This window comes from Tasmannia lanceolata, unplaced genomic scaffold (genome assembly GCF_043159265.1).
Source record: "Tasmannia lanceolata isolate RefF3 unplaced genomic scaffold, GAP_Taslan_0.1 ptg000005l, whole genome shotgun sequence".
Classification (NCBI taxonomy): domain Eukaryota; kingdom Viridiplantae; phylum Streptophyta; class Magnoliopsida; order Canellales; family Winteraceae; genus Tasmannia; species Tasmannia lanceolata.
The window spans coordinates 128,871-273,049 of NW_027518682.1; the positions used below are offsets into that span (position 1 = coordinate 128,871).

Genomic DNA, 144,179 nt, shown 5'->3' on the forward strand with positions numbered 1-144,179 from the left:
GATTTAAAAGGAAATTGACATGATTATGGTTAAATTAGAATGATGTTATCATAAATTGAAGGTCCCTCCAAATAAAAAATAACTAGGGTTGATTCTTGATAAATCTTGATTGGATTGCAAGAAAAACATTTTTGATGAAAAAAATTTCTTGGGGGAATTTCTTTCCCCCATGATTTAGAGGGAAATGAAGTGATTATGAGAGTTTTTATATGGTGTAAGTCCTTATAGTGATTGTTTTTCAAAAAGTACTGTATGGCTTACATCGCAGGATGATCCAGACCTTCCATTTGATAGGCCACAATGTCAATAGGTTGTGTGCCAAAATCCATTTCCATAGGATGATTCCAACCATCCGATCAATAGATGCTTCCTAAATATGCCGTTCCTTTGTAGACTGCAGGGCTAGGATCATCATATGGAAATGTGTTTTTTGGGAACAATATATTTACACTATGGCCCATCAAATGGACGGTTTGGATCATCTTATGGTGTAAGTCATACACTACTTTTTTTTAATATGGCTGGTTTAAATTATATTTTGTCATGTATAAAAAAGTAGGGAGTGTAAGAAATATTTTTTGGCTTGTAAGCTCTGTCATAAAATTCTTGTTAGAATATATGTGGTGTAAGCCCATGTAATGAAGTAGTACTTTCAATAAGATGGTAGGGGTCCCCACCAAAGCCCAGCTTACCTATAAAAAAAATGTAGCGAAGTATTTTGCGGCCTACACCATAGGATGATCCAAACCGCCCATTTGATCATTCCCATATGATGATCCTATCCCTACAATCTATAGAGGAATGACATATTTTGGAAACTTCTATAGATCATTGGGTTGTGATCATCCTATGGAAATGATTTTTGGCACACAACCTATGATGTAAGTCTGTATAGTCAAGTATTTTTTTAAAGTACCTTATGGCGATTGGCTGGAAGAAAAGGCCACGCGTATGTTTTTTAGAGGGGTAAAGTTCAATCCGATTGGCAAGAATACCCTTAATAAAAATAAAATTGTCGAAATAAAGAACAACCGGAGATGAAAGGAGGTTAATGGGATATGGATGGAATTTTGGTAAAAGGGTGGAAGAATTTGTTAACGATTCACGGTTTTACTTTTTCGCTTTGGATAGAGGAAGAGACAGGGGACAAGACTTTCGTGGAAAGAAGTAATTGGTGCAATGAAAAGTAAATGCGATGGGATAAGTGGAGAAAAAGGCCAGGTTTGGACGCATCTTGAAGGGGCAAAATTGGGCATTGAATGGCAACAATACGAGGTTTGGACGCATCTTGAAGGGGCAAAATTGGGCATTGAATGGCAACAATACGCCAAGCACATTTGAAGGAGCGTGAGAAGGTCGAAGTAATCGACTATACGGAATTGAAATCTGACAGATTAAACTGAAGGACATAAATGGAATTTTAGTTGAAGGGTGGAAAAAAAACTTATCGATTCTCGCTTTATATATACACACACTAATAAAAAAAACCCCGTGCGATGCACGGGCCGACAAAAAACTGTAAGGACCACATCATAGGTTGATCCAAACCATCCATGTGATGGAACACAACATCAATAGGTTGTGCCCGTAAAATCATTTCCATAGGCTGATCCTAGCCCTCCATTCTATAGAGGTTTCCATAATTGTTGTTCCTCTTAAGATGCACGGGTTCGTCAATATTTTGAAAGGCGTCCTGAATCCATAGTATTATATAATATGTTCCAAAAAATCCGTAGTATTATGTAACATATGTACTCAATCCACAATTTTGCAAAGAAAAGACGTCACTATTAGGGCTGCAACTCGGGTCGGGTGGGTCGGGTTTTGGAGAACCCAACCCTACCCGAGAAATATCTCGGGTCGGGTCGAGTTTTTTCACTTTGACGCAATTTTTTAAGGAAAATTCTTGTTTGGCAAGGCAACTCAACTCATAGAAGCATAAATTACACTCATATTACACTTGAATCAAACAATGATGTAATTACACTCACATTACACTTGAATCAAACAATGCTGTAATCAAACAATGTTGTAATTACAATCAATGTTGAATCAAACACTTGAATCAACTCAACTCATAGAAGCATAAATTACACTCACACACAATAACAGTGGGTGCGTGGGTTTTCACTTTTAACTTTTAACTAACAATAGAAAAAAATGTACATACTATAACTTATGTAACTCGGGTCGGGTCGGGTCAGGCCCCTTCAAACCCGGCTCGACCCGAGATTCATGAAACCTGAACCCAACCCAGGCTATTTTCGGGTCGGGTCGATGCGGGTCGGGTAAAACCCGGCTCGAGTTGCAGCCCTAGTCACTATGTTGACTTTGTCCACTTTTTTTTACTAACAAAGCATAAAGGAGGGGGTAGGATTGAAATATGTGGCTTTAATGGGTGCCTTTGTTAAAAAGCAAAAAGGAGGGGGTATGATTGAAAATATGTGGGTTGAATGGGTGCCTTTGTTAAAAAAAGTCAAACAAAATGATGTGTAATTATATTAGAATTTTGGGAGAAATTCAAATAATTCTCTCCTTTTCTCTTCTGTTGGGTGAAGATCCTCCGTGTAAAACTCACAGAATTTACGAAAAAATAGAAAAAAGCTCTGAATTTCATCCCCGCTTATATATATATATATACTAGTAAAAAACCCTGTGCGTTGCACGGGCCGACAAAGAACTATATGGACCACATCATAGGTTGATCCAAACCGTCCATGTGATGGAACACAATATCAATAGGTTGTGCCCGTAAAATCATTTCCATAGGCTGATCCTAGCCCTCCAATCTATAGAGGTTTCCATAATTAAAAAGGCATAAAGTAGGGGATTATGATTGAAATTATGTGGCTTTAATCGGTGCCTTTGTTAAAAAGCATAGAGGAGGGGGTAGGATTGAAAATATGTGGGTTGAATGGGTGCCTTTGTTAAAAAAAGTCAAAAAAGTGATGTGTAATTCTCTTAGAATTTTGGGAGAAATTCAAATAATTCTCTTCTTTTCTCTTCTACTATATAGATATAGAAGATAAATAATATATATATATATATATATATATATATATATATATATATATATATATATATATATATATATGCCACGTCAAAAGTGGGCTGCTATTGGTGCTACGGCCTTGGATGATCCAAACCGTCCATTTGATGGGCCATGATCTTAAAAGGGCTTACACAGTTAAACCTTATAAAATCACCTGTTTTATATTATTAAATATACTGGAGGGTCACGATCAACCTATAGAGAAGATTTTTTTTGGTGGAAACCACCAAATGAATGTTTTAGATCCTCCAAATAGGTAGATCCACATTCTTTTATGTACAATGTGTATTCCCATACAAAGGGCTCTTATACTATCTCCTCGCGTGCATGCAAGTGCAGCAAAGAAAACTTCGTGGGGCACACATTATTGGATGACCCAATTCCTTCTTTTTTTTGGACCCCAACTAAAATAGGCTGTCTCCCGTGCAAAATCACCTACATAAGATGATCGTTTTCCAAGAGATACGGTATTATAGATTTTTTCCTATTTTAGGAATTTCAGTGACACCGAGTTCTTCTTTAGAAGTGTGCAACCACACTGTCGTAGAATGAGGTACAGTTGGTCCCACCTTTGATTCAGACCGTCCATTTAATGGTGTTGCTTCAGAATTAATACGATCTTACTAAAATATTTTGCATCTCCTTTTGATATTTTTACTTTGTAAAACTTATTAATTATTAGGGATTTGCTAGGCAATTTTGCAGAAAGCTATTTCGCAGCTGGCTTTTGAATGATTGAACAGTTCCCTCAGATGAATTAAATGAATAAGATAGAATCTGCCAAAAAGACAACATGTGTGGTTGTTCTCACATGCAAAAGTTAGCTGTAAAATGGCTTTCTATGGGGCAGTAAATTATGGTTAAAAGAACCTAAGTTCATCAAACCAAATGAGGTAGGATTCCCTAGATATAAGACTGGTGAGATTCTTATCCTAATCTCAAAGGCTTCTCGTTTCTTTGTGCTTTACTTGGATGACGCATTTCTTAACTCCTAATCTAGCGTAACCAAGATGTTTGGTTCATAACTTTGTAAGTGTTCCTAAGACATTGGATGCAAGAGGAACAACATATTATGGAAACCTCTATAGATTGGACGGCTAGGATCAACGTATGGAAACGATTTATGGAGCACAACATGTTGATGTTGTGTTCCATCACATGGACGGTTTGGATCAACCTATGATGTGGTCCGTACAGTTCTTGGGCCAGATATGGGTCTAAGATTCGTGACCCGTAAATTTTCCCCGGTATTTTTGACCTGTTCCATCACATGGACGGTTTGGATCAATCTATGATGTGGTTTGTACATTTCTTGGGCCGGGTACGGGTCTAAGATTCGTGACCCATAAATTTTCCCGGGTCATTTTGACCTGGCCTGTGTCACCCCGAACCCTTACGGGTCGGGTCAAACCCTCCAATATTTTTCAAAATCTTTTTGATGGGCCCAAAAATTAATTTCTTCAAAACTTTGAACAAGGTAGGCCCCACCTGTATTTTTCAAAATGAATTGTACGCACCACCCCATGATCCAAACCCTCCATTTGATAATCATAGCCCTCCGATCTAAAGAAAAACAACATATTACGGAAACCTCTATAGATTGGAGAGTTGTGATCATCCAATGGAAATGATTTTTGGGGCACAACCTATTTACATTGTGGCCCATCAAATGAATGGTTTCGATCATCCTATGGTGTGGGTCATGTATTAACATTAAGGCCAAATTGTAGGCCCCACCCAGATTTTTCAAATTAAGTTTGCGGTCAACACCATAGGATGATCCAAGCCGTCCATTTGATGGGCCGCGACACAAATAGGTTGTGTCCCGAAAATCATTTCGATGGAATGATCGCAACCCTCCGATCTATAAGGATTCTGTAATATGCAGTTTCTCTATTGTCTATCATGAGAAGTTAAATATAATGTTTTCTCACTCCCCGTGCATTGCACGGGATGTCCCACTAGTGTGTGTGTGTGTGTGTGTGTGTGTGTGTGTATATATATATAGGTAGAGAGAGAGAGAGAGAGAGAGAGAGAGAGGAAAGTGAAGCTACACCGCCTGCTTAAAATACAATGGGCCATATATATATATATATATATATATATATATATATATATATATATATATATATATATATCATAGCAGAAAAGAAAAAGGAGAATTATTGTCCATTTAACACGTCAGTGGATGATTTTTACCATTGTTTGCCCTCCCCACATATCTGTACATACTCTCTATGTGAGGGTAAAATCGTAATCTACATACGAAAAGTACCGACACAGGGTACCTATTTATGACAATTACGGAAAAAAACTACCAAGAGGAGTTAAAAACATATGACAATGACGAAAGAACTACTTTATATTACTCATGCAGGACACTTGCAAAATATTGACGGATTCCGGGCACCTAAAGATGAACAACAATTATGGAAACCTCTATCGATTGGAGGGCTAGGATCAGCCTATATCGATTGGAGGGCTAGGATCAACCTATGGAAATGATTTTACGGGCACAACCGATTGATGTTATGTTCCATCACATGGACGGTTTGGATCAACCTATAAAGCCACATAATTTCAATCTTACCCCCTCCTTTATGCTTTTTTAATAAAAAATCTATAGGGTGATCTTAACCATTCGATTTAAGAGGAACACCATATTATTGAAACCTCTATAGATTGGCGGGATAGGATCAGCCTATGGAAATAATTTTTGGGGCACAACCTATTTATGTCGTGTTCCATCACATGGACGGTTTGGATGAACCTATGATGTGGTCCGTACAGTTCTTTGTCGGCCCGTGCATCGCACGGGGTTTTTTTACTAGTATATATATATAAAGGAATTTCTTTTCTTTTTCTGTGAGGTTTACACATCAGCATTACTCTTTTACCATTAACCCCTTTGCTGATATCAAACATCTATCTCTATGAAAAATTATTTGAGGGTAAATTCGTAATCTACATACGAAAAGTACCGACCAAGGGTACCTGTCTATGACAATTATGAAAAAAACTACCAAGAAGAGGTTAAAACATATGACAATGATAAAGAACTACTTTATATTACACATGTAGGACACTGTAGACACCCCATTTTGACCGTGCCCTAATCCCTTCAGTTTGAGCAAAAACCCAACCAAATCAATCAGCTAGGGTCTCAAATTTCACCTTAGGCTAGCTTAGAGTCCCACCAAGGTCCCTGCAAAGTTTCGTCAAAATCTGAGCGCGTTTGCCTAGCGAACGAGTCAAGCAATGTCGTGGTGCAAGTTCGCAGAAGGGGGGTGGATTATCTTGGAGGAGGCAAATCCAAATCCGGATAAGACACAATTGTGTCGTGCGCCTATCAAAAATTTGCGCGACCGCGCGCCCATCAAATTGATCGTGCCAATATCCCACACCTCAGATTTTCTATAAATATGAATTTAAATCATTTTTCGAAAAAAAGAGGAGAAGAAAGGGGATCTGCAATTCATCTCCTCCGATTATCATTTTCTCCGATCATCCTCCGCAGAGCTCCGACCAAGTTCCGTGCACATAGGTGGGATTCCAAACCCCAAAATTCAGATCTGAGATCTGGAAGAGAGAGAGAGAGAGAGAGAGAGAGAGAGAGAGAGAGAGATCTGCAATTTGTCTTCTCCGGCAAAGTTTACCGGATCCCGGTCTTCTTCTCCGATCATTACATCGGAACTTCGGCCAAGCTCCAACCGGTGAATCCTTTCTTTTTCCCATGTTTCTATTTTTATTTTCAAATCTCTTCCAAAAACTCATGATTTAACACCATTAGCAAGATTCGAACCTAAATCTGAGAGAGATTGAGAGAGATCTGTGAAGAAAAGGAGAGATTTCCGTGAGAAGAGAGAAGCAGAGAGCGAGAAAGAGAAAAATCCTAAAATCCAAACCCTATTTTGTTTTCCCCAAACCCTAACCCTCGATCTCTCTGCTCTGATCGATCATTTCTGATTTGCTTTGGAAGCCTTAATATTCTAGATTTCTAAACTAGAAACCCTATTTCTTCTCAAGCTTTATCCCTCTGGTCAAGCTCTGATTGAGCTCCGGCGAGCTCAGGCCAGATCTACCATTAGTAGATTCTCTTGGATTCCGGCAATTCTCGGAGGATTCGGTCAATTCCTTCAACTGTATTCATCATCCCGTTGAAGACTGATTCTATCGAAGAGGTAAGTATCATTTGACTCCTCTCTTGTAAATCAACTACAATTCCAACCCCTGTTTGAGTCAACCCTTTATTCCAGCCCCTATTTTCTACAGCCTTTGTTTCACCCCTGCTAGGAACCTGGGAATTTTGCCTCATTTGGTTTATTCTGTGAATGGTTAAGTTCATCCTTCCCATTGATTATCCTTTAAATGGCCAGATAGGGTTGCTATCAATAAGGTTGTGGGTATTGGATTAGTCATTTGTTTTTAGAGGAGTTGATAGAACTTTAAGGTTAATGATCTGTAATGGTTCTATTTGGTGATCGGGTGATAAAATACAATTCTCAACTGATCATGTGCTCTGAGTCCTCATTTTACTCCACCATTTTCCATCCTTTGCAGGTTTTGATATGATTTGGCAAGTGATTTCTTCTATTAAGCTTTGTCATATCATGACAGTTGCCTTGCTATATCATGATTTTTCCACTCAGTCTGTGTGAATTGCTATATGTCCCTAGTTGTTGAATGATTCTGTGTTCATATTTTTTTCAAGATATTATTTACTCATGCCTGTTTTTATTATCATTTGCTATGTATACTCTTATACTGTAGGTAGAGTATCTTGATATGAGAATATATTCCTATGGAGAAGAATAAAGAGCAGGGTGGATTAGTGTTTATGTTATATGGTAAAAATCATTTTCTTTAGATTAGAAGTAGGCTGGTGGTCACACTATTCTAATTGATTCTCTCATTTTTGTTAAGTCAGTTTGTACAACTATATAGATTTTAAGTTCATCATTTTTACTCAATATAATGTCCTACTATATAGGGTAAGGTCAGTGTTAATTCATTTTAATTCGGTGGATAGTGTTGTGTCAAGATAACCATATTCTCAGACCAGGCTGTATAATTCCTTTAATTATTTTTCCATATGAGATGTAATACCAATTGTTCAGAGAAGGAGCTCCCGCAAGAAGTTTCAGAAGAAATCAAATTACTTCGTCTCAAATCACAGCCAGATGAACCTGAGGAGCCCACAGACCCTCTGCACGAAAAAAGAATGAGGAGAATCTACAAGGCACTGGACTCGGACGATGTTGAACTCGTAAAACTGCTACTAACTGAATCCAATATCTTCTTGGATGATGCCAAGGCTCTTCACTATGCTGCTGCCTGTTGTGATTGTAAGATTGTGACTGAGGTGCTGGAACTAGGGTTGGCTAATGTCAATCTCAAGAATGCCAGAGGTTACTCAATGCTTCATGTGGCTGCCATACGTAGGGAGCTGGCGGTGATTGTGTCGCTACGCACAAAGGGTGTTTGTGCATTAGAGTTGGCAGAGGATGGTCAAAGTGCTGTTAGCATCTGTCGGAAGCTAACAAGGACAAAGGATTATTATGCCAAAAAAAAGAAGAAAAAGAGCAAGGACAGAAGTCAAACAAAGACAGGATATGCATAGACATTCTGGAGAGAGAGATGCGGAGGAAGCCAATGGCTATGGATGAGTCAACATCATCAATGGTGATGGCTGATGATTTGCACATGAAGTTGTTGTACTTGGAAAATTGAGCTGAAGAAAACAGAAATGGTGATTTTATTAGCATATAAGGTGCAACACTAGAAGAAATCAGAACAGCCACAGAGCTTGCTAATGTTGCTAAGTTCATAGATAAGCTACCAAAGGCCTTGACACGATGGTTGGCGAGCATGGGACAACTGTCTGGTGGAGAGGAACAAAGGATTGCAATTGCAAGGGCGATGAAGGCGCTAGCCCAAGCCCATCATTGGGGGACTTGCTCAGTCCAAGTAGCACTCCCCTCTTCTTTTCAAAAGACTTGACCAGTCTTTTATATGTGTATACCCTAGACATTAGAAACCCATTCATTGCAAGGGCAGTGAAAGAGTTCTCTAGAGCCCTCTTAGGAGACAAGCTATGTCTCGTGCAGAAATGTCTTACCCTAGTAGGAGACAAGCTATGTTTCGTGCAGAAATGTCTTACTTCTTTAAGAGACAGGCTTTGTCTCATTAGTGAGTCGCACGTAGGAGGCTTGCTTAGCCTCATCATTAGAAACTCCCTTCTTAGTTGAGGACCGACTTGGTCTGTTAAAAACCATACCCTTCTTATCTTCTCTTCCCTAGGAGACATGTTATGTCTCATTAGCACCTCTCTTAGAGTCATTTGTTTGATAGCCAGCCCTTTAGCATAGGAATCAGTCCTTAGTTAGAGAGTCAATCTTTCAGGAGTCTGTCCTATCATCATAGGGGTTAGGATTCTGTCCAACCTCTCATCAAATCATGTGATTTTTATCCACTCTCGCAAGGTATAGGATGCTGTCCAACCCTTGCAGAGTCGTGATTCTGTCTTTTTCCCCCGCAAAGCATAGGATGCTGTCCAACCTTTGCGGGATATCAGGAGTCTGTCATACTCTTATGATGATAGGAATATCTCCTCTTGTGTTAAAAACATCAAAAACATCTGAAAAACCAAAAATCCCAAAAATCTTGAGTCATTAGGAGTAGTTAGGAAATTCTTTCCGAACTACGTTGGCTTGATCCTCTTTCACGAGGTACGTAGTGCAGCTTGGGATTCACATCCCAAGTCCAGTCAAACCTTTAAAAATAAACATTTTAAACCTTCCAAAAAAATACAAAACTTCTTCAAAACCTTTTCAAAAAAAAGATCTTCCCCTAGAGTTAGGAGTCTGTCCTAGATATTTGGGGTGTTTTAGAGTTAGGAGTCTGTCCTGATTTGTATTGATATGGTGTGTCCTGTCGGGTGAGTGTCCCTAGAGTTAGGAGGCCTCAAGTCGATCGGTTAGACATTTAGTCGAACCGATGGCTAGACTTGGAAGCATATAGTCAGCCCATTGTTTTCATTAGGTTGCACAGCCTAGTTACACATAGGATGTAGGGCCCCACCTGCATTAGCTTAAGGCTAACCAACTTGCATTAGTTAGGGCATATAGAGAGTCCTAAAAATTACAATTCACTTGAATTTAAGTAATCGTAAAAAAAAAGCTTTAAAAATCAGTCGAGTCTAGTGGAATCGAGTCTAGGATAGCAGTTCTAGATGGTTAGGCATAGTAGTTTAGAATAGGGCATCGAACTACGTTGACTCCGATTCTTCCCGAGGCCGGGATACGTAGAGCAGCTGGGATGGACGGCCATCTTGGTCCGAGTCAGGTCGCATTAGAGTTAGGACTCATTTTGTCCAGTCATGTATAGAATTGAATTGTGTTGTGTGTTTTGCTGTGTTTTCTTACTTTCATGTACAGATCCTATACCTTTAGCTGTAGCATGCATGTGTTTGCACACCAGAACTCAGACACCAATTAGGTATGACACTCATAACCTAGTTATATTTAGGCGACACTTCTTTTATTTCTTTTATGTGTGCTTATTATTCATCTCCGAGACATGCATGATTAGATAGACGTCTTCTCAGAGATATTCATTCTCATTTCATATGACTTTCGCCCAAAACTCTTCAAAATTATTAAGTAAATGGCATAAGAGACCAGGTGTTTGCACTTGGGCGGATGAGGTGCTCTTTAGACCTTTCGAATTCGTAACCAGGCACGAACCTTCTTTATATCTCTGGTTATCCGTTGCAACAGAGCATAGTATGGGATCCTTGGCCCACTTCCTTGGATGGCGACTCTTCTTTGTTTAAGGTACGCCTCGAATCTGGGCTAGTCCCCGAATCGAGAGGTATCTCACCTTTGTATCGCCACTCATGCTGTGAGGGGCATTTCTTTCGAGAGTTCCTTGGTAGAGCTCTCCATTCACGTGGATGATCCTGATACTAGCGCGTGGGGGCCCGTCTCCCTCTGCCCCTCTCTCAGATCGGGGTCCACAGACACTTGCAAAATATTGACGGATTTCAAGCTCCTGAATAGGAACAACAATTATGGACATCTCTATCGATTGGAGGGCTAGGATCAGCCTATATTGATTGGAGAGCTAGGATCAACCTATGGAAATGATTTTACGGGCACAACCGATTGATGTTGTGTTCCATCACATGGACGGTTTGGATCAACCTATGACCCAGTATAGATCGGAGGGTTCGGATCAATCTATGAAAATTATTTTTAGGGCACAACCTATGTAGGCAGTGGCCCATCTAATGGACAGTTTGGATCATCCTATGGTACGGGCCATTCCGTACATTTTAATAAAGTGATGAGTGCGTTCATCAAAATACGGTTAGTAGTGCCATTATAAAATATGGTAGTGAGGACATCAACACTACATATAATTTGAAACCATTGTTGTCACTTGGATGTTCCCACCCAGGTCGGGTTCAACCCGAATTTGGGTTTGGTCGGGTTAAGGTTTTTTGCAAATCGGGTTGGGTTGGGTTGGAAAAAATCAACCCGAATTGGAAATCGGGTCGGGTCGGGTTGGGCTGTCGGGCAACCCGACCCGACCCGAAACCTGAATTTGGGTTCCATCTGAAGAAGTTATGTATATTTCTTTTTCTTTTTCAACATTAAAATAGTCTCCACAGTCCACAATGTACGGTTTGGATAATCCTATGGTGCGGGCCATACCGTACTTTAATAAAGTGAGGAGTGTGATCATCAAAATATAGTAGTGCGGATAACATTTCTATTTGTTAATTGTTAGTCCCTGTTTGGTTTGGATTTTGAGAACCGATTGAGTTAAAAACTGATTGTTGGTGACTCATTATTGCTTCTCCAAATCCAAAACAACCCGGTTTGAGTTGAGGTGGTCAACAATTGGAACCATATCAAATCGGGTCAACCCGACCCAACCCAACCCGAATTGGAAATCGGGTTGGGTTGGAAAATATGGGTTCCTCGAGTTGGGTCGGGTTGAGACCCAAGTTGCACCCCTAACGATGACGAAAAAACTACTTTTCCTTATTCACTATGTGCGGGTCAAATTACGGAAAGTTTGATATTATGAATGCAGGACATCTGTAAAAATATTGACGAATTCTGAGCACCTTAAGAGGAACACCAATTATGGAAACCTCTATAGATTGGAGGGCTATGATCAGCCTATGGAAATTATTTTACGGGCACAACCTATTTATGTTGTGTTCCATCACATGGACAATTTGTATCAACCTATGATGTGGTCCGTACAGTTCTTTGTCGGCCCGTGCATCGCCCGTGTAGAAAAACCCCATGCGATGCACGGGCCGACAAAGAACTGTACGGACCACATCACAGGTTGATACAAATTGTCCATGTGATGGAACACAACATAAATAGGCTGTACCCAAATCATTTCCACAGGCTGATCCTAGCCCTCTAATCTATAGAGGTTTCCATAATATGTTGTTCCTCTTAAATCGGATGGTTAAGATCACCCTATAAATTTTTTATTAAAAAAGCATAAAGGATGGGGGTAGGATTGAAATTATTTGGCTTTAATGGGTGCCTTTGTTAAAAAGCATAAAGGAGGGGGTAGGATTGAAAATATGTGTGTTGATCACCAAAAAGATATAGTTGAAGGAATAACGACCAAAGTCCATATTGGACAGGTGAGGAAGAGATCTCTCTTGTCCACTTTGGAAAGATCCATCGCACACCAAATCATCATACAATGCTCCGCAAATTGATCAATCCAGTTGAAAAATGGATAAAATATGGGTAACCAACTCCCCTGTGCAGAAAACAGACATTTTGGTTAATATGGTTGCCCAATAACTCAAGAATCATTCGTTTACTTTGCATTTCCTCGGCACACTATTGGATCTATAAGCCTTCTCAAAGTTAGGAATGAACTACGTTGAAGTAAAGACTGCTACCAACTAACAAACTCTACAAAGGCATCGTGACCTAATGGAATAGAGGATCTAGAAGCAGTAGCTACAGCATAGCTAGCACAATCATGGGGCAGGATAGCTAGCACAATCATAAGAATAACACGATAATCCGATTAAAAGGTAACATTATTAATATAGACCATAGAAGAAAATGGTGTTACAATGGGAAAAAAGTAATAACATTTGATTAAAACACATGCAACAATATTCTTTTAGAATGTGATAAAGAAGTAAAGAATAGAGTCATAACACAACTGAATCTGCATATCAGTGAAACAGCCATCAAACAGTCCTACCTTGAAAAAAACAAAGCAAAAAAAAAAAAAGGCTAAAAACATTCAATCTATTCACCATGTTTCTTTCCAGTCTCTGTATTTGCACAGTCAACGAGGAGGTCTTGACATTCCAAGGCAAAAAATCAATTAAAAATTTTAAAAAGTAATAACTCTAGCTTCTTGAAATTTTTATCAAGCAATGAGAAGTGGATCATCCATATTCTTGAACATAGAAATAGAAGTATTGATTATCAGGGTGGTGACTGCCTCAATAAGTATATGATTCCCTAACCATTCACCTGCAAAAGCAAAAGAGCAAATAGTGAAGATCCAACATGGATAGAACTTAAAAAGCGAAAAAAAGATAACATGGACCACGGCGCAGTTTAAAGTCTCTTAACTTACCATAGGACTGGGCTTGTCTTGAGATCTCTGAGGCACTGACTCACCCCTCCTTCGCCTTTCAGGTGATCTTTGAACTCTCTCCCTTGACAAATAGTTCAGCTACAACAGTCAAAAGCATTGCAAGTTAATGTGTCTCAAATAATAGATAGTTGATGACATATGATTTTCACAATGGTTTGTGTAATCCGCACTCTTAAAATCAGGAACAATTACTTTATCTTGAAGCTGCATTAAAAAATGTCAGTTCAATCAAAGAGCTAGTGGCAGAAAATGATAATTGTTAAATACTTATATCTCATGAGTAAAATACCAAGACAATTGGATATGTAACAGACATTGAGCACGGCAAGATCTAGCAAGGCAGAAGTTACCAAAGTAACATTGATAAACTCAGTAGCCTGGTAGCATCATGTCATAGGCAAACATACAAAAGTTAATGGAGAAAGAGATATTCTTTCGCATTAAAAGAAACTAAAGCAGAAATTCTAATGTCAGAATGCGTGTATGGGATCTGTCTGAGAAGTTTGGGCATGGACCAACATATATACTAATGGCATGATCGGAAATTACGACATCAATTACAGAAAATATGAAATGAGGCAGACCTGATAAGTGATCCTGTGGTACCCGGATCCCGCGAGAGGGGCGGGGCGCGAGCCGCCGCGCGCTCTCTCTTTTGGTCTCTCGTATCCACGCGATTGGCGTGTGCATTTTAATGTTGATTTGAATTAATCTTTCCTGTGAACTTGGGATCACTAAGGCAATCCGAATTCCACACGAAAGAGACTGACAGAGTCGCCACCTAGATGTGGGATCTAGGACCCGTAATTAACCAGAAATCTAGACTCGCTACCTGGTTACGAGAATGGAAGGTATGGGGAGTTATCCGCCACATGCACCATTCCTGCCCGATAATCGGTCTTCGATTCCAAAAGCTAACTCTTTTAAATTTATTTTAAATGGCTCATTCAACTCTATGTTAATGTGCGAACTAAGTGACATGCATCCTAGAATCTAATTTCAATGTGAATCCTAGATGTGTATCTTGATTTATTAATTTGTCTGGATTCAATCTAAGTGACAGTTCTCCTAGAATTCTAATTTCATGGAAAATCCTAAGTGATTTAATTAAGCATTTACAAGAAAATTAATATATAAAACACCACAATTTGTTGTGGTGCCGACTCGCGGGTGGTATGCCGTCAGACATCCAAGCTGCCTACGTACCCAAGCCTCACTGGGATCAGAGTCGACGTAGTTCGGTGCACCTAAGCTAAGCTACTTATGCCTAACTCAACTAGGACACCGACCTAGACGGGATTGACTGTTTCAACAGTTTTAGGAGAAGTTATTTAATTCAAGTTGAGGATTTTATTATCTTAGGATTTCATCTAAGATGCTATATGATTCTCATCTAAATGCAAATGGTCCCTTAGACTAATGCAGGTTTGCCTACATCCTAGTTTACTAGGCTTGTCCTAGGGAAAGATTGGGTGACTAGTGTAACTAAACCTATGGCACGGTTGCTATACATAGCAAACGTCCGTGATGAGGCTGGACTCCTGACTCTAGGACTCCCTAAAACCTAAGACTCCCTAAAACTTAGGACACGACACGACACGACACCAGTGTTCCTAAATTGGGCTCTAAGGGTTCCTAAAGGAATTTTGAATCCACCGGCTCTTGGGAATCTCGAATTCTTTTGGGTTTGTGGAAACTTTTAGAGTTTTCTTGAAGCTTTTATTATCTGAAGGTATTTAGTGTGTTTGGTAGCTTTTAAAGTTGTTTATTTAGAAGGTTTTAGTTTCATTTGAAATTTTTAGTGGTCTTTTGGTTAATGGCTTTTAACGGATTTTTATCAGTGGATTTTAAATGGGTGAATTTTAGTTTTGTTAATTTTAGGTTGGATGTACTTTAGATTAATGTCTTTCGATTTTGGTTTGGAAAATGACGTTAACACAACCAAGTTTTGACAATTGCACAAATTCGACAAACCATTGACCATTAAAAGATCTGACAAATGCAGCCCACTAAAACTGTCGTAACTCTTTAACCGCTTGGCCAAATTCAACGTACAAACATGCGTTGGAAAGATCTTTTATAGGGCTACAACTTTGTAGTTCTCCATTGTTTGTAAATCTGTGATTTAGAGGTTCGAATTTGTGTTGCAAACAAAAGGACAGCAACATTAAACTGGAAATGCCTAAAGGTGTGCCGCAACCATTTTGGACTTAACTTTTTAACCGCTCGCTGTCTGATCTAGCACGAATACTCGTTGGAAACGGCACGAAAATATCTACGACTTTGTAGTTAACCATTTCCCACGATTCTATTGTTTAGAGGTCGAAAAATCTGTTTAAAGTCTAACAGCTAGCACTATGACGGGAATGATATTGGCACCCCCATGTTTTCTTTTGATAGTTCTTATTTTTTTAGTGATTAAAAGACAGTGAATATGAAAAATGGCTTGAATGGGCCTGAGATTAGATTCAAATGGGATGTTTGAAAAAGGGGTTGTTTTTATCTACTTGGCAAGGTGGGGTATGGATATTGGGTTCTTGAGATTGAGTGGGGGCTGTTGTTATCAAATTGGAGTGGGGGCTGTTGTTATCAATTGAAAGATGGAGGTTTTGTAAGCCAAATTAAATGGGTTTTGATAATTCATGTAAAATTCAAGTTTTCTTTCTTGTAAATGTTCAAAATTTTTAATGAATTGTTTTCCCAAAAGAAATCTAAATTCCCTAACAAGCCAATGATTTCAACATCCCATCGCAAATAGGTTCTAATGACCCTAACACATTAATTATATTTAGCATAAGTGAGAACATGACCAAGGCCAAACTAGTACAAAATTAAACATGACATCAACCAAAATATACGCAAAACAACACTCAATCCTACAAATATAGAAAAGAAAAGAAAATTCCAAAAGACATACCTTTTTGTAGACGATATTCCATGCAAACTTATGGAGAAGAGGGATTTGGTCTAGAGAGAGGGCTTGAATTTTCTAAGAGAGGGGTTCTCTCCTCTTTTCTTTTTTTTCCTTCTTTTCTTTGGTGAGATGAGAGGGTATTTATAGGAGAATGGGATAGGAGGTTAGGTGAGGTTAGGTGAGGTTAGGTAAGGTTAGGTGAGGTTAGGTGATGTTAGGTGAGGTTAGGTGAGGTTAGGTGAGGTTTGGATGGTTATGATGGGAGGAGAGGTTAGGTGAGGTTAGGTGAGGTTTGAATGGTTAGGATGAGAGGAGAGGTTAGGTGGTTTTGGATGGTTAGACCTAGGTCATGATCTGCCATTGATCTAATGATTTACGGAAATCGGGTCTCGGAATGGAATCAGGGTCCGGGCTATGAAGTGACCCTAGCTTATTTTGTCCCGATTGATGATCCGTAAAGTCAGATCAAGATATTAATGACCTAAAACATATAAATCAATGATAGAGGGGGTTCTCACATGGATTTAACACACTAATTTATTTGTTGATTAAAACAAAACAAAATGGGGTGTCTACAGATGCCCCTCTTTGGTAGAGATGACGTAGTCATTGAATACCAAAGTTAAAAATGACAGAACCATTTTGCGTAGTTTTAATCGACAAAGGACTCTCTAGACACAACGCACCTTAACATAATGCAAAACCTTAGATGAAACCCTAGAACTTGAATAATAATAAAAACTCGATGCGGCGCCGTTCACAAACGGGCAATTAGAGAATGAGATATCATTTTCGAATGGATTCTGAAGGGAAAGGACAAAGATCGCTCTCAAACAGTTTTTAGAAGGAGATGAGACGCCGCTCACAAGCGGGTTCAACGAGGATAAGAAGCATTCCCAAATGGACTTGGATAATGAGGCACCGTTCACAAACGGCCTCAAGGAGGATAGAAAACCATTCACAAATGGACTCGAGAAAAGAGGCACCGTTCACAAACGGGCTCAAGGAGAAGACAAGACCATTCACAAATGGACTCGAGAAATGAGGCACCGTTCACAAACGGGCTCAAGGAGGACGATACCATTCACAAATGGATTCGAGAAAAGAGGCACTGTTCACAAACGGGCTCAAGGAGAAGACAAGACCATTCACAAATGGACTCGAGAAATGAGGCACCGTTCACAAACGGGCTCAAGGAGGACGATACCATTCACAAATGGATTCGAGAAAAGAGGCACCATTCACAAACGGGCTCAAGGATAAGACAAGACCATTCACAAATGGACTCGAGAAATGAGGCACCATTCACAAACAGGCTCAAGGAGAAGACGAGACCATTCACAAATGGACTCGAGAAATGAGGCACCGTTCACAAACGGGCTCAAGGAGAAGACGAGACCATTCACAAATGGACTCGAGAAATGAGGCACCGTTCACAAACGGGCTCAAGGAGAAGACGAGACCATTCACAAATGGACTCGAGAAATGAGGCACCGTTCACAAACGGGCTCAAGGAGGACGATACCATTCACAAATGGATTCGAGAAAAGAGGCACCATTCACAAACGGGCTCAAGGATAAGACAAGACCATTCACAAATGGACTCGAGAAATGAGGCACCATTCACAAACAGGCTCAAGGAGAAGACGAGACCATTCACAAATGGACTCGAGAAATGAGGCACCGTTCACAAACGGGCTCAAGGAGAAGACGAGACCATTCACAAATGGATTCGAGAAATGAGGCACCGTTCACAAACGGGCTCAAGGAGAAGACAAGACCATTCACAAATGGATTCGAGAAATGAGGCACCGTTCACAAACGGGCTCAAGGAGAAGACAAGACCATTCACAAATGGACTCGAGAAATGAGGCACCATTCACAAACAGGCTCAAGGAGAAGACGAGACCATTCACAAATGGACTCGAGAAATGAGGCACCGTTCACAAACGGGCTCAAGGAGAAGACGAGACCATTCACAAATGGATTCGAGAAATGAGGCACCGTTCACAAACGGGCTCAAGGAGAAGACAAGACCATTCACAAATAGATTCGAGAAATGAGGCACCGTTCACAAACGGGCTCAAGGAGAAGACAAGACCATTCACAAATGGACTCGAGAAATGAGGCACCGTTCACAAACGGGCTCAAAGAGGACACGAGACCATTCACAAATGGACTCAGAAAATGAGGCACCGTTCACAAACGGGCTCAAGGAGAAGATGAGACCATTCACAAATGGACTCAGAGAATGAGACACCTGTTCACAAACGGGTTCGAAGAGAAGACGAGACCATTCACAAATGGACTCGAGAAATGAGGCACCGTTCACAAACGGGCTCGAAGAATTTAGGGATTTTTTTATGAACTTGAATTTGACGTAGGAATGGATTTTTATTTTTATTTTTTAATTAAGGATTTGGATTTGATAAATTTTTTTATTTTTGGAAAATGAGGTACCGTCCGCAAACGGGCTCAAGGAGAAGATGAGACCATTCACAAATGGCCTCGAGAAAAGAGGCACCGTTCACAAACGGGCTCAAAGAGGACATGAGACCATTCACAAATGGACTCAGAGAATGAGAAACCTGTTCACAAACGGGTTCAAGGAGAAGACGAGACCATCCCCAAATGGCCTCGAGAAAAGAGGCACCGTTCACAAACGGGCTCAAAGAGGGCATGAGATTTTTCATGAACTTGAATTTGACGTAAGATTGGATTTGTTTGAATCGGGGATTGGTTTTGATGAATTTTTTATTTTTGGGAAATGAGGTACCGTCCGCAAACGGGCTCAAGGAGAAGACGAGACCATTCACAAACGGCCTCGAGAAATGAGGCACCTTTCACAGAAGGGCTCAAAGAGGACATGAGATTTTTCATGAACTTGAATTTGACGTAAGATTGGATTTGTTTGAATCGGGGATTGGATTTGATGAATTTTTATTTTTGGGAAATGAGGTACCGTCCGCAAACGGGCTCAAGGAGAAGACGAGACCATTCACAAATGGGCTCGAGAAATGAGGCACCGTTCACAAACGGGCTCGACGACACAAGATAGCTTTGATTGATGAATTCAACAATGAAAAATTTAGAGATTTTTATGAATTTGAATTTGACGTAGGATTGGATTTTTTGAATTGGGGATTGGATTTGATGAATTTTTGATTTTTTGAGAAATGAGGCACCGTCCACAAACGGGCTCAAGGAGGACATGAGACCATTCATAAATGAACTCAGAAAATGAGGCACCGTTCACAAATGGGCTCAAGGAGAAGACGAAACCATTCACAAATGGACTCGAGAGATGAGGCACCGTTCACAAACGGGCTCAAGGAGAAGACGAGGCCATTTGCAAATGGGCTCGAGAAAAGAGGTACCGTTCACAAACGGGCTCGAAGAATTTAGAGATTTTCCATGAACTTGAATTTGACGTAAGATTGGATTTGATGAATTTTTTATTTTTTTGAACTCAATGAAATCGGGGATATTATGGATCGTGCCCGACAAAGATGTTGGAAACTAGGACTTTGACGAATGATGAAACGGCAAACCTTTGGAACGAAGAACCATTACTAGCAAGAATGGATTAGGAACATTTTTATGAAACTTCAACAAGATTTTTCTCAAAGAGACTGCTGGTCTTGTCTTCTGGGGATTTTGATAACTGAAACCTTGAACAAGACATTTGAGATTGGTAATTTAGAACAACGACTCTCTTGGATATTAACATGGAAAAGCGGGATCTGCTTCTTGACAGGTGTTTAGATAAACATTTCTTGACCAGGATAACTAACCGGAAGGGAATTATGAATTTGAATGGTTCATCTTTCTGAGAAATTGGCTCAACCACCATTGCATCTGAGGTTCTTCCAAGCTTAAGGTGCCTTCCTGGGGTATGATCTTTTTACGGAAGCTGGGCTTTCTGATGTTTCTACTTCTGAATTTTTCTGAGCTGATCTTCTTTGAAATGAAGTTGTTTGACTAAATTCTCGAGCTCTTTCAGGTATAATTGCAGGGAGCTGCCTAGGCCTGGCCTCCTTCACCAAGACAGTTACATCATTTGGACATAGGAACGACAATTGACTCTTTCTAAAGAGAAAACTTAGATGAAAGGCACTACTCAAAGGATTGAGCAGCCCTGAAGGAGTGAACTTAGAATAATAAAGATTGACTGACTATACTGACAAACATAGTGATGCTTCTGACTTAGTTAATGTTTTGTTTGGTAAGTCTATCCTTTCAAGGAATAGTTTTTCAATTGGTAAACACCGGACTTCTTCCTCGAAACAGTAATGCCTCAAGAATTTAATTACGACCCCTAAGATTGCTTAGCTTCAATGCCCCCAGTTTTGAGGATATCACTTGAATTTGCTTGAACTTCAGTTGATCTTCAGTCTTGATACCGGCTGTTGCCTTCTTATACTGATTCTCTTACCGTGACCAAGTCACCTCTTCAGGGTTTTTAACTTGGCGGACCGCGCTAGCCTTAACTTTTGCCTGAACCACCTTTCTAGGTTTTCGATCCAGCAGGCTATCCCCTTAGCTTTTGCCTAAGCCGCCCTTTCGGGTTTTCAACTTAGCAGGGGAATGATCTTAAATTTTGCCTAGACCGCCCTTTCAGGTTTTCAGTCTAGCAGATCTTCAAACTCCGTTATTTTTCTTATTCATCATCATTTCATTTTTTTATTGTATCTCAGGACCTAGCTCATTAGTTCTGAACACCAGAAGGACTTTTATAGGTAGGATAGGGCTTTTCAAAGAATGGCTTAATGCTCAACAAAGATTTCGACCGAACCTGTGAACAGGTCGCCTACATATCCCAAGGTAGGAATCAGGTCGTGTGTAGTTCAGGGCGAATGCCCCTAGTTTGAAGATAAATTGTTTGATTTTTTTTTCCTTTTTTCTTTTCTTTCTGGAACAATTAACTTCTCTTCTTTTGGAACTTGTCCCTCTCTTTTTTTTTTTTTTTTTTGAAAGGATTGAATTTCCTTTCCTTTTTGAATCGACCGAACTCGGTTCAACCGAGTTGCCTACGTACCCCAGTATAGGGATCAGGTCTCGCGTAGTTCGGGGAATGCCCCAAGTTTGATGGGTTTTCAAGAAAATTTGATTTAGGCTCGAAGGGTTTGCAAATCGGTATTCTTTTGACATTGGGTTTTGATTTTGGGATTTAATCGGCCAAAGGAGGCCTTTCGATGTTCAGATTGGGAATCGATCTAGGTTACTAAAGTCTGTCTGGTACTGATTATTTATTTCTTTTTTTTCTCTTTTTTTTTTTTTTTCACGGAGTTTGACGGCATTTCCAGGTAAGATAATGGATTTTCTTCTTTCAAGATTCTAATGCGTGCTTTCGGCTTTCATAGAGCGAAACTTGTTCTTCGACATCCTCCATCTATGGATTTGTAACTCTTGATATCTGATGATCACTTTTCAATGCTTGCTCTTGAACTTCTTATCTCGAATTTGATGGCTTCATGTTATGAATTTGAGAACCAAGGTCATCGATTGGAAATATGAAAGTTGTTTCTACTCCATGCCCCTTGCATAGCATATGATATTCACTTCATTCATTTTCTTTGAGCTTTCCATCTATGTCTTGCCCCTGGTATCGGTTGTAGCTTTTCTAGACAATCTTCTCATTCTTGAAATAATTTTATCAATTCTTCACACTCTTTAGAGGGTAATGTATTTTCAATCGGCATTCACTGAATCAAAGTTTCAGTGCCAGTGTTTATCATTTCAATTTCATCTTTGAAAGGTTGCGATTGGCGCTCCTCCTCTCGTTCAAGTAATTGCTGTAACTCAAGTGGAGTTTCGTCAATTTTGTCCTCATTTGAAGAGGGAGTCTTATTTTAAGATCAGAAGCACACTTAAGAACAGACACAAGTGAACTTTTTGGAACTGACCGAAATTTTATTTAAAGAAAAGCTATTACATCAGACGACCTATCCTGAACATGCTCAGGATTCACAACTCTAAATAAGAAAAGGAAACAGAAGATAACTTGCCTGGACTAGGCATTGACCTTTAACTGTAAGACCGGACTCAACAATTATACTGACCATGATGACTGACTCAACATAAAATAGTAAGTGACTAAAACTTTAACTGCTGCAACTGTTTGGCGTTGAAGGCTCGGCGAAGGCTGGTTCGTTCTGAACATCATCATGGCTGATACTTTCAATTTTGGACAATGATGACTGATTCGCATAGGGAAATGCCCCTAGCTCAAGGATTCTGAGAGTGAACTCTGAAGGACTTAGCAAAATAATCTTGAAAAAGGTAGCCCCTAGAGGAGGAACAGACCAGGGGTACAAGCAAGATTGGATTATCTGGACCAGGCATGATCAGATCATGAGAACGCATAATCGAAAGATTGTGAGATTCTGCATCTGCCAGTTAGGGGATGGCATGAAGATACGATTGAATTGTATGATAGAAGAATCAAAGACGCACGATCAAGAGATTAGATGAGATAGCATAAGATTGCTTTCAACGGATAGATCATGAATGACTAATCCTATGAGATCTTTGGAAATGATGGGATTTATATCCTAACCCCAAAGGGAAAGTTTTTAATCTTCACACATTTTAACAGTGTTACCTGAAGGCATCAACCCTAATCCTAATCTATCGGAGTGGAGAGAGGATCTCGACTCATGACTTTGTTTGTGTACCTAGGACCGATCGTAGCCATTGGAAGATGGTCTACGGCCTAATCTAGACACAAATAGGTAGGATATCCTAAACTAGGCTCACACACGTGATGCACATGTGTTCGTATACTACATGCATGTGTGGGTTAATCTAGGTGTAAGGCCAAGAGTTCCCTTAGCGCGAATCCCTGTTCGATATACTGTACCAGTGTCCGGCGTATCAGTACGTGAACAAGAGATCCGTTTACGTACCATAAAGGTACTAGGCTAAGGGTGGAATGTTTCTCTAGCACAGAGGCACCAGGTGATGAAATCCCAGTCAACCATGCTAGATAACACTCCGGGTTCCTAAAATAGGACGTGTGTGCACGTGAGATGCAAGGGTTTAGATGCAAGTGATGTAAGTGTGTGCAATATGTTTGCGCAATCTATGATGCCTTCAGGTTTTGTTAGATTAAGTTCAAGTAAAATGTGATGAGAAAATAAAACAAGACAAACTAATCTGACAAGTATACAAGAGATAGAGTTTTCATGAGCCAGTTAAAATAGATTCAAATAAGTTATCCTTTGGAATTGTGATGAAGTTAGGTGATCCCCAGCAGAGTCGCCAGACTGTGGTACCCGGATCCCGCGAGAGGGGCGGGGCGCGAGCCGCCGCGCGCTCTCTCTTTTGGTCTCTCGTATCCACGCGATTGGCGTGTGCATTTTAATGTTGATTTGAATTAATCTTTCCTGTGAACTTGGGATCACTAAGGCAATCCGAATTCCACACGAAAGAGACTGACAGAGTCGCCACCTAGATGTGGGATCTAGGACCCGTAATTAACCAGAAATCTAGACTCGCTACCTGGTTACGAGAATGGAAGGTATGGGGAGTTATCCGCCACATGCACCATTCCTGCCCGATAATCGGTCTTCGATTCCAAAAGCTAACTCTTTTAAATTTATTTTAAATGGCTCATTCAACTCTATGTTAATGTGCGAACTAAGTGACATGCATCCTAGAATCTAATTTCAATGTGAATCCTAGATGTGTATCTTGATTTATTAATTTGTCTGGATTCAATCTAAGTGACAGTTCTCCTAGAATTCTAATTTCATGGAAAATCCTAAGTGATTTAATTAAGCATTTACAAGAAAATTAATATATAAAACACCACAATTTGTTGTGGTGCCGACTCGCGGGTGGTATGCCGTCAGACATCCAAGCTGCCTACGTACCCAAGCCTCACTGGGATCAGAGTCGACGTAGTTCGGTGCACCTAAGCTAAGCTACTTATGCCTAACTCAACTAGGACACCGACCTAGACGGGATTGACTGTTTCAACAGTTTTAGGAGAAGTTATTTAATTCAAGTTGAGGATTTTATTATCTTAGGATTTCATCTAAGATGCTATATGATTCTCATCTAAATGCAAATGGTCCCTTAGACTAATGCAGGTTTGCCTACATCCTAGTTTACTAGGCTTGTCCTAGGGAAAGATTGGGTGACTAGTGTAACTAAACCTATGGCACGGTTGCTATACATAGCAAACGTCCGTGATGAGGCTGGACTCCTGACTCTAGGACTCCCTAAAACCTAAGACTCCCTAAAACTTAGGACACGACACGACACGACACCAGTGTTCCTAAATTGGGCTCTAAGGGTTCCTAAAGGAATTTTGAATCCACCGGCTCTTGGGAATCTCGAATTCTTTTGGGTTTGTGGAAACTTTTAGAGTTTTCTTGAAGCTTTTATTATCTGAAGGTATTTAGTGTGTTTGGTAGCTTTTAAAGTTGTTTATTTAGAAGGTTTTAGTTTCATTTGAAATTTTTAGTGGTCTTTTGGTTAATGGCTTTTAACGGATTTTTATCAGTGGATTTTAAATGGGTGAATTTTAGTTTTGTTAATTTTAGGTTGGATGTACTTTAGATTAATGTCTTTCGATTTTGGTTTGGAAAATGACGTTAACACAACCAAGTTTTGACAATTGCACAAATTCGACAAACCATTGACCATTAAAAGATCTGACAAATGCAGCCCACTAAAACTGTCGTAACTCTTTAACCGCTTGGCCAAATTCAACGTACAAACATGCGTTGGAAAGATCTTTTATAGGGCTACAACTTTGTAGTTCTCCATTGTTTGTAAATCTGTGATTTAGAGGTTCGAATTTGTGTTGCAAACAAAAGGACAGCAACATTAAACTGGAAATGCCTAAAGGTGTGCCGCAACCATTTTGGACTTAACTTTTTAACCGCTCGCTGTCTGATCTAGCACGAATACTCGTTGGAAACGGCACGAAAATATCTACGACTTTGTAGTTAACCATTTCCCACGATTCTATTGTTTAGAGGTCGAAAAATCTGTTTAAAGTCTAACAGCTAGCACTATGACGGGAATGATATTGGCACCCCCATGTTTTCTTTTGATAGTTCTTATTTTTTTAGTGATTAAAAGACAGTGAATATGAAAAATGGCTTGAATGGGCCTGAGATTAGATTCAAATGGGATGTTTGAAAAAGGGGTTGTTTTTATCTACTTGGCAAGGTGGGGTATGGATATTGGGTTCTTGAGATTGAGTGGGGGCTGTTGTTATCAAATTGGAGTGGGGGCTGTTGTTATCAATTGAAAGATGGAGGTTTTGTAAGCCAAATTAAATGGGTTTTGATAATTCATGTAAAATTCAAGTTTTCTTTCTTGTAAATGTTCAAAATTTTTAATGAATTGTTTTCCCAAAAGAAATCTAAATTCCCTAACAAGCCAATGATTTCAACATCCCATCGCAAATAGGTTCTAATGACCCTAACACATTAATTATATTTAGCATAAGTGAGAACATGACCAAGGCCAAACTAGTACAAAATTAAACATGACATCAACCAAAATATACGCAAAACAACACTCAATCCTACAAATATAGAAAAGAAAAGAAAATTCCAAAAGACATACCTTTTTGTAGACGATATTCCATGCAAACTTATGGAGAAGAGGGATTTGGTCTAGAGAGAGGGCTTGAATTTTCTAAGAGAGGGGTTCTCTCCTCTTTTCTTTTTTTTCCTTCTTTTCTTTGGTGAGATGAGAGGGTATTTATAGGAGAATGGGATAGGAGGTTAGGTGAGGTTAGGTGAGGTTAGGTAAGGTTAGGTGAGGTTAGGTGATGTTAGGTGAGGTTAGGTGAGGTTAGGTGAGGTTTGGATGGTTATGATGGGAGGAGAGGTTAGGTGAGGTTAGGTGAGGTTTGAATGGTTAGGATGAGAGGAGAGGTTAGGTGGTTTTGGATGGTTAGACCTAGGTCATGATCTGCCATTGATCTAATGATTTACGGAAATCGGGTCTCGGAATGGAATCAGGGTCCGGGCTATGAAGTGACCCTAGCTTATTTTGTCCCGATTGATGATCCGTAAAGTCAGATCAAGATATTAATGACCTAAAACATATAAATCAATGATAGAGGGGGTTCTCACATGGATTTAACACACTAATTTATTTGTTGATTAAAACAAAACAAAATGGGGTGTCTACAGATCCTTACTCACCACCACAATTAGTTGCAGTGCTCCTAAAACATAGGCTGGCCAATATGCAGAATCACAAGCATAAAATGACCTATTGTCAAATGTTTCAATTGGTCCCCAAATTTAACAGAGATAGCAGCAGCTGCTGTATTAAAAATTTAAGCATGCAACTGAATATAGGTTGATGGGTCTAAAGCTCATGTAATACCAACATATAGTTTCCAATAAATAAAGCAAAAGCCAGAGCAAATGAATCAAGAACTTTTTTTCTAACTTGTCTTTATCCAATTGAAAATAAACGTCAATTCATAAGAATATGAGGCCTATAGATATGGGCCCGGACAGACATTTATGCAAACATGTGCTCAGGTTCCAAAAGTTAGCACAGAGGATGACCAAGATGGACCAGCGATCTGAAAAATGCAATTTTGTTTTAGTAATATATAACACATGAATCTCAACGTCCCTGAAATGAAAAAGATTGTATATTCATTTAGGCTCCGTTCTTTTCAACGTAAAAATGGAAGTAAAATTTGTTTTACGTTCATTTTTACAACATAAAACAAAATTTTCCTCCATTTTTATGTTCAAAGAAACAGAGACTTAGTGATAAAATTTGGTTTAGCATACAGAAAATATGAATTTTTAATTCTCATCAAACACAATATGGTTACCTGAAATTTTGGAGGGAAATATGATTTGAGGCTGCCATACTTCTCAAGAACACTAAGATAAGCATATACTGGATTGCTGACATTCTTCAAAATCTCTTCTACCTATGCCTTTTCTTCTCCTCCCAAAGCAGATCCCAAGTAGTTGGGCGGGTCAATCCAAATGTTTCTACATATCGTTGTGAGAAACAAAATTGAATTAGTAACAGCAAGAAAGAAAAGCCATAAAATAAACTAAATAAATCCAAGTAGAAGAAGATAGCATTTAAAAGGCCAAAATATTCAAATTCCATTTATCGATTTTTCTCTCCTACCACTACCTTTCAACTTTTTTTCTTAATCCATCTTAGGAATACAATTAATATACAGATTTAATGCTGATAATAGTACCAATTAATTTGAACAACTAAACCCCACTAACACAGCCAAAAAGAAAAAAAAACGAAAGGAAAAACGGAAAGGAAGAGAAATGGAATTCTAAGATGGATGGGAATTATATTACGATAATATATCGTGAAAATCATTCTAACTATGCCCTAATAACCAAAACCAAAGTATTTAACTGGCCCATAAACAGCGTATGAATTTGATCACCGAGATGTGCTCTTTCTAGATAATTCAGTCTAGGCAATTCCTGTCTTGGTAGCAATAAGAAAAGAGAAAACAATATTAAGAAAATTATTAACGTCAAATGTACTTTGTTCTTGCTATGTACTACTATAATTAAGCAAAGGAAATAATTACAGCAAAAACAAAAAAACAATGTAAAAGAAAGTAACTAACCAAAAGAGAAAAGGGAAACAGGGAGGCCCCATGTGCATTTCTACCAAGAGGAGGCACCAAAACGATTCCTGCATGTATAGGAGCATTAGAAGAAAAAAATAAAGAAAACAAAGAGAAATAGTACAAAGCTTATGCGATTGTAGGATCAAAAGGAATTGCTCGCTTTTCAAGAAGGGAATTGACAACCAACTACCTGCATGATAAATGAAGATGTTCAATATAAATGTTACCTACAGTAAATAATATAATAATAAAACATATGCCACTTAATCATTAAAAAAACATATGCCACTTAATTTTGACAGATATATGGAATGATGGAAACATAGAAGGAAGAAAAGAGTAATTACAGCAATTTAACATACAGATGATGGTTAAAAAAAACTCTAGGTGTAGAAATGTGAAACACAAAAACAGCATATATCAAAAATACCGGAAAGTATAAATGGCAGTACATATTGGACTCAAATTTCCACATATCAGAGTGGAACAAAGGAAGAAAAAAGAGATGCATTTATCATCAACTGCTATAAACTAATACGTTTTGGACTGATAATCGGTTGTAATAATCTAAAAAGAACAAGGCCTAATAGACTAAATTAAAATGGGATTAAACCAAACCTAAAGCTTTTTATAGCCACGAAATAAGGTTTAGAGGAGCTGTGAAACTCACCATTCCAGGCAAGAAGTTGAGGCGGTTGAAGAACACCGTCATGCTGATTTCCGGGGGAGAATGGTTGGCCGATATTTCCAAGGAAAGCTTCAGCCCCTAAGCTAAGCCCCGTCTCAGATTGTTCGAGGACAGAGGGAAACGAAACAGAACTGAAAACCCTTGATTTCTTGAAACTTGCTGCAATTGATAACCCTAAGCTAAGCCCTGTCTCAGATTGTTGACGTGAATGGGTTTAATACGTTTAGGGTTTTGATTTGAGGTGAGAGGATGCTATGGTGTTTATGGTTATCATCTGAGGTTAGAGAAAGAGAGTTGTATAAAAATATCTCTGACGACCGAGAGAGGAATGGAGGACATCTGAATAAAAATATCTCCGAAATAAGGAGCAGAGAAATATCTGTAGTAGGTGAAAAAAGGAGAAGATATTTGGGGGGAAATAAGAAAATGTCGTTTTCACCCTCCCATAGCTAGTATATACAGATATGTGGGAGGGCAAAAAAGCGTAAATACCTTGCACACTGACGTGTTAAATTGACAGATTTTTCAAATAATTCAAAAAATTCTCTAATTTGTCTTCTGCTAGTATACTAGTAAAAAACCCATGCGATGCACGGGCCGACAAAGAACTGTACGGGACCACGTCATAGGTTGATCCAAACCGTCCATGTGATGGAACACAACATAAATAGGTTGTGCCCCAAAAATAATTTCCATAGGCTGATCCTAGCCCTCCAATCTATAGATGTTTCCATAATTCCTCTTAAATTGGATGGTTAAGATCACCCTATAGATTTTTTATTAAAAAACCATAAAGGAGGGGGGTAAGATTGAAAATATATGGCTTTAATGGGTGCCTTTGTTAAAAGCATAAAGGAGGGGGTAGGATTGAAATTATATGATTTAATGGGTGCCTTTGTTAAAAGCATAAAGGAGGGGGTAGGATTGAAATTATATGAGTTGAATGGGTGCATTTGTTCAAAAAAGTCAAAAAATGTGACGCGTAATTCTCACGTGATTTTCAATAAAATGGAAAAAACTCTCCTCTTTTCATCCCAGCTTATTGTAGTAGATAGATATATGGATTATAACACCTCCCCCAATATCTCTGTGGTTAAAGTAATAACATAAGATTTATCTATAGCTATGTTGTCAATCATTGCTAGAAGTAGAACTTTCTTAATTATCATTAAACTACAACTGCTTTTAATCCTTTAAAACCCTAGGCTCCTTTCAATTTGATATGAATCATCATCATCGAATTTGGGAGAATATAATAAATAGGTGAGAGTGAAAACAAGGAAAACCATATCATCAACCTGTCCTAGAGTTGAAAACTTTTATGCTCTTTAGGTTTTTAGAAAACCTAGGTATAAAGGATACATTCTCTATGACCAAAGAGTGGCGGCCGGAACGAGAAAGGGAGTGAGGAAGTGAAAGAGGGAAATAAAGAGAGAGAGAAACAGAGAAGGAGGAGGAGAATAAACTGCTCATTGCAATGAAAGTTGGTGGTGGAATCTTTATGTGCGGCGGAAGCTAGCCTTCTCTAGCTCTCCTTTCCTTGTAGAAATCCAACCAATAGGATTCCTCAATTCTAGTGGCCAATAGGATTTCAATTAATTCCCAACTAATAGGATTCAAGCTTTTAACTAAGCACATGCACAATAAATCACTGAAGTCCCAACCAATATGATTTGAGTATTTAAAGTGCACATGTTAGTTAAACATAACACCACCACGTTATGGTGTATCTCTTCTTCTTAAGAGTGCATGTGCACCCTATGTATGGTGTGTCTCCTCCTTGTATCAAATATAATAGATCCAATCCATTCATGCGCGCAATGAAGTCCTAAACTCGGATTATCCAACAATTCTTTAAGAGTCCAGCGAGTTGCGAGTGGGACCGTCGCAAGGATTCAATGGTCTTCCTGTAGGGCCCACCATAGGCCTCACTACAATCTCACGCCATGTAGTATAGCTACGACCGCATTAGGCAAGTGGCCCCCACCAGGACATTACCATGAAGAAGAACATTGGATCTAAATACCCTAAGCACCTCCAAGTGCGTATCTTTCCTCCAATCTGCCATTTGCCGAGTTGGGTCTTACAGGGGTGGACATAAGTTACCTGTGGGCCCACTCAATGTTTATACCTTTCAATCTATCAGATTAAAGTCTGCAAAAACGTAGTTGCAAAGTATTCTCAAAAGAAACATAGTCTTCCAAAACATTTGATAAACACTCTTATCAAATCAGCTGGCCAGCCTTTTGCCAAATGACTTAGCTGGGATCGAAACTGTAACTGAAACCTCTCTTGTAGAGAGATGGAGGATTCCTTGTTGGGCATCACTTTTGATCCCATGAGGTTGTCCGATGACCATGTTATTACCCTCCGACAATCCTATTTGGATTACGGTTAGTTAGTCCAAAGCTATAAGACTTGCCCAAAGACCAGAACGACCCTCATGTCTAAGGACATAAAAAGGATCTTTTCAGATGAAATAACCTTGTCAAATCTTTGTCCACGGGTTATTTCGTTAAGTGATCCACCCAGTGCGTGATCCAATCAACGCACGCATTCCACCTGATTTGAGTCCACTGCCCAGTGACCGAGATAGGCCACCCCAATGCGTGTACATAGGCAAAATTGATCCTGGTTGTGTACAAGTACGAGACGTCTAACCTCAACCCCAACTGTGAACATTCTAGGTCTGCAAAGAACCGGAAGCATGTACCCTTGCCACATAATCTCCATGTGGCCTATCCTTCGATGCTACATAAGGACAAATGTGTGCTAAGAAGCATACCACATACTCTGAAATATACCAATCATATGTCATGAAACAATCAATTTATCCATTAATCAGAAATTCAATATAAGTTGCACTGGCTTTTAGGCCATATACTCTAACATGTAATAGTTTGTTGAGGAGCAAGAGAAAGGGTTGCGAGTTTGTGGGTTTTGGGTTAAATCCATTGTAATCCATGTATATTGTTTTCTCATCTTGGCCGAACATGTAAAATCTCAGCTTTCGTCTTGTGGTTTATGTGTACTTTTATCTTTCCGTTAATTTGTGTATGATGGGATCGGATTTGTCGTACGTTAGAAAAACTCTATAAAAATTTAAAAAAAAACTATGAGAAGAAAAATCCATTGGGATAGTTCTTTTTTTATTCATCAAATCTTCTCAGTATCTCTCCTCTTCTTTTCAAAGTGTTAAAGAATTGAGCTGGACAAGGATATGGAGTTCGTGAGATTTGGGTTTTGGAGATGGTTGATGGGGAATTTGGATTTTATCTTCTTATAATTTTTCTATTTTGATTTGAATTTGAGGCCATATTAGATTTTGCTCTCTCTATTTTTTTCTTTGGCTCCGTCTTCGTTAGTAGCTATGTTTATGTATTCGTTTACTTGTTAGAGAAGGAGAAGTGCCACAACTAAACCCTTCCCCGTTTTGGATTTTGGGAACCAATTGTGAGGTCAAAACTGATTATTGGACTCAAAATTACATGTAAATTTTAGTCAGGCATTCAGTTTTAGACTCACAATCGATGCTCAAAGTCTGAAAAACAAACCGGGCCTAAGGTATTCCTTTGATCGATTGGAATTTGCCCAAATTAGGTGGGGCTAAGAAAAAGTAATGCTTGGTGCGAAGACTAAGAATAGTTGGGATGGGATGGGATGGGGTGGTCCATCCAATGTAAACTAATGATAGTATGGAGAAAGATGGCTAATGGACTTAGGCTCCGTTCGTTTCAGATTATGACAACTAGTTGTAAGTCCATAACCTATTATTGGACTCAAAATTACATTTAAATTTGAGTCCAATAATAGGTTTAGGACAAGCAATCGGTTTTGATGATTTGAAACAAACGGGGCCTTAATTAGTATTGAGAGGGGTTGGGCTTGTAGCTCAATGGTTGAGGCTTTGTTTCTCAATCTTGAGGTCATGGTCCTAGCTGACCTATGCCAAAAAAATTAATTAATATTGAGGGTAAATTAGTAATTCCAGAAATAATAATAAATGACAAGTGATAGAATACAATCTTGTTAGGAATATTTTGGAGTTTATTCTGTAGGATGCTATTCTTTGGATAAATATATAATATTTTAGTGACCAATTAGACACCAAAGTTACTGGAAAAGTCCAGAGATAAAAGAAAAAAGGAAAAATTGCCAATGGTTGACATCAAAATATGTGAATTGCCAACGGGGGGACACACTTTTGAAAAATTGTTAAAGAGGGTTGATAATCCCTTTTGAGAGTTTGATAACCCCATTTAGAGGGTTGATAACCCCCTTTTAGAGACTTGATAACCCTATTTCGTCCCTCTCTAACAATTTTCCAAAAGTGTGCCCCCTGTTGGCAATTCTGGTATTTTGATGTCCCCCATTGGCAATTTTTCCAAGAAAAAAAAGGAGAGAGCTTGTTTCACCTCCACCAGGAGGAAGTCGTGAAGGAGGTGAAACTGCCTCTAGAAAGGAGCGTGTAATAGCTAGCTACCTTTGGATATCCTTAAACCAGAGTGAAGCATGTAATGGGATAGGTGGGGCAGACAGGGAAGTAGACCTCACAATATTATTACGAGAAAAGTATAGAATGCTGGCACATGTTTCAAGGAATTACGGATTTTGGGTACCTTTTAAAACAAGAATGAAACACGGGCAATTCTTCAAAATCAGGTGGGAAAAAGCCCCAATACCCATTCTGACATCATCAAGACCAAGATGAAGGTCCTCGTATGTTGGTCCTCATCATTCACCTTTTCAGTATTTTACTATTTTCTTTTGGAGAGAGAATCTCCTATATTTAATGCATCTCACCACATTTGAGTTTGGCACATTGCACGGGGCTTCTTTTGGTTCGTCTCAAAGAGTATTTGAACCAACAGAAGCTTGGGTTCGTTTGGATCCTAGCCGTCGGAAATAACTGCAGACGGAAGGATGCTTGACACGTTGTAAAAAACTTTTCCAAACTGTGACGCCTTTATTGACAGCTGATTTGGGTCGGATTTGAGAGAGAGAAAGAAGAGTAACTTTTCTGAACAGTAACGTTATTGAATACGTCTCTTTTGGCTTAGAATCTTTTCACTTCTCTTTTGGTCATCACTTTTCTTTTGGCTTATAATACCACCTCTTTGTATGAGATTCCGCTAGGGTACCCTTGAATTCTGCCGGCGTACCCCTGCATTCTGCCGGAGTACACCCTATTTCTGCTTACACCCTATTTCCGCCGGCGTACCCCATTATTTATGCCGGCATACCCCTGAATTCCGCCGGCGTACCCCATTATTTACTCCGGCATACCCCTGAATTCCGCCGGCGTACACCCTATTTCCCCCGGCGTGCCCCTTAATATTCCGACGGCGTACTCTAGAATCCGGCGGCGTACTCTAGAATCTGGCGGCGTTCTCAGCCAAAAGAGATGTGAGAAATAATTAAATATTAAATAACGTCGTTGTTCTAAGCCAAAAGAGACCCGTTCAATAACGTTACCGTTATAAGTCAAAAGAGAAGTGAGGACTAAAAGAGAAGTGAAAAGCTTCTAAGCCAAAAGAGACGTATTCAATAACATTACCGTTATAAGCCAAAAGAGATGTGAGGACCGAAAGAGAAGTGAAAAGATTCTAAGCCAAAATAGACATATTCAATAACGTTATCGTTCTAAGCCAAAAGAGAAGTGAGAAAAGATAGGATTGACTTTGGGTTATCAGCGTTCCAAAAAGTTTTTCCAACACGTGTCAAGCATCCATCTGTCTCTAGTTATTTCTAACGGTCAAGATAAAAACGAACCCAATGTTCTGTCGGTTCAAATACACATTTAAACGAACCAAAAGAAGCCTCGTGAAGCGCACCAATTTAATAGGCAGTAATAAAAAATGAGAACTATGTTGATGTCAGAAGGGTATCAAGGTCTTTTTACCACCCGATTTTGAAGAATTGCCGTCGTTTCATTCTTGTTTTAAAAGGTACAAGAAATCCGTAATTCCTGTGCCCACATCCCGTATTTTTCTGTACTTTTCTCTGTTATTAAGTTGGGAGAGAAGATGAAAGAATATTATTAAGTTGGGTGGGTCATTGAGCCTTATCCACGTCTCTATTAATTTATTTAGTATTATTATTGGGATAGACAAAAGCCCGAAAGATTCGTCGTCATCCGTCCCCTCGCTATCCGCACTGCACTGCACTGCATTGCACACAGGTCTTGTGTGATTTTGACTTTTGAGCTGGAGACAAAATTCAATCCTTGCCGACTTCCACACTGGTCGATGCGTGTGGTGTGGTCCATTCATCTAGTGAGGCAACCACGGTCCGTGCACTTCAATCTAAGATTGAGGCCCTACAGATAAATCAACGCTTCAGAAGAAGCCTAAACGATGCCCAGTGAGTAGATCAAGGGTCTAAGATCGTCCGATCGAGATTGGGCCTTTGAGCAATTTTCATTATGATATTATTACAGATAAGAGAGAGATAAGCTTAAGAATGATGATATAAATATAATAACCCTCCACGGCACTCCTCATTCGTTCTCCACCACGGTGCTGTTTGTATAATGTTCCTCAAACCCACATCATCATCATCATCATCATCTCTTGTCTCTCTCTTCTGTTAGGTCGGAACTCGAAAGAGAGGCAAAGGACTTTATTCCTCCTGGTGATGCCTATAGGCCGCGGCTTCGAAACGGGGGCGGAGAGGCTGTCTGTATTGTCTGTGAGTGTGAGGGCGGCCATGGATGATAGCGTTAGCATTGACGTCGTCGTCCCTCTACTATCAACAACAGAAACCCTCATATATCCTTCTCCTCCTGCGCCCAACTCCATGGCTCACATGATGAAAGCCTTTGTCGACGAAGAGGATGCATGATCATCCCTTTCTCCTCAGATTATCGTCTGGATCCTTTTATATCCCGATGAGCAGCATTCGCATGGGCGATTGCCCTCTCACTCTCAAACTCAGGTAACCACCAATTCTCTCTCTCTCTTTCTCTCCGATTGATGTTGTGCATTGTTGTCCTACCCATGACCCACTCTTTCTTCTTAATTACCATCAGGTTTGGTCATCGTCAGACGCACAGGAGGAGCCTTCCCCCGCTGCCTGTCTCTACTCTAAGCAGTCAGACGAGCAAGTGCCGTTCCGATTTTGATCTGGAGGTCTATCTTTATCTATTTTTAATCTTTCTTACATTTCTCCTCTTGTATCTCTGATTCTGATGACGCTCTTTATTAATTTGGTTTCCCACAAACAATTGCTGCAGGTCCTGAAATTTGCCAGACACAAGTTTACCCAGGAAATATCCTTCCGGTCCAAGGACAGAGACATTTCTCTTGCCAAGGTACTTTACACTTTCCAGGTTTATACCAAATCCCATTTCTCCACTCCTGCTGCTGCTGCTGCTGCTGCTGCTGTTTTTGCTTTGCTTATTCTTCCCCTCTTTTCTTTTATAAAGCTGCAAATATAAACTATCTTCTATGTATGTCTGCGTGTCTGCACATATTTACACACACATGTAATTTGAATAGATTTACAAGGCCAGATAATGCTTGGTTGTGTGTGAATTTCAATTAGAAACATCAGATGTCATGTACACGTGGGGAGCTCTATTTTTTACCCTTCCTTTTCTTTTGGTTGGTAAGCTGAGATCAAACCTGCGACCTCAACGTCAAGAAACAAAGCCCCAACCATTGAGCTACAGGCACAACCCCTTTTACTCCTTGTTTGGTTCACAATTTACCTTTCTTCTAAGCTACGGACTATTGGTGGATCTCCCTCAACAGACACAAGGTGTTGTGCTCAACTGCTCTGTCTAATGTCTATGTACCACATAGCCCTCCTCAGTATGCGGAGAAAATTGTTTGTGATTTCTAATCCTTGCAAAGGAGAGAAATTTTGGAACTCGTAAAACACCATATAACTGTGTGTTTTTTCTTGGAGGACAGATGCAAACACGCTAATAAGTCGACATCTTCAAAATCAAAAGATGTCTCATTTTTCATCTCTGAGAATTTTTTTCGTTAGAATTTTCATCTCTTAGAATTCTCTTATAATCATGACCCACTTGTTGCAAACTTAGGTTGCAGCCTGTGGTGCCTTTTTTTTTTTTTTTCTGGAAGTGATAAAACAATTTATTAAAAGTGACAAATGAAACACAATCTGTGACTCAATCTTTGACTCAACCATCAGAAGGCTTGTTGATTTCCTTTACCACATGATGAATCTATTTTAGAACATAAGCCTGATTTCCTCAATAGGGTCAGCGGGGCTCCAAGGGCAGTCAACTTTTGGAGATTCATCTAATGACACCCCATAAATCCCCTCTGCAACCAACGGACCAACCATAATTGGGTGACACAATATCAAACCATGAAGACTATCCAAAAACTCAATTTCCATAGAGTCCATTACTCTAATAGAACCAACAAGTCCAATCTAGTACCCTCCTCATGATCCCTAAGGATGCCCGCAACACCCGTAGGACTTGGATTATCAAAGAAAGAGCCGTTGAAGTTCAGCTTTTGGGAGTCGGACATAAGGGGAAGCCATCTGGAAGAAGTATTCACAATGGGTGTATGGCTAGGCATATTTCCTTTCAACCCTTGCAAAGGCCTTCACTAGAGAAACTGTGGAATTCGCTCGTAGCTTTTGCGTAAGAGCTGATATAACTATTAATCCTTTCTTTGACTGAAAAAATGCCTTGTTTGGAAGCGAAAGGGAAAAAATAAGCTGGTTCACTAGTTATTCCAAAGTGCAACACACAATACAACAATTAGGAATTTCCTACTTGTGATGACTATGGGATGGGGACGAGGATCTTATTCAAACTTGTAGTACACCCAAAACAAGTCTGAGAGGACTTGAGATGCATCCTAACTATACATGGGTGCAAGTGCAACAAACTTACTTTCCATTGTTAGAGACCTACATAAAGTCCTGCTTAAGTCCCATCAACACCCCTCGCCCACACCGTAATATCCTTACCAAACTGTTTTTTTGAAATTGTAATAGAATTATTGAAAAAACGAGAACCTAGATGGTCCTCGAGAGAACATGAAACACTAACACATACAATGATGAATTACAGAAATATCCTTACCAAATCTACAAATATACACCACAACAAGGAGACACAACAAATAGAACAGAGAATTATCTCCTCATCGTTTAGGTTTTATGAAAAGACAGGACACCAAATGTTGGGGATAAAAATCGAGCACCAATCACAAAGCGCCACCTAGCTCCCGAGCCCACCAAGGTCTTGAGGCCTTGTGGCGAGACACATCATCCCACCTGGCTCCTGAGCCCACCAGGGTCTTGAGGCCACGTGGCGGGACATGTCATCCCACATGGCTCTTGAGCCCACTAGGGTGTTGAGGCCACTTGGCGAGACATGTCATCCCCTGCTATGATAACTCTCCAGGCCAGCCCCGCAGTCTTCTTCAACACGACACCACTAGCAGGCCACGCGCCACCCCACTGGCCAATCAAGAGCCACTGGCCAACCTCGGAAAGAGGCACAATAGTGCCCATCATGGCCATCTTTACAAAGGTCCCGTCTATGGTTAAGGCTGCCTTGGAAAGGCCGAGCAGAGCGACGACACCAGCAAAGGCACCAATGCCCTCCATTGCCGAGAATACATGACAAACTCACAAACCAAGATAACTTCATCTATAAAAGGGAACCCACACCTAGCAGCCAAAGGTGAGGGAGAAAAGAAGAAAAGAGAGGTAAAAATCCAAGGTACGTTTAAGCTCTTGTCTGAAGCTTAGTTCTACTTGTTACCTCTAGTGCTGACTTGAGTGTCGAAGGGTTCCCCTGAAGTTCACAAAATCTGGGTGGCCTCAAGCCTTTGCCTTTGATTGTAGGTCTCACTTCCAGGACCATCTTGCATAGACCTGGCAAACGGGTGGGTCGGGCCGGGTCAACCCGCGGGTGCGGGTCCACGGGTCGGGTGAGGAAATGACCCGCATTTTTGCGGGTCAGAATTTAGGTGACCCGAGCGGCCCGCGGGCGGGCCGGGTCAACCCGCGGGCGGGCCGGGTCAACCCGCGGGTCACCTGCAAATATGGGGATTGTAATAATTATCCTGATTTGACCGCATCTGTTTTTCCGGTAATTGTCATAACCTTCTATATTTTATTGGTATTTTTTTCGTAATTTTACAACTTTATAACCATTTCTAGGTAATTTTTCATTTACTACTTTATAACTTTAGCTATTTTACTTTGTTTGTGTAATGATTACTTTTTTTTGTTTGCTAGCAACATTTGCCATGTGCGCATCTTTGCACCCTGATGGCGCCACATGCCGAGAAGTTGCCATAGGAGAAGTTTGGTAGCAAATTGTTATAAAATAAAAAACAGAAGGAAATGTTATCAACACTACTGTTTTCTTATGAGCGCACTCTCACTTTATTAAAAGTATGGTATGGCCCACACCATAGGATGATCCAAACCGTCCATTAGATGGGCCATAGCCTAAATAGGTTATGCTCCAAAAATCATTTCCATAGGATGATCCTAACCCTCCAATCTGAATGTTAGAGGGTTGATCCTAACCCTCTATAGATCGGAGGATCGGAGGGTTAGAATCAACCAATGGAAATAATTTTGGGGCATAACCTATTTAGGCTATGGCCCATCTAATGGACGGTTTGGATAATCCTATGGTGCGGGCCATACCATACTTTTTATAAAGTCCCTCGTAAAAAACAGTAGTGTTGATAACATTCTAAAAAAAAATAAAAAATACGGTAAAAATGTGGGTGCCCGCGGGTTGACCCGACCCGACCCGTGTTTTTGCGGGTTGGCTCGGGTCACCCGCAGGTTAGATTTTGACGGGTCACTAAAACTTAGACCCGTGCCCGCAAATTTGCGGGTGGGTCGGGTCGACCCGCGGGCACGGGTCTCTTTTGCCAGGTCTAATCTTGCATCCCTTATGAACCTCAGAGCGCTTGGAGGAAGGACACATCAAGACACTCGATCAAATCTGGACCGCTATAGATTGACGCCCACCGTGGGGCCAGCTGATCCTCATTTGAAAGGAGCTAAGCCAAAGAAAGATGCACGCAGAGTGCGACGGCGGCACAAAATGTAACCGTGACCAGTGCTCCCCAGGAGCCGCCCTCATCTGCTTGACTGCCATTAGTAGATGTGCACTTGGTGCCACAACCACCGCCGTCTACCGTACCATTGCCAACCGCTCCCACGAGCGAATACAACCACTTCGTCACCCAAGTGGCGGACCTCGTCAGCCTTCTCCGCAGATACACGCAAGGGGTTGGGGCCACTCCTCTGGCACACCGGGGGCTCGGCGACCCGCCCATCCAGCAACAGAAGAATTGGCCATGCCACAATGGAGAAGTCCTATCAGCTCCTCAACCTCTTTATCCAGTCCGGTAGAAAAGGTTCACTTCACAAGATTGGACCTGGAGACTCTAGACTGCCAGTAGCATAATGGCCAGGTCTACCTAGAGAGGCGGCCCCCCATCCCTCACCGCCTTTGTCACGAAATACAGGAGATAATCGACGAAGAGCTGAGAGGAAGGACACCGTCCGAAGAAGCGTACCTGAAAGTTTTCGGCTTCCTTCTCTTGATTCCTACGACGAAACCACTGACCCGGTGGAACACTTTAGATCTTTTAAGACAGCCATGCTGCTGCACAGCACTACCGATGCAATACTGTGCTGAGCCTTTCCCACCACCTTCAGGAAGGCCACACACACCTGGTACTCCAAGCTTCGACCCAGCTCCATCAGCAGCTTTTGGCAACTCCGGCGATAGTTTGTGACCTGCTTCGCCAATTGCCGCCCCCGCCAGAAGGTGTCTGATGCCCTCTTGGCTATAAGACAACAAAGGGGTGAGACATTGAGACAAAATATTGCCCGCTTTAATGCTGAGGCGGCAGAAATCCAGGAGCTCGATGCGTCGATCGCCTCATAGCCATGAGAACAGGTATCACCAACACCGGACTGAAGTTTTCTCTCGCTAAAAAGCCTGCCACAACCTTCGACGACTTGATGGCTCTTGCAGAAAAGTACATAAACGTCGAGGATACAATGGCCACAGAAAAAAGAGTGGAGCTTAGCCGGTTTGGAGGCAAACGTCGAGAGCGAGAGGATCACAGACTTGGCTCAGGCCCAAACAATCTGCACTTACGGGATGACCTGTCGAGAGATTGTCACCCTAAATCACCACCAATGCCCCTCTGACCCAAGTTTTGATGGAAATTACGGACGAGCCATTTTTTCAATGGCCGAGGAAATTGAAGACTGATGGTACTTAGCGAGACATGAGCAGATGCTGCCGATTCCACCGAGACCACGGTCATGACACCGAGGAGTGTCGGAATTTGAAAGACGAGATCGAGACCTTGATTCGATGAGGGCATTTCGACAAATGCAACATTTGAAATTTCTATTCGATGTGACCCTAAGGACAGCCTATTGACATCAGGTTCTAGCCAGGATGATTCCTATATCTTTGGAACGAATCCGACACTCACTAGTTTGAGAGTAGGGCTTGAAATCCATGGTTTAGCTCTCATTGACCTTGACATCGGTCTGAATCCTGAGGAAATGAGGTGAACAACATACATCTTCGTATGATTTCATTAGAAATCATTTATTTCTCGACTGGGATTCAACCTTATGCTAACACTTATTATATCATGAAAGGCAGAATTCTCACTTGTATGAATTTGGTCTAGCTTACTGAAGTCTTAGTCCTCTCCCATCTTACACGATGGAAAGCCCCTTTGGACCTCCAATGGAAACGACCAAGAACTAATTGGCCCTTAATATATGTTTTATCTCAAGCAATGCGTGGTGATGTACTGAAGCTCTCAAGCGGCGGGGCCTATGCCGAGAGGGTTACATCGGGCAATCATTAAGATGCCTTGGGGAAACTAATACACCTAGCCGAGATGGATAGAGTAAAGACTCTCTCACGGAAAACAAGTACACGAAAGAATGACTAGTGCCCGATCAAAATGTCACGTATGGTATTGCTGAGCCAGCTCCCGGAAGAGCTAATTCGGATAGTGAGGCGAGCAGAGTGAGGGCGATCAGTAATATTGTGATAGTGAAGAAAGGGCTAATTCCGTGGGTGGGCTTGGTAAGATGGAAGCCTGCACTCACCTCTTGGACAACAAATAGCCTTAGAGAGAACCCATGAGGTCTGGGAGCATCCTCTCTAGCCCGACAAAGCCAAGATCAGAGGAACCATCGTGACCTGCCGACGACCGACCGCATCATCCGATAAGTTCTTAAGTTATCCTGTTGTAGTACTCTATTTCCCCTCTGTTGCTCTTATTTGTCTTTTGCTCTATTTTGTTCTTTTCAGATGAATAGAATATGTTGCGTTGTGCATCTTGTGTTCTTTGTTTTCTGTTATGTGACAGACCAACTCACCCGCCATTCCAGAAAAGACCTGGGCAGGATTAAGGGTGCAACTCGGGTCGGGTTCAACTTGAAAAATCATGAGTCGGGTTGGGTAGGGTTCGCGTTCAGGTTTGGGTTGAGGAAGTTGAACCCGAGTCGGGTTCTGGTTGACCCGACCCGCATCAAAACCTGACATTTAATTTTTTTTCACTAAATTTCTATTTTTTTTAGAACATAAAAACCTACAAGGGAAAGATATCACTATAACTGGGTCATCACGACCCAACCCGACTCAACCCAACTCGAATTGGAAAATCGGGTCGGGTTTGGGTTGCGTTTGGGTTGAGATATTAATTTTTCAGGTCGGGTTGGGTTAGTCTTCGTCGGGTTGAGATTTGGGTCGGGTTTGGGTTGACACTTTACAGTTTCGGGTTGGGTTCAAGTTGGCTTCAACTCGGCCCAACCCGACCCGAGTTGCACCCCTAGGCATGATGCCGGGCTAATGTCCCATGAGGCCTCGAGAAAAGACCTAGGCCAATCCCTAGGCTAAAGTCCCACGAGGCAAAAGACCTAAGCTAGTCCCTAGGCTAAAGTCCCACGGGGCATGAAGAAAAGCCATGGGCAGGACCTAGTGAAATCTAGTCTAGGGAAACCAAGAGGGGGTGAATTGGTTGGTGATTAAAAACTTTAGCTTTGACTAAAGGTTTTAATCTAATCCACTTGTTATCTTCCTTACAATGTTAACACAATGAGTAAAAGAAATAACATTAAAAAAACAACCACAAGAAGGAAATAAGCAAGGGAGAAATGAGAAGATTACACACCGATTTTTAAGTGGTTCGGCCCCTTCAAAACAAGGGTCCTACGTCCACTCTTCTCAAGGTTGTACTTGAGGGATTCCACTATGTGAAGCTCACACCACGCCCAGCTTCAAGGCTCCTTACAAATCTTCCAAGGGATTTAAGTACAGTGCCCTTTCCACTTTACAATGATTGAATGAAGAAGAAGGATTGCTTTGCCTCCCTTTGGGGCTTGAATGCACACTTAATGCTCACAATAACTCTCTCAAATGATTACAAGTAAAAGAACCTAGATCCAAACTCAAATGAACAAACACAAGTCAAGGCACAAGTTTGGAAGAGAGATTTTTAGCCTAAAATGATAGCAAGGTGTTAATGGAGGCTCTTGAGGGTTGGTAGATCATCAAAAGTCATTAATGTTCAAGGGAAATATGTATATATAGACCCAACACCTCAAACTAGCCGTTAGGGGCATTTTCGTAATAAGCTGGTCAAGACAAAGTCAAGCCGTTCGAGCCCCAACGGCTACTTTGCCAGACGGGGACGGTCGACCGAGGTGTGGCGGTCGCCCACCCTCATCGGACACCCTTTTAAATTTTGAAATTCAAAACCGCCGCGGTCGCCCTCCAAGGGCAATCTGTCTATTTTTATTTTCATCAAAATATGTTTCGCGGTCGACTGGACCCATTGCGGTCGCTCGCCAAGGGCTCTTTGTTCATTTTTTATTTTTCACAAAAACTTACTCGCGGTCGGCCGGACCAGTGGCGGTCGACCGCCAAGACCTTGCTGGATGGCTCCAATATTTTCAGGAGCCCATCCGCGGTTGACTGAGGTTGACTCGGTCGACCAGCCCTGTCTTGAAATTCTGAATTTGCCTGTTTAAAGCTTAGGGCTTTGGGCCATGGTCTTGTTCTACTTAGTCTATTATATTAGGGGGTTTTAGACTTGTGTTAAATGCCTTGACTTGAGTTCAATTAAAAGAGAAGGATTTACATACTGTCTAAATTTGAGCTCTTCTTTTACTCTTCTTGTCTTGTGGCCTCCAGAAGTCTTCCTTTGAATGCACATTTGCTTGGAATGCTTGAAACGGAACTCTTCCTTGGTTGCTCCTTCAAGAGATGATTGATCCATGTATGCTCGAGTCGTATTTGGCTTTAAGTAGTTTCTCCTCAAGCTTTGACCATGTATGATGATGTGTTAGCTTGGATTGACCTGTGAATAACCTGTCTATAGCACAACACTCAAAGGCAACTTATTAGTCCTTAATGTTTAATCAATTTAGGTTTGTTAATCATCAAAACAAGGGATTAATTGAGCCCTTGGGCTGGCTTACACTTAGGCTAAAGTTCCATGAGGCATGAAGAAAAGATAAGACCTAAGCAAGTCCTTAAGCTGAAGTCCCACGAGGCATTAAGGCTCAAGAGCCACTTGGGCAAAAGATCTATCATCCAATTAGGCTAAAGTCCCATGCGACAGAAGACCTAAGAAAGTCCTTGGGCTAAAGACCCACGAGGCATTAAGACCCAGGTTTCGCTTGGGCACAAAAAGACCTAAGCACGTCCTTAGGCTAAAGTCCCACGAGGCAGGAGACTTGAGCAAGTCCTTAGGCTAAAGACCCACGGGGCACATCAATCCTAAGCACTAAAGGCCAAGAGCCCGGAGGGCAAGAAGCTATCTCAAGCCTACGAGGCAAAAAAAAAAAAAAAAAAAAAAGAGAAGGAAGAAGGCATTTGAAGTACAAATATATATATATATATATATATATATATATATATATATATATATATATATATTTCATTAAGTGCTCAGGAAGTCTGTACAGCAAGAGCCTCAAAGGCTAATGTACAAAATCAGTAAGGAGCCAATTGTCAACAAAAGGAAACAAGAGCCGATCCAGCATCCTCTAAGGCTATCCCATAGGGCATGCGCACAAAGGTATCCAGTTGAAGGCATGCTGGGCGGTCATACATCAATTGGAATCAAGAGAATATGAGAGCTCGATGAAAAGCCCCCTTCTCGTTGATAAGCGGCCTAACCAATCGAGGAGCAAACAAACCAACATGGAAGGCTGAAACCGGCGAGTCATAGTTTAATCTAGTCCGCCCTTCCGCAAAAACTGAGAGAAGCTCCAACATCAGTGGCAGCCGAGAACGTCCCATAGAAGAGGGCGTCGTTGAAACAAAGATAAAAAGGAGTTAGAATCGAAGAGCAACAAGGCACTGTCACCCCACATACTGCTGAGGGGGCTCAAGTGCATCATATTATGCTTTTGGAAACTCAAGCCTCACCGATCTTATTCTATAAGCCACGAGTACACTCTCCGAGAACATGCCTCCCACTTCAAACCAAGGCTTCTCATACCGTTATAGATCTCTCTCTCTCGTCAGCAGTTAAGTCCAGGAGCCAATGAAGCTCCCTCACTTCTGGCTCTCCCCACTAAGTGTTGAAGCCCACAGCACCCAACTACCATCGGCAGCATGGAGCGAAGCAAAAAAGAACCTCTTCTCCTACCTAGAGAAAGGAGCCCAGACCCTACGTGAGAAACCTCCTCAGGGTCTCGGCTGAATGAAATACCGCCCTTGCTCGTTGCAGTCCCCCAAAAGAAAGCACTGTCGGAAGAGATCGGCAGTAATATGCCGTCTTAGACTCATCACTCGAACAAGAAAGGCAGTGATGCATTGCCAAGACCCCGACGTCAATTGAGCCAGGGCCAAATGATAATATCTCAGAATATCTGGAATAAATCTATGAAAAGGAAGTCGGAGGCCAGCATGAAAGAAGGCCTCATAGAGGCAAATCTCCATCACTCTTCCACCAGAAGCGGCTTCACCAGCCCTTGGCAGCCAAATAGCAACGCTTTCCGGAAATAAAAATTCCACCCTAATCCTAGCAAGGCCACCCTCTGTCAACCCAAACATTGCGGAGGGCATGCGACGACTCAAACCACGAGCAAAAAACAATGGGTGGACGTTAGTCACCCTGGCAAGTACCCCCGAGGTCCAAGCTACAACTATCCTCATAGCTTTCTATCGACATGAACAAGAAAGATGGAAGGAAGAAGGCTTCAAGAGACCAAGTGTGGTGCAAATCAGAGATTTCAAAATTCGGAAACAAAGAAGAAGAAGCAACATGGATTGCCTTTTATAGACAAGGCTCTTAGCAAAGGGACCCTTTGTATAACGAGCATAAGCAGAAAATGTAGCAACACCCTAGAGGATGCTGCCATGCTTCACATCAACCTTCCTCGAAACGGTAAAGGCAAGCATGACGCTTTGAGAAAGCGCAAAGCAATGAATGTATCTCCCAGGAACCGGCACAACAACTCGAGAAACGAAGTGGGTTTTCAATAATAACGACGCAACTGCATGACGCCACATTTAATTATCTCGGAAGTTCCATCGCACTCTCATAAGGATCAAAGCGGACCCCGAGATCTGACTTAAGGAGTTCGAGACCAGAGTACTTTTTTAGCCCGACTCAGCCCAGAAAAGTAGGGGGCTATATAGCGGGGATAAAAATCGAGAACCGATCACAAAGCGCCACCTGGCTCTTGAGCCCACTAGGGTCTTGAGGCTGCATGGCGAGATACGTCATCCCACCTGGCTCCTGAGCCCACCAGGGTCCTGAGGCCACATGGCGAGACACATCATCCCACCCGGCTTCTAAGCCCACCAGGGTTTTGAGGCCACTTGGCGAGACACATCATCCCCAACTATGATAATCCCTCCAGGCCAGCGCCGCAATCTTCTTCAGCGAGCCACGCACCATCCCACTGGCCAATCAAGAGCCAGCGGCCAACCTTGAATAGAGGCACAACAATGTCCATCATGGCCATCTCTAGAAAGGTCCTATCTATGGTCAGAGCCGCCCTAAAAAGGCTAAGTAGGTTTGCGGCACCAACAAAGAACCCAATGCCCTTCTTCACCGAGAACACACAACAGACTTACAAACCAAGGGAACTTCATCTATAAAAGGGAACCCGCACCTAGCAGGCAAAGGAGAGGGGAAAAAGGAGAATAGAGAGGTAAAAAGCCAAGGTACGCTTATGCTCTTATTTGAATCTTAGTTCCATCTGTTACCTCTAGAGCTGACTTGAGTGTCGAAGGGTTCCCTGGGGGGCCTTAGCCCCTTGTCTTTGAGCGGAAGTCTCATTTCCAGGACCACTTTGCAGCCCTTCTAAACCCCGGAGCGCTTGGAGGAAGGAGCCATCATGACACTCGATCAAATCTGGACCGCAACACCAAACAATCCTCTCATCCCTCGTATCGATGTTCTTCTCAAATGTGGCCCGCTTGGTTCTTGGAATCCCGAAGAGAGTTAGGATTTAGGGACAAAAACCTCAAGGGGACCATCATCATACCAATAGTCCTTCCAAAACCTCACCCTATCGCCAAAAACAACCTTGATTCTGATCTCACGATGAAGATTTAGAGATTCCATGAATTTTCCAAGCCCCATATCCCACCTGCCTAGACATGCAGAGTCCTCGACACCTCAAACTATATTTCTTCCTGAGGAGAGGGGTTGAGGAAGGGCTTCGGGTTGAGGGGAGGGAAGGGGTGTAGGGTTGAGTGGAGGTGAGGAGGGCATCGGGTTGAGGGAAGGGGAGGGGAATGAGGATGGGCGTCGGGTTGGAGGTGGGGGCTGAGGGAGGGAAGGTGACAGTTAGGGTTAGGGTTAGGAAGGGAAGGTGGAGGGTGAGAGAGAAAGGAGAAACTAAAGGGTTGGTTTCAATGGTAGTCCCTAGGGCACCAAAAAACCTAAGGGCTCTGATACCATGTTGAGAGAGAAGAGAGGAGAAGAGAATGAGAAGAATATGTGAATTGGAGAGAAGTCTCCTCCTCACTAGCGTGTCTGTGTGCTTATATGAGAAAGAAGAATACAATGACCAAAATACACTTAAGCACATATACACCTTCTAACAAGCTTAATAGTTAATACCAAGAATCTGCATGCATTAACTTTCGTAATTTTGTTTTTCATGTTGTTTGTTTTATGCTGACATAAAACAAACAATAGTTTCTGGGTAAATGTTGTTTGTACCTTGTCCAGATTAGAAAACCTGTTATTACTGGTTGCACACAATAACCATTTACTTTTTTATTTGCAAAATGTTGCAGGCTTTGCTATTTGTTGCAGCTGAAGGAGATTCCATGAATTTTCCAAGCCCCGTATCCCACCTGCCTAGACATGCAGAGTCCTCGACACCTCAAACCATATTTCTTCCTGAGGAGAGGGGTTGAGGAAGGGCTTCGGGTTGAGGGGAGGGAAGGGGCGTAGGGTTGAGTGGAGGTGAGGAGGGTGTCGGGTTGAGGGAAGCAGAGGGGAATGAGGATGGGCGTCGGGTTGGAGGTGTGGGCTGAGGGAGGGAAGGTGGAGGGTGAGAGAGAAAGGAGAAACCAAAGGGTAGGTTTCAATGGTAGTCCCTAGGGCACCAAAAACCCAAGGGCTTTAATACCATGTTGAGAGAGAAGAGAGGAGAAGAGAATGAGAAGAATGTGTGTGTGTGTGGGTGTGTGGGTGTGTGTGTGTGTGTGTGAATACAATGACCAAAATACACTTAAGCACATATACACCTTCTAACAAGTGTGTGTGAATACAATGACCAAAATACACTTAAGCACATATACACCTTCTAACAAGCTTAATAGTTAATACCAAGAATCTGCATGCATTAACTTTTGTAATTTTGTTTTTCATGTTGTTTGTTTTATGCTGACATAAAACAAACAATAGTTTCTGGGTAAATGTTGTTTGTACCTTGTCTAGATTAGAAAACTTGTTATTACTGGTTGCACACAATAACCATTTACTTTTTCATTTGCAAAATGTTGCAGGCTTTGCTATTTGTTGCAGCTGAAGATGAAGCCTTCATGGATTTCAATCGAGATTTGGATGCTCGTTCATTTCTAAATGAAAGGAGAGATGGTCCATTTTCATCTGAGGATCATTTTGAATGGGACTGCCTGGAAGCTATTCCTTTGGCTGGCAGGAGCCTATCTGCTTGGTTAAATCAATTGGATATGATTGCACAAGAGGTGGAAGCAGAGTTAGTTTCAAGATATATAGGTTGCCATATAGTAGAAGTTTTGGAGGCAGTGAATGTAGTTCTTTTTGAATCAAGAGGATTCAAAAGATTTTCTGTATTGGTAGATTCAAAGTTTTCGTACTTGCACACTGCACTGAGCTCTAGATGTGGCACTGGTAAGCTTTACCTCTTCTTTCTCCCTCTCTGTGTGTGTGCGTGCGTGCGTGTGTGTGTGTGCGTGTGTGTGCGCCACCTTTTTTCTTATCTTTACTGTTCATATTGTCCCAATAGTTGGGAGCTTGTGAAATTTGTTAGTACTTTATTTCTTTGATAGGCCACTGAGGCCATTTGAGTCTCTGGAAAACTGACTGTCCCGTTGACAGGAATTATACTCAGTATCATTTATATTGAAGTTTGTCGAAGACTTGGTATTACCATTGTGGGATCTCGAGTTGGGGAAGAGTTTTTGATTTGGCCCCAAATGAGGAACCCAGAGGTATGCTGATCTTGTGGACTTACGTGCATTCTTGCCTTCGTATGTCTACATATTGACGGGCAAGAATGAGATGCATTTTATCATATGCTTTTTATTATTATTTTCTTTTATATGCATGAAGATGGTTGCAAGCTCAGATCTTCTTCAATTCCAATGCTTTATATTGCATTAATTTTGACAACTTCCTATTTCACAAGACATCTAGAGGTTGGATTTCAGGTTTTCTTGTTTTTTTGTGGTCACTATCAATAAAAAAGTTAGGCGTGGTCTGCGGCTATAAACTTTTGAGTAATGCATTTTCATATTTATTTGTGGGCCATTGTTCCATGAGAAACCTTTTTGGAAGCTTTACTGAAAATCACTATTTTATGTGGCTAATTTTCAGTGGTGTGGTCCTCCATGGAATTTTATTGTGGTTAGTTACATTTGGTGATTTGTGCACTTGTCTCTTTAATCTAGAAGTTTTCTTTTAAAAGTCGTAGCATGAATCCATATGTTATGATCTAGGGTCCTATTTAAGTATCAACCATATAGATGCCAATAATGCCGTCTATTTTCAGGAGCTTTTCAATGCTTCAGCTGGACACAACTTGTTTGCTGTCATTAATGGAAGATGTGTGGAGGATCCTAAATCAAAGGCTTCTGATTTGAACAGCAAATCACTTCTAGGACTTGATATTGCAACTAACAGAGATATCGTTGGGATTGCTTTAGCTAATTTGGTTGTAAGTTTTGTCAAATTCTCTATCCTGTCTCCTTTTTCCTGATATTACTCTAATATTGCCCTTGGTGACACTTTTGACCCTTCCCATTTATAGAGGCTTCACTGGAAACGTGCTTCGAGGATGAATCATGGATTGATGTTGACTTCACCACTTAGACCTGTTCATGATGCAAATGGAAGATCTAGCAAAATTTATGGTTCAAAGGCTCCTTTGGTGCGGCCTCAAGATCTGAGGTATTCTCCTATGTTTTAGTGAATTTTACAGTTTTTTAAGTATTCTTCCCGGACTTACCACTTTGTGACGTGTCTATATATATATGAGCCCAAACAACCAAAAGCAATAAAAAAGGACCAACCTAATAATCTTATAAGTTTTGCATATGATGCCGGATACGAAGGAGCCCAAAGAGCCAAAAGCAATAAAAAAAGGACCAACCTAACAATCTTATAAGTTTGGCATAAGATGTCGTAGCCGTAAAGCCCGATCCCTACAATTTACCTCAAAATTTCCTAAGGAGTTGGCCTTAGCATTCCCTACACGCTTGAGCCTTACGATTAACATTGAAAGAGACCATATGAAAGATATTTAGGCTGTGTTTAGCAACCATGTGATTTTTTTCCTTGGAATGTTGATTTATTATGCGGTTAGGGAGTGGTAGGGACTAGGGGGAGCGTGGGGGGAGAGATTGGAGAGGGCATGAATGAGGAGAGGGTGAGAAGTGGCTAAAAAATAGGGAAAAAATAAATTGTATTTTGACTAGAAATTTTCACCTTATTTTCAGCCTTTTATTACCCTCTCCTCACTTTGTCCCTCTCAAATCTCTCCCTTGTGCTGTCCCTCACCATTGGATAAGCTAATACTGTATGGAAAAAAACCATGTTGCAAAACATGGCTTTAATGAAAGTGGGAAAATAAATGCATGTGCTTGCATGTAAGCTATAAACCCCCAACACTTCTCATTTAAGCCACATGAGTAGTCCTATATTGGACAACCAGATACAAAGTGGGTAGTCGGTATAGTTATCATTTTCATTTCGTTTCGTCCGGAATGGATGAAAATTTTCGTTCCAGACCAAAATCCGGAATGGAATGCCCATATATTCCATTTCGTCCTGGATTTCGGTCCATTTCGTATGAAATTCCGAAATTCGGACGAAACAGGTGAAATGCCCAATTTCGTCCGAATTTGTCAATTACTTTGTTTTTCTAATCTTCTTCTTGCCTCTTCTTAGTTTTCTCATATGTTCTTTCCTCTTCTTAGTATTTACATATAATTTAACATCATTTACTTAAGATTTACATGTAAATTAACGTCATTTACTTAAATAAGGGAATACCCTCCATTTGGATTTATTAAAAATAGTTTCAAGACCCAATTTTAAAAGGATAAAATGTCAACTTTCCAATTCTAGTACAAAATTCGAAAAAATCTGCCCGGGTCAAAATCTTAACTTCCAAACGATATGGTATTTTTCTAATTTTTTTTTGAATGATCCCCAATTTTATAAAAAGACCGAGATGGTCAAAGTACAAAAAGAGAGGGATACAATAGTAGATAAAACGACAATAGCATAGATAGATTATGGGGGGAGAGAATAAAAAAGGGCCAATGCTTCTTTCGACACGCCCAATTTAGCCTAGCCATCGGCCACCTCATTTGCCAATCGTCTAACATGTTTGAAGGATAGAGCCATAGAACTAGAGTGTTAAAGTATACAAGATAAATGACGCCTTTCTCCAACTGCTTAAGCTTTTGGAGTAACTGGTAGTTTAACATGGTATCAGAGCCAACGGTCCCTGGATCAAACCTCCCGGATAGCAAAAATCCACATGCGATGGTCGGCCCAAAGTGGGACCACATGTGCCACGTGTTTTCCAAGTGGGCCACATGTGCGGGGGAGTATTTAAGTATAAAAGATAAATTACGCCCTTCTCCATCATCTTAAAGCTTTTGGAGTAACTAGTAGTTTAACATAGAGCAATCTAGCACCTCATCAAAGTATTTATCAAACCTCCGTGGTTTTTTTTTTTTTTGAGATCTTTGGAGCCATTTGTTGACGCTTAGAGAGTCTCCTTCTACCACCACATTATCCACCCTCTTGGATGCAAGAAGTTTAATACCTTTGTGAGCAGCTCGAACTTGGCTTCCGAAGCATCTGCTATCCCAATGGACCCATGTTCGCATAAAATTATACCGCAAGCGTATGGGTCAATCGTAGCTACGGGTTGATCACAAGGAAGAGAGTAATTAAATTTTTAACTTAGGCAGAGTGTACCAAGTTACATGAAAACGAATCGCTAATTATCCATTCTAAAAGAAAATTTAAAATTTATTGAAGCAAATTTATTGAACCACTAAATTGATATACTAATTCAATCGCAAAACTAACATAACTAGAATTTGATTTGATAAAACACTTAAGAAACTACTTAGGATAGAATCCATCATAAAGTTGATGAATCAAATCGATGGTTTGTAAAATTATTAATTTGATCACACCCTTGACTTGAATTGAATTGAATGTATGATGAATCCGATCAATGGAAAATAAGATCAATAGATGTTATTTCCCATGAGTGATACATCACATACACCTTTCAATTTCAATGATTACACAAGACTTTATAAAAATATCATCAAAAATCATATATTCGAAAGAATAACAATGGCATATATGATTTGAAATTCAAATTTATAACCCTTGTATATTAATTAGTTTTTGAGATTTAATCTAATGCATTGGATTCCAAACTATCAATTTTATTCTCCTTTATGGCTTCATCTAAACCCTAAGAAATTAGGATTTAGCTACTCATGGAAAAATTTAAAGAAAAAGAGAAAATTAATAATGAAAACATTCAAAGAATATTGCAAATAATTAGAAGAAACTTCCCTGAATTTAAGGTGCATCCAAAATCTTATTCCAACTTCGTGATTGAATGGTCCAGTACAATTTTAATGAAGAAAAGCAATACAAAGATGATGACTCTTCCTTCTATATAAAAATATTGTCCATGTACACCAGAAGAAAGAAACGTCCCCCCTTGCTTTTTTTTGTTTTCTTTTTTTTGTGTGCGAGAGTGCCAGTTGAGAAGTCTCTTGAATTCGAGATTACTAAAACCAATAATAGAATGTGATAAGTCTGTTGCCCAAAAATCCCGTGTGAAACCCAAATCGATATCTTTTGCTTACTAAAAAAAATGTCGGTTGAGTCCCCTTTTTCCTCAACTGACCTGCTTGCCTCTAATATAGGAGAGAGAATTCCTCTTAAAGCAACCCTAATGTATAGCTTTTCTCCCTAAAAATCCTCTACAAATCCAACTGTTCCCAGAATCCCAAAACGTGAGATGCTTCTTATAGAGCATGAGAGGGGAGGAGAGTTATCCTCATGTGAGCCGGTTACCTTATGGAGAGAGAAATTCCATATGACCACAAATGGACCGTTGAGATCATCCTATCTAATTTGGCAGAAACAAATGGTCCGGCTCATTTAATCATGTCGGCCTCATTGTAGGCATCTCTTGGTGATATATTTGGCCCCTTTTATTCATTTAAAGTTTAGCAGTTTCAAAAAATGCTGTACGAGACACACCACAGGGTGATCCAAACCACTCAATTTGTGGACTTCAATATGATTCCTCTAGGCTGATCCGAACTGTCCATCTCGATGGGTAATTGCTTTCATGGGTTGTGCCCACTAAATCATTTCCAATTTGGTGATCTAAACCATTCATTAGATAAATGGTATGCCCAAAAATCGCTTTCATATGGACAATCTAGACCGTCCAAATGATGGGTTACAACATAAATGGGGATAAAGAAAGAGAGCTAAATCGATGGGAGGGGAGGGATAATAGGAGAGATAGCTATTTCGTTGAGAGAGAGAGAGAGAGAGAGGCAATTTGGGGTGATCCAAACCATTCAATTGTTGATCAAAAGGGGAGAGAGAGACGTTTTAGGGAGAGGAGAGAATCGGCTAAAAATTAGGGGAAGAAATAGGGAGTATGAGAGAGTGTGAGAATTGGTTGGGCATTCTTCCCTATTTTTTCTCTTGTTTGCACTATGGAATGACCAATTTGTCCACACTTTTTGAATGAATTGCAATTGTGCTATATATTTTTGCAAATGGCTAATTTACTCTTCCAATGTATTGCACACAAAACAACTATATTTGCCTTCTTCAATGCTTTGATCTCCAAGGAACGATCCAAACCATGCATTTGATGGTCCATCGTATATTTAATTGCACCACTAAACCATTTTTGTGGGCTGATCTGAACCATTCAATCAATGGGCTGCAGTGAAAATAGGATTGTGCCCTTCACATTAATTTCGCTTGATGATCTTGACCGTCCAAAGGTGTGATCATCCAAATCAGCCCTTGATCTCTCTCTTGGTCCTTAAATTTGTGAAAATTTCACAAGAGATAGGAGTGTGTTGATATCGATTTCGATCCAAAGCTTGCACTCTTCACATCGACCAATTGAATTGCCCATTTGATTTTCGGATGAGATCGCATCCTCACTTGATCTCCGGCCATTGGTTGGATCTCTTCCTTGATCAATTCAACCAAGAACTTTCCAAACTCTACTTTTCCTTGAATTTTCACCTCCTTAGCACATTTTCCGTGTAATTCTCAAAAATAACCTGAAACACCAAAAACAAGAAAAATACCTAAGTAGTATCGCACTAAATATAAAAATATGCATGATTAACTACCTAAGATTCACACATAAATGTGCTCATCAACCCATGAAGGCCCAAACAACATTCCCTTTTATCATTTATGAGCTACCCCTATTCCGGCTGGCCCCAAGTTTCCCAAGAGAGATCCATCGAAATTTAGTTTCAAGTAGCCTATAGGCGGAGGTTCCCATTTTTGTTCGACTTTTTTTTCTTTTCGCTGCTCATAAAAATTTCCTTCCATCCTTCCCACAAATCATACGCTGATACAAACGAGAAATTTGGAAGCGATTTCACCCATGATATAGTAAGAGCTATTACTTAAATGAAATGAAATGCGGGACTTCTCTTATGGCCTTTAAATAGTCTCGCATTTCTCTCCTTCCATAAGACCCAGATAGTAGCTAGAAAGGAGATATCCACCAAATTTTACCGTTTTTTCTTCCAAGGGACCACAAGCCAACATTGCAAAAGGTCCATAATTGTTATAGGGAAAACCTATTGTATTCCGAATCGAGTAACTTGTCTCACGCCTCCCTCGCCACTCTACAACATGGTTTTAAATTTCGACCGAAATCCGAAATTTCGGTCAACACCGAAACCGAAATCGCCAATACCCGAAACGGTACCAGATTTCGTCCGAAATCTACAGAAAACTACACAAATTTATAAAGAAACCCCGCCAAACCCAATGGTTGTGTTGAATTCAATGATTTGTTTCAGATTAATAGCAGGGTTTCTTCGTTTCAGATTAATAGCCGTAGTTTCCATCGGAGAAGAATGAGCATGTTTTTAACCGGTGGGATTCTCAAATGGTTGCAAACCCTTGTCGTCGTCACTCGTCAGGTTAATTTCAGGGATGATTGTTGGGTTCTTGACGGGCGGGCTCATCCTTTCTTGTGCGAATCATGTTGCTGCCGGCAACCTCGAGAACATGAACCTCAGCCTCGAGCATTTCTGCTGTCAAACCAAGCAATTCTAGAAGCCATTGAAAGGGAGAAGAAGGTTCATATCATTGATTTTAATTCAGCCAAGCCTAGATTGTGCTTCTTCAGGCCTTAAGTGGGTGGTCATAATTAAAATAAATGTGTGTGTGTGTGTGTGTGTGTGTGTGTGTGAGAGAGAGAGAGAGAGAGAGAGAGAGAGAGAGAGAGAGAGAGAGAGAGAGAGAGAGATGGTTAAAAGGTGAAACGTGGAGAAAGATGGTTAAAAGGTGAAACGTGGAGAGAGAGACTTGTTGTGTATGTTGGGATAAGATTGCTCAAACGTGAAACGTGGGCCAATGGGCGGCACCCGCGTGAATTCAACAGAGTTTCCGTGTATATCAATGCATGGTCTCAAATTTGTTAATATTTTCCCGAAATTTTGACCGAAATTACCGGAATTTCGTATTAAATAAAATATTCTTTTTTAATGGTGTATTGGATTTCGACCGAAATTTCGGTTTCGGTGAGGGCCGAAACACATACCGAAACCGAAATTTAAAACCATGCTCTACAGTGGAGTAGGAGATGGCTCGGTTGGTTCTTCTGTCTCTACACGGAAGGCACACTGATTAACAATAACCATTCCCCTCTTCCTCAAGAAGTCCAATGTCCGAATCCTTCCAAGACAAGCCACCCATCTGAAAACACCAACTCTTGGAGGGACTTGGAGTGTCCGTAATTTGGCGGTTTTTGCAGACACAGGGCATACAACTAGATGTAGATAGAAAGATTTAACAGTGAAGTCTCATGATGAATTCCAGTTCTAAGCCCTCTTGTCTTCCTCATCTTGCTTTACATATCCTTCTTCAAGAGTTTCTAGCAACCTGGCCATAGATGTGATCTCCCAGTCAAAGAGATTTCTCCTAAAGATTGGTTTCTAGACAACCTTGCCTCCACTCTTTTCTTATACTCCTTCACTACCCCATCTTTATTCAGGGCCATAGAGAACAACTGCGGAAACACCTCTTTAAGAGGCTAATTCTAGCACCACTTGTCTAACCAAAACCGATTTCTGTCCCCCCTCATACACCCTGAATTTTATGCTAGCCTCAAACATATGTCTGATTCCTATTATATCCCTCCATATTGTCCTACCCGGGTGCCTGAACCTGTCCTCTGACACCCAATGACTAGGAGAAGCCCGATATTTTGCCTCAATAACTTTCACCCGGAGGTGATTCTCCTCCATGCCAAACCTCCAAAGCCATTTCCCAAGAAGTGCTATATTCATTTCCTTTATTATTCTTATACCAAGGCCTCCACTCTTGATAGGTTTGCAGACTCTTTCCCATTTTACCATTGGAATTCAGTTCTTATCCTTTGTACCCCCCCAATAAGAATCTTCTTCGAATTTGTTCAATTCTCTTGGTCACACTGACGAGATATTTAAAAATCGCCAACTGATAAATGAGGATATTTGCTAGCACTGCTTTGATGAGAGTAAGTTTGCCACCCCTAGACACGAGATTCCTTTTCCATGTATCAAGTCTTCCGCCCACTCTTTCAACTATGTGATTCCAATTATGCTTTTTGGCTTTACCAACCCCAGCGGTATTTTTCCAATTTTAAAGCTTCATAAATTCTATCATGCACAAAAATTATTAAATCCCAAAAGTCTGGTAAAAAACTCTCATAATTTGGTCTCTAAAAATCTTTCATCTTGTCAAGCGCTGGTCTACACATGGGTCAACACAGGCATTTCGGCTGATAGTGATTTTCCTTTAAGCAAATGTTGGATCTTTTACATACTAGGTTCATTTATATCATTTAATTTCAGATTTCGGTCGAAATTTAAAACCTTGCACATGAGTAGTCCTAAATTGGGAAATCAGATATAAAGTGGGTAGTCGGTAACCACTTGTGATGGTTTAGTATATATATATATGAGGAAAGTGTTGGTGAGCTTAAGCTCACCAAACTTATGGTGCGCTTAAGCGCCCAATCACATGGGGGCTCACTTTGTTAGGATGATCCAAAGCATTCATTTGAAAGGCCCTTACATAGATGGGGTGTGTACCAAAAATCAGCTCCATAGGATCATCCTAGAACATCCATTTGTGGAGGTCAAAATGGACAGACATTGTTTGTCCACAAATTTGCCATTTTTGTCCTCCACAAATGGAGGGGTTAGGATGATCCTATGGAGCTGATTTTTGGTACACACCCTATCTCTGATAGGGCCTTGCAAATAAATGGTTTGGATCACCATAGAAAATGTGGGACCCATGTGATTGGGCGCTTAAGCGCACCATAAGTTTGCTCACCAACACTTTCCTCTATACACATATATATATATATATATATATATATATATATATATATATATATATATATATATATATTAGATAAATATTAGAGAGAGAGAGAAGTGTTCCCACTCGATCGAGTAGATAACTGTAACGACCCGATTTCCATGACCGGATCGCTACAAGCAAACACCTGCCAAAATACCCATAATTTTTTTTTTCTTAAACCACATATGAAAATTAAATAGCCATCGCTATTATTCCATTTCCAAAATGTCTCCATACAATAACTTTAACTTAAAACCAATTTACTCAATTAAGTAAAGTCTCGAACTAGCCAATTTAAAATAAATTCAAAGTGTTGACGAAGGGTATCGTCTTCCTTAATTATTTGCTCCCATCATCCTACACTCCTAGACATCCTCGTGCGCAAACGCACCCTCATTAGAATTCTCTAATCCTGGGGAGAAAATAAGGTCAGCAGGATGATAGAAACCGAACCAGTATAAGAATTTAATCTAAAACAACATATCAAGATCTATATATTATAGATAAGACGATTGTAATTTTCCAAAATAATGGTTTACCAAAATCTTTTGCAACTGAATAGAAAAATCATTTAGGGTGAACAAATGTAATAATAACTGAAAGAGAATCATTCAATAAAAATAGGAGCAATTATAAATCTACCACATTCTTATTATAACAATTTCATTTAAACCCAGGGCACTCCAGCTTCGACTAGCTTGTTACCCTTGCCGACACGGCCGACTCCGCGTGGACTTATTACGGTAGATCATACCGCCTAGGGACTCTTGGTCTCCGTAGGATTCCGACATCAACTAGGAGGTGCGCGGTTCCCCCAAGTTGTATACCTTTGTTTACGGGGATAACTCAATGGTTTCCCATCACTCTTTCCCATTTCCTCTTTGGATATTTCTTATGTTTCCATTCGACTTCTAAGTTATTTCATATGATAAAACAATTAAACTGATAATTCCTTATTAGAAATCAGATTCCATTTCCAACATGTAATACAAGAGACAGAATTTCATTTATCATAGCATAGTTTAGAAAACCATAAAAATTTAGATACTTCACCATTCTTGTTGCATGAATTGAAAACCATACGAGCAAAGTTAGCTATCACCTCCCTTAATCTTACAAACACAGTAGGATGAGATGGCTCCTGTTAGAGAGTAGAGTGCAACGATCCTGAAGTCACATAGTTGAGTGTAGAGAATGGCAGTTTAGACTAGGTTCAAGTTGCTAAAAATTTGTACACTAATTAATCTTGATGCTGTCCCGTAGTGGGACTCACGCATACTCATAATTACACCATATTGTTGCCTTGTTCGAGCAAACCGTCACACTCAAAAACACTAATAGTTGCCTTGTTTAAGGGCATAAAACTCGTACATCAAAACATCATATTGCTGCCCAGTTTTGGGCGTAAAAACACCCATACTGAAACACTATACTGCTGTCCCGTTTTGGGACGGAAAGTACATATGTGAAAACATTAAGTTGTTGTCCCGTTTTGGGACGGAAAATACATACGCGAAAATATTAAATTGCTGTCCTGTTTTGGGATGGAAAATACATACGCGAAAACATTAAGTTGCTGTCCCGTTTTGGGACGGAAAACACATACGAGAAAACATTAAGTTGCTGTCCCGTTTTGGGACGGAAAATACATACGCGAAAACATTAAGTTGCTGTCCCGTTTTGGGACGGAAAACACATACGAGAAAACATTAAGTTGCTGTCCCATTTTGGGACGGAAAATACATATGCGAAAACATTAAGTTGCTGTCCCGTTTTGGGACGGAAAATACATACGCGAAGACATTAAGTTGCTGTTCCATTTTGGGACGGAAAACACATACGAGAAAACATTAAGTTGCTGTCCCGTTTTGGGATAAAAAATACATATGCGAAAACATTAAGTTGCTGTCATGTTTTGGGACGGAAAATACATACGCGAAGACATTAAGTTGCTGTCCCGTTTTGGGACCGAGAACAACATACAAAACAACGCTTAATTTGGTCCATTTTGGGACCAACAATAACACACAAAAGCAGTGTTAAATCTGGTCCGTTTGGGGACCAAGGAAAACTACTCATTACATCATTAAATTTGGTCCATTTTGGGACCAAGAGAAAACATAATAAGACAAGGAAGTTAATAAGGGTACTTACTTGTTTAGTCACGAAAAGTAGAAGGAAGTGAATTCTTCTCTTAAGGATCTACATGACTTCTCTTTCTTCTCCCTTTTTCTTTCTTCTCTTCTTTTCTTTCTATTGTTATTGTGTGCAAGGAGACTAAGGCAAGGACAAATATAGACAATATATAAAGGAAGCAAGAGTGGGGTGTGGGTTTCTTTTTCTTTTTTCTTTTTTTGGCATGATATGGGGAATCACCTATATTCCTTCCTTTTTGTTTAGCAATAAAGGTAAGTTGCCAAATCTTATAACTACAAGATCTTTTCCACAAAATAATTTGCTACTAATTAGGGGATTTGAATTAAGTGAATCAATTTATCCCACCAAAAGAGTTTAGCAATAAAGGTAAGTTGCCTAATCTTATAACTACAAGATCTTTTCCATAAAGTAATTTGCTACTAATTAGGGAATTTGAATTTTTAAGTGAATCAATCTATCCCACCAAAAGAGTTTAGCAATAAAGGTAAGTTGCCAAATCTTATAACTACAAGATCTTTTCCACAAAGTAATTTGCTACTAATTAGGGAATTTGAATTTTTAAGTGAATCAATCTATCCCACCAAAAGAGTTTAGCAATAAAGGTAAGTTGCCAAATCTTATAACTACAAGATCTTTTCCACAAAGTAATTTGCTACTAATTAGGGGATTTGAATTAAGTGAATCAATCTATCCCACCAAAAGAGTTTAGCAATAAGGTAAGTTGCCAAATCTTATAACTGCAAGATCTTTTCCATAAAGTAATTTGCTACTAATTAGGGAATTTGAATTTTAAGTGAATCAATCTATCCCACCAAAAGAGGTGTGGAAGATCTCCCTCAAAAGTGGAGATCAAATCTCCAACCTATCTTATTTATCTTCTCCTTTCTTTATATTTTACTAGATTTTCATTTAATGAAGGTAGGTTTCCCCTAATTTGACTTACTTTCTTATTTAATATGTTTCAAATGATTTCTTATTCCGCGGAAAACTTAATCCCCAAGCTACCGAAACAAATATATAATAGATTAACAAGAGCCATTGTTCTCTAAACCGATTGATCTAAGTAGATCAAGGATGATTAAGAGATCCTATTTCGGGATCAAGGGTTGGTCTAAAGTGGATCGATGATCTCGATCCTCGATATACGATCTAACGGTCTAAAATTCAAAATTTAAGGAATTGAGAGAAAGTGTTAAAAAGAGGTCGTTACAATAACTTATCTACTCCGTCGGCTAGAAACAGTGGGCTCACATTGTTTGGATGCATTAATTTGATAGGCCCTCGCATAGATAAGGTGTGCCCAAAAATTCAGTTCCATAGGATCATCCTAACCCTTTGAACCGTGGGGGTAAAAATGGACAGATTTGTGAAGATTATACCCGTACATTTCAACTTTCACATATCCAAGGGTTGGGATGATCCTATGGAGCTGATTTTTTGAGCAGACCCTATCTATGCGAGGGCCTATCAAATGAATGGTTTGCATCACCCAAACAATGTGGGCCCCCACTGTATTTTAAGCCGACAGAGTAGATAAGTTTTCTACTCGATCAAGTAGGAGCACTTTTCTCATATATATATATATATATATATATATATATATATATATATATATATATATATATATATGAGAAAACGGTTTCTACACACAAGTGTAGATAAGTTATCTACACACTAGCTTAAAATACAGCGGAGGGCATATTGTTTGGGTGATCCAAACCATTCATTTGATTGGCCCTCACATAGATAGGGTGTCCACAGAAAATCAGCTCCATAGGATCATCCCAACTCTATCTATGTGAGGGCCTTTCAAATGAATGGCTTGGGTCACCCAAACAATGTGGGCCCCCACTGTATTTTAAGCTAGTGTGTAGAAACCGTTCTCTCTATGTGTGTGTATACGTGGTTTTAAATTTCGGATTTCGGTGGGGACCGAAACCAAAATTTCCCGAAATTCAAAATTTCAGTAATTTCGGTCCGAAATTTCGAGAAAATGCCATTTAAAAAAATGTTACAAAATTTCGGATTTCGGTGGGGTCCGAAATCGGTACCGGAACCGAAATTTAAAACCTTGTATACACACACACACACACAGATATATATATATATATATATATATATATATATATATATATATATATATGGATTTCAGGAGAAATTTGGTAGAAAGGTGTGATATGTCGCTTTTTTGGGCCGAAATTTCGGTAATTTCGATTGAAATTTTGTAAACAAATAAAAAAAATTTAACTAAAATTTCGCCAAAATTTTCGAAATTTGGTAAATTCCATCCATTTTGGTTTTGGAACGTTTCAATTTCGGATTTCAATTTGGTAGAAAGGCGTGATATGTCACTTTGTTGGGTCGAAATTTCAGTAATTTCGATTGAAATTTTGTAAACAAATAAAAAAAATTTTGCCAAAATTTTCGAAATTTGGTAAATTTCGCCAATTTTGGTTTTGAAACGTTTCAATTTCGGATTTCAGTCGAAATTTAAAACCTTGTACATGAGTAGTCCTAAATTGGAAAATCAGATATAAAGTGGGTAGTGCACACACACACACACACACACAAGCGCACGAACATATTCCTCTATATATATATATGAGGAAAGTGTTGGTGAGCTTAAGCTCACCAAACTTATGGTGAGCTTAAGCGCCCCAATCGCATGGGTCCCACATTATCTGTGGTGATCCAAACCATTCATTTGCAAGGCCCTATCATAGATAGGGTGTGTACCAAAAATCAGCTCCATAGGATTATCCTAACCCCTCCATTTGTGGAGGACAAAAATGGGCAGATTTGTGGACAAATAATGTCTGTCCATTTTGACCTCCACAAATGGATGGGTTAGGATGATCCTATGGAGCTGATTTTTGGTACACACCCCATCTATGTAAGGGCCTTTCAAATGAATGCTTTGGATCATCCAAACAAAGTAGGCCCCAATGTGATTGGGCGCTTAAGCTCACCATAAGTTTGGTGAGCTTAAGCTCACCAACACTTTCCTCAAATGAGCTTAAGCTCACCAACACTTTCCTCTATATATATATAGCGAGAGAGAGAGAGAGAAGTGTTCTTACTCAATCGAGTAGATAGAAAAAGTGGGCTCACATTGTTTGGATGCATTCATTTGATAGGCCTTGGCATAGATAAGGTGTGCCCAAAAAATCAGTTCCATAGGATCATTCTAACCCTTTGAACCGTGGAGGTGAAAAATGGACAGATTTGTGAAGGTTATACCCGTACATTTCAACCTCCACAAATCGAAGGGTTGGGATGATCCTATGGAGCTGATTTTTTGGGCACACCCTATCTATGCGAGGGCGCATCAAATGAATGGTTTGCATCACCCAAACAATGTGGGCCCCCACTGTATTTTAGGCCGACAGAGTAGATAAGTTTTCTACGCGATCAAGTAGGAACACTTTTCTCATATATATATATATATATATATATATATATATATATATATATATATATATATAGAGGAAAGTGTTCCTAAGCTACAGCTTATCTAAGCTATAGCTCAAAAACACATGTGGCCCCACATTTTTTGGGGGATCCAAAGCAATCATTTGGAAGGCCCTTCCATGGATAGGGTGTGTACCAAAAATCAACCCTATAGGATCATCCTAACCCAATCAAACGTGGAGTGGAAAATGGACAGACACTGTGTATCCATGTTTCTGCCCATTTTTTCCCTCAACAGATGGCAGGGTTGGGATGATCCTCTAGGGCTGATTTTTGGTACACACCCTATCCATGGAAAGGCCTTCCAAATGAATGCTTTGGATCCGCCAAAAAAGTGGGAAGCTTCTCTAAGCTATAGCTTAGGAACACTTTCCTCATATATATATATATATATATATATATATATATATGAACCGATGAAGATCTCCTATGTGGAAGAAACTCCAATAACAGTAATATATGCATGCTTTTGTTTTTGTTGGGATCGGAAACTCACAAAAGCCCTTTTTTCTCTGTGTATCCCTCTTTTAGAAGAATAATAAAAAAAAGATAATTAGAAAGAAATCATAAGTAATCATGTAAAGTGTACTAATCACTTTTATTATTTTATTTCATATATTTTTACTGAATATAAATAAAAATTGCGCTTCTGAAAAAGTAAAATACTCACACTTCTACACGTAAAATTGAAAGGAAACATGTTATTTTCATAACTCTGAAGTTGGAGTGTGTATGCCAATCATTCCCAGTTTGCAAGAATACAAAAACCCTGTTTCTCCCTTTTGCTTCGGTTAGAATGTCTGCAAGGTGGTCTTTATACTCAACATATGCTCTAATGGTCAATTTTTTTTAATTCCATCTCTAGCAAAACGACAATCCACCTCAATGTTGTTTGTCCGCATGCAATACAAGATTAGAGAAAATAGTGATTGTTGCTTGATTGTCATATTGAGTTCCATGGGAACTTTTTCCCCTAACCAATGATACAATTATTATATTGCTTCGGTTAGAATGTCTACAAGGTGGTCTTTATACTCAACATATGCTCTAATGGTCAATTTTTTTTGATTCCATCTCTTGCAAGACGACAATCCACCTCAATGTTGTTTGTCCGCATGCAATACAAGATTAGAGAAAATGGTGATTGTTGCTTGATCGTCATATTGAGTTCCATGGGAACTTTCTCCCCTAACCAATGATACAATTATTATAGTGGAAGCTACAGTGACTGAAGTCATGATCCTCAATATATTTTTTACTGTCATTTAGGAAGCCGGTAGTCAAAGAATCAATAAGAACTGTTTAGCGTATTTAGTCATTGAGGGTGTTAAGCCCAAAATTGGTAACAGATACGGCAGTGACGAAAGAGCTGATCTGGCTGGTCCAAGTTGACTTAAAAATGTCCTGCACAGTAGCGCACAAGGTCAGAAAACCAACCTGGAGTCGTGCTCCAGACGGGTGAACTCTGGTCGGCCAAGCCCTCTGGACGGCCTGGGACGACCGGAAATATGAAGTGAATTCTGGCCGGCCAAAGCCCTCCGCACGACCTGGGACAACCAGAAATATGAAGTAAACTATGGCTGGCCAAGCCCCTGTACGGCCTAAGACGACCAGATTTTTGTCGTTTTCTGCGACGCGTCATATCTTGGCTGGCCTGGGACGACCAGATTTTTGTCGTTTTCTGAACGCGTCATATCCTGGCCGGCCTGGGACGACCAGATTTTTGTCATTTTCTGAACGTGCCATATCCTCGCCGGCTTGAGACGATCAGATTTTTGTCGTTTTCTGCAACGCGCCATATCCTGGCCGACCTGGGACGACCAGATTTTTGTCATTTTCTGCAACGCGCCATTTCCTGGCCGGCCTGGGACGACCAGATTTTTGTCGTTTTCTGAACGTGCCATATCCTGGCCGGCTTGAGACGACCAGATTTTTGTCATCTTCTGAACCCGCCATATCCTGGCCGGCTAGATCAGAGACTTGCAATTTTTCATACTCATGTTGTACGTGTATAATGTACAAAGTATATATATATACACTATACACGTATGTATTATTCGTATCCCTGTACGTGTATATACGCGTTGCTTCGCATTGTGCACCTTGCCTCATTAATGAGGGACACGTGGCGGCCTTTGGTTCGTGAATACGAACCGCCTCAAGCCTTCAAGGCTATAAGTAGCGGTGACTTACCCATTCTCTTTCACTTTTCACTTTTACTTTCCAGTTTTTCTTGCTCTACCTGCCCGGCTTTGCGATAGCTTTGCGGTTGTGGTCGTCGCTGAGTTAGGAGCCTTTTTCTTCGAACCAGTAATTTTCTTTTTAGTGCGCTTTTCCTCTTTTTTTCTTTGTGCTCTTGATGTCCAGTAGTAGTTCTAGTTCTGAGTCGGGCTCCAGATCGTCCTCGGGGGAATCCACTTCCAATAGCAGTTCAGGGTCTAGTTCGTCGGAGAGGACCAACTCTAATCCGATCAGGGTTCCCGGTCCGTATATGGCAGGTCATAGGGTGGATGTACTTGCCCTCGACGAGCTCGTAGATAGCGGAAAGAGGTGATTTTAGATTTAAACACCATCCTTGTTCGGGCAGAGGCAAGTGAGGGGAGTTATATGGCCGAGGCATCCACTTCTTTCATTCCGGGCCGGGCCGCAGAGGTCATAGCTGAGGCTCGAATGGACGCCAATCCTCAGTACAATATTCAGGCTCTCTACGAGGAGAATATCCTGGATGAGTCCAAACTAGGGGAGATTAGGGATAGGTATTGCATTTCTGAGCGGTTCAGGTTGAGAGCGGCAATAGAGGGAGATAGGGCTAGTAACGATAGTACTGATGTCTGTGTTTACGACGAGGCCCTAAGGGCCGGACCTAGGTTCCCCTTGCACCCCTTTTTTGCTGAGGTTCTCCGATATTACGGCCTTGCCCCGGCTCAGGTTGCGCCGAACTCATGGAGAACGCTGGTCGGCTTTATGTACCTGGTTCGAGGTCGTCTCCAAAGAAACTTGTCCATACCGTTGTTTCGCATGTGCGCGCATCCGAAGAGGCACAAGGACGGAGGTTGGATCCATATTAGCCAGCGCCCTGAGGTGAAGATGATCACTGGCATCCCAACCTCCATACATAACTGGAAAAACAGGTTCCTCTACTTCGAGGATAGCGAACCTACCGGGCCCTGGCCGGTTCCTTTAAAATGGTCCACCCCCGACACGCTTGTGTTGAGTCGCAAGCCGCTCCTGGAGGGCGAGGATAAGCTCACGTTTGCTCAAATATGTGAGGAGCTGCAACGAGAGGGCCTGATCTATTGCTCGGAGTTCTCTAGGGAAGAGATTCTGGTCGGGCTCGACATTAGTACTGCGACCCGGGCACGTAGGTGGCTTTAGGCTAGCCTTATTCCTGAGCTTTCTTTTTCTTTCGTTGTTACTGACTTCGGTTTTATTTCTGTCGAGTTTCAGAGATGCAGAAGTAGTCCGCACTGGAGAAGGTGAGACAGAATGCTTTCGGTATGGACCAGAAAAGGAAGGCTCCCGAAACTTCCAGCCCGCCCTACACCAGTCCAGGATGCACCGCCCAAAGGGAGTAAGCCAACGGTAAAGATCGTCGGCGCCTATGGCCGGGGAGCTGGATCCGGGCATAGCGCCGTCCCCGACGTTCCATTAACTCCTGCGCGGCCAGCGGACAACGTTTTCCGCCCCAACTGGGCCGTTCAAAAAAGCGATACCGGCCTGGGTGACAGCCGGGTAGCCAGAGAGATAATCACCAAGGGCTTGCTGAAGGAGGACAAGGTCAAGGTTCTGAAAGAGCCTCCGGGCACGGCCGAGGAGGCAGTGTTTTCTTCAATCTACCAGGTATTCTTATTTTTAGTTTGGCTCCTGTTCGTTCGCTGCCTGTCCTGTTACTCATACCGTTTTCATTTTATTCGCAGATTGGATGTTATTATCATGACATCTGCGAGAAGAGCCGGGGCTTCTCCACAGCGATCACCCGATCTGAGGTTGAGAACGGCAGGCTGAAGCAGGAAGCCGAGGAGCTGAAAAGGTCTATTGATGACAGGGACAAGGAGATCAGGAGGCTAAACAGCGAAATGGCCACCCGAGAGGAGAAGGCTCTCGACGCCCTTCAAAAGCAGAGAGAGAGAGCCCAAAACAGGTAGAGGGAGGCCGTTCAGAAGAAGGAAGACTAGCTCATCAATCTGTCCACTGAGTCGTACAAATTGGGTTTCATAGATTGCCTTGATCAGGTCAAGGGGGCTAACCCAAATGTCGTCCTGGAAGGCATTACGATGCCAGAGACGGAGGCCAGGGAGGCAGACGAGCAGAGCGCCCTTCTAGCCAGGGCCGTTTCAGAGGTAAACGACCCTCAGGGGAACCAGTCGTGAGGATCCCGGATCCTCTCGCTCTTTTTGCCTGTCTTGACCCACGTGATGAATTCTTTTTGTTACTGCCCCTGGGGGCTCATTTTTTTTGTACTTTTGCCCGTCTGGGCTTTTATGAATAGAAAATGTTCTAAATGTTTTGCAAGCTCTGAATGTTCTGAATGTCTTTGCTTTTGCTTGTGCTCGTATATGCTCAAAGCAGTTAACCCGAGCTTAAGAACTTAAATCCTTTTAGAATATTGGTTCTCCCCTGGTTTGCTCCCGACCAGGAGTTGACTCCTGGTCTTACTGGGATAAACCGGAGTGAACCAAGCAATTAACCCGAGCTTAAAAAACTTGGATTTTCATTTGGAATGTTGGTTTTCTGCCCTGGTTTGTTCCCGACTAGGATTTGGCTTCCGGTCTTACTGGGATGAACCGGAGTGAACCAAGCATTTAATCCGAGCTTAAAAACTTGGATTTTCATTTGGAATGTTGGTTTTCTGCCCTGGTTTAGTTCCCGACCAGGATTTGACTCCCGGTCTTACTGGGATGAACCTGAGTGAACCAAGCAATGAACCCGAGCTTAAAAACTTGGATTTTCATTTGAAATGTTGGTTTTCTGCTCTGGTTTGTTCCCGAGCAGCAGTTGACTCCCGGTCTTACTGGGATGAACCAGAGTGAACCAAGCAGTTAACCCGAGCTTAAAAACTTGGATTTTCATTTGGAAAGTTGGTTTTCTGCCCTGGTTTTGTTCCCGACCAGGATTTGACTCCCGATCTTACTGGGATGAACCGGAGTGAACCAAGCAGTGAACCCGAGCTTAAAATCTTGGATTTTCATTTGAAATGTTGGTTTTCTGCCCTGGTTTGTTCCCGACCAGGAGTTGACTCCCGGTCTTGCTGGGATGAACCAGAGTGAACCAAGCAGTTAACCCGAGCTTAAAAACTGGGATTTTCATTTGAAATGTTGGTTTTCTTCCCTCGTTTGTTCCCTACCAGGAGTTGACTCCCGATCTTACTGGGATGAACAGGAGTGAACCAAGCAGTTAACCCGTATTGAAACATAGAGAGCTTGCAAAAGATGTATCCTTTTTTATTTACTACGAGTTTTGGTGGAATTACAATGGGATCTGGTGTTCGCCTAGTGTTTCCAGTCTATTAGTAGTACCTCCTCAGGTTTTTGGAATTCTAGGCGTGGGGGAGCTGGTGCTCGTTTAGTGTCTCCAGGCTGTAACTTCCTGCTCGCTAAAGTTGCTGACCCGGGGGGACGGGACACCAATGTCAACTGGAATTCCTGCCTCGGTTCCAAAAGTCAAGTTGAAGGGTGACTCCCCAGTTGCTGCAAGCGGAGTGGCTCGGTAGGCCCATAGGACATGGTACAGTTCGTCCGCCCATCGTCCCGCTTTATCATCCAACCTCTTCTTGATTCCCTGGAGGATAATCCTGTTTGTGACTTCTGTCTGCCCATTGGTTTGGGGGTGCGCTACAGACGTGAACCTCTGCTCGATTTTTAGATCCGAACAAAACTTTCTGAAGCTGCGGCTGTCAAACTGCTTGCCATTGTTTGTTATCAGGATGCGAGGTACCTCGAATTTGCAAACCACCGATTTCCAGAAAAAGGTTTGTATGTTCTGCTCCGTGATCTTGGCCAGAGGTTCAGCCTCCGCCCACTTGGTGAAGTAGTCTATAGAGACTACGACGAATTCGCGACCTCCGGAGGCTGGTGGGAAAGGGCCCAAGATATCCATCCCCCATACTGCAAAAGGGAGTGGATTGACGATCGGAGCCATGGGTACCGCAGGTTGGTGGATGGTGGGAGAGAACTTCTGACATCTGTCGCACTTTTTAACTGGGCTCAGAGCGTCTTGCCTCAAAGTCGGCCAGTATAGGCCCCTCAAAAGCACTTTGATGGCCAGGGCCTTGGCCCCCAAGTGCTCCCCGCAGATTCCTTCATGAGTTTCCAGCAGAGTATACGCAGGTATACGCGGCGTCACTTGGCCGGAGGCATTTCAAGTAGGGGAGGGTGTATTACCTTTTGTACATGTTATCCCCATCGAGGGAAAACCTCGCCGCTCTCTGCACCACTTTGCGTGCCTCTTTCTTCCCTTCAGGAAGTTTCCCACTTCGCAGATAATCGATGATCTCGTCCATCCAACATGACTCGTTGTCGACCTGCATTACTTCCACGACCTCGTTCTCAATACTGGATTTTTTTAGAAACTCCATGCATATATTCCCGAGGGCGGTGTAACCTGAGGCTGCTAATTTGGATAGCACATCCACCTTCTAATTTTTCAGCCAGGTGGCGGACTTTTGCCAGGTATTTGATCATTCGCTCATCACGGGTTTCATACGTGCCTTGGAACTGGTTGACGACCAGTTGGGAGTCGCAGTATGCTTTCAGTCTTTGGGCACGGGTTTGGATTGCTAGGTTCATTCCGGCGATGAGGGCTTCATATTCTGCTTCGTTGTTGGATGCGCGAAACCCAAACCTAACAGCATATTCCAGGACGAAGTTTCCGGGCCACGTAAGGATCACGCCAGCTCCGCTGCCAAGTTTGTTTGAGGACCCGTCCACATACAATTCCCAGAGCAGATCTTGCAGCGGATTCTGTCTCTCAGATGGAGTTGCGATCTCCTCGGGCATGGGTTCCTCTTCGGTTCGGGCTTGCCCCCCAGGTGCAGCTAGCTCCTCTTCACCTGGAAGCTGGACTGTTTCTGCTTCTGACGCGACATCCTGCAAGGGCATGGTGCATTCGGCAACAAAGTCGGCCAACACTTGAGCTTTTATCGCCGGCCTGGGCAGGTATTGGATATCAAACTCGCTGAGTTCCACGGCCCACTTCACAAGCCGTCCCGAGGTGTCTTGCCTATGGAGAATCTGTCTGAGTGGTTGATCCGTCAAGACTTTTATTGTGTGCGCTTGGAAATATGGCCTCAGCTTTCTGGCCGTCATAACGAGGGCATACGCCAACTTTTTGACTCGCTCGTTTCTGGTTTCAGCATCGTGTAGGACCTTTGACATAGTAAATCGGTTTCTATTGGTTGTGCTCTTCTCGAATCAGCACTGCCACCAAAGCCATGGGGCTCACCGACAAGTACAGTAGTAGTTCTTCTTCCGGTTCCTGCTTTGTTAACAGCGGTGAGGAGGCTAGGTATCGCTTCAGTTCTTCAAACGCCACTTGACATTCCGGCGTCCATGGGGCGGTTTTGATCCCTTTAACCGCATTGAAGAAAGGCATGCATCTTTATGTAGACTTTGAGACAAAGCGTCACAATGCGGCAATCATGCCGGTTAGCCGCTGCACTTCCCTAATGGTTTTTGGTGGAGTCAACTCCACTACCGCCTTGATCTTCTCCGGGTTTGCTTCTATTCCTCTTTAGCTCACCATGAACCCCAGGAATTTCCCAGCGCCAACACCGAAAATGCATTTTGTTGGGTTTAGCTTCATGTTATGCTCTCTTAAGACTTGGAACGTTTCTTTCAGGTCAGAAACGTGATCTTGTGCGTTCTGGCTCTTAACCAGCATATCATCTACATAGACTTCCATGTTGCGCCCGATCTGTTTTTTGAAGAGCTTGTTTACGAGCCTCTGATATGTTGCTCTGGCGTTTTTCAGACCGAAGGGCATGACGCGGTAACAGTAGGTTCCCTGATCCGTTACAAAGGACGTTTTTAGTATATCTGATTCATACATTCTGATCTGATTTTACTCGGAAAAGGCGTCCATGAAGCTCAACAGTTCGTGACCCGTGGTGGCATCTATCAACTGAACGATTTTTGGGAGCGGATAGCTGTCCTTAGGGCATGCTTTGTTCAAATCAGTGAAGTCTATGCAAGTTTTCCATTTCTGGTTAGATTTCTTCACCATAACGACATTTGCGAGCCAGTCCGGGTAGTGGATCTCCCGAATGAAGTCGGCTCTCAAGAGCCTCTCCACTTCCTTTCTGACCGCTTGTCGCCTCTCTAGGGCAAAATGTCTTCTTTTCTGCTTTACTGGCTTACAGGTTGGATCGACGCAGAGCCTGTGCGTGCTGACCTCAGGGTCTATACCATGCATGTCCGCGGGGGCCCATGCGAAGACGTCTGCGTTGTCTCTCAGAAATTGAGTGAGTTCCTGATGAACACCATTGTCTAAAGAGGAGCCGATTTGAACGATTTTTTCGCTATCGTCCTGGTATAGAGGAATGGAGATGAGGTTCTCGGCTGGTTCATTTACGATGATTTGAGCTTCATCTCTCAGGTCGAGTAGCTCAATCGGTAATGATTCCGACGCATTTTTACCTTTGAGTGCCATGGCATAGCATTCTCTGGACTGTGGCTGATCTCCTCTGACCTCTCTCACGCCATTTGGCGTTATAAACTTCATTTTTTGGTGATTCGCAGAGGCAACGGCACGGACAAGGTTCTGCCCGGGTCGTCCCAAGATAGCGTTATAGGCCGACTTTGCCCTCACTACCAGGAAGTTGATCATTGCGAAAGCTTGACGGGGCGGTTCCCCAACAAGAACCGGGAGTTCAATCTTTCCTTCGACTTTAACAACTTCTCCCTAGAATCCGAACAAGTCTGAGTTCGCCGGCTTCAAGCGGTCATCTCCTATCATCATCTGTTTGAAAGCGTGACAGTATAGGATGTCCGCTGAACTTCCATTATCAACCAGAATTTTCTTCAACTCCCAGTTCGCAACTAGCATGGTTATGACCAGAGCATCGTCGTGTGGGAGCATCAGGTTGTCAAGGTCTGCGTCTGAGAATGATATCTCATTTTCTATTTTCATTTTCTTGCTGCAGGTGTGGACGGCATTGACTCGGCGGGCGTACGCTTTACGAGTCGCTGACGAAGTTCCCCCTGCCGCTGGTCCTCCCGTGATCGTGCTCTTGACACCGTTAAGCTGAGGTCGGCTCATTTCAGGGTGAGGACTGGTAGGGGCAGGAGACTCGTGCCGCCCAGTTGATGGTCGAGATTGCTGGGGTTCGGTTCCGGGGGCTTCTTTCTCTGCGCTCCCTTTTGTCGCTATCATTTTTCAAATACTTTTTGAGATATCCTCTGTTAATCAACAATTCAATTTCTTCTTTCAGGTGTCTGCACTCATCGGTGTCGTGGCTGTGATCCCTGTGGAATCGGCAAGACTTGGACTTGTCCCTCTTGTTCCCTTTCGAAATCATCCTGGTCGGCCATCTAACGAAGTCTTCTTCCCGGATTGCCGCCAGGATGCGAGTTCTGGACGTGTTAAGCGGTGTGTAATTCTCCTCTCTCATCTGAGGGTTTCCTTCCCTTCTCGGGAGCTTATCATCCCTACGCTGCTTGGTAGGGTTCTTTTCTTCGGTTCTCTTTCTGCTCAAGTCTAGGGCAGCTAGGGTCTCTTCCACAGATATATATTCTTCTTCTTCGGCCATGAGATCTGTCAAGGAATGCGGGTTGCGACGAGCCACTGATCGCCAGAAGTCAGTGGATTTGGCACCTGCAAGGAGTGCATTCGTAGAAGCGGAAGGATCATGGTTTGGGACCTGAAGGGCTTCCCTATTGAATCGGCCAACAAATGCTTTCAGAGATTCGCTGTCCCTTTGCCTCAAGGCCATCAGTGATGCTGCTGTTTTTCTGGGACGTCTGCTGCTCATGAAGTGGGGCCAGGTCGTCTCCAAAATCTTCGAAGTTATCGATGGGCTTGGGCTTAAGACGCGAATACCAGTCTCTCGCGGCTCCTGTCAAAGTAGTGGGGGAAGCCCTGCAGAGGAACCCGTTAGACGCGTCGTGGAGGAGCATCATAGTCCTGAAAGTTTCTAAATGGTCCACGGGGTTGGTGGTTCCGTCATATTGCGGGACCTGCGGCATCTTGAATCCTCTGGGTGCTAGTGCGCGCAGCACTTTATCAGTGAAAGGCGGTCTGCTTGTAAACGTTCTCGAAGTAGGCCGGCCCTGATATTTCACCAACTCTTCGATTCGGTGGTCAATCTCCTCGAATCTTCGTAGCATCGGGTCGGCCCTTCTCTCTTCTCGGCTCATCGGCCTGTTTCTTTCCTCAACCGTTGGACTCACAACCGAGTCAGAGCAGCTTTCTAGGCTCCTTCGACGATGGCGGGATATTTCCCGGGGCGCGCGATCCTCCTTTACTGGGCGCCTTTGTAACGACCGAGACCGTGACCGATGGCGGCGATGAGGCTCCGTTTGTGCATGTTTGGTTCGGGAGTGATGGACTCGCCTTGAGGAGTGGTGGATATGATCTCGGCGGGGAGGTATATACTCTCCCCTGTGGGCATTAGACCTTTCCTGCACAGGTCGAGGGGCTTCTGGGGGATGCTGCGGAGGCGCTTGGATCAGATTTTTGTACTGGTCAACAAGAGTAGTCATCTGTTGAAAGAGAGTTTGAATTTGTTCTGGAGTGGGAGCAGGGTTCAGATGCTCCGAATGACCCGGACTCTGCTCCGCTCTTGTAGAAGGAGCTACTACCTGTGAGGCGACTCGTTCGCTCCGAGCCCTACTAGGCGCTGCGGCTCGGGTTGTCCGAGCAGTTGATACCCGAGCACTCCTCCGTCCTGCCATTTTTAATTGAGATTCGAACAACCTTTAGTTCAAGAGTCCCACGGATGACGCCAATCTGTTAAGCCCAAAATTGGTAACAGATATGGCAGTGACGAAAGAGTTGATTTGGTTGGTCCAAGTTGACTTAAATATGTCCTGCACAGTAGCGCCCAAGGTCAGAAGACCAACCCGGAGTCGTGCTCCGGACGGGCCCTTTGACACTCAAGTCAGTATGAGCAGAAGAGTAAAGCCAGAGCTTGGAGTTATAGCTTAAGATTTTTTTTCTCCCCCCCTCTTAGCATGAGTGAAGGCTATTTATGGTGAGAGCCCTGGGGTGGTTGGATTACCTACCATGGGATAGGTGTCGGCCCATGTGTGGGCTGGTTTTTACCTGCTCTTGGCAGATTACTAGATTGCCCTTGGGGCTGGTGTCAATTCCATGGTGGGACCTTCGGAGGCCACGTGTCGACAGCTGGGTGGATGTGGCTTTTCATACCCCATCAGAGGGTATTCGTGTCATTCTTGTAACCTATTTACTCACCTATATATATTCCTGTGGGAGAGGGTAATAACTGTCACATCTCTCATCTCTCTCTCTCTCTCTCTCTCTCTCTCTCTCTCTCTCTCTCTCCACTTCATGGACTTGATTCATCGAACTCGGTATCAGAGCCAATGATCCTGAAGATGCGACGAGACGAGACACCATACTCCCACCATATGAAGACGAGACAAGACGAGATGTGAGCTGCCGCCCCCCTTCCCGCCATCACTTTGGTGCTTCCCCAACCCTAAATCTTAACCCACCACTTCCATCTTCCTTCCAAACCCCTCAAACATCATCTTCCATTGCCCCCTTCAACAGCTATTTTTTGGTTTTTTTATCAACCCTAACCCTAGCCACCGCCTCCATACCTCTTTATTAGTTGGATTCAACCCTAAACCCTAACCCTAAGTCCTAAAACTATTCTTTACAGCCCTTAATCCCTTTGAATCTACCTCTAACCCACCACACATTCCTTTCCCTTCGATTTGATGGTTTAAACACTCATCATTGACCCTTTTCATCCCGTAGTTGGTTCCTAGACGATGTTTGGTGATTTCATCTTGTTGGTGATGCTTTTGTGTGTTGTTAGGGTATCTTCTCTAACCAAGAACGACGTACTGATTTGTGGGACGACATGTATTAGTGACTGGTGATGGTTGTAGTTGTATGTGTTCAAGATTTGTTGGTGATTTGTTGATGATTTGTTGGTGGTTTGCTGTTGCTTTATTGGTGACTCGTTCGTTCGTACTTTGTTGGTGCTTTGTTGACGGTTTGCGATCTCTCTTGGTTTGTCTTCTGTATTGTTGGATGTGCTTGATTGTTGGTGAATTGTTGGTGGCTATCCGTTGTTGGTGATCTGTCTCTGGTGCCTCATGACTTCACTTCTTTTCTCTGGCGACCCCACGTAGTGGTGTGTGGGCTAGCATACTATTATTCGATGTGGTTCTCTTTGTCGTCGCTGCTAGTTTCTACGCTTCCTTGCTGCTGATTTGTTTAGTGCACTTCGTGTTGATAGTTTTCTGTATTGATCTACTTACGTATTTGGCATTATGGTTGTTCACCGTGATTCAGGGGGAGGTCGTGTTTTTGGTGGTCGCATTTGTACACACTGTGGCTTTGAGGGCCACTCTATTGATTTCTGCTATGACTTGCATCCTGAGCTGCGTCCTCGCAGCTCTACACATGTTTTTGTTGCTACCCCAGAGAGTTCTCTCCGGCTCCTGCACCTACCGATACTGCCGATTAATTGGTTATCTCCCGTGCTAAATTTGATGAGCTCGTGCATGTGAGAGACAAAGGCAAGCACTCAACTGCCATGTTTGCACAAAAAGGAAGTACCTCCTCCTGTTGCCTTACGGCTACATCTTCTGGAACATGGCTCATTGATTCAGGATCACATGACGGTAATTCTAGCCTTCTTGCTTCTTTCCAGTCATATTCCTCCTTTGCTAACCATATGATTACTTAGCTGATGGGACCACATCCCATGTCTCAGGGGTGGTGTAGCCTTCCGTTCTACTAACCTCATTTTATCTTCTGTTCTTTGGGTTCTGCAATTTTTCGTTAGTTTACTCTTTGTTAGTCAGTTGACCAAGTCTCTATATTGTTGTCTCCTTTTTTTCATTCTTATTGTGTCTTTCAGGACTGAAGACGAGGAGGAGGATTGGTTTGGGCCATGAGATCGATGGTCTGTACTATTTTGAGTAGAGCAGTGCTGGTGCCGCGTTACAGAGCTCTGTTGATGCGTATCGGTTGCATTGTCGTTTAGGCCACTTATCTGCTGAGAAACTTCGGCAGTCTGCTGTTGTGCCTCGTCCTATTCAGTCCTTATGAGTTGTGAGTTGGGAAAACATCATCGGGTGTCGTTCCCTTCTAGAGTCCTTAGTCGCGTATCACGTCCGTTTAAACTAGTGCATTATGATGTATGGGGTCCCTCTAGAACCCCTTCTTTACATGGTTTTCAAGATTTTGTTCTATTTGATGGTGATTACTCTAGGGCTACAAGATCGTTCTGAAGTTTTATGCATTTAGCATCCTATTAGGAAATTACAAATCAATTTCAGTGTTCGATTAAATGCTTACGTACTGATAATGCCAGGGAATATTTCTCTGTCTAATGGATTTTAGCAATTTCTTGATTTTCGTGGTATTATCCACCAATCTTCCTGTCCTTGTAGCTCTCAGTAGAATGGCATTGCTAAGAGGAAAATTCGACATCTTTTAGATATCACCTGGACTCTTCTATTTCAGATGAGTGCCCAAAGTCTACTGGGGGGATGCGGTTCTCATAGCATGTTTCTTAGGGAATCGTCTCCCTTCCTCTGTATTATCAGGTCAGATGCCGTTTTCTGTGTTATATCCGTTGGGTAATCATTTTCCTTTGGTCCCCTACGTCTTTGGTTGTACCTACTTTGTTCAAAAGTTGGCTCCTGGACTTGACAAGTTGTATTCCCATGCAGAAAAGTGTGTCTTTCTTGGTTACTCTCGTACCAAGAAAGGTTATTAAGTGTCACAATCCTCTCTTGTGGAAAACTATTGTTGCTGCGGATGTTACCTTCTTTGAGTCTACTCCATATTTTTAGATTCACTCCCTGCTATTGTTTGTGAACCCGTCCTGCCTCTTCCGCTACTGTCAACTTCTTCAGAGTCCACTACTCAGCAGGAGGTTTATACTCGTGGGCTACGACGGGTTGCGCATCCTACTACAGAAGCATCCTCTCCACCCGACCATCCTCTTCACCAGTCTGACAACTCTCCTTCAAGTACTTTACATCATGTTGTAGCTCCTACTTCAACTGTTTCTGATTTGCCTATTGCTTCTCGTACTCGCTCTCGCATTGTTGCTCATCCTATTTCTTAATTTGTTTCTCATGATCGTATCTCATCCGCCTTTCGTTCCTTTGTTTCTAGTTTGTTTTCAATCACTATGCCTAAGTCTATTTCATATGCTCTCGCTCATTCCGGGTTGCGAGCTGCCATGGATGCAGAGATGGCTTTTCTTCACTCCAATAAAACGTGGTAGTTGATTCCTCTTCCATCTGGGGCTCAACATGTTGGCTGCCGTTGGGTATTCACCATTAAGTATCTTCCAGATGGGACCATTGAACGCCTTAAGGCGCGTCTTGTTGCAAAGGGATACACCCGGACATTTGGCGTTGATTACATAGAGACCTTCTCCCATGTGGCCAAGATACCATCGATTCCCGTATTGATTTCTCTTGCTGTTAATCGAGGTTGGCCATTATATCAGTTGGACCTTAAGAATGCGTTCCTACACGGTGATCTTACTGAGGAGGTGTATATGGAGCAACCTCCTAGGTATGTTGCTCAGGGGGAGATGTGCTCCTCAGTTTGTCGTTTTCACAAAGCTATTTATGGGCTTAAGCAACCTTCTTGGGCATGATTTATATAAACATTTTCCTGCTTTCCCTTTCACCCTCCCTGGTTGGGTTTATAGAGAAATTGTATAATGAAAGGCTGTATAAACTATTGTAAAGACCCGGCCCACACGGGTCCTAGAAAGTTAATAACCTTAATTAAATCTTGACCGTAGATCCCCAGACCAAAAATCATTGTATTTTCGTTTTTTTAGTATAACCAATTTTTGAGACATCAAATCTTGTCCGTTCGACATGATTTTGGTCCCGGTAGATGGGCATTTCGAATACCTATCCAACGAACCCAAGATTTAGTGATTCAGACGTGATTTGAGTAGGTTATGACCCTTTTTCTTTTAAGGTTAGGCATAGTTACGAGTTTTGTCTTATTAGGCTATTTAAAAACTTTAGTTTAGTTGCTAAATTTGATAAGTACACCTTAGGGAGTTTTAATAAAGATGGACTCTTGCTAATTGTGGAAGACTTAAATTATGAAACTAACTTTTTACATTAAATCTAATTGGGAAACCCACTTTAAGCACAAAACTCATGAGCTATTAAAAACCCAACACATGGGCTTTTGCAACCCTACTTATGCACGTCCAAAAACCAAGAGAGAGAAAGAAGAGAGAAAAAAAGAAGAAAACAGAAGGAAAAGAGAAGAAAATGAGAAGAATTGGTGCTTTTTGTCGTTTTGGGTTTTCGTCTTCGAGTAAGTGCCCGAAAAATCCGTTTTTTCATATTTTTTGCTCGAATTGTGAATTTTTTCTTTTATTTGTTCTTGATTTAATCTAATTAGGGTTTCGAGCTATGTGTTCTTGATTTTGTGGTTTTCTTTTAAATCAAGAACCTTGTTTTGAATTTTTCTTTTTAAGATTTTATGCCCCAAATATATAGAAAACATGTTTTCTTGATGAAAAATATCATTGACTGTAATCTAAAATTTCGAGGGCATTGTTTTTAAAAGATTGGGGCTATATGTGTGATCTTTCTATGGTTTTAGGCATTTTTTCATACAAAATCAACATGTATTAATTTCTATTTTTCAATTAATTCGTTATATATTTTTCGCATGGTGTGTACATGTTACTATTCACAAAGAACGTATTTTTCAAACACAATCGGCACATAAAAGGTGATAATATGTATTGTTTTGTTTTATTCTTTGACTTATATGTTGTACAAATTATAAGTATGGTCTTATGTGAGATAAATGTTATATATATGATATTTTAAACTTGAGAGGGGTTGATTTCTAAGAAAATCAGCAAGTTTTATTGCTTTTAAAGACTGATTTTATATGTTTCATTTGATAAAATTTTTATATGGGGTATAAAGATTATCTTTCAAAGATGTTATGTTATGTATATGTAATCTACAAGCGTTAGGGTGTTGTTTTGAATAAAAATCAGCACTGAATGTTATAAAAAGATTAAATTTTGATAAAAATTGTAAATACGATATAATTACAAAAAGCTTCTTTACGACGGAAGGTTATCTTTAGGGTTGTACGTGAGTTTGGTTTAAAAATAGATTTAACGAGGGAAAGCAAATAAGTAAAAATGAACAAATAGGTTTTGTGATAATAGGATAAACAATTAACAATATTTGATATGTTAAATTACAGGTTACTCTTCAGTTTGACATAGAGCTAGTTCGCATCACCTCCCTATACTCAAATTAATACATTGCAAGTGATAGTTGACTCATTTTATAAAATATTTTAATGATTGATATTATAGTTCTGTAACATGCATATCCTTCGTAGTACATGTTTATACAACACAAGTAAAATTTGAAACTTGTTGTGTTGATTCTTGGCCATATGTATACATTAGTGTGTTTCAGTGTTACTTCGATAATACTACAACCTATATATGTACATAGTATGTATATAGTAAACTTTCCACGTGAGGCGCGACATGTGAGATAAATGAAAAAAAATATAGCACTATATATACATATGATGATTTTCTTTGAAGTAGTCCATGCAATACTCGTTTTGTTCGTTATATCACCTTTCCATGTTCAAGATGATATCCTTTCTTCTCTTAAATCTATGTCTTTCGGATATCATGCATGTTCTCTTTAAAGATTTTCATATTTCCGTCATTGTTCGGGCTACTCACATATCATGTGATGTATGGATCATTATTATAATGCAATCTCATTAAAATGCTATTTATTTCAAGTCTATATATGATCGGGCTCAGTTCGTAGAACTGACTCTGATATTATCCATAGGTTACGTAAGTGATGACATGATAACTTGAACACAACAATGGAGCTTAAAGGGATAGTGGGAAGAGTGTTGGCCGTGTAGCCTTATTGGTTTGTCTCATTCCAGTTGGTTAGTTGCAGATAATGTCAGTAGACTCTTGGATTTAGTGTTGTTAGTTAGTAAATTCAAAAAGAAATGAAATTGATATTTGTAGTTGTATTTTTAAAAAAAAATTGCCCCAAATCCGGGTCGTTACAACTATAAACACTTAAAAGGCGGTACGATAGAAGTACCACTCTTGATACTTCATCCAACAACAGCTCCTCAAAAAGTGAGTTGCCGTTGGATCAAATATTAAGGATGGGATGATGAATACGTGTTTATACGGCCCTTCATATTATAATTTCTTGGGTTTATATACCGTTCCACTTTTCTCATTTTCTTCTTTTTACTTCCTATATTTATTTATCCCCTTTTCATTTCCCCTTCTTGGTTGGGTTTATAAACTGTTCACTTTTTTATCCTTATCTTTATCCCCATTGATATTTTCTATCTCTCTTTTCTTGACCTTGATCTTTCCTGAATCAGGAGCTCCTTTTATTTTCTTCATCTTGATCTTAATCTTTACTAGATATTGATATTTTTTGGATCCTGATCTTTTTTGAATCTTGATTTTCATCTTTTCCAAATGTTGGTTGTTTTTTATCGTGATTTGGTTGATACCGATTTTTCTTGATCTTGACCATTCTTTTCCCTCATCTCTACTGGTCTTGGCCGAGATCAACTCTTCTTTCTCTTATTCTAACTTTCTCTCTTTGTCCTCCAAGCAGTTACCGTTAGTGGAAGATCAAGGCACGAAACTCGACATGTCACTCCCAAGTATTATATTCATTTTAGCAGCATACCCCTATATCCTCTACGCCTAAAACATTTCCCATTAAGTTTTCACCTTTATTTTCCCAGACCATGCCCTACCCGTGTCACCGTTAACACCCTACCCATACCATATTATCATTCATTATTTATTACCTCTATTAGATATCATTTGGGCCATAGTTAGGTAGACTTATAGATTTGAGTGTTATTACAAATATTTAGTTGAGATCTGATTTTATTTCCCATTAGTTGTTGTTTTCCTTTTGGACTTACTATATGACACTTGCCAAGATTATTTAATTTCTATTTGTTGAATGACATCCCAACCTTATAACTTCTACAAGAACCTTGTCTGATTTGATTATTATGACATGTTTAATTTGATTTTGGTATACATATTTACGTTTTAATGAAATTAGAATTTATTTTATGCTCATTATTGAAGGGTAATATGGTCTTTGTACATGTAACCCGAACTTGCACACACACACAGATATATATATATATATATATATATATATATATATATAGAGAGAGAGAGAGAGAGAGAGAGAGAGAGAAACACGTGTAGATAAGTTATCTACACACTAGCTTAAAATACAGTGGAGGCCCACATTGTTTGGGTGATCCAAACCATTCATTTGATTGGCCCTCACATAGATAGGGTGTTCACAAAAAATCAGCTCCATAGTATCATTCTAACCCTTCGAACCGTGGAGACAAAAAATGGACATATTTGTGAATGTTTATACACGTCCATTTTACCTCCACAAATTGTAGGGTTGGGATGATCCTATGGAGCTGATTTTTTGTGGACACCCTATCTATGTGAGGGCCAATCAAATGGATGGTTTGGATCACCCAAACAATATGCCCTCCACTGTATTTTAAGCTAGTGTGTAGATAACTTATCTACATATGTGTGTAGAAACCGTTTTCTCATATATATATATATATATATATATATATATATATATATATATATATATTATAGGAGCCCCCTCAAGGAGACTCCATCTTCTCCCTCATTCTTCTTCTTCTTCTTCTTCATAATAACATGCTATCAGAGCTGATCCATTGAAAAATAAGAAAGCACAAAAAAAGAGAGAAAAAGAGGAACAAAACCCTCTCTGTATCTCTCTCTCTCGCACGCGTGCATCTCAATCTCCCATATTGCACGTCTCTCTTTCATGCGGTAATCTCTCTCTTGTCTGTAATCCCTCTCCCATCCATAATCTCTCTCTCTCTCTCTCTCTCTCTCTCTCTCTCTCTCTCTCTCTCTCTCTCTCTCTCGCACGCGTGCATCTCAATCTCCCATATTGCACGTCTCTCTCATGCGGTAATCTCTCTCTCTCTCTCTCTCTCTCTCTCTCTCTCTCTCTCTCTCTCTCTCTCTCTCTCTCTCTCTCTCTCTCTCTCTCGCACGCGTGCATCTCAATCTCCCATATTGCACGTCTCTCTCATGCGGTAATCTCTCTCTTGTCTGTAATCCCTCTCCCATCCATAATCTCTCTCTCTCTCTCTCTCTCTCTCTCTCTCTCTCTCTCTCTCTCTCGCCTCCTGCCATAATCCCTCTCCCATCTCCCATCTGTAACAGTCGATGCCCCAACCCACCATCCCTCTCTTTTACCCACCTCCCTTTCTCTTTTACCATAACCCCTCCTCCCATCCACCCACCCGCATCCCTCCCTCCACTCTTTCCCACTTGCATTCTTATGTAAATCCAAGGTTTTAAATTTCGACCGAAATCCGAAATTTCGGTAATTTTGGGTTTCGGTCGAGACTGAAACCGAAATTGGGTATACTCGAAACGTTACAAGATTTCGACCGAAATTTTGTTTTCCCCGAAATTTAAGGAATATCACAAAAAAATGTGGGTTTTATTCATTATTTAATATTATCCCAAAATTTCAGCTGAAATTACCGAAATTTCAAGGATTTCACTGTAATTTTGTACGAGATAAAATATTACTTTATTTGATTTCGATAGATTTCGTGGTTTCGGTGACGACCAAAACGCATTCCGAAACCGAAATTTAAAAATTCCAATGAAAACGATTTGCTCATGTACAAATCTAAAATAACATCATGAGATTTCGACAGCAAAACATGAGATTCAGAATGTAACCAAAGATTCCTCATCAAATTAGTCCAACATGAGGTACAAGTAAAGATACTACCTAATTAAAGCAGGATTGAAAGTTGTAGATAACCAAAATCATCGACCAAATTTATATCAAGCACATCTAAACAATCATTTAACATTATCATGATCCTTTTACTATTGTATCAATTTACCAAACTGAGAAGAAAAAGAGTAAGCTAAGGATCATGGATGTAAACAATCAATTACAACTCATCAAATAAGATGCATCTGGATATCCTGAGTTTATTCAATCAACAGGACAAACAAGTGTGGATTACACTAGCAAACAACCTGAGCTTGAGTGTACGGGAATCATCAAACTAATCCAAACAAATTCATCCGACGAACATGATCATACATAGAGAATTAGATGAATACCAATAACCAAAGATAGTAAAGGGAATTCATCACAACTACAGTAAAACAGCAACCGATCTACATAACCAATATTACAACTCTAAATTGATGAATTAAGAGACCAAATTTACCTGAATTGAGTTGAATTTCCTTGCCTAACTGGAGTTACGGCCACCGGAGGTATCAGATTGGTAGTCAAAGTTCGCGAGATTGCCGAGATTGCAAAGATCGCCTGAAATCCAGCTCGCAGGAGGGAAGATGCTCAAATTTTGGTAATAATCACTGGACAAATTGCTAGAAATTAGATCGAATGTGACCTGATCTAATTACCGACAGAAGAGAATCACCAAATCTCAGTGAAATCGTTGGATCTGAGCTAAGAACAATCAAATCAAGACAAGGGAAAGCTAGATCAAGGGCTTGGGTTTAAAACGATGAGTTAGGGTTAGATCTGGGGAATAGGGCAGAGATGATGGAAAATGAATTGGATCGGAGGTTTACAAGGTCGGATCTAGGGTTTACAGGATTGGATCTAGGGTTTTGCATAAAAGAGAACAGATCTAGGGTCTTGAGAGGTAGTAGAAATTGTTTTTGATGGTGATGGAAGAAGAAGGGAATGGTAACAAGCTAGTAAAGGCAGAAAGCAAGATGACTGAATGATAGGAAAATTAGGTCGGAGCTCTGGCGGACTTGTCGGAGAAGAAGAATACTCTCTCTCTCTCTCTCTCTCTCTCTCTCTCTCTCTCTCTCTCTCTAAGCCAAAGAAAACCCTAGATCTCCAAATGAGGAACCCTGATCACCTATTTATAGATTTTTTACTAATTTTACCCCCCCCCCCCAACTTCCTCGGGACAGCCCTCTTTAAAATGTATTTTGCCTACTCTTTTGCTTTGTAGGGGTGGTTTTAGGAAAATGGACTAGATTATCTGTCCATTTTGACCACCACAAATGGTGGGTTAGGGTTAGGATGATCCTATGGAGCTAATTTATTGTGGACACCCTATCTATATAAGGGCCTTTCAAATGAATGCTTTGGATCATAGGAAAAATGTGGGCCTACACTGTTTGTACACTCGAGCGCACAAACATCTCTCTCTCTCTCTCTCTCTCTCTCTCTATATATATATATATATATATATATATATATATATATATATATATATATATATATATATATATATATATATATATATATATATATATATATATGAGTTAAGTGAAGCTACACATACGTGTAGCTAACTTAGCTACACCGACGGCTTAAAATACAGTGGGCCCACATTGTTTGGGTGATCCAAACCATTCATTTGATAGGCCCTTACATTGATAGGGTGTGCCCAAAAAATCAGCTCCATTGGATGATCCCAACCGTTCAAACTGTGGAGGCAAAAATGGACAGATTTGTGAAGGTTTTTACACGTCCATTTTCGCCTCCACAAATCGTAGGGTTAGGATGATCCTATGGAGCTGATTTTTAAGGCACACCCTATCTATGTGAGGGCCAATCAAATGAATGGTTTGCATCACCCAAACAATGTGGGGCCTACTGTATTTTAAGCCGTCGGTGTAGCTAAGTTAGCTACACGTATGTGTAGCTACACTTCTCTCTCTCTCTCTCTCTCTCTCTCTATATATATATATATATATATATATATATATATATATATATATATATATTTTTTTTTTTATTTTTTTTTTAGAAATAACGATTTTATTGCCTGAACACAGTCAATACAAGGGGAAAGGACGTCTCGGAAAAGAGCATGTCATTACATGCAAGGAAGAAAAAGCCCTATACAGGGGACGGCTCAACAATACAGAGTAAGTCGCGGTCAACGCCCTCCTTGGCAAGGATGTCCGCCCTGTCGTTGGCAGACCGCCACTTGTGAGCAATCGACGGGCGTAACATGGCCACCAAATCCCGAATTTCGTCGATTTTGTTGGCCAATCTCCATGTCCCAGCATTCTTGTTAAGAGCCCATGCTATAGCGTTAGAGGAGTCACCTTTGACAATCAGCAGGCCAAGGTTATGTCTCGCATACCATCGCAGACCATGTAGGAGCGCCGAAACCTCAGCCTCGTTCACATCGCACTCCCCAGCCGGGCCGGAGTAGGACGTAAGCACGGCACCAAATATATATATATATATGAGAATAGAGTTCCTAAGGTGTCACCTCATATAGCTTATATGAGGTGGCGCTTAAAAACATAAGGGGCCCACTTTGTTTGGATGATCCAAAGCATTCATTTGATAGGCCCTCACATAGATAGGGTGTGCCCAAAAATCAACTTCATAGGATCATCCTAACCCTTCCATTTGTGGAGGTTGAAATGGATGAGTATAAACATCCATAAATCTGCCCATTTTTAACCTCCATAAATGGAAGGGTTAGGATGATCCTATGGACCTGATTTTTTGTAGGCACCATATCCATCTAAGGGCCTTTCAAATGAGTGGTTTGGATCACTCCAAAAATGTGGGCCCCTTATGTTTTGTGAGCGCCACCTCATATAAGCTATATGAGGTGACACCTTAGGAACTCTACTCTCTCTCTCTCTCCATATATATATATATATATATATGGAGAGAGAGAGAGAGAGAGAGAGAGAGAGAATAGTGTTCCTGCGTAGCTGCTCAGATAGCTTATCTGAGCAGCTGCTTCAAAAACTCATGTGGCCCACATTTTTGGGGTGATCCAAAGCATTCATTTGAAAGGCCCTTCCATGGATAGGGTGTGTACCAAAAATCAGCCCTATAGGATCATCCTAACCCAATCAAAGGTGGAGGGGAAAATGGACAGACACTGTTTTTGACCATTTTTTCCCTCCACAATTGGCAGGGTTAGGATGATCCTAAAGGGCTCATTTTTGGTACACACTCTATCCATAGAAGGGCCTTCCAAATGAATGCTTTGGATCACCCAAAAAATGTGGGGCCACATGAGTTTTTGAAGCAGCTGCTCAGATTGGATCTTCCTAACCCTAAAATTTGTGGAGGGAAAAATGGGCAAACATAGATTGGAATTGGACCTCTTGGTACATCTACTACTCCGGATATAATTCCCCTTTGTTCTTCTGCTGGTCTGTTATGTGTTAACGTTTTTCTTCCTACTCTTTCATTTCCGCTTAAGCTTCCCCGGTTTGGGGTTGATTGGTTAAACGTCCCATCCGTTGGTAATGATCTCAACAGGTCCCTCAAGGAGACTCCATTTTCTCCCTCATTCTTCTTCTTCTTCTTCTTCTTCTCCACAGTAACACGTAGATTCTCAACAGTTCACATGCGAACCCTATGTTTGCACCAAATTGTTATCAAAGCTCAGATCCCTTATAGAGTTCTTTCAATTTTGCCACCACTTCAATTGTCCGGGAAAAACCCAGTTAGAGTCATCCTCCTTAGTTATATGCTTTGAGTAGTTCATCTAGCGCCTCCAATTGTTTGGTAGAATTCCTAATAATCTAAGCTAGTGATTTTTTGTCTATTAGGAGACATTCAGATAGTACATGTGTTTCTTACTTCTTAGCACTGTAGTAGGTCTTAAGAGTCTGTCTGTCACATGTCCTTTAGGTGTAACTTACCTTGTTTTGTGTCATTCTATTCTTGTTTTGGTGTCTTAATATCTTTCCAATACCCATAGGGTGCTCCTCCACGTTGAATTATCTATAGTTTCAACCGTGGCTTACGGGGTCAATGTTCTGCATTAGGGCAATGACAAACCCAATCCCGAGGGGTTTGGAAAAAACACTCAGGCTATGTTGGACCGACGCTTGTACATCAGTACATGTTAGCCGAGATTAGATTAGGCCTGAATCGCATTAGCAAACATATTGTGCTCCAAGCTTTCCCAGGAATGTTGTAATCCCTAGAAATACGCGCCTCCTCCTGTACAAGGCAAGGTGAAAGGACATTGATTGAGGTACCACTAGTTCAGCTATTAGAGATCATGTAGAATTCGTTTGACCCCCACTTTTCCTCATAAGAGTTGTGCCACGAGACCACCTCTAGGTGACATGAATATGGATCGTGGATTTCTAAGACCCAAACCACACATTGTTACCTTCAGATGTTTCAAGTATGGTAAATAGAGTCACGAATTATTCGATTGTCCTCTTAGGACATTCGATCCTCAAACTAACCTATTGAAATCCGTAAATGATAAGGATAGAACCAACACTGAAGAAGGAAATGATCCCCATGATGAAAGTACTCCACATGAAGGGATGCCCAGTTAATCTTGTATGGGTGAGCATAATGCAACCGTACTTGATTGTGATCGTGTGAGAATAGTTTGTGTAACCCAGTGCAGGGTAGGGTAAGTCAGTCTATTACAAGTCAAACTTCCAACAATGTCATATATTTCCCTATAGTTAGAACTGTTAGGAGATTTGAGTCTGTCGTCGTTATTATTGATAGGTTCTCTAATATGTCTCATTTTATGTCAATTTTTGTAGCAAGGTTCTCCGATGTGTATAATTTTTGGAGAGTTTTATAGTATAAAGGGGTTATATTTCAATTTGACAGCACATACGACTCCCGAGCTGATAGACATAAATAGATGATAAGCCACAACTCAGTGCATTTGTTGAAATGCTTAGCTGCCAAGCAGCACCATCAATGAAACTTCCAACGGCTGAGTTTATAGACTAAAGTGCCTTTACCATTTCTTTGATACCATTTGTGGCAATCCCCTTCCACACTACTTAGACTGTACCCCTATGCTCTGTCCCAGAAAGCCCAGTGCCGAGGGTGACACTTTCATCCGCTACATTGAGATATCACGACTGAGTATTGAAAGGACCCAAGTGGTCGCTGATTAACATCAGGGAGATCACTTCAACAACATGTGGGCGCTGGAAGTTCATCCATGGTCCGAGTGGTTTAACAATGGGGTAATGTATAAGTTTGGACAAGAATGTGATTGTCTTCTTACAAGACTCTGAGTTGTTTGTGTGTTTGTGTTGGGGGGAAGCTGCTTGGGACTTCTGCTGTAATCTTAAGGAAACAGAGTTCGTTGATTTGGTCAGTCTTCTCTCACTTTTTGAAAGTTGTTACATTCCACAAGCAGTAGAAGATAAACAGATCTGGGTTTCGAATCTCAAAGGAAAGTTTATAGTTAGATCCATGTTCAAGTTCATCATAGCTAAGGACCCGTCCAAGGCTGGTTGGCAGTACATTTGGAAGGCCCTGGTCCCTCCTTGCATCCAATGCTTTTCTTAGGCAACTATGCCAAGGCAAATCAACACAGTGGATCCTCTTCAAAGAAGAGGATTCCACTTACCCATCATGTGCGCTTTTTATAAACATTTAGTGGAGATCGTAGACCATCTTCTTATGTATTGCCCCTATCATGCAAGGTTTGGCAAAGACTGATGAAATGGTTGGTCTGATGTGGTCGTGCCAATGACGATTCCGGAGATGTTTATTGGTTGGCATTGTACACATTTGGGATCTTTGGGGTGGGTGCTATGAAAGATGATTTATTTTGTAGTTACATGGAACATAAGGAGAGTGAAGAATGAAAGGATTTTCGAGGTGAAAGATATCACTGTTAACAGGTTGATTTGGAAAATCAAGCACATATCATTTAATGGGTGTGTACTAGAATAGGAATTTGTGGCTTTGCTTTTCAAGATTTCACAAAAAAAGGAACGATATTTCAAGGGGAAACATAACTTAAAAAAAGAAAAAAAAGGTAGCATGGAGAGCTCCCAACCAATGCAACCAAGCTGAAATTTGACGGGAGCTCGATTGGCAATCCAGAGCGGGCACGAGTGGGAGTATTTAGAAACCATGAAGGAAATGTTGTCTGGTCGTTCTCGCAACCGATTGGAAGAACCAATTCAAATGAAGCTGAAATTCGCTCTTCTAACCGGATTTAGATTATCAATTTATCACTAGCGATTTGCAAGGAGGTATTGTATATCAAAGGAGACTCCTTTAACACTATATCTTGGGTGAAAGGCAATAGCATGGGATCGTGGCAGTCGGCAAGTTACTTTGATGAAGTTAGAGATTCACACACACACACACACACACACACACTTTTCTCTTTGTGTGTACCATAATTTTTTATAAAATTCACTTTTATCTTTTCAAAAGAACTTCTATCAAGACATGTGAGAGATCATTTAGGAGGATGTGATGTAGATTATGGAGGAATTCTTTCATAGGAGTGTGCCTTGTAAAAATCTCAAGGCTACTTTGGTCACTAATCCCAAAAAATGTGGATTCAAGAGATGTGAAAGATTTTAGACTGATTTGTCTGGTAATTAGTGCCTACAAAATAGTTGCAAAGACTTGGGCTTTAAGGTTGTAGGAGTTTATGGGGGATATGATCTCTTATAAAGGGGCCTTTGTAGTTGAGAGACAGATCTTGGATCAATTGTTTGTTGCAAATTAATGCCTTCAAATAGAAATTGAGGAAAAGGGATATGGATTCGAGTTAAAAATATAGAAGAAGAACAAGGCTCTTGCGAGGATGGGTAAGTGGCCGGAGGATTGGCAGTGCCCCTATTGCCATTACCATAATTTTAGCTGGGGGAAAAAATGCAGAATCTGTTTGCAAACCAGGCGGGAATCGGTCTTTCTACGTGGGAGGGGAGGATCTCCCAAACGAAGATCTAAGTCAGGGGTAGGCTCTACTCTTGCGGGCTTGTGGTGTTCGCCCTGTAAGGATTTCAATTTCACCTGGCGGGATAACTGCCGTTGGTGTTGCCAGATTAGTGGCCCCTTTAAATGGGTTACCCGTTCTACTTCAGTTCCTCGCTCGGAGGCGGTTTATGGGGAGGATGATCGATGGCCCGACTCTGGTGAAATCTCATCTCATGAGGAAGGTGGGATGTCAATCTTATCCATTTCAGGTCGGGAAGTGGATACTCTAGTGGAGACTCTCAAAGCCTGTTTGATAGGGAAGAAGAAAGAACATAATGGATCTATAGAGGACCTTTGGCTTTGGGTACAAAAATTCTGGGACATCCCGTCCCTTCAATGTCCTTGTATCCTAGCGGAGGATGAGGTTCTTTTTATGTTTGAATCAAAGCTACAAGCCCTACAGATCCTCTCCAAGGTACCTGAGGCGTTTGGGACTAAACTGCTTTCCCTATCACCATGGAATAAGGACTTCATTCAAGGAGCGGAAGCCTTTGGTTGAATTTTTATGGTATCCCTTTACACGTCTGGGCCATTTCAACAGTGGAGGCTATTTGTAATGGTTTTGGCAAGGTACTAGAAACAAAGATGGAAGGTAGCCATCAACACTGTATGAGCTTTGTCTCGGTCAAAATACTAGCCCCTACATGGAAGATTTTAGATTCCTTTGTCAAGATTAGGATCCTTGAAGATGTCTACACCATCAGGGTTGAAATCCCGGAAAAATTAGGGGATTGTATATCTAATCTTCAGCATTCATCGTTGTCACCAGTTGAAGATCCCCTGGTGTTTCAGGGTTGCTTGTCTAATGGCTTCTTGGACCCCGCACAGAATTCAAATTTCAAACCGATCCAATCAAATCTTACTGTCGCGCTGCCCAAAGCTGGATCTAAAATAGACGTTGAGAAAGGCGCGATCTAAGAAGCACGGGTACTCTCCGGAGGTCCACGTACCTGTGTCAGGTGCGTATCGGGTGCGGGTGCTCTTGGGTACTCTTTGGGTGTGTACCGGGTACGCACCCAGGTTTGTGTACATATCGGGTACGCACCCGGTTCAAATTAAATCGAAAATTACAGATTTACAATATATGGGTTGTCCAAAAGGGGGGTTGAATATATCAAAATATCTATAATATATATATCCCATAATTAAAAACCTAACAACTTAGAAGTAATATTAGATTTTGGTGATGTTATTGTTATTTGATTGTTCTCCAATTAAATTGTTTGAATTCTTTAACAAAATATTTTATTTTTTTATTTTTATAAATATATAATAAAATATAAAAATATATTATATTCAGCGTACCCCCAACGTACCCGTATCCTATTTTTTTAAGAAATCACGTATCCACGTACTCGTATCGTGTCGTACCCGCACCCCGTACCCGTATCCGTGCTTCATTGGGCGCGATGGATTCTAGAATCAATGATCTTGATCGGATTAGCCTGTCCTTGGTGGGGTCTGAGCCAAATGACCTCCTTGCCCCTAGGCGGAAGGTCACATGGCTGGATCTGCCTTCCAAGAAGAGTAAAAAGTTGGTCACCACTCAAGGGTAAGGAATATTTCTTATGGCGACCACCTCCTTGGACTCAAGGCTCGGGTGTCATTACCAAAAGAAAGTTCTAATATGAAAAATTTGGAGAAATTCTCAGGACCTTTTAGGAGGGGTATAGCAGACGGCCTCCAAAAGCTATTAATCTACAGCCCATTCTCCCAGGATAGGTCTTGCTTTCGGGTAAGCCTCTAGTGGTCTCCCCCTAGTTCTAGAGGATAGTAGCCTTTTGGGTTTGGGGATTCCCCCTCCTAGTACATCCATAAGAAGTGAGGTTATAGAGGCTATATTGTGTCGAGGAAGTTTCCTTACTTTATTATTATTGGCTTCGGGGAAGGGGCTGCATTCCATAATTTAGCCATTTGTCTTGGCTTGACCACATGTTCTAAGGAATTTTAATAGCGAGAAGTTATAAGGCCGTGGGTCTGGAATTTTAGGGTTTCTTTAGTATAGTTCCTTGATAAAAAGCCAGTGGTATAAAGGAAGGTTTTCTAAACAGGTATGGACAACGCCTCCTCTTCTCGTGCTGGTGGTAGGAGCAGACGGCTCTTCATGGAGATTGTTGTTTTAGAAAACATACTCAGAAGGATGAAGACGATGGTCTATGATGAAGGAAGGACTCTCATCAATGACCCGACTCACAAGGAGATGTCGGGAGACCTCCTCCAGAAACAATGGACTTTTCAAGTTAGAGGCCCAAGACTGCCCCTTCACCTTGTATGGACTCTGTGGGACTGTGAAGCACGGGTGCTTCAAAATGGCCCGCGTACCCGTATCGGGTGCGTATCCAACACGGGTGCGCACCCGATTAAAAAACTTTTTTTTTCTAATTTTTACGGTCGGGTGCAGTTCGGGTGCGCACCCCGACGCACCCGACACGTTTTTAAGTGTTTAAAAAAAACAAAAAAAAGAGGCTGCCAATAGCAATTTGGGGGGGGGGGTTTAAATTATATAAAAGGGTTTTAAAACCCAAACCCCACTCACGCAACTCTCTCCCTCATCCTCTCTCTCTCGTCTCTCGTCTGCAACTCTCTCTCTCTCTCTCTCTCTCTCTCTCTCTCTCTCGGTTTATCTCTACTCTATTTCTCTCTCTCCTTTATTTTTATTTGTGATTTGCCCTAAAAAATAGCCTAAAGCCCTAACCGATTGTGAGTCACATAAAAATCAATTTGGAGCTCACAATCGGTTGGCATAATCTTAAAATGGATTGTGATTTTGAAGCCCTAAACTGATTTTCAGTTTGGAGGTCACAATTGGGAATTTGGGATTAGGGCTTTGGGGCCTAAAGCCCTAAATCCCAAATTTCCAATTGTGAGCTTTCAGGCCATGTTAATTTGAGATTGTGACATTCAATTGGAATCCCTTTAGGGCTCAATTAGAGGGGTTAGGTCATTAGGGCTTTAGCCTTTAGCCCTTTACCCTTTACCCTTTAGGGCCATGTTAATTTAAGATTGTGACAATCGATTGAGAGCCCAAAACTGATTTTAGGAGTAAAAAATTATGTTTAATTTTGACCCCCAAAATCTGTTTTGGGCTCAATTAGAGGGGTTAGGTCGTTAGGGCTTTAGCCTTTACCCTTTAGGGCCATTCTAATTTAAGATTGTGACAATCGATTGGGAGCCCAAAAATGATTTTAGGAGTAAAAAATTATGTTTAATTTTGACCCCCAAAATCCGTTTTGGGCTCAATTAGAGGGGTTAGGTCGTTAGGGCTTTAGCCTTTACCCTTTAGGGCCATGTTAATTTAAGATTATGACAATCGATTGGGAGCCCAAAACTGATTTTAGGATTCAAAAATTATGTTTAATTTTGACTCCCAAAATTCGTTTTGGGCTCAATTAGAGGGGTTAGGTCGTTAGGGCTTTAGCCTTTACCCTTTAGGGCCATTTTAATTTAAGATTGTGACAATCAATTGGGAGCCCAAAACTGATTTTAGGAGTCAAAAATTATGTTTAATTTTGACCCCCAAAATCCGTTTTGGGCTCAATTAGAGGGGTTAGGTCGTTAGGGCTTTAGCCTTTACCCTTTAGGGCCATGTTAATTTAAGATTGTGGCAATCGATTGGGAGCCCAAAACTGATTTTAGGAGTCAAAAATTATGTTTAATTTTGACCCCCAAAATCCGTTTTGGGCTCAATTAAAGGGGTTAGGTCGTTAGGGCTTTAGCCTTTACCCTTTAGGGCCATGTTAATTTAAGATTATGACAATCGATTGGGAGCCCAAAACTGATTTTAGTAGTCAAAAATTATGTTTAATTTTGACCCCCAAAATCCGTTTTGGGCTCAATTAGAGGGGTTAGGTCGTTAGGGCTTTAGCCTTTATCCTTTAGGGCCATGTTAATTTAAGATTGTGTCAATCGATTGGGAGCCCAAAACTGATTTTAGGGCCATGTTAATTTAAGATTGTGACAATCGATTGGGAGCCCACGAGATTCTTGTTGCTCGTTGGAACAAGAGCAACACTCCACTTCATTGCTTGGCTCATTCATTGAATCCAAGGTTAGGTGACTTTAAATTTATTTGGATTATTAGTTATTTATGTTTATTTCTAAGTTCTAACTTTTGACTTGAAATTTGAAGCTAAATTAGTTTTTTCTTTCTTAAAGGTATTATACTGAGCAATGGCTTAGTGAAGATTCAAGTCGGGTGCCTCCACATAAGGATGCAGAAATTTATAATGAGAGGATGAAGTGCTTCAAGAGGTTCACCAATTCCTCGGACCACACAAGAGCTAATGTGGAGTTCGCGCAATTCTCCATGAAGTCCGGATTATTCAATGATGTTGATTCCATCAATGAACGGTTCACTATCAAGCCTCATGAGTGGTGGGCCATCCATAGTACATGTGCCCCTATGCTTCAAAGCATAGCTTTGAAGATTCTTATGCAACCTTCATCGTCATCTTGTGCCGAGAGGAATTGGAGCACTTACTCTTTTGTGCATTCTCTCAAGAGGAACAAGATGACTCCACAACGAGCTGAAGATTTGGTTTTCGTTCATAGCAATCTTCGGCTTCTCTCAAGACAAACTCCACAATATAAGCAAGGAGATACAAAGATGTGGGACATAGGTGGAGATACATTTGATTCCTTCGAGGATGTAGGGGTACTTGAAGTTGCTAGTCTTTCTTTGGATGAGCCGGAATTGGAGTCCATTGTTTTTACCGACGACGTAGAGGACGATGTTGTCGATATTGGAGATGAAGCGACTGACTTCTAGGATTGATGATGCATTGATGCTTTATGTTATTTTGGTGCTTTAATGATGAACTTAATCACGTATGAAATGAAGAGTAATATTAGAATTTTCCATTTTGGTGAATGATGATGTTATTGTTATTTGATTGCTTTCCTATTTTTAAAATTTTTTTTAAATAAAAAATATTATTATATTCAACGCACCCGCACCCAAGTTTTTTGGAAAATCAGGTACCCGTGTCGTGTCGCACCCACACCCCGCACCCGCACCCGTGCTTCATAGGTCATTGCCAAGGGGATCCTTTGTTGCATTTCATATTCATGATTGTTTTTTTTTTTTTTGGGGGGGGGGGAGGGGAGGGGAGGGGAGGGGGCTTGGCTTTGAGTGAGGTTCTATCTTTGGTTGAGGTGAGCACTTAGTTCTGGAAAGTATTTCCTTCAGAGAGGTAGGGAGTATCACCCATATTCAGTTTGCTAGCGATATCATAATCTTTTGTAAGGCATCCATTGAGCAGAAGGGAAATGATATCAGCACTTCAATGTTTTAAGAAGATGCGTGAAGCATCTTGTCGTTTAGTATTTAAAGAGCTTTTCAGAGTTTTTTGAGAACTGTAATATCCTTTTGACAGCTCTTTAAATACTAAACGACAAGATGCTTCTGCACATCTATTAAAACAGTGCAGTGCTGATATCATTTCTCGAGCAGAATTCTAATTTGGACATTGTATTCAGGTGGTTTGAGGCAGTCTCTCGCCTTGGAGTAATTATAGGGAAAAGTGTTTTGGCAAGATGTTATGTGGAGGGGGATATGGCTATCTGGATGACAAAGATGTTTGATTGTAAGTTAGGACATTTTCTTCCGTCTTGTTTGGGGTCCCCTTTTGGGTTTGATGTTCACTCCAAAGCCCTTTGGTCTCTCATCATTGATCTGGTGTAAAAGAAGCTAGTGGGTGGAAAAAAGCTTCTCTCTCCCTTGGAGGCCGCATCATTCTCATCAGGGCAATTCTAGCCTATCTCCCCAATTATTTTGTCACCTTTTAGAATTCTAATGTTGGTGTCCAAAAGCCTTGAGAGGATCCAAAGGGATTTTCTTTGGGAAGGTAAGGAGGAAGTTAAAGCACTTGGTGAAATGGGAGGAGGTGTGTAAGCCAAGTAGAGATGGGGGTTTGGGCATTGGCAATGTGGTTCCAAAGAATAAGGCTCTTCTTAGGTAAATTTTTGCGGAGGTTTGGAGAGCAAGGAGAGGCCCTTTGAAGGAAAATAATTGTTGGAACATATAAGGAGGGATGGGGAGGGTGGGTTATTATAAAGTTATGTAGAGGTAGATGCTCAAGGGCTTGGAAGTCTTGTTGTTCTATTTCAGATTGTTTTCATCTTGGGATTAGGTTTAGGATAGGGGATAGGGACGGGTGAAGTTTTGGGAGGATGGTTAGGAAAAGTTCCACTGTACCAAGCTTACCCAAGTCTTTATATTACGGAATTGGTATGCGGTATTATCAGAGAAAAAATCGTCCATGAAAATTACAAGAAAATGGAAACCACCCCTAGACGGATTTTTCAAACTGAACTTTGATGGAAGTTCTCTGGGTAATCCGGGCATGGCGGGTGTGGGCGGTATTCTTCATGACACCAACGGATGCACCATCATTTCTTTCTCTGGCCCGGTGGGTGTTTCTGACGCTAACGAAGCTGGGGCGAGGGGCCTCCTATTCAGGTTGAAGTGGTTTGCATCGCACAACTTGGGACCACTGATTGTCGAAAGCGACTGATCTCTTGGGCCATGAACATATGTCCGGCAAATGTCGCGGCGGGCGGGTTAGCCAAGGTGGGGGTTCAACTGGCGGACATTTCCATGGTTGTTGACCCTCCCCCCCCCCCCCCCCCTCCCCCCCCCCCTGCGATTTTAAGAGAGAATGAGTGGGACAGTAGTTTGAGGTGGGTGTTTCGAGATGAAAATGACACCATCATCACATTGTTTTTGGGTGCTATTGGCCGTGCAGATTCTACTTAGGGGGAACACCTTGGCTAAGTCCTCCTTTTTTGCCTGTTCTTTACAAGTTAAAAAATTATTGTTGCAAGGTTGTGTTATGGAAGGAGTTCACAATCTCTCTGCTTTATAAAGTTGCAGAAAAATGTGAATTTGTGACCTTGCTGGGCCAATTGGTTAATTGCACTCACAGTTAGCAAGGAATGACATACGACATGCACAATTATGACATCAGGTATTGTGTGTGATTGAAATTTGATTGCTCTTCTTTTACTTGGTCATGTGTTACGAAATTGATTCACAACTGCTTTACATGAACTAGTCGTGCAGAAAATGAAGACTAATCAGCCTGGTAATTGATTGATAAATGGCAATCTCACAAGCAAGTAATGTCAAATAACACACACAATATCGAACACATTCAATGTACAGATATTGGCTTGTTTGACATTAGCAAGTGTGCCTACATTTTTGACACAATAGTAAAATGCGGAAATAGAATTCTCCAAAACTATTTTTCACCCTTTTTGTTGCAATTATATGTTTGTGAATTGGATGATTTTTTTTTTAACTAAATGGAATCTACCTGCCAGGTTGGCTATCTTGGCATCCGAAAGATTGTTGATTTTGCAGCCTCATAATTGGGCTCTGAGGAGAGATCATGGCATGCTTCTATATTTCAACAGGTGTTTTTTTTTTTTTTTTCTTTTTAAGATTTTTGGAGAATCTCTTTATTTAAATGATATGCTTCGTTTGGGGCAACTCTTTGCTAGATCAGTGCATGGTTTAATTGTGCAGGCGGTACGGAGAAGCTGTTCAAGAGCTAAGCATTTGCATGGCTTTTGCACCGGATGAAGAGGCAGAGGTTCTGGAGCAGTTCATTGAGAAATTGCATTTGTTAAGGCTTGAGACGTCTTGGAAATCCTTGGAACAAAATAGCCGCTTAGCAGTTCCGTGACAACCATGAATACATATTCCATGGAATATTTGGGGGGCCAGTTGTGATAGATGGGCTGACGAGGGAGATTTCATGGATGGGTGTGTAGTGAGCATGAAAATTGAAAAGACCCTAAAAGCGCGGGGGTTGTTTTGTAATTTGATCTGCTTAGGAATGTCTCGACAATTTCGTAGAAAGCCATTTCGATGCTCACTTTTGCAGGAGAGAACAACCGCCTTATGGCAACTTCATTCGCAGTTGTTTTTTTTGTTTTTCTTGGAAATTAACAACAATTCATGATTCAGTTACAATTGATAGGGGACAAGACGTTCCCAAACACAACAGTATACAAAATCAATGAAACATGACTCGCAAAAATGACAAGATGAGCGACCTGCCCAAGTAGTTAACGACAGCCAGCGTTACTTGAGGCAGGTGTAAATCACGCAATGCTCGTCCAGAAGGGCTCCATCCTTTGCGAGTCCGTCTGCGACAGAATTAGCAGATCGGCGCTCGTGCTGTAACTTGGGCCGCAGTAGCCAGACGATGTCGCTAATCTCGTCAATCACATGAGAAAGTCGCCATGGTCCGGGGCTTCGACCCGATACCCATGCAATGACGTTTGCCGAATCACTCTCCACTATTAACGGGCCCAAATTGTTAAGAGAGAAACCATTTTAACCCAAAAAGGAACGTCTTCGCCTCCGCCTCGTTCACATCACAGATCCCAACAGGGCCTGAATAGGATAGGAGAGTGATTGCGCTATCTTCAGTCACCCCTCCAATGCCTGCTCGCCCCATATTTCTAAAAGAGCTACCATCGAAATTGAGTTTAAACCATCCCCTTTCAGGTAGTAACCAACGCGGAGTCACCCCTCCAATGCCCGCTCGCCCCATATTTTCAAAAGAGCTACCATCGAAATTGAGTTTAAACCATCCCCTTTCATATAGTAACCAATGCAGGGCTACAACCGACTTATGGATCTTTTCGATGGAGATCGTTTTCTAGAATTTGAGAATGCGCCCAATTGAATAAGGAATGGCCACCTTATATTTAGACCAAAACGCAATATCCAGCATGATTTCCAGAGTGATGTGATGTTGAGATTTCACCTTGTCGTGGAAAATACGGCTGTTCCTCTCACGCCAAATATGCCAAATAATAGCATATGGGACACACACAGCCACATCGAGTTGCCGAAACAAGAAGAGAAAGCTCTGGCCCAGTATAACAATACCGTGCTGATACGACAATGGAGGACGGTGCGTCAGGTTGTTGTATCCTGGGGGTGATTGTGGGCAGTGATCTGCTGCATCGGGATAAGTATGTGCCTCATCTCGCCGCATCGAAAAGGTTTATCTAACTCATTTATCTTTTGTTTTTAAGTAGGTCATATTTTGATTTTGGAGGAAAAATCAGTAAGATGGCATGGTACCAGAGCTAGGTTGTGCTGATATAATTTCCCTATGATTTGCTAGGGACCATCACAAAAGGCATTTGCATGGCCGGCTGTTGCATGAGAGTGCAACCACCTAAGATGAATTGAATAAATAAGACAAAATATGTGCCTATGTGGCCGCTCTCTTATGCAACAGCGCACTGGTCGCTAGCAAATCCCATGTATATGTTTGATGAGGTCCATCCACTGACATCAACTTTATAATTTCTCTAGAGATGGAAAGCAGAAGAAATGAAAATATGGATGATTGTATGTGGTAACATTCATGAGATGAGATAGTGACGTCTCTTTTTCTCTCTCACTCGCTCACTCACTCACTCAGATGTAGTTCAAGTGGGGCTGTATAACTAATGAAAGAAACAAAGGCGCACCCGCTTGCGGGAAATGAGTGCGGAGGAGGAGATGTACCTTTCCTATCATTAAAAAACGATCGACTTTTATAATGCTGACATGTCATTCTCTCCGCGTCATCCCACTATCCATGTGTGACCCTTTTTCCACGTGGCCTCTAACTCTGATAGAGAAAGACGTGACATTAATTGTAAACGGATAGCTTAAAATGATGCACGCCACCATCTCACTTTGTCCTTTCTCTTCTACATCAAGTAAAAGCAAATGAGTAATTTTCAAGTATAAAAAGAAAAAAACAAAATAGCTGACGGAATCACGAAGCAAGGATGAGAGGTGCTTAAAGCCACTGACAACGACTCTTCTTTTCCTTCACGGAGCACTGATGAGAGGTGATTTTCTTTTCCTTCTCGCTCTCGCTCTCGCTCTCACTCCACGGTCCGCCAAAACCTAAAAATAATAATTCAAATGGGTAGATGGAGGGATATACGGATGGGATTAATCCCTGGGAGCATAATTAACATTTTTAAGTTTTGTTTTAAAGAGCTGAGCTTCAAACCCCTTCCCTCACCCTCTACTAGTGCTCCAATTTTTATACATATCTCTTTGGGAAGAATCATATATTGGTGATTTCATTTTCACAAGATTTTGCGGATCTTTACCACTATTCCCTCTCTAACTACAGGTGGCCCACATGTGATCTTTCCTCGGCTTAGAACATACTATGGACTGCAGACTTGAAACATTCCAACTGCTACGCACAAAATCAAATGACCAACATTACATGCTACTAGTGTGGTAATGGTGCATTCGCTCAAACAAAATAAAATAATTAATCTCAACTCAAAGGTTGGTCATCTTATATATCATTGGTGAAGATCAAAAATAAAAAACAACATATATTCTCTTATAACTTTTATTTATATAATTTCTTTGTGTATTTAAAAGCAAGAAAGAAAGATATTGAAGTTATAAGAGAATATTGATTTTGATTTTTGATCTTCACCGTTCATATATCAGATGTCCAACATTTGAGTTGAGACTAAAGTTATGGATGAGCTTACGAAGGGTATCCTGGATGAGGTGCTGTGGTGTATGTTATTTGCAGATAATATAGTATTAATTGACGGAACCAAAGCAGGAGAAAATGCTAAGTTAGAGTTATGGAGAACTGCTTTGGAATCCAAAGGTTTTAGACTGATTAGGACTAAGACAGAGTATATGGAGTGCATCTTTAGTAATGTAAGGAGTCAGGACGAGGATGTAGTAAATATGACTGGACAGGAGGTACCTAAGAGGGATATCTTTTGCTATCTTGGTTTAATTCTACGTAAGGAATGAGAGATTGAAGAGGATGTTAACCATAGCATAAGAGCAGGTTGGTTGAAGTGAAAGCTCGCCTCAGGAGTTCTGTGCGACCGTAAAATCCCTAACAAGTTGAAGGTAAAGTTTTATAAGAAAGCTGTGAGCCCAGCCATATTGTACGGCTCAGAATGTTGGGCCGCCAAGAAGCAGCATGTGCATAAGATGAGTGTAGCGAATATGCGAATGCTTAGATGGATGTGCGGCCACACAAAGTTAGATATAATTAGAAATGAAGACGTTAGTAAAAAGGTGGGGGTGGCACCAATAGAGGAGAAGATGAGAGAGCACGTACCGCTTAAGATGGTTTGGACATTTCCAACGTTGGTCTTTGGATGCTCCAGTCAGAAGAGGCGACTCATGCCAAGTTGATGGAGTAAAGAGAGGTAGAGGTAGATCGAAAACAAATTGGGTAGAAACAGTGAGGAAATACTTGATAGCTAGGAACATAACAGAGAACATGACCTTGGATATGATAGAATGGAAGAAAATGATCCACGTAAAAGAACCCAACTAGAGCCAGGATTAGAGCTGGGTAGATTCCTTTCACCTTCTTCATGAAATATTTCTAAAGGATTCATTTAGCCGACCCCAACTAGTTTGGGATAGAGGCTTTGTTGAGTTGAGTTGGGTTGAGTTGACTATGTGTGTGTCTATATATATATATATATATATATATATGTATATATATATATATATATATGTATATATATGTATATATATACATATATATATGTATATATATATATATATAGAGAGAGAGAGAGAACGGTTTCTACACACAAGTGTAGATAAGTTATCTACACACTAGCTTAAAATACAGTGGGGGCCCACATTGTTTGGGTGATCCAAAGCATTCATTTGATGGGCCCTCACATAGATAGGGTGTGCCCAAAAAATCAGCTTCATAGGATCATCCTAACCCTTTAAACCGTGGAGGCAAAAAATGGACAGATTTGTGAAGGTTTATACACGTCCATTTTACCTCCACAAATCGTAGGGTTGGGATGATCCTATGGAGCTGATTTTTTGTGGACACCCTATCTATGTGAGGGCCAATCAAATGAATGGTTTGGATCACCTAAATAGCATGCCCTCTATTGTATTTTAAGCTAGTGTGTAGATAACTTATCTACACTTGTGTGTAGAAACCGTTCTCTCTCTCTCTCTCTCTCTCTCTCTCTCTCTCTCTCTCTCTCTCTCTCTATATATATATATATATATATATATATATATATATATATGTGTGTGTGTGTGTGTGTGTGTGTGTGTGTGTGAGAGAGAGAGAGAGAGAGAGAGAGAGAGAGAGAGAGAAAACTATTGGTGAGCTTAAGCGCACCAAAAAATTGGTGAGCTTAAGCTATATATATATATATATATATATATACATATATATATATATATACATATATATATATATACATATATGAGAAAAGTGTAGCTACACATACGTGTAGCTAACTTAGTCACACCGACGGCTTAAAATATAGTGGGCCCCACATTGTTTGGGTGATGCAAACCATTCATTTGATGGGCCCTCACATAGATAGGGTGTGCCCAAAAAATCAGCTCCATAGGATCATCCCAACCCTACTATTTGTGGAGGCAAAAATGGACGTATAAAAACCTTCACAAATCTGTCCATTTTTTCCTCCACAGTTTGAAGGGTTGGGATCATCCAATGGAGCTAATTTTTTGGGCAAACCCTATCAATGTGAGGGCCTATCAAATGAATGGTTTGGATCACCCAAACAATGTGGACCCACTGTATTTTAAGCCGTCGGTGTAGCTAAGTTAGCTACACGTGTGTGTAGCTTCACTTAACTGTATATATATAGGCTACTGATATCTGCACTATCATGTTTTGATAATGAGACCAACTACCTTGTTTTTCTTTGAGGCCTCTCGATGCAGGACAATACCTAATTTAGGGAAAATCCTACACTCCTAATGGGATTAAGACTTTAGGACAGTTTGTAGCTTACGCAGAAAAATGAAAGAACACTTAACAACTAACTTAGGGCTGAATTAACACCTAATTAATCTATGGACAACATCAATAATGAGACCTAAATAGCATAAATAATTATAAAGATCATAATTAAGCATGAACTAATCCTTATACAAATCAATTAAAGCGATAAACATTCGTAAGATGAATTAATAATAGAAGGATTAGTTTGAAACTAGCCTGTGCATGCAACCAATTAAAATAACTAAACGATAATGTAAGACCTATCAATTAGATGTAACAAAAGCATGAGAAATTAATAATAATCAATGAACAAAAACAAAAAAAAAATGTCCAGCAGCAGGAATTGGGTCAAAACAGTCCAGATTTAGGCTATAGGGGTATTTTGGTAATTTTTGCAAATTTAAAAATTGGATGAAACTGTTGTCTAGATCTTAGGAAAGGGTTTAGGTGGTAAAAGAAATGTAATTCTAGGGTTTAAGTTCTGATTTGAAGGTAGGTTTAGGCGATGGATTTTTAAAAAGGGTTTCCGGACTTAAAAAGGGTCAGTACTCACAATAAGGTTTAATCACTAAAAAATCCCTCATAATCTCAAAATAAAATCTTGAAGAATAAGGGTGATCTATGGATTTTGAGTTTTTCTAGTTTTAGGGTTCAAGAACAAAGAAAATAGAAAATCTGATTTACTAACTTTGTTTGTGCTGATTTGATTGAAGAAATAGAAGACAATAGGTGAGAGGAGATGAGAGAAGATGGTTCCAAACCAAAATAAGAAGCGAGAAGAAGAAAGCCCAAATTTCTGGCTTCAAGCAAAACATCAATTCTTTTAAATATTCAAAATTCCCTTACATTGAGTTCATAAGATGTATTTATAAGAAAAGAGACTCTTGAAGGTAACTTAAAACCTAAGCAACTAATCTCAACCATTCATCTAATCTAAAGTAAACTAAATAAAGTTAAAAACTTACCTAAAATAGTAATCCCAGAATAGACCTATACCACTTAGTAAAAACACTCATAGCTTGCTCAAATCACACCCAAACCATGTGATCTTAGACTCATTAGACAGGTAATTGAAAAGCCTTTCTAATAATACCAAAAACATGCCAAACGGATGAAATTTGATGCCTAAAATGTAGGCTATAAATAAAATGAAGAAAATAGAAAGTAAATAATAAAAAAAAATGCCCATGTCTGTAGCCCATGCTATAATCTCCGCCATCAGTCGCGTCTACGTCTGCGCTTGTAAACCTTGAATCTACGCCCATTGTTGATGTCCCCATCACCCCTATATGCATGTAAATGATGTTTCGGTCATAACTGATTACCTGACCTTCAAATCTCTGGGTGAACTTTATGTCAATTTAAAGCTACTCAAAACGACACATCCAATTATGATTAATGTCTGTGTTCAATTGAATCTTTGATCCGACATTGTTTGATAAAAGTTTTTGTAGTTTTAGTTTCAAGGGTAATTTGGTCTTTTATATTTTTATTGCAATTGATATGATTATTTAATTTTAACCTGATTTGGTGAATATTTAGTGTTTCGTTTTAAGAAGAATATGTCAAGCAATGGCACAAGAATTTATTTTTCTTTTTGTTTCCTATAGTTTCATGAAATTCTAAGTCGATCAAAAATCATTTTACACTATTTGTAGCCAAATTTTTCCTGACTCGTTACATTTACATGACTTTGCTTGCATTATGTGTGAGCAGAATGTTAAATTTTTAAAGTATTTTTTAAACATATTTTGTTTAGTTTATTTTTATTGTAATTTTCTGTCCAAAGGTATTTTAGTCATTTTGCCTACCCTGCACATGTTTGCTGATGCCAGAGCCTACAAGGATGGCCAAGATCAAAATAATCTCAACAAAAGAAAAGAGGGATAGTTCTGGGAATCCTCAACCAGAGGCAACGGATGTTACTCAATGTTCCCAATTGCGGAATCACTCGACGCGACGATCAAGCCACAACCTTGATTCATAGGAGGAACCACTCAACTCCAAAGCAAGGAAACTTACTTTACAGCAATCAAAAGTCTATCTCCCTCTATTCTCATTCATATTTATAGAAATTGCATCAAAGGACTTGTAGTCCAAGACTCCATAAATGCTAGAACACTTTCAAAGTAAACAAATCAAAACTTACTAAGAAGACTATCAAATACCAAAGGCTGAATATTACAGACCCAAGACCAAATAATAAATGGCTGCATGTGACTTAATTATACTAATGCATCATTCTCGTTTGCTTGAGAAAAACTCGACATCGAGTTTGAAGTCAAGTCCTGCCTTAGTTGCTCATCCATCTTCTTTAATTCTTTAACTAAGACCAATGCATCCTCCGTACTTGGATTTCCCTTGCAATGAACCAAATATTGAGTATAAGTTCCATGGCGAGTAGTAATGGAACATGTATCTAACACATCAATTGCTTCAAGTGAAGAATTCACGGGTGTAGAGGAAAAATCATCAACTTCTAGTGTAGTTATGTCCAAATCAACATGATATGAATACAAATCACTCACATTGAAAACGGGACGATTAATAACCCATCTGGCAACTCTATACGATAAGCATTTGGTTCCAACTTCCTGAGTATTCAACATAAACCAAATTTCCTTTTCTAGAGCTTATTATAAGTTCCGGTAAGAAATCTTTCTTTCTGAAGATAAACCATGACCAGATCACCCGCTTGAAAATCCCTATTCCTCCTATGAACATCAACGCTTGATTTATAGAGTTGAGAATATTGTTTTAACTGCTCATGAATATGGTGGTGAATGGTTTTGATGTGGGCAACAAATTCCTCGGCATCCATGCTCAGGGGCGGGAGCAAAGAATTTGCTCCATGAGGGGCAGAGAACGGTTGTAATAGCATGTTGGGCTCCACCATTTTGATAGGTGGGACCCACCATCTCCCCTAACCCATGCATAAGCTGAGTCCACAATTTACCCCTCATATTTGGATCTAGTGGGGTCCACTATTCACACCTCATGTTTTGATGGGTGGGGGCCACTATTTTACACCCATGCATAACACGACCTAAGAATGTTAGTGATTTAATAAATTCCGGCCCCCCAAAAAGCATCGCTCTTTTACTTTGAAAATTTCAATAATTCTAGAGATTTTATATGCTTGTGTGTAGTCTTATCATTTTTCAAAAAATACTATGGCCCACTTCATTGGATGATCCAAACTGTTCATTTGTTTGGCCACAATGTCTGTACGTGCACCCTGTAAAACATCTCCATAAGATGATCCTAATCCTCCAATCTACAGAGGTTTCTATAACCATGCAGCCTATTTACATTATGGCTTGACGATGGAACAGTTTGGATCATCTTATGAAGTGGGCCATATCATAATTAAGAGTGTTGGTAAGGAGATCGAGAGTGGGACCAAGCAAATCCCCACATGCCACATGGCTTGGGAGGGTAGTTTTGCCATTTTAAAGAAGAAAAAGCGAAAAATCAAGGTTGTAGCGTGAAGAACCTATTTGTTACTGACCAAAAAAAAACCTATTTGTTCGTTTCCACTCTCGACCCCAAATCGGTTATCATCCATAATTAACTATATGCAGCTAGAGAGAGAAGATACCAACTTACGAAAAAAATCCCGAATTTAAAGGGTGAGAGCGAGAGAGAGTTTGGAAACCGAATTACGAAAAAAAAAACAAAATTTAGATTAGTCGTTAAAAACTTAGGAAAAAGAATCCCAAATTTTTACTCTCTCTCTCTCTCTGATGGAGATGTACCTTTTTTGTGCCTTTAGATGCCTAGCTTGGAACCTATGTATTTGTTTATTTAATCTTCTTCTCAAACACAATCATGCTAGTGCCATTCCATTAACCACTTTAATTACAAGATAACTTAATATATATGAGTTGCTTAAAAAAATCCCTTGGGGCTGGTGTCAATTCCATGGTGGGACCTTCGGAGGCCACGTGTCGACAGCTGGGTGGATGTGGCTTTTCATACCCCATCAGAGGGTATTCGTGTCATTCTTGTAACCTATTTACTCACCTATATATATTCCTGTGGGAGAGGGTAATAACTGTCACATCTCTCATCTCTCTCTCTCTCTCTCTCTCTCTCTCTCTCTCTCTCCACTTCATGGACTTGATTCATCGAACTCGGTATCAGAGCCAATGATCCTGAAGATGCGACGAGACGAGACACCATACTCCCACCATATGAAGACGAGACAAGACGAGATGTGAGCTGCCGCCCCCCTTCCCGCCATCACTTTGGTGCTTCCCCAACCCTAAATCTTAACCCACCACTTCCATCTTCCTTCCAAACCCCTCAAACATCATCTTCCATTGCCCCCTTCAACAGCTATTTTTTGGTTTTTTTATCAACCCTAACCCTAGCCACCGCCTCCATACCTCTTTATTAGTTGGATTCAACCCTAAACCCTAACCCTAAGTCCTAAAACTATTCTTTACAGCCCTTAATCCCTTTGAATCTACCTCTAACCCACCACACATTCCTTTCCCTTCGATTTGATGGTTTAAACACTCATCATTGACCCTTTTCATCCCGTAGTTGGTTCCTAGACGATGTTTGGTGATTTCATCTTGTTGGTGATGCTTTTGTGTGTTGTTAGGGTATCTTCTCTAACCAAGAACGACGTACTGATTTGTGGGACGACATGTATTAGTGACTGGTGATGGTTGTAGTTGTATGTGTTCAAGATTTGTTGGTGATTTGTTGATGATTTGTTGGTGGTTTGCTGTTGCTTTATTGGTGACTCGTTCGTTCGTACTTTGTTGGTGCTTTGTTGACGGTTTGCGATCTCTCTTGGTTTGTCTTCTGTATTGTTGGATGTGCTTGATTGTTGGTGAATTGTTGGTGGCTATCCGTTGTTGGTGATCTGTCTCTGGTGCCTCATGGCTTCACTTCTTTTCTCTGGCGACCCCACGTAGTGGTGTGTGGGCTAGCATACTATTATTCGATGTGGTTCTCTTTGTCGTCGCTGCTAGTTTCTACGCTTCCTTGCTGCTGATTTGTTTAGTGCACTTCGTGTTGATAGTTTTCTGTATTGATCTACTTACGTATTTGGCATTATGGTTGTTCACCGTGATTCAGGGGGAGGTCGTGTTTTTGGTGGTCGCATTTGTACACACTGTGGCTTTGAGGGCCACTCTATTGATTTCTGCTATGACTTGCATCCTGAGCTGCGTCCTCGCAGCTCTACACATGTTTTTGTTGCTACCCCAGAGAGTTCTCTCCGGCTCCTGCACCTACCGATACTGCCGATTAATTGGTTATCTCCCGTGCTAAATTTGATGAGCTCGTGCATGTGAGAGACAAAGGCAAGCACTCAACTGCCATGTTTGCACAAAAAGGAAGTACCTCCTCCTGTTGCCTTACGGCTACATCTTCTGGAACATGGCTCATTGATTCAGGATCACATGACGGTAATTCTAGCCTTCTTGCTTCTTTCCAGTCATATTCCTCCTTTGCTAACCATATGATTACTTAGCTGATGGGACCACATCCCATGTCTCAGGGGTGGTGTAGCCTTCCGTTCTACTAACCTCATTTTATCTTCTGTTCTTTGGGTTCTGCAATTTTTCGTTAGTTTACTCTTTGTTAGTCAGTTGACCAAGTCTCTATATTGTTGTCTCCTTTTTTTCATTCTTATTGTGTCTTTCAGGACTGAAGACGAGGAGGAGGATTGGTTTGGGCCATGAGATCGATGGTCTGTACTATTTTGAGTAGAGCAGTGCTGGTGCCGCGTTACAGAGCTCTGTTGATGCGTATCGGTTGCATTGTCGTTTAGGCCACTTATCTGCTGAGAAACTTCGGCAGTCTGCTGTTGTGCCTCGTCCTATTCAGTCCTTATGAGTTGTGAGTTGGGAAAACATCATCGGGTGTCGTTCCCTTCTAGAGTCCTTAGTCGCGTATCACGTCCGTTTAAACTAGTGCATTATGATGTATGGGGTCCCTCTAGAACCCCTTCTTTACATGGTTTTCAAGATTTTGTTCTATTTGATGGTGATTACTCTAGGGCTACAAGATCGTTCTGAAGTTTTATGCATTTAGCATCCTATTAGGAAATTACAAATCAATTTCAGTGTTCGATTAAATGCTTACGTACTGATAATGCCAGGGAATATTTCTCTGTCTAATGGATTTTAGCAATTTCTTGATTTTCGTGGTATTATCCACCAATCTTCCTGTCCTTGTAGCTCTCAGTAGAATGGCATTGCTAAGAGGAAAATTCGACATCTTTTAGATATCACCTGGACTCTTCTATTTCAGATGAGTGCCCAAAGTCTACTGGGGGGATGCGGTTCTCATAGCATGTTTCTTAGGGAATCGTCTCCCTTCCTCTGTATTATCAGGTCAGATGCCGTTTTCTGTGTTATATCCGTTGGGTAATCATTTTCCTTTGGTCCCCTACGTCTTTGGTTGTACCTACTTTGTTCAAAAGTTGGCTCCTGGACTTGACAAGTTGTATTCCCATGCAGAAAAGTGTGTCTTTCTTGGTTACTCTCGTACCAAGAAAGGTTATTAAGTGTCACAATCCTCTCTTGTGGAAAACTATTGTTGCTGCGGATGTTACCTTCTTTGAGTCTACTCCATATTTTTAGATTCACTCCCTGCTATTGTTTGTGAACCCGTCCTGCCTCTTCCGCTACTGTCAACTTCTTCAGAGTCCACTACTCAGCAGGAGGTTTATACTCGTGGGCTACGACGGGTTGCGCATCCTACTACAGAAGCATCCTCTCCACCCGACCATCCTCTTCACCAGTCTGACAACTCTCCTTCAAGTACTTTACATCATGTTGTAGCTCCTACTTCAACTGTTTCTGATTTGCCTATTGCTTCTCGTACTCGCTCTCGCATTGTTGCTCATCCTATTTCTTAATTTGTTTCTCATGATCGTATCTCATCCGCCTTTCGTTCCTTTGTTTCTAGTTTGTTTTCAATCACTATGCCTAAGTCTATTTCATATGCTCTCGCTCATTCCGGGTTGCGAGCTGCCATGGATGCAGAGATGGCTTTTCTTCACTCCAATAAAACGTGGTAGTTGATTCCTCTTCCATCTGGGGCTCAACATGTTGGCTGCCGTTGGGTATTCACCATTAAGTATCTTCCAGATGGGACCATTGAACGCCTTAAGGCGCGTCTTGTTGCAAAGGGATACACCCGGACATTTGGCGTTGATTACATAGAGACCTTCTCCCATGTGGCCAAGATACCATCGATTCCCGTATTGATTTCTCTTGCTGTTAATCGAGGTTGGCCATTATATCAGTTGGACCTTAAGAATGCGTTCCTACACGGTGATCTTACTGAGGAGGTGTATATGGAGCAACCTCCTAGGTATGTTGCTCAGGGGGAGATGTGCTCCTCAGTTTGTCGTTTTCACAAAGCTATTTATGGGCTTAAGCAACCTTCTTGGGCATGATTTATATAAACATTTTCCTGCTTTCCCTTTCACCCTCCCTGGTTGGGTTTATAGAGAAATTGTATAATGAAAGGCTGTATAAACTATTGTAAAGACCCGGCCCACACGGGTCCTAGAAAGTTAATAACCTTAATTAAATCTTGACCGTAGATCCCCAGACCAAAAATCATTGTATTTTCGTTTTTTTAGTATAACCAATTTTTGAGACATCAAATCTTGTCCGTTCGACATGATTTTGGTCCCGGTAGATGGGCATTTCGAATACCTATCCAACGAACCCAAGATTTAGTGATTCAGACGTGATTTGAGTAGGTTATGACCCTTTTTCTTTTAAGGTTAGGCATAGTTACGAGTTTTGTCTTATTAGGCTATTTAAAAACTTTAGTTTAGTTGCTAAATTTGATAAGTACACCTTAGGGAGTTTTAATAAAGATGGACTCTTGCTAATTGTGGAAGACTTAAATTATGAAACTAACTTTTTACATTAAATCTAATTGGGAAACCCACTTTAAGCACAAAACTCATGAGCTATTAAAAACCCAACACATGGGCTTTTGCAACCCTACTTATGCACGTCCAAAAACCAAGAGAGAGAAAGAAGAGAGAAAAAAAGAAGAAAACAGAAGGAAAAGAGAAGAAAATGAGAAGAATTGGTGCTTTTTGTCGTTTTGGGTTTTCGTCTTCGAGTAAGTGCCCGAAAAATCCGTTTTTTCATATTTTTTGCTCGAATTGTGAATTTTTTCTTTTATTTGTTCTTGATTTAATCTAATTAGGGTTTCGAGCTATGTGTTCTTGATTTTGTGGTTTTCTTTTAAATCAAGAACCTTGTTTTGAATTTTTCTTTTTAAGATTTTATGCCCCAAATATATAGAAAACATGTTTTCTTGATGAAAAATATCATTGACTGTAATCTAAAATTTCGAGGGCATTGTTTTTAAAAGATTGGGGCTATATGTGTGATCTTTCTATGGTTTTAGGCATTTTTTCATACAAAATCAACATGTATTAATTTCTATTTTTCAATTAATTCGTTATATATTTTTCGCATGGTGTGTACATGTTACTATTCACAAAGAACGTATTTTTCAAACACAATCGGCACATAAAAGGTGATAATATGTATTGTTTTGTTTTATTCTTTGACTTATATGTTGTACAAATTATAAGTATGGTCTTATGTGAGATAAATGTTATATATATGATATTTTAAACTTGAGAGGGGTTGATTTCTAAGAAAATCAGCAAGTTTTATTGCTTTTAAAGACTGATTTTATATGTTTCATTTGATAAAATTTTTATATGGGGTATAAAGATTATCTTTCAAAGATGTTATGTTATGTATATGTAATCTACAAGCGTTAGGGTGTTGTTTTGAATAAAAATCAGCACTGAATGTTATAAAAAGATTAAATTTTGATAAAAATTGTAAATACGATATAATTACAAAAAGCTTCTTTACGACGGAAGGTTATCTTTAGGGTTGTACGTGAGTTTGGTTTAAAAATAGATTTAACGAGGGAAAGCAAATAAGTAAAAATGAACAAATAGGTTTTGTGATAATAGGATAAACAATTAACAATATTTGATATGTTAAATTACAGGTTACTCTTCAGTTTGACATAGAGCTAGTTCGCATCACCTCCCTATACTCAAATTAATACATTGCAAGTGATAGTTGACTCATTTTATAAAATATTTTAATGATTGATATTATAGTTCTGTAACATGCATATCCTTCGTAGTACATGTTTATACAACACAAGTAAAATTTGAAACTTGTTGTGTTGATTCTTGGCCATATGTATACATTAGTGTGTTTCAGTGTTACTTCGATAATACTACAACCTATATATGTACATAGTATGTATATAGTAAACTTTCCACGTGAGGCGCGACATGTGAGATAAATGAAAAAAAATATAGCACTATATATACATATGATGATTTTCTTTGAAGTAGTCCATGCAATACTCGTTTTGTTCGTTATATCACCTTTCCATGTTCAAGATGATATCCTTTCTTCTCTTAAATCTATGTCTTTCGGATATCATGCATGTTCTCTTTAAAGATTTTCATATTTCCGTCATTGTTCGGGCTACTCACATATCATGTGATGTATGGATCATTATTATAATGCAATCTCATTAAAATGCTATTTATTTCAAGTCTATATATGATCGGGCTCAGTTCGTAGAACTGACTCTGATATTATCCATAGGTTACGTAAGTGATGACATGATAACTTGAACACAACAATGGAGCTTAAAGGGATAGTGGGAAGAGTGTTGGCCGTGTAGCCTTATTGGTTTGTCTCATTCCAGTTGGTTAGTTGCAGATAATGTCAGTAGACTCTTGGATTTAGTGTTGTTAGTTAGTAAATTCAAAAAGAAATGAAATTGATATTTGTAGTTGTATTTTTAAAAAAAAATTGCCCCAAATCCGGGTCGTTACAACTATAAACACTTAAAAGGCGGTACGATAGAAGTACCACTCTTGATACTTCATCCAACAACAGCTCCTCAAAAAGTGAGTTGCCGTTGGATCAAATATTAAGGATGGGATGATGAATACGTGTTTATACGGCCCTTCATATTATAATTTCTTGGGTTTATATACCGTTCCACTTTTCTCATTTTCTTCTTTTTACTTCCTATATTTATTTATCCCCTTTTCATTTCCCCTTCTTGGTTGGGTTTATAAACTGTTCACTTTTTTATCCTTATCTTTATCCCCATTGATATTTTCTATCTCTCTTTTCTTGACCTTGATCTTTCCTGAATCAGGAGCTCCTTTTATTTTCTTCATCTTGATCTTAATCTTTACTAGATATTGATATTTTTTGGATCCTGATCTTTTTTGAATCTTGATTTTCATCTTTTCCAAATGTTGGTTGTTTTTTATCGTGATTTGGTTGATACCGATTTTTCTTGATCTTGACCATTCTTTTCCCTCATCTCTACTGGTCTTGGCCGAGATCAACTCTTCTTTCTCTTATTCTAACTTTCTCTCTTTGTCCTCCAAGCAGTTACCGTTAGTGGAAGATCAAGGCACGAAACTCGACATGTCACTCCCAAGTATTATATTCATTTTAGCAGCATACCCCTATATCCTCTACGCCTAAAACATTTCCCATTAAGTTTTCACCTTTATTTTCCCAGACCATGCCCTACCCGTGTCACCGTTAACACCCTACCCATACCATATTATCATTCATTATTTATTACCTCTATTAGATATCATTTGGGCCATAGTTAGGTAGACTTATAGATTTGAGTGTTATTACAAATATTTAGTTGAGATCTGATTTTATTTCCCATTAGTTGTTGTTTTCCTTTTGGACTTACTATATGACACTTGCCAAGATTATTTAATTTCTATTTGTTGAATGACATCCCAACCTTATAACTTCTACAAGAACCTTGTCTGATTTGATTATTATGACATGTTTAATTTGATTTTGGTATACATATTTACGTTTTAATGAAATTAGAATTTATTTTATGCTCATTATTGAAGGGTAATATGGTCTTTGTACATGTAACCCGAACTTGCACACACACACAGATATATATATATATATATATATATATATATATATATATATATATAGAGAGAGAGAGAGAGAGAGAGAGAGAAACACGTGTAGATAAGTTATCTACACACTAGCTTAAAATACAGTGGAGGCCCACATTGTTTGGGTGATCCAAACCATTCATTTGATTGGCCCTCACATAGATAGGGTGTTCACAAAAAATCAGCTCCATAGTATCATTCTAACCCTTCGAACCGTGGAGACAAAAAATGGACATATTTGTGAATGTTTATACACGTCCATTTTACCTCCACAAATTGTAGGGTTGGGATGATCCTATGGAGCTGATTTTTTGTGGACACCCTATCTATGTGAGGGCCAATCAAATGGATGGTTTGGATCACCCAAACAATATGCCCTCCACTGTATTTTAAGCTAGTGTGTAGATAACTTATCTACATATGTGTGTAGAAACCGTTTTCTCATATATATATATATATATATATATATATATATATATATATATATATATATTATAGGAGCCCCCTCAAGGAGACTCCATCTTCTCCCTCATTCTTCTTCTTCTTCTTCTTCATAATAACATGCTATCAGAGCTGATCCATTGAAAAATAAGAAAGCACAAAAAAAGAGAGAAAAAGAGGAACAAAACCCTCTCTGTATCTCTCTCTCTCGCACGCGTGCATCTCAATCTCCCATATTGCACGTCTCTCTTTCATGCGGTAATCTCTCTCTTGTCTGTAATCCCTCTCCCATCCATAATCTCTCTCTCTCTCTCTCTCTCTCTCTCTCTCTCTCTCTCTCTCTCTCTCTCTCTCTCTCTCGCACGCGTGCATCTCAATCTCCCATATTGCACGTCTCTCTCATGCGGTAATCTCTCTCTCTCTCTCTCTCTCTCTCTCTCTCTCTCTCTCTCTCTCTCTCTCTCTCTCTCTCTCTCTCTCTCTCTCTCGCACGCGTGCATCTCAATCTCCCATATTGCACGTCTCTCTCATGCGGTAATCTCTCTCTTGTCTGTAATCCCTCTCCCATCCATAATCTCTCTCTCTCTCTCTCTCTCTCTCTCTCTCTCTCTCTCTCTCTCTCGCCTCCTGCCATAATCCCTCTCCCATCTCCCATCTGTAACAGTCGATGCCCCAACCCACCATCCCTCTCTTTTACCCACCTCCCTTTCTCTTTTACCATAACCCCTCCTCCCATCCACCCACCCGCATCCCTCCCTCCACTCTTTCCCACTTGCATTCTTATGTAAATCCAAGGTTTTAAATTTCGACCGAAATCCGAAATTTCGGTAATTTTGGGTTTCGGTCGAGACTGAAACCGAAATTGGGTATACTCGAAACGTTACAAGATTTCGACCGAAATTTTGTTTTCCCCGAAATTTAAGGAATATCACAAAAAAATGTGGGTTTTATTCATTATTTAATATTATCCCAAAATTTCAGCTGAAATTACCGAAATTTCAAGGATTTCACTGTAATTTTGTACGAGATAAAATATTACTTTATTTGATTTCGATAGATTTCGTGGTTTCGGTGACGACCAAAACGCATTCCGAAACCGAAATTTAAAAATTCCAATGAAAACGATTTGCTCATGTACAAATCTAAAATAACATCATGAGATTTCGACAGCAAAACATGAGATTCAGAATGTAACCAAAGATTCCTCATCAAATTAGTCCAACATGAGGTACAAGTAAAGATACTACCTAATTAAAGCAGGATTGAAAGTTGTAGATAACCAAAATCATCGACCAAATTTATATCAAGCACATCTAAACAATCATTTAACATTATCATGATCCTTTTACTATTGTATCAATTTACCAAACTGAGAAGAAAAAGAGTAAGCTAAGGATCATGGATGTAAACAATCAATTACAACTCATCAAATAAGATGCATCTGGATATCCTGAGTTTATTCAATCAACAGGACAAACAAGTGTGGATTACACTAGCAAACAACCTGAGCTTGAGTGTACGGGAATCATCAAACTAATCCAAACAAATTCATCCGACGAACATGATCATACATAGAGAATTAGATGAATACCAATAACCAAAGATAGTAAAGGGAATTCATCACAACTACAGTAAAACAGCAACCGATCTACATAACCAATATTACAACTCTAAATTGATGAATTAAGAGACCAAATTTACCTGAATTGAGTTGAATTTCCTTGCCTAACTGGAGTTACGGCCACCGGAGGTATCAGATTGGTAGTCAAAGTTCGCGAGATTGCCGAGATTGCAAAGATCGCCTGAAATCCAGCTCGCAGGAGGGAAGATGCTCAAATTTTGGTAATAATCACTGGACAAATTGCTAGAAATTAGATCGAATGTGACCTGATCTAATTACCGACAGAAGAGAATCACCAAATCTCAGTGAAATCGTTGGATCTGAGCTAAGAACAATCAAATCAAGACAAGGGAAAGCTAGATCAAGGGCTTGGGTTTAAAACGATGAGTTAGGGTTAGATCTGGGGAATAGGGCAGAGATGATGGAAAATGAATTGGATCGGAGGTTTACAAGGTCGGATCTAGGGTTTACAGGATTGGATCTAGGGTTTTGCATAAAAGAGAACAGATCTAGGGTCTTGAGAGGTAGTAGAAATTGTTTTTGATGGTGATGGAAGAAGAAGGGAATGGTAACAAGCTAGTAAAGGCAGAAAGCAAGATGACTGAATGATAGGAAAATTAGGTCGGAGCTCTGGCGGACTTGTCGGAGAAGAAGAATACTCTCTCTCTCTCTCTCTCTCTCTCTCTCTCTCTCTCTCTCTCTCTCTCTCTCTCTCTCTCTAAGCCAAAGAAAACCCTAGATCTCCAAATGAGGAACCCTGATCACCTATTTATAGATTTTTTACTAATTTTACCCCCCCCCCCCAACTTCCTCGGGACAGCCCTCTTTAAAATGTATTTTGCCTACTCTTTTGCTTTGTAGGGGTGGTTTTAGGAAAATGGACTAGATTATCTGTCCATTTTGACCACCACAAATGGTGGGTTAGGGTTAGGATGATCCTATGGAGCTAATTTATTGTGGACACCCTATCTATATAAGGGCCTTTCAAATGAATGCTTTGGATCATAGGAAAAATGTGGGCCTACACTGTTTGTACACTCGAGCGCACAAACATCTCTCTCTCTCTCTCTCTCTCTCTCTCTCTCTCTCTCTCTCTCTATATATATATATATATATATATATATATATATATATATATATATATATATATGAGTTAAGTGAAGCTACACATACGTGTAGCTAACTTAGCTACACCGACGGCTTAAAATACAGTGGGCCCCACATTGTTTGGGTGATCCAAACCATTCATTTGATAGGCCCTTACATTGATAGGGTGTGCCCAAAAAATCAGCTCCATTGGATGATCCCAACCGTTCAAACTGTGGAGGCAAAAATGGACAGATTTGTGAAGGTTTTACACGTCCATTTTCGCCTCCACAAATCGTAGGGTTAGGATGATCCTATGGAGCTGATTTTTAAGGCACACCCTATCTATGTGAGGGCCAATCAAATGAATGGTTTGCATCACCCAAACAATGTGGGGCCTACTGTATTTTAAGCCGTCGGTGTAGCTAAGTTAGCTACACGTATGTGTAGCTACACTTCTCTCTCTCTCTCTCTCTCTCTATATATATATATATATATATATATATATATATATATATTTTTTTTTTTTTTTTTATTTTTTTTTTAGAAATAACGATTTTATTGCCTGAACACAGTCAATACAAGGGGAAAGGACGTCTCGGAAAAGAGCATGTCATTACATGCAAGGAAGAAAAAGCCCTATACAGGGGACGGCTCAACAATACAGAGTAAGTCGCGGTCAACGCCCTCCTTGGCAAGGATGTCCGCCCTGTCGTTGGCAGACCGCCACTTGTGAGCAATCGACGGGCGTAACATGGCCACCAAATCCCGAATTTCGTCGATTTTGTTGGCCAATCTCCATGTCCCAGCATTCTTGTTAAGAGCCCATGCTATAGCGTTAGAGGAGTCACCTTTGACAATCAGCAGGCCAAGGTTATGTCTCGCATACCATCGCAGACCATGTAGGAGCGCCGAAACCTCAGCCTCGTTCACATCGCACTCCCCAGCCGGGCCGGAGTAGGACGTAAGCACGGCACCAAATATATATATATATATGAGAATAGAGTTCCTAAGGTGTCACCTCATATAGCTTATATGAGGTGGCGCTTAAAAACATAAGGGGCCCACTTTGTTTGGATGATCCAAAGCATTCATTTGATAGGCCCTCACATAGATAGGGTGTGCCCAAAAATCAACTTCATAGGATCATCCTAACCCTTCCATTTGTGGAGGTTGAAATGGATGAGTATAAACATCCATAAATCTGCCCATTTTTAACCTCCATAAATGGAAGGGTTAGGATGATCCTATGGACCTGATTTTTTGTAGGCACCATATCCATCTAAGGGCCTTTCAAATGAGTGGTTTGGATCACTCCAAAAATGTGGGCCCCTTATGTTTTGTGAGCGCCACCTCATATAAGCTATATGAGGTGACACCTTAGGAACTCTACTCTCTCTCTCTCTCCATATATATATATATATATATATGGAGAGAGAGAGAGAGAGAGAGAGAGAGAGAATAGTGTTCCTGCGTAGCTGCTCAGATAGCTTATCTGAGCAGCTGCTTCAAAAACTCATGTGGCCCACATTTTTGGGGTGATCCAAAGCATTCATTTGAAAGGCCCTTCCATGGATAGGGTGTGTACCAAAAATCAGCCCTATAGGATCATCCTAACCCAATCAAAGGTGGAGGGGAAAATGGACAGACACTGTTTTTGACCATTTTTTCCCTCCACAATTGGCAGGGTTAGGATGATCCTAAAGGGCTCATTTTTGGTACACACTCTATCCATAGAAGGGCCTTCCAAATGAATGCTTTGGATCACCCAAAAAATGTGGGGCCACATGAGTTTTTGAAGCAGCTGCTCAGATTGGATCTTCCTAACCCTAAAATTTGTGGAGGGAAAAATGGGCAAACATAGATTGGAATTGGACCTCTTGGTACATCTACTACTCCGGATATAATTCCCCTTTGTTCTTCTGCTGGTCTGTTATGTGTTAACGTTTTTCTTCCTACTCTTTCATTTCCGCTTAAGCTTCCCCGGTTTGGGGTTGATTGGTTAAACGTCCCATCCGTTGGTAATGATCTCAACAGGTCCCTCAAGGAGACTCCATTTTCTCCCTCATTCTTCTTCTTCTTCTTCTTCTTCTCCACAGTAACACGTAGATTCTCAACAGTTCACATGCGAACCCTATGTTTGCACCAAATTGTTATCAAAGCTCAGATCCCTTATAGAGTTCTTTCAATTTTGCCACCACTTCAATTGTCCGGGAAAAACCCAGTTAGAGTCATCCTCCTTAGTTATATGCTTTGAGTAGTTCATCTAGCGCCTCCAATTGTTTGGTAGAATTCCTAATAATCTAAGCTAGTGATTTTTTGTCTATTAGGAGACATTCAGATAGTACATGTGTTTCTTACTTCTTAGCACTGTAGTAGGTCTTAAGAGTCTGTCTGTCACATGTCCTTTAGGTGTAACTTACCTTGTTTTGTGTCATTCTATTCTTGTTTTGGTGTCTTAATATCTTTCCAATACCCATAGGGTGCTCCTCCACGTTGAATTATCTATAGTTTCAACCGTGGCTTACGGGGTCAATGTTCTGCATTAGGGCAATGACAAACCCAATCCCGAGGGGTTTGGAAAAAACACTCAGGCTATGTTGGACCGACGCTTGTACATCAGTACATGTTAGCCGAGATTAGATTAGGCCTGAATCGCATTAGCAAACATATTGTGCTCCAAGCTTTCCCAGGAATGTTGTAATCCCTAGAAATACGCGCCTCCTCCTGTACAAGGCAAGGTGAAAGGACATTGATTGAGGTACCACTAGTTCAGCTATTAGAGATCATGTAGAATTCGTTTGACCCCCACTTTTCCTCATAAGAGTTGTGCCACGAGACCACCTCTAGGTGACATGAATATGGATCGTGGATTTCTAAGACCCAAACCACACATTGTTACCTTCAGATGTTTCAAGTATGGTAAATAGAGTCACGAATTATTCGATTGTCCTCTTAGGACATTCGATCCTCAAACTAACCTATTGAAATCCGTAAATGATAAGGATAGAACCAACACTGAAGAAGGAAATGATCCCCATGATGAAAGTACTCCACATGAAGGGATGCCCAGTTAATCTTGTATGGGTGAGCATAATGCAACCGTACTTGATTGTGATCGTGTGAGAATAGTTTGTGTAACCCAGTGCAGGGTAGGGTAAGTCAGTCTATTACAAGTCAAACTTCCAACAATGTCATATATTTCCCTATAGTTAGAACTGTTAGGAGATTTGAGTCTGTCGTCGTTATTATTGATAGGTTCTCTAATATGTCTCATTTTATGTCAATTTTTGTAGCAAGGTTCTCCGATGTGTATAATTTTTGGAGAGTTTTATAGTATAAAGGGGTTATATTTCAATTTGACAGCACATACGACTCCCGAGCTGATAGACATAAATAGATGATAAGCCACAACTCAGTGCATTTGTTGAAATGCTTAGCTGCCAAGCAGCACCATCAATGAAACTTCCAACGGCTGAGTTTATAGACTAAAGTGCCTTTACCATTTCTTTGATACCATTTGTGGCAATCCCCTTCCACACTACTTAGACTGTACCCCTATGCTCTGTCCCAGAAAGCCCAGTGCCGAGGGTGACACTTTCATCCGCTACATTGAGATATCACGACTGAGTATTGAAAGGACCCAAGTGGTCGCTGATTAACATCAGGGAGATCACTTCAACAACATGTGGGCGCTGGAAGTTCATCCATGGTCCGAGTGGTTTAACAATGGGGTAATGTATAAGTTTGGACAAGAATGTGATTGTCTTCTTACAAGACTCTGAGTTGTTTGTGTGTTTGTGTTGGGGGGAAGCTGCTTGGGACTTCTGCTGTAATCTTAAGGAAACAGAGTTCGTTGATTTGGTCAGTCTTCTCTCACTTTTTGAAAGTTGTTACATTCCACAAGCAGTAGAAGATAAACAGATCTGGGTTTCGAATCTCAAAGGAAAGTTTATAGTTAGATCCATGTTCAAGTTCATCATAGCTAAGGACCCGTCCAAGGCTGGTTGGCAGTACATTTGGAAGGCCCTGGTCCCTCCTTGCATCCAATGCTTTTCTTAGGCAACTATGCCAAGGCAAATCAACACAGTGGATCCTCTTCAAAGAAGAGGATTCCACTTACCCATCATGTGCGCTTTTTATAAACATTTAGTGGAGATCGTAGACCATCTTCTTATGTATTGCCCCTATCATGCAAGGTTTGGCAAAGACTGATGAAATGGTTGGTCTGATGTGGTCGTGCCAATGACGATTCCGGAGATGTTTATTGGTTGGCATTGTACACATTTGGGATCTTTGGGGTGGGTGCTATGAAAGATGATTTATTTTGTAGTTACATGGAACATAAGGAGAGTGAAGAATGAAAGGATTTTCGAGGTGAAAGATATCACTGTTAACAGGTTGATTTGGAAAATCAAGCACATATCATTTAATGGGTGTGTACTAGAATAGGAATTTGTGGCTTTGCTTTTCAAGATTTCACAAAAAAAGGAACGATATTTCAAGGGGAAACATAACTTAAAAAAAGAAAAAAAAGGTAGCATGGAGAGCTCCCAACCAATGCAACCAAGCTGAAATTTGACGGGAGCTCGATTGGCAATCCAGAGCGGGCACGAGTGGGAGTATTTAGAAACCATGAAGGAAATGTTGTCTGGTCGTTCTCGCAACCGATTGGAAGAACCAATTCAAATGAAGCTGAAATTCGCTCTTCTAACCGGATTTAGATTATCAATTTATCACTAGCGATTTGCAAGGAGGTATTGTATATCAAAGGAGACTCCTTTAACACTATATCTTGGGTGAAAGGCAATAGCATGGGATCGTGGCAGTCGGCAAGTTACTTTGATGAAGTTAGAGATTCACACACACACACACACACACACACACTTTTCTCTTTGTGTGTACCATAATTTTTTATAAAATTCACTTTTATCTTTTCAAAAGAACTTCTATCAAGACATGTGAGAGATCATTTAGGAGGATGTGATGTAGATTATGGAGGAATTCTTTCATAGGAGTGTGCCTTGTAAAAATCTCAAGGCTACTTTGGTCACTAATCCCAAAAAATGTGGATTCAAGAGATGTGAAAGATTTTAGACTGATTTGTCTGGTAATTAGTGCCTACAAAATAGTTGCAAAGACTTGGGCTTTAAGGTTGTAGGAGTTTATGGGGGATATGATCTCTTATAAAGGGGCCTTTGTAGTTGAGAGACAGATCTTGGATCAATTGTTTGTTGCAAATTAATGCCTTCAAATAGAAATTGAGGAAAAGGGATATGGATTCGAGTTAAAAATATAGAAGAAGAACAAGGCTCTTGCGAGGATGGGTAAGTGGCCGGAGGATTGGCAGTGCCCCTATTGCCATTACCATAATTTTAGCTGGGGGAAAAAATGCAGAATCTGTTTGCAAACCAGGCGGGAATCGGTCTTTCTACGTGGGAGGGGAGGATCTCCCAAACGAAGATCTAAGTCAGGGGTAGGCTCTACTCTTGCGGGCTTGTGGTGTTCGCCCTGTAAGGATTTCAATTTCACCTGGCGGGATAACTGCCGTTGGTGTTGCCAGATTAGTGGCCCCTTTAAATGGGTTACCCGTTCTACTTCAGTTCCTCGCTCGGAGGCGGTTTATGGGGAGGATGATCGATGGCCCGACTCTGGTGAAATCTCATCTCATGAGGAAGGTGGGATGTCAATCTTATCCATTTCAGGTCGGGAAGTGGATACTCTAGTGGAGACTCTCAAAGCCTGTTTGATAGGGAAGAAGAAAGAACATAATGGATCTATAGAGGACCTTTGGCTTTGGGTACAAAAATTCTGGGACATCCCGTCCCTTCAATGTCCTTGTATCCTAGCGGAGGATGAGGTTCTTTTTATGTTTGAATCAAAGCTACAAGCCCTACAGATCCTCTCCAAGGTACCTGAGGCGTTTGGGACTAAACTGCTTTCCCTATCACCATGGAATAAGGACTTCATTCAAGGAGCGGAAGCCTTTGGTTGAATTTTTATGGTATCCCTTTACACGTCTGGGCCATTTCAACAGTGGAGGCTATTTGTAATGGTTTTGGCAAGGTACTAGAAACAAAGATGGAAGGTAGCCATCAACACTGTATGAGCTTTGTCTCGGTCAAAATACTAGCCCCTACATGGAAGATTTTAGATTCCTTTGTCAAGATTAGGATCCTTGAAGATGTCTACACCATCAGGGTTGAAATCCCGGAAAAATTAGGGGATTGTATATCTAATCTTCAGCATTCATCGTTGTCACCAGTTGAAGATCCCCTGGTGTTTCAGGGTTGCTTGTCTAATGGCTTCTTGGACCCCGCACAGAATTCAAATTTCAAACCGATCCAATCAAATCTTACTGTCGCGCTGCCCAAAGCTGGATCTAAAATAGACGTTGAGAAAGGCGCGATCTAAGAAGCACGGGTACTCTCCGGAGGTCCACGTACCTGTGTCAGGTGCGTATCGGGTGCGGGTGCTCTTGGGTACTCTTTGGGTGTGTACCGGGTACGCACCCAGGTTTGTGTACATATCGGGTACGCACCCGGTTCAAATTAAATCGAAAATTACAGATTTACAATATATGGGTTGTCCAAAAGGGGGGTTGAATATATCAAAATATCTATAATATATATATCCCATAATTAAAAACCTAACAACTTAGAAGTAATATTAGATTTTGGTGATGTTATTGTTATTTGATTGTTCTCCAATTAAATTGTTTGAATTCTTTAACAAAATATTTTATTTTTTTATTTTTATAAATATATAATAAAATATAAAAATATATTATATTCAGCGTACCCCCAACGTACCCGTATCCTATTTTTTTAAGAAATCACGTATCCACGTACTCGTATCGTGTCGTACCCGCACCCCGTACCCGTATCCGTGCTTCATTGGGCGCGATGGATTCTAGAATCAATGATCTTGATCGGATTAGCCTGTCCTTGGTGGGGTCTGAGCCAAATGACCTCCTTGCCCCTAGGCGGAAGGTCACATGGCTGGATCTGCCTTCCAAGAAGAGTAAAAAGTTGGTCACCACTCAAGGGTAAGGAATATTTCTTATGGCGACCACCTCCTTGGACTCAAGGCTCGGGTGTCATTACCAAAAGAAAGTTCTAATATGAAAAATTTGGAGAAATTCTCAGGACCTTTTAGGAGGGGTATAGCAGACGGCCTCCAAAAGCTATTAATCTACAGCCCATTCTCCCAGGATAGGTCTTGCTTTCGGGTAAGCCTCTAGTGGTCTCCCCCTAGTTCTAGAGGATAGTAGCCTTTTGGGTTTGGGGATTCCCCCTCCTAGTACATCCATAAGAAGTGAGGTTATAGAGGCTATATTGTGTCGAGGAAGTTTCCTTACTTTATTATTATTGGCTTCGGGGAAGGGGCTGCATTCCATAATTTAGCCATTTGTCTTGGCTTGACCACATGTTCTAAGGAATTTTAATAGCGAGAAGTTATAAGGCCGTGGGTCTGGAATTTTAGGGTTTCTTTAGTATAGTTCCTTGATAAAAAGCCAGTGGTATAAAGGAAGGTTTTCTAAACAGGTATGGACAACGCCTCCTCTTCTCGTGCTGGTGGTAGGAGCAGACGGCTCTTCATGGAGATTGTTGTTTTAGAAAACATACTCAGAAGGATGAAGACGATGGTCTATGATGAAGGAAGGACTCTCATCAATGACCCGACTCACAAGGAGATGTCGGGAGACCTCCTCCAGAAACAATGGACTTTTCAAGTTAGAGGCCCAAGACTGCCCCTTCACCTTGTATGGACTCTGTGGGACTGTGAAGCACGGGTGCTTCAAAATGGCCCGCGTACCCGTATCGGGTGCGTATCCAACACGGGTGCGCACCCGATTAAAAAACTTTTTTTTTCTAATTTTTACGGTCGGGTGCAGTTCGGGTGCGCACCCCGACGCACCCGACACGTTTTTAAGTGTTTAAAAAAAACAAAAAAAAGAGGCTGCCAATAGCAATTTGGGGGGGGGGGTTTAAATTATATAAAAGGGTTTTAAAACCCAAACCCCACTCACGCAACTCTCTCCCTCATCCTCTCTCTCTCGTCTCTCGTCTGCAACTCTCTCTCTCTCTCTCTCTCTCTCTCTCTCTCTCTCGGTTTATCTCTACTCTATTTCTCTCTCTCCTTTATTTTTATTTGTGATTTGCCCTAAAAAATAGCCTAAAGCCCTAACCGATTGTGAGTCACATAAAAATCAATTTGGAGCTCACAATCGGTTGGCATAATCTTAAAATGGATTGTGATTTTGAAGCCCTAAACTGATTTTCAGTTTGGAGGTCACAATTGGGAATTTGGGATTAGGGCTTTGGGGCCTAAAGCCCTAAATCCCAAATTTCCAATTGTGAGCTTTCAGGCCATGTTAATTTGAGATTGTGACATTCAATTGGAATCCCTTTAGGGCTCAATTAGAGGGGTTAGGTCATTAGGGCTTTAGCCTTTAGCCCTTTACCCTTTACCCTTTAGGGCCATGTTAATTTAAGATTGTGACAATCGATTGAGAGCCCAAAACTGATTTTAGGAGTAAAAAATTATGTTTAATTTTGACCCCCAAAATCTGTTTTGGGCTCAATTAGAGGGGTTAGGTCGTTAGGGCTTTAGCCTTTACCCTTTAGGGCCATTCTAATTTAAGATTGTGACAATCGATTGGGAGCCCAAAAATGATTTTAGGAGTAAAAAATTATGTTTAATTTTGACCCCCAAAATCCGTTTTGGGCTCAATTAGAGGGGTTAGGTCGTTAGGGCTTTAGCCTTTACCCTTTAGGGCCATGTTAATTTAAGATTATGACAATCGATTGGGAGCCCAAAACTGATTTTAGGATTCAAAAATTATGTTTAATTTTGACTCCCAAAATTCGTTTTGGGCTCAATTAGAGGGGTTAGGTCGTTAGGGCTTTAGCCTTTACCCTTTAGGGCCATTTTAATTTAAGATTGTGACAATCAATTGGGAGCCCAAAACTGATTTTAGGAGTCAAAAATTATGTTTAATTTTGACCCCCAAAATCCGTTTTGGGCTCAATTAGAGGGGTTAGGTCGTTAGGGCTTTAGCCTTTACCCTTTAGGGCCATGTTAATTTAAGATTGTGGCAATCGATTGGGAGCCCAAAACTGATTTTAGGAGTCAAAAATTATGTTTAATTTTGACCCCCAAAATCCGTTTTGGGCTCAATTAAAGGGGTTAGGTCGTTAGGGCTTTAGCCTTTACCCTTTAGGGCCATGTTAATTTAAGATTATGACAATCGATTGGGAGCCCAAAACTGATTTTAGTAGTCAAAAATTATGTTTAATTTTGACCCCCAAAATCCGTTTTGGGCTCAATTAGAGGGGTTAGGTCGTTAGGGCTTTAGCCTTTATCCTTTAGGGCCATGTTAATTTAAGATTGTGTCAATCGATTGGGAGCCCAAAACTGATTTTAGGGCCATGTTAATTTAAGATTGTGACAATCGATTGGGAGCCCACGAGATTCTTGTTGCTCGTTGGAACAAGAGCAACACTCCACTTCATTGCTTGGCTCATTCATTGAATCCAAGGTTAGGTGACTTTAAATTTATTTGGATTATTAGTTATTTATGTTTATTTCTAAGTTCTAACTTTTGACTTGAAATTTGAAGCTAAATTAGTTTTTTCTTTCTTAAAGGTATTATACTGAGCAATGGCTTAGTGAAGATTCAAGTCGGGTGCCTCCACATAAGGATGCAGAAATTTATAATGAGAGGATGAAGTGCTTCAAGAGGTTCACCAATTCCTCGGACCACACAAGAGCTAATGTGGAGTTCGCGCAATTCTCCATGAAGTCCGGATTATTCAATGATGTTGATTCCATCAATGAACGGTTCACTATCAAGCCTCATGAGTGGTGGGCCATCCATAGTACATGTGCCCCTATGCTTCAAAGCATAGCTTTGAAGATTCTTATGCAACCTTCATCGTCATCTTGTGCCGAGAGGAATTGGAGCACTTACTCTTTTGTGCATTCTCTCAAGAGGAACAAGATGACTCCACAACGAGCTGAAGATTTGGTTTTCGTTCATAGCAATCTTCGGCTTCTCTCAAGACAAACTCCACAATATAAGCAAGGAGATACAAAGATGTGGGACATAGGTGGAGATACATTTGATTCCTTCGAGGATGTAGGGGTACTTGAAGTTGCTAGTCTTTCTTTGGATGAGCCGGAATTGGAGTCCATTGTTTTTACCGACGACGTAGAGGACGATGTTGTCGATATTGGAGATGAAGCGACTGACTTCTAGGATTGATGATGCATTGATGCTTTATGTTATTTTGGTGCTTTAATGATGAACTTAATCACGTATGAAATGAAGAGTAATATTAGAATTTTCCATTTTGGTGAATGATGATGTTATTGTTATTTGATTGCTTTCCTATTTTTAAAATTTTTTTTAAATAAAAAATATTATTATATTCAACGCACCCGCACCCAAGTTTTTTGGAAAATCAGGTACCCGTGTCGTGTCGCACCCACACCCCGCACCCGCACCCGTGCTTCATAGGTCATTGCCAAGGGGATCCTTTGTTGCATTTCATATTCATGATTGTTTTTTTTTTTTTTGGGGGGGGGGGAGGGGAGGGGAGGGGAGGGGGCTTGGCTTTGAGTGAGGTTCTATCTTTGGTTGAGGTGAGCACTTAGTTCTGGAAAGTATTTCCTTCAGAGAGGTAGGGAGTATCACCCATATTCAGTTTGCTAGCGATATCATAATCTTTTGTAAGGCATCCATTGAGCAGAAGGGAAATGATATCAGCACTTCAATGTTTTAAGAAGATGCGTGAAGCATCTTGTCGTTTAGTATTTAAAGAGCTTTTCAGAGTTTTTTGAGAACTGTAATATCCTTTTGACAGCTCTTTAAATACTAAACGACAAGATGCTTCTGCACATCTATTAAAACAGTGCAGTGCTGATATCATTTCTCGAGCAGAATTCTAATTTGGACATTGTATTCAGGTGGTTTGAGGCAGTCTCTCGCCTTGGAGTAATTATAGGGAAAAGTGTTTTGGCAAGATGTTATGTGGAGGGGGATATGGCTATCTGGATGACAAAGATGTTTGATTGTAAGTTAGGACATTTTCTTCCGTCTTGTTTGGGGTCCCCTTTTGGGTTTGATGTTCACTCCAAAGCCCTTTGGTCTCTCATCATTGATCTGGTGTAAAAGAAGCTAGTGGGTGGAAAAAAGCTTCTCTCTCCCTTGGAGGCCGCATCATTCTCATCAGGGCAATTCTAGCCTATCTCCCCAATTATTTTGTCACCTTTTAGAATTCTAATGTTGGTGTCCAAAAGCCTTGAGAGGATCCAAAGGGATTTTCTTTGGGAAGGTAAGGAGGAAGTTAAAGCACTTGGTGAAATGGGAGGAGGTGTGTAAGCCAAGTAGAGATGGGGGTTTGGGCATTGGCAATGTGGTTCCAAAGAATAAGGCTCTTCTTAGGTAAATTTTTGCGGAGGTTTGGAGAGCAAGGAGAGGCCCTTTGAAGGAAAATAATTGTTGGAACATATAAGGAGGGATGGGGAGGGTGGGTTATTATAAAGTTATGTAGAGGTAGATGCTCAAGGGCTTGGAAGTCTTGTTGTTCTATTTCAGATTGTTTTCATCTTGGGATTAGGTTTAGGATAGGGGATAGGGACGGGTGAAGTTTTGGGAGGATGGTTAGGAAAAGTTCCACTGTACCAAGCTTACCCAAGTCTTTATATTACGGAATTGGTATGCGGTATTATCAGAGAAAAAATCGTCCATGAAAATTACAAGAAAATGGAAACCACCCCTAGACGGATTTTTCAAACTGAACTTTGATGGAAGTTCTCTGGGTAATCCGGGCATGGCGGGTGTGGGCGGTATTCTTCATGACACCAACGGATGCACCATCATTTCTTTCTCTGGCCCGGTGGGTGTTTCTGACGCTAACGAAGCTGGGGCGAGGGGCCTCCTATTCAGGTTGAAGTGGTTTGCATCGCACAACTTGGGACCACTGATTGTCGAAAGCGACTGATCTCTTGGGCCATGAACATATGTCCGGCAAATGTCGCGGCGGGCGGGTTAGCCAAGGTGGGGGTTCAACTGGCGGACATTTCCATGGTTGTTGACCCTCCCCCCCCCCCCCCCCCTCCCCCCCCCCCTGCGATTTTAAGAGAGAATGAGTGGGACAGTAGTTTGAGGTGGGTGTTTCGAGATGAAAATGACACCATCATCACATTGTTTTTGGGTGCTATTGGCCGTGCAGATTCTACTTAGGGGGAACACCTTGGCTAAGTCCTCCTTTTTTGCCTGTTCTTTACAAGTTAAAAAATTATTGTTGCAAGGTTGTGTTATGGAAGGAGTTCACAATCTCTCTGCTTTATAAAGTTGCAGAAAAATGTGAATTTGTGACCTTGCTGGGCCAATTGGTTAATTGCACTCACAGTTAGCAAGGAATGACATACGACATGCACAATTATGACATCAGGTATTGTGTGTGATTGAAATTTGATTGCTCTTCTTTTACTTGGTCATGTGTTACGAAATTGATTCACAACTGCTTTACATGAACTAGTCGTGCAGAAAATGAAGACTAATCAGCCTGGTAATTGATTGATAAATGGCAATCTCACAAGCAAGTAATGTCAAATAACACACACAATATCGAACACATTCAATGTACAGATATTGGCTTGTTTGACATTAGCAAGTGTGCCTACATTTTTGACACAATAGTAAAATGCGGAAATAGAATTCTCCAAAACTATTTTTCACCCTTTTTGTTGCAATTATATGTTTGTGAATTGGATGATTTTTTTTTTAACTAAATGGAATCTACCTGCCAGGTTGGCTATCTTGGCATCCGAAAGATTGTTGATTTTGCAGCCTCATAATTGGGCTCTGAGGAGAGATCATGGCATGCTTCTATATTTCAACAGGTGTTTTTTTTTTTTTTTTCTTTTTAAGATTTTTGGAGAATCTCTTTATTTAAATGATATGCTTCGTTTGGGGCAACTCTTTGCTAGATCAGTGCATGGTTTAATTGTGCAGGCGGTACGGAGAAGCTGTTCAAGAGCTAAGCATTTGCATGGCTTTTGCACCGGATGAAGAGGCAGAGGTTCTGGAGCAGTTCATTGAGAAATTGCATTTGTTAAGGCTTGAGACGTCTTGGAAATCCTTGGAACAAAATAGCCGCTTAGCAGTTCCGTGACAACCATGAATACATATTCCATGGAATATTTGGGGGGCCAGTTGTGATAGATGGGCTGACGAGGGAGATTTCATGGATGGGTGTGTAGTGAGCATGAAAATTGAAAAGACCCTAAAAGCGCGGGGGTTGTTTTGTAATTTGATCTGCTTAGGAATGTCTCGACAATTTCGTAGAAAGCCATTTCGATGCTCACTTTTGCAGGAGAGAACAACCGCCTTATGGCAACTTCATTCGCAGTTGTTTTTTTTGTTTTTCTTGGAAATTAACAACAATTCATGATTCAGTTACAATTGATAGGGGACAAGACGTTCCCAAACACAACAGTATACAAAATCAATGAAACATGACTCGCAAAAATGACAAGATGAGCGACCTGCCCAAGTAGTTAACGACAGCCAGCGTTACTTGAGGCAGGTGTAAATCACGCAATGCTCGTCCAGAAGGGCTCCATCCTTTGCGAGTCCGTCTGCGACAGAATTAGCAGATCGGCGCTCGTGCTGTAACTTGGGCCGCAGTAGCCAGACGATGTCGCTAATCTCGTCAATCACATGAGAAAGTCGCCATGGTCCGGGGCTTCGACCCGATACCCATGCAATGACGTTTGCCGAATCACTCTCCACTATTAACGGGCCCAAATTGTTAAGAGAGAAACCATTTTAACCCAAAAAGGAACGTCTTCGCCTCCGCCTCGTTCACATCACAGATCCCAACAGGGCCTGAATAGGATAGGAGAGTGATTGCGCTATCTTCAGTCACCCCTCCAATGCCTGCTCGCCCCATATTTCTAAAAGAGCTACCATCGAAATTGAGTTTAAACCATCCCCTTTCAGGTAGTAACCAACGCGGAGTCACCCCTCCAATGCCCGCTCGCCCCATATTTTCAAAAGAGCTACCATCGAAATTGAGTTTAAACCATCCCCTTTCATATAGTAACCAATGCAGGGCTACAACCGACTTATGGATCTTTTCGATGGAGATCGTTTTCTAGAATTTGAGAATGCGCCCAATTGAATAAGGAATGGCCACCTTATATTTAGACCAAAACGCAATATCCAGCATGATTTCCAGAGTGATGTGATGTTGAGATTTCACCTTGTCGTGGAAAATACGGCTGTTCCTCTCACGCCAAATATGCCAAATAATAGCATATGGGACACACACAGCCACATCGAGTTGCCGAAACAAGAAGAGAAAGCTCTGGCCCAGTATAACAATACCGTGCTGATACGACAATGGAGGACGGTGCGTCAGGTTGTTGTATCCTGGGGGTGATTGTGGGCAGTGATCTGCTGCATCGGGATAAGTATGTGCCTCATCTCGCCGCATCGAAAAGGTTTATCTAACTCATTTATCTTTTGTTTTTAAGTAGGTCATATTTTGATTTTGGAGGAAAAATCAGTAAGATGGCATGGTACCAGAGCTAGGTTGTGCTGATATAATTTCCCTATGATTTGCTAGGGACCATCACAAAAGGCATTTGCATGGCCGGCTGTTGCATGAGAGTGCAACCACCTAAGATGAATTGAATAAATAAGACAAAATATGTGCCTATGTGGCCGCTCTCTTATGCAACAGCGCACTGGTCGCTAGCAAATCCCATGTATATGTTTGATGAGGTCCATCCACTGACATCAACTTTATAATTTCTCTAGAGATGGAAAGCAGAAGAAATGAAAATATGGATGATTGTATGTGGTAACATTCATGAGATGAGATAGTGACGTCTCTTTTTCTCTCTCACTCGCTCACTCACTCACTCAGATGTAGTTCAAGTGGGGCTGTATAACTAATGAAAGAAACAAAGGCGCACCCGCTTGCGGGAAATGAGTGCGGAGGAGGAGATGTACCTTTCCTATCATTAAAAAACGATCGACTTTTATAATGCTGACATGTCATTCTCTCCGCGTCATCCCACTATCCATGTGTGACCCTTTTTCCACGTGGCCTCTAACTCTGATAGAGAAAGACGTGACATTAATTGTAAACGGATAGCTTAAAATGATGCACGCCACCATCTCACTTTGTCCTTTCTCTTCTACATCAAGTAAAAGCAAATGAGTAATTTTCAAGTATAAAAAGAAAAAAACAAAATAGCTGACGGAATCACGAAGCAAGGATGAGAGGTGCTTAAAGCCACTGACAACGACTCTTCTTTTCCTTCACGGAGCACTGATGAGAGGTGATTTTCTTTTCCTTCTCGCTCTCGCTCTCGCTCTCACTCCACGGTCCGCCAAAACCTAAAAATAATAATTCAAATGGGTAGATGGAGGGATATACGGATGGGATTAATCCCTGGGAGCATAATTAACATTTTTAAGTTTTGTTTTAAAGAGCTGAGCTTCAAACCCCTTCCCTCACCCTCTACTAGTGCTCCAATTTTTATACATATCTCTTTGGGAAGAATCATATATTGGTGATTTCATTTTCACAAGATTTTGCGGATCTTTACCACTATTCCCTCTCTAACTACAGGTGGCCCACATGTGATCTTTCCTCGGCTTAGAACATACTATGGACTGCAGACTTGAAACATTCCAACTGCTACGCACAAAATCAAATGACCAACATTACATGCTACTAGTGTGGTAATGGTGCATTCGCTCAAACAAAATAAAATAATTAATCTCAACTCAAAGGTTGGTCATCTTATATATCATTGGTGAAGATCAAAAATAAAAAACAACATATATTCTCTTATAACTTTTATTTATATAATTTCTTTGTGTATTTAAAAGCAAGAAAGAAAGATATTGAAGTTATAAGAGAATATTGATTTTGATTTTTGATCTTCACCGTTCATATATCAGATGTCCAACATTTGAGTTGAGACTAAAGTTATGGATGAGCTTACGAAGGGTATCCTGGATGAGGTGCTGTGGTGTATGTTATTTGCAGATAATATAGTATTAATTGACGGAACCAAAGCAGGAGAAAATGCTAAGTTAGAGTTATGGAGAACTGCTTTGGAATCCAAAGGTTTTAGACTGATTAGGACTAAGACAGAGTATATGGAGTGCATCTTTAGTAATGTAAGGATATAATGACCCTTTTTTCCAATCTAAATGACGGGCCTTTAGCTCTCACCAAGCATGGCTACATTGCATACACATACTACAAATGAAAACACTCTCATTTAACACACCATAGATACAATACCAAAATACAAGAAGTAGATGGCAGATGGGCAATCTCACTCTAATATCTTCAATAGCGATTCATTCACATACAAAAAGGGGGCATTACATAGGGGAATGTTTTGGAGAATATGTAGGGAAGGAGAAGAGTAGATGGGGAAGGATAGATGGTTGCCGCATCCAAGGGCGCACTGCTCATGGAGGGGGTGTCCTCTTGAATGATTGTGGAAGATGGGCGATCTCCAAGTGCACACTGCTGCGAGGAGGATGGGGGATGGAGGATAGATGGGGTGCTCACTGCACCTTCACCATGTAGGAGATGCACTATCTCACTACCACGGCTGATCGGCTACACTAGCCAACTTCACTTCGAGACAAGGAAATAATAAGCAAGCATAATCCCTTTCCTTACCTATCCAACTTATTTATAACCAATACAAAACAAGGTGCCCATATCAAATCAATGCCTAGGCAAAAATGTCAAAGAGAGTGGCTTTTGCCCAATGCACACAGAAGGGGTGCCCTTATCATTTCAGCACCATGAAGAGATTGCCCAAAGAGGCCCTTGCATAATCGCGTATTTCTTAGCCCAAACCCACCAAAAGTTCCACTCACCCGTACATGGGTGCCAATATCATTTAATCCCCCAGGCGGAAATAGTGCAAAATAGTACAAAATATGGCCACCTCTCATACCCTTTGGACTCTAGATGGCTCTCCGACCAATGCTCCAAAGAGTCCCACTCCAATGGCCCCACAAGTGGACCATCTCCACCCGATCTAACCCCACAGATGATGCCAAAACACACAGAAAGCGGTCACACACGGCCCAATCCCTGCACTTCCATCCGATCCGTAATACTCGTTCAATGTTCCTAAAAAGGAACATTACAAATCTCCCCCTCTCAAATTGCTTGCCCCCAAGCAATTGCAAGAGGGATGGGACTACCATGTAAGTGTATCGTCCACGATCAAATGGGAACCTGGGTGGTACGTCGGGATCATCTGCTTGATGTCGTCTATGAGAATGGAACAAGAATCGAATGCAACATTGTTGATCGATGTTGGGGCGCAAACGGTCCCATGACATTTCCTCTAGACCAAGAAAAATTACCAATCGAGATCCTCTAGATGGCATGCCCACAAGAACTCCTTCCATTGAGTGGGTTGATGAGCAAGGAGTGTGCGAAACAAAATCCCCATCACAGAGTGAACCATACACCTTGATTGCCTCCTCTTTATACAGAGAAACATTAATGATCTCAACCTGAGGTGTGCGTGCCTCGTCCTTGTCGTCACCCACGCTCTCACCACATTCCTCAAGGACCTCTTCACTCTTGACCTCTAAATCAGCCCCAATGGTCTCAATGTCTATTGGACTCTGTTGTGTTGGCGACTGTAGTGGCTGTGTAGGAGTGCAAGTCACCATGGCACTCACATAGCTATTGACCGATGTATTAGTAACAATCTGAGCTATTGGTCGGTATGGATGCTGCGTTGGTATGTCTATGGTAAGGGATGAAGAAATGAATCTTTCCAAATCAGGAGGCTCTATCACTGCCATGAACTCAAAACCCCTCTTGGACTCAGCCGCCAGCCTCTCTATAGCCTCTAGTAGGGTGCGCTCAAGACGGGCAAAGCAGTTGTCAATAGCCTCGACGAAGCGTGCTACCAACCGTGCCTCTGTATTGTCATCCCTAGACCTCCTCCAAATTGACTCCATGAGGTCTTTCCAAATAAGTCCACCTAATGTGTAGGAAGTGCTTGGAATAACTCTAGTTGTGGCGTCTCACAGACCACATAACGGATACTTTGTGTGCAGCCATATATTGGATGTACAGTCCCACACAGCCCACTCGACAAGCAGTTGGTGTGCAGACTAGAAGGCCTTGCTATCCCTTGTAGAAGATCATGTACAACGCTTGCATTTCTAAGATCCAGTCCCAACTGCTTCTAGGGCCAATGCTTGATGCCTCATAAGAGGGGTGGCATGCCAAGTGCTCCAATCAGACCAGTCAACAAGGATGGAGTATAGATGTGCCAACTACACATTCAACTATACATGCCCCTCTCACAAGCAATAGGTGTACAACTTCAAGCTTCAACTTGGTGCATGCGGCCTCGTGGGCAAACATTGACACAACACAACCCACCTAATAACAGCACTTTCAACAACTACAGATGTGTCACAGACCAAACAATAAGCACTTGTTGTGCATGCCTTTCTAACGTCTCACAGGGCACCCACAAATGGTTGGTGTGCAGGTTCGAGCAAACAAGTTGTGTTGAATAAGGTATGTAGGTTTACGCTATGCACCTTCACAATATGGTTCGCATAGACGTTTCTTCAAACACCTGGTGGGCATCACTGCTAGAATGTCCCTGCAAACAATAGTTTGCAAGTCTCTTTGAGGCATTTCATCAAACATCAAGGAGGCGTCATTGCAAGAGTATTTCTGCAACTTTAAACTGCCTAGAACCGTGCCCTTCACTGGAGAATTTCCTCAAACAGTTGGAGAGTGTTGTAGCTAGAGCAATCCGGTCACCCAATGCGGACCAAACATTGCTCCATTTTCATCGCAGCTCTTGTGTGACGTCTACTATATCATCGGCAGGAGGCTTTTGCAACAAACAGTTGGCAGGCTTAGTGAAGCATTTCATCAAACATATGGAGGGCGTCCTTGGATGGGCATTTCTGCATCCAAAATTTGGCCAAATTCGTGTATACTGTTGGGTCTTTCTTCAAACAGTTGGTGTGCCAATGATAGAACGACCCTAAAACTCCCAGTTAGCCCATCTCATTGAGGCATTTCTTCAAACACTTGGAGACGTCCTTGGGCAAGTCTCTACAGCAACAAAAAACATAAGAGAAGTGGCTCGAATTCTTCACAGCTTCTTCGTGACTTCTTGGGGCTACAAAGGATGGCAGGACGCAGCTCTGATACCACTTATAATGACCCTTTTTTCCAATCTAAATGACGGGCCTTTAGCTCTCACCAAGCATGGCTACATTGCATACACATACTACAAATGAAAACACTCTCATTTAACACACCATAGATACAATACCAAAATACAAGAAGTAGATGGCAGATGGGCAATCTCACTCTAATATCTTCAATAGCGATTCATTCACATACAAAAAGGGGGCATTACATAGGGGAATGTTTTGGAGAATATGTAGGGAAGGAGAAGAGTAGATGGGGAAGGATAGATGGTTGCCGCATCCAAGGGCGCACTGCTCATGGAGGGGGTGTCCTCTTGAATGATTGTGGAAGATGGGCGATCTCCAAGTGCACACTGCTGCGAGGAGGATGGGGGATGGAGGATAGATGGGGTGCTCACTGCACCTTCACCATGTAGGAGATGCACTATCTCACTACCACGGCTGATCGGCTACACTAGCCAACTTATAATGACCCTTTTTTCCAATCTAAATGACGGGCCTTTAGCTCTCACCAAGCATGGCTACATTGCATACACATACTACAAATGAAAACACTCTCATTTAACACACCATAGATACAATACCAAAATACAAGAAGTAGATGGCAGATGGGCAATCTCACTCTAATATCTTCAATAGCGATTCATTCACATACAAAAAGGGGGCATTACATAGGGGAATGTTTTGGAGAATATGTAGGGAAGGAGAAGAGTAGATGGGGAAGGATAGATGGTTGCCGCATCCAAGGGCGCACTGCTCATGGAGGGGGTGTCCTCTTGAATGATTGTGGAAGATGGGCGATCTCCAAGTGCACACTGCTGCGAGGAGGATGGGGGATGGAGGATAGATGGGGTGCTCACTGCACCTTCACCATGTAGGAGATGCACTATCTCACTACCACGGCTGATCGGCTACACTAGCCAACTTCACTTCGAGACAAGGAAATAATAAGCAAGCATAATCCCTTTCCTTACCTATCCAACTTATTTATAACCAATACAAAACAAGGTGCCCATATCAAATCAATGCCTAGGCAAAAATGTCAAAGAGAGTGGCTTTTGCCCAATGCACACAGAAGGGGTGCCCTTATCATTTCAGCACCATGAAGAGATTGCCCAAAGAGGCCCTTGCATAATCGCGTATTTCTTAGCCCAAACCCACCAAAAGTTCCACTCACCCGTACATGGGTGCCAATATCATTTAATCCCCCAGGCGGAAATAGTGCAAAATAGTACAAAATATGGCCACCTCTCATACCCTTTGGACTCTAGATGGCTCTCCGACCAATGCTCCAAAGAGTCCCACTCCAATGGCCCCACAAGTGGACCATCTCCACCCGATCTAACCCCACAGATGATGCCAAAACACACAGAAAGCGGTCACACACGGCCCAATCCCTGCACTTCCATCCGATCCGTAATACTCGTTCAATGTTCCTAAAAAGGAACATTACACATAAAGTTCACCCAGAGATTTGAAGGTCAGGTAATCAGTTATGACCGAAACATCATTTACATGCATATAGGGGTGATGGGGACATCAACAATGGGCGTAGATTCAAGGTTTACAAGCGCAGACGTAGACGCGACTGATGGCGGAGATTATAGCATGGGCTACAGACATGGGCATTTTTTTACTCTTCTCTCTGATGGAGATGTACCTTTTTTGTGCCTTTAGATGCCTAGCTTGGAACCTATGTATTTGTTTATTTAATCTTCTTCTCAAACACAATCATGCTAGTGCCATTCCATTAACCACTTTAATTACAAGATAACTTAATATATATGAGTTGCTTAAAAAAATCCCGCGAGCCCCTCGTCTCCTTCAAAGAAAGTGGGCGTCCCACATAGCATCATCCCATGCACGTCTACATGTGTGCCATTCATATTTTTAAAAAAGCAAATAGGAGTAGTCAGTCCAACATTAGATTATTGCCAAACACTTGATACCTAAATGAATGATAGAGTAGGGCACGAACATAATGTAATATATTATAGTCTCCACACCTACCCTATCAGGCCTTTTGTTGAATCTCCAGTGGCTCATCGAACAATCTTATCGTCCCATTAAATCTATTCTCGGTCGTTAAGTATGGATCGTTGCTTGTATGTAGCTTTTGACATGGCCATTCAATCTTTCTATTGGACAGTTAGGATATCCAACTCAACGAAGTTTTGAAATGAGAGAGAGAGAGAGAGAGAGAGAGAGAGCATATACAATAACCATTCAAAAATTATGATAAAAGTGAGATCGAGAAAAAGATATATAGAAAAGAAAATAACACATCCAAGAAAGGGATAGTGTGCAAAATATGATCCCTTCGTTGTAGGATAAATGAAATAGAATATGCAGTGTGTAAATTGTGGTTTGGGGGGGGAGGGAAGAAAAATGAACAAGCATCTAAGCTGCAACACTCGATCGAGGACCCCCCCAACTGAAATGGATGTGGGACTACACGTACAGTGCTTTCAATGACTTTCAGGGGTCGACGTCATATAGAAGGCCTACTACGATGATAGAGAAATGGATGACGAGTGTCACGATTTCAACTAATAAAACTGAAGAAACAGATCGTCCATATGTATTATTGAAAGGGAAATTTGATTTTATCTCTAAATCTTTAATTTATTAAAGATTTAGCAGAACACTAAAACAACAAGGGGGTATCTGCTTTCGATCACTACTATTGGGGAACGCTGATAATGCGAATTCAGGCTCTAGTCCCACATGGGTGGGTCCCCCTAACCAGACCCCCCCCCACCTCCCTCCCTCAGTGCGCTTCTTGCCTTTCTTTACCTTGTTCTTTTTCTTTTCCCTTTTCTAGTTTTTTCCTTGGATGGGTTTGATGCTATGATTATTTCTTTTCCTGGCAGGAATGCTTTAGTCTCATTGTAATTCAACGTGGCACCTACTTTTGATTTATTCAAATTGTCCACTTGATAATTAAGCCTCGATCACTTTGGATCTCCTATGACCTAAGAATTACGCCAATCATATAGCTGTAACATCAAATAATGTGCAATTTTTTTCAATTGCCTGTGTGCAGCTGTTGGCCGTTCATGTACAAATTAAGAGAAAAAAACACATTATCAGATGTTAGAATTAGATGATTGGCATGATTTTAATTTGGGCCACAAGGGATCCAAAGCAAGGGGTTATTAATTAAATGGTTAACGGACCCACTATGCCGTAGTGGGGGTGGCACAACAGGGTCACGCTCTGCTACAAACTGCGAAAGGAATCCAAAAATGGGGAGTTGGGAGTCGATGCTTCTTACTTTATCATATCTATGAAGGCAGTCCAGGTATAAGATTTTGAAAACGCCTTTACTTGCGTCGAGCATTTTCCCAATGCCCACTTTTACTTGGCCGAACCCAACAGTGTTACCAAGAATATATATATAGTGATCGAATCAGCTATAATTATATACAGATATCAGAGGTATATATACAATCTTATCGAAGGCATATAAGAATCCGTTGGATGACAAAGTTTTCTTCGTCTTCCTTCTACCCTCTCTTTTTCTTTATTCTCTCATGTATACTGAAAAAGAAAAATAAAGTTGGAGACTTTTAAGTGGCGTGACCCAATCAAGTTGTTTAAATTAGTGTTGTATGATGAGACTGCGTGAGGCCCACGCCATGACCATCAAAGGGGCGGGCCCTCCTCTACCATGCCCCTTCTATTTTCTAAATTAATGCTTTTTAAGCTTATTCTTTTATTCTTCAGACCATGATAACATTTAATTAAATACTCAAAAGAAGAAGAACATTCATCAAAAAGAAATGAGACAGAGGGGGCAGATTCCCCTTTGTTAGAGAGAAGCAGTTGAAGAAACAAAAAATAAATAAAAAATAAACGAGAGACTTGTTTCTCCCCTTCTTAACCATGTTTAGAGAGTGTGTGCAAGTGGGTGCTCCATGCCTTGCACCACTACAAATATATTGACATGTCCAATGTTCCTATGATGGTAAGGTGCACCTGCTCATTCAACATTGTAAACGTGTGAATCCATGACTTGTGTATTATGGATCACATGTCAACATGCACGCGCACAAGGACACGATTAAACCCCTGGGGTGGGCCACATTATATTACAATATGGCTGGCTGCCAAAGTGTGATCATGAGTAAAGTAAAGCTGAGATACATAGATAGTATTAGTGATGGTGGGGTAGACGTAGTAGAACAGCGTACGTGGCATCCTCCTCCTCCTCCTTCCATCTCTATATGTATATGTATATGTAAATGGAGTTGGAGCATACAATTGAGTTTGGCAACACCCACGATTGATTGACACCCCCAGCTGCCTCCTTCTCGATCCCTTGCTCTCAGATGGAGGACTCACAGCCTGGCACCACACAGAGTAGTACTGTTTTTGAAGAAACGCAAAATACAACTGTGGTTGCATATCCAGCCCCGCCACCACCGCGTTCCGTTCTACGTCTTGCCTTGTATCCGGTCACTCTCAAGGTCATACCCTAAATATATAAATTTTCTCTTCCTCCAATGTGATTAATACTGGTGATAATTGAGCAATTGTCACTACTTAGCAAGATGCTCATCCTCTTCAAGGAAACAGCACTTAGCTACCAGTTTCTTCTTCTTGTTTAATTTTTTTTATTGGCTACTTCTTGGGTTATGCTCTGTACATATATAGATTTTTATTTTGTATGAGATTAATTTTCTTTAATTAGCATTTGCTAGTTTAATTGGGATGTTAATTATGTTTGATTTGTCTCTCATCTCTCAGTTTGAGGAAGTCGTATACAAAGTGAAAAAAGGAGGGAGCGGAGGATGGATGATAGGAGGTGGTGCGAGGGGAAAGGAGGAGAAAACGATACTGAACGGGATCACAGGAATGGTGTGCCCAGGCGAGATTCTAGCTATGCTGGGTCCTTCTGGCAGTGGGAAGACCACGCTGCTGACCGCCCTGGGTGGCCGCCTCCCCACCAGGAGTAGTGGGAAGCAGCTTTTGTCAGGCAAGATCAGCTACAACGGCCAACCCTTCTCCGGGTCCATCAAGCGAAGGACGGGGTTCGTGGCTCAGGACGACGTGCTTTACCCACACCTGACGGTGAGGGAGACACTTGTGTTTGCGGCGTTGTTGAGGCTGCCAAGCACCCTAAGCCCTTTGGAGAAGAGGGAGCACGCGGAGCGGGTGATAGAGGAGCTGGGGTTGAGGCGGTGCAGGAATAGCATGATAGGGGGTCCACTCTTGAGGGGGATCTCCGGGGGTGAGAAGAAGAGAGTGAGCATCGGTCAAGAGATGCTGCTGGATCCGAGCCTGCTACTGCTGGACGAGCCCACGTCGGGCCTCGACTCCACCACCGCCCAGAGGATTCTAAGGACGGTGAAGCGGCTGGCCAGCGGGGGAAGAACGGTGGTGACCACCATTCACCAGCCATCCAGTAGACTCTACCACATGTTCGACAAGCTCGTCTTGCTCTCCTCGGACGGCTATCCCATCTACCATGGACCCGCTTCTGTTGCCATGGACTACTTCTCATCCATTGGTTTCCCCACCTCCGTCACCGTCAACCCCGCCGATCTTTTGCTCGATCTCGCCAACGGTATGCATCTCTCTCTCTCTCTCTCTCTCTCTCTCTCTCTCTCTCTCTCTCTCTCTCTCTCTATATATATATATATATATATATATATATATATATATAATTCATTCATTTTTCATTGACATGCGCAACAAGGAAGGAAAGCCTTGCTGTTTCCCCTTTTATTCCTTTTATTTGTTTTTTGTTTTGTGGGTTTTCAATCTTCATATTCTTCCCTGGCATGCATTCATTCATTCTTCAAATTTATCCAGGTTTTACCGAAAAAATACTAATGCATAGATACCAATGTATAAAATAAGAGGCAAGCAATACAATACTGTCCTTTGCTAGTTTACAGAAATTAAATTAAAGTCCTTGAGTCAATGGCATGCATCTCTTTCTTCCTGTCTTCCCCGAGAAAGAAATATAAAAAATAAAAATAAAAATAAAAAAATCTGCTCTTGAAAGCTGCAGTTGATTCTTCAGCATTGCACCTACATCATTAGTGTACACTTTATTAAAAAACAAATTAAAGCATCTACAAATAGTTTTCAGTTTCCGTTATTTAATTTGGGGAAAAGGAAAACGGTCATATGTAGCACTGATATCATCAATGTGCAGGTATTGCACCGGAGTCGATATATTCGAGGGATGAAGGTGAATTTGAGGGTGGCACAGAAGAGGAGCACAAGTCAGTGAGAGAGGCTCTCATTTCGGCTTATGACAGAAACATTGCCACAAGGTTGAAGACCCAGCTCTGTAATTTGGACGTAAATAACTACGGTGGTTATGCCAAAGAAGCCTCCTCTTTCGGTAATTCATTCTCTTTATTTATTTTCAAGGTAGGGACAGGTTGCCATGTTTGCGAAAGTAAGGGTATAATGGTCATTTTGAAAAAAGAAAGATTGGGATTCCTTATTTTTGGTCCAAATAAAACTAGTTGTCGCTTGTCATGGCTGGGGCAAACGAAAAACTGACCACAAAGGGAGTCGAGAAGCCATCACCTCATACTCATACTCACTATAAATTGAATCTTTTCCACTCAAACAACATAATAATTGCATAAACTCTCTTAACTTGTCGAAAAGACTTTGAGTTTATCTCTCTAACACCCTCATATAGTATATGCATGAAAATGATATTTTTACACTTCCGTAACTTACTTTTTCTTCTCTGATTGGTACTATATATATATATTTTTTAGTACCATTACTAGGGTTGATTTGCGTTTGATTGGTAGTACTTGGAATTAGCTAGTTTTGTTAAAATGGTGTATAGAGTTAATTTGGGGAAAGGTGAATGAAGCAGGAAAGATGGAGCAATGGAATACGAGCTGGTGGGAGCAGTTTAAGGTGCTACTAAGGAGGGGGTTGAAAGAAAGGAGGCATGAAGCCTTCAATAGGCTCAGGATCTTCCAAGTCGTTAGTGTGGCCACAC

The 144,179-nt window shown here is 41.0% G+C and overlaps 3 protein-coding genes and 1 long non-coding RNA gene across 7 annotated transcripts in view; all 4 read left to right on the forward strand.

Moving 5' to 3' along the window:
- Positions 1 to 35,401: 35,401 nt before the first annotated feature.
- Positions 35,402 to 98,939, forward strand: LOC143876964 (transglutaminase family protein). 3 transcript variants are annotated; one of them, XR_013250497.1, is made up of 9 exons: positions 35,409 to 35,866; positions 35,961 to 36,060; positions 36,165 to 36,242; positions 48,924 to 49,290; positions 49,498 to 49,610; positions 50,171 to 50,335; positions 50,429 to 50,568; positions 76,411 to 76,742; positions 98,292 to 98,367. XR_013250497.1 is itself a non-coding variant. In XM_077378641.1 (9 exons), the coding sequence occupies exons 1-9, from the start codon at positions 35,766 to 35,768 to the stop codon at positions 98,654 to 98,656; spliced, it is 1,317 nt and encodes a 438-aa protein (XP_077234756.1). In that variant the 5' UTR covers positions 35,409 to 35,765; the 3' UTR covers positions 98,657 to 98,939. The 3 variants fall into 3 exon arrangements, 2 of the variants coding, with proteins under 2 accessions (XP_077234755.1, XP_077234756.1); XM_077378641.1 differs by lacking the exon at positions 76,411 to 76,742 and adding an exon at positions 98,497 to 98,939 and having other exon boundaries at positions 98,292 to 98,384; XM_077378640.1 differs by lacking the exons at positions 76,411 to 76,742; positions 98,292 to 98,367 and adding an exon at positions 95,121 to 95,866 and having other exon boundaries at positions 35,402 to 35,866.
- On the forward strand, positions 66,196 to 68,411 carry LOC143876433 (uncharacterized). Its single transcript, XM_077378126.1, has 2 exons — positions 66,196 to 67,767; positions 67,845 to 68,411. The coding sequence occupies exons 1-2, from the start codon at positions 67,414 to 67,416 to the stop codon at positions 68,070 to 68,072; spliced, it is 582 nt and encodes a 193-aa protein (XP_077234241.1). The 5' UTR covers positions 66,196 to 67,413; the 3' UTR covers positions 68,073 to 68,411.
- Positions 98,940 to 119,594: 20,655 nt separating the features above from the next.
- On the forward strand, positions 119,595 to 128,324 carry LOC143876966 (uncharacterized). Its single transcript, XR_013250498.1, has 2 exons — positions 119,595 to 127,471; positions 127,579 to 128,324. It is a non-coding gene; the product is annotated as an uncharacterized LOC143876966 (long non-coding RNA).
- Positions 128,325 to 141,372: 13,048 nt separating this feature from the next.
- Positions 141,373 to 144,179, forward strand: part of ABCG14 (ATP-binding cassette 14) — a 3,838-nt gene continuing 1,031 nt past the window's right edge. Inside the window, exons 1-4 of one of the 2 annotated variants that reach the window (XM_077378642.1) lie at positions 141,373 to 141,666; positions 141,947 to 142,766; positions 143,364 to 143,555; positions 144,048 to 144,179. The exon at positions 144,048 to 144,179 is cut by the window's right edge and continues 50 nt beyond it. In XM_077378642.1, coding sequence (XP_077234757.1) covers positions 141,529 to 141,666; positions 141,947 to 142,766; positions 143,364 to 143,555; positions 144,048 to 144,179 — 1,282 coding nt within the window. In that variant the 5' untranslated portion in view covers positions 141,373 to 141,528. The remainder of the gene's footprint in view (positions 141,667 to 141,946; positions 142,767 to 143,363; positions 143,556 to 144,047) is intronic. The other variant, XM_077378644.1, reaches the window with a different exon arrangement.

Coding starts and splice junctions, on each gene's coding strand:
- LOC143876964 (XM_077378640.1), top strand. CDS start 35,766: ATGCATGATCATCCCTTTCTCCTCAGATTATCGTCTGGATCCTTTTAT. Junction 50,336..50,428: donor TTGCTTTAGCTAATTTGGTT/GTAAGTTTTGTC, acceptor TCCCATTTATAG/AGGCTTCACTGGAAACGTGC. Junction 50,569..95,120: donor GTGCGGCCTCAAGATCTGAG/GTATTCTCCTAT, acceptor TCTTTCTTAAAG/GTATTATACTGAGCAATGGC.
- LOC143876433 (XM_077378126.1), top strand. CDS start 67,414: ATGCTTTCGGTATGGACCAGAAAAGGAAGGCTCCCGAAACTTCCAGCC. Junction 67,768..67,844: donor TGTTTTCTTCAATCTACCAG/GTATTCTTATTT, acceptor TTTTATTCGCAG/ATTGGATGTTATTATCATGA.